At 44.7% G+C, this 143,128-nt stretch overlaps 6 protein-coding genes, 1 long non-coding RNA gene and 1 other non-coding gene across 16 annotated transcripts; 4 read left to right on the plus strand and 4 right to left on the minus strand.

The window, feature by feature from the left end:
• Positions 1-7,383: 7,383 nt before the first annotated feature.
• On the minus strand, positions 7,384-14,128 carry LOC124036986 (transmembrane protein 178B-like). Its single transcript, XM_046351598.1, has 4 exons — positions 13,372-14,128; positions 12,044-12,157; positions 11,181-11,318; positions 7,384-8,050 (listed from the first exon to the last, which is right to left on the minus strand). Exons 1-4 carry the CDS (start codon positions 13,766-13,768, stop codon positions 7,788-7,790), a joined length of 912 nt encoding a protein of 303 aa, XP_046207554.1. The 5' UTR covers positions 13,769-14,128; the 3' UTR covers positions 7,384-7,787.
• A 2,787-nt stretch (positions 14,129-16,915) lies between these two features.
• Positions 16,916-24,747, plus strand: LOC124036987 (transcription factor PU.1-like). Of its 2 annotated transcripts, XM_046351600.1 has the most exons (5): positions 16,916-17,190; positions 19,513-19,606; positions 19,863-20,062; positions 22,960-23,122; positions 24,069-24,747. In XM_046351600.1, exons 1-5 carry the CDS (start codon positions 17,158-17,160, stop codon positions 24,386-24,388), a joined length of 810 nt encoding a protein of 269 aa, XP_046207556.1. In that variant the 5' UTR covers positions 16,916-17,157; the 3' UTR covers positions 24,389-24,747. The 2 variants fall into 2 exon arrangements, with proteins under 2 accessions (XP_046207556.1, XP_046207555.1); XM_046351599.1 differs by lacking the exons at positions 16,916-17,190; positions 19,513-19,606; positions 19,863-20,062 and adding exons at positions 20,342-21,328; positions 21,462-21,474.
• A 13,179-nt stretch (positions 24,748-37,926) lies between these two features.
• On the plus strand, positions 37,927-59,980 carry LOC124037478 (protein regulator of cytokinesis 1-like). 4 transcript variants are annotated; one of them, XM_046352219.1, is made up of 16 exons: positions 37,927-38,086; positions 38,795-38,927; positions 45,798-45,920; positions 46,282-46,515; positions 49,178-49,348; positions 52,563-52,712; positions 53,944-54,091; positions 54,887-55,023; positions 55,219-55,314; positions 55,509-55,655; positions 55,950-56,060; positions 56,938-57,051; positions 57,505-57,663; positions 58,527-58,564; positions 58,670-58,727; positions 59,066-59,980. In XM_046352219.1, the coding sequence occupies exons 1-15, from the start codon at positions 38,076-38,078 to the stop codon at positions 58,677-58,679; spliced, it is 1,782 nt and encodes a 593-aa protein (XP_046208175.1). In that variant the 5' UTR covers positions 37,927-38,075; the 3' UTR covers positions 58,680-58,727; positions 59,066-59,980. The 4 variants fall into 4 exon arrangements, with proteins under 4 accessions (XP_046208175.1, XP_046208173.1, XP_046208174.1 ...); XM_046352217.1 differs by lacking the exon at positions 58,670-58,727; XM_046352218.1 differs by lacking the exons at positions 58,527-58,564; positions 58,670-58,727.
• Positions 59,981-60,476: 496 nt separating this feature from the next.
• On the minus strand, positions 60,477-78,561 carry LOC124037479 (filaggrin-2-like). Of its 2 annotated transcripts, XM_046352220.1 has the most exons (8): positions 78,452-78,561; positions 77,962-78,107; positions 77,387-77,523; positions 76,208-77,213; positions 75,642-75,812; positions 73,232-73,333; positions 60,742-61,094; positions 60,477-60,497 (listed from the first exon to the last, which is right to left on the minus strand). In XM_046352220.1, the coding sequence occupies exons 2-7, from the start codon at positions 78,100-78,102 to the stop codon at positions 60,960-60,962; spliced, it is 1,692 nt and encodes a 563-aa protein (XP_046208176.1). In that variant the 5' UTR covers positions 78,103-78,107; positions 78,452-78,561; the 3' UTR covers positions 60,477-60,497; positions 60,742-60,959. The 2 variants fall into 2 exon arrangements, with proteins under 2 accessions (XP_046208176.1, XP_046208177.1); XM_046352221.1 differs by lacking the exon at positions 78,452-78,561 and having other exon boundaries at positions 77,387-77,612; positions 77,962-78,104.
• Positions 78,562-82,302: 3,741 nt separating this feature from the next.
• Positions 82,303-114,780, minus strand: LOC124037480 (ATP-dependent Clp protease ATP-binding subunit clpX-like, mitochondrial). 2 transcript variants are annotated; one of them, XM_046352223.1, is made up of 15 exons: positions 114,489-114,780; positions 113,947-114,015; positions 111,673-111,839; positions 110,022-110,139; positions 109,691-109,845; positions 108,281-108,437; positions 106,689-106,730; positions 103,334-103,510; positions 101,161-101,325; positions 99,712-99,800; positions 97,189-97,353; positions 96,124-96,423; positions 91,696-91,788; positions 91,319-91,425; positions 82,303-82,582 (listed from the first exon to the last, which is right to left on the minus strand). In XM_046352223.1, exons 2-15 carry the CDS (start codon positions 113,999-114,001, stop codon positions 82,501-82,503), a joined length of 1,872 nt encoding a protein of 623 aa, XP_046208179.1. In that variant the 5' UTR covers positions 114,002-114,015; positions 114,489-114,780; the 3' UTR covers positions 82,303-82,500. The 2 variants fall into 2 exon arrangements, with proteins under 2 accessions (XP_046208179.1, XP_046208178.1); XM_046352222.1 differs by lacking the exon at positions 114,489-114,780 and adding an exon at positions 114,148-114,482.
• On the plus strand, positions 90,802-90,879 carry trnaa-ugc. Its single transcript has one exon. It is a non-coding gene; the product is annotated as a tRNA-Ala (tRNA).
• Positions 114,781-124,620: 9,840 nt separating the features above from the next.
• Positions 124,621-136,113, minus strand: LOC124037483. Its single transcript, XR_006839200.1, has 3 exons — positions 135,481-136,113; positions 125,460-125,679; positions 124,621-124,777 (listed from the first exon to the last, which is right to left on the minus strand). It is a non-coding gene; the product is annotated as an uncharacterized LOC124037483 (long non-coding RNA).
• LOC124037481 (brain aromatase) lies at positions 133,401-142,618 on the plus strand. Of its 3 annotated transcripts, none has more exons than XM_046352224.1 (11): positions 133,401-133,632; positions 133,710-133,802; positions 135,186-135,315; positions 135,513-135,663; positions 135,880-136,034; positions 138,889-139,065; positions 139,645-139,759; positions 139,907-140,021; positions 140,123-140,285; positions 140,580-140,821; positions 141,059-142,618. In XM_046352224.1, exons 2-11 carry the CDS (start codon positions 133,794-133,796, stop codon positions 141,296-141,298), a joined length of 1,497 nt encoding a protein of 498 aa, XP_046208180.1. In that variant the 5' UTR covers positions 133,401-133,632; positions 133,710-133,793; the 3' UTR covers positions 141,299-142,618. The 3 variants fall into 3 exon arrangements, with proteins under 3 accessions (XP_046208180.1, XP_046208181.1, XP_046208182.1); XM_046352225.1 differs by having other exon boundaries at positions 133,404-133,632; positions 135,166-135,315; XM_046352226.1 differs by lacking the exons at positions 133,401-133,632; positions 133,710-133,802 and having other exon boundaries at positions 135,166-135,315; positions 135,439-135,663.
• The last annotated feature ends 510 nt before the right edge of the window (positions 142,619-143,128 follow it).

The following is a 143,128-nucleotide window of genomic DNA, read 5'->3' on the forward strand; positions in this document are numbered from 1 at the left end:
TTACGGTTAAGAGAAGGGTTAGCTAAAAGGATTACGGTTAGGGGAAGGGTTAAGATTAGGAGAAGAGTTAGCTAAGAGGGTAAGGGTTATAAGAAGGGTTAGCGTTAGGAGAAGGGTTAGCTAACATGGTAAGGGTTATAAGAAGGGTTAGGGTTATAAGAAGGGTTAGCGTTAGGAGAAGGGTTAGCTAACATGGTAAGGGTTATAAGAAGGGTTAGGGTTATAAGAAGGGTTAGCGTTAGGAGAAGGGTTAGCTAACATGGTAAGGGTTATAAGAAGGGTTAGGGTTATGAGAAGGGTTAGCGTTAGGAGAAGGGTTAGCTAACATGGTAAGGGTTATAAGAAGGGTTAGGGTTATAAGAAGGGTTAGCGTTAGGAGAAGGGTTAGCTAACATGGTAAGGGTTATAAGAAGGGTTAGGGTTATGAGAAGGGTTAGCGTTAGGAGAAGGGTTAGCTAACATGGTAAGGGTTATAAGAAGGGTTAGGGTTATAAGAAGGGTATAACCGGGTTAAGGTTAGTGGAAGGGTTAGGGTTATGAGAAGGGTTAGGGTTATGAGAAGGGTTAGCTAACCGGGTTAAGGTTAGTGGAAGGGTTAGGGTTATGAGAAGGGTTAGCGTTAGGAGAAGGGTTAGCTAACATGCTATGTAGTTGCAAAGTAGCAAGTTGTTCAAATGTTGTCTGTGATGAGGTTCGAACTCACAACTTTTGGTTTGTACAGATGGTTATTTAATGCAAAAATGAATATAGGGTGGCTAGTCGTGGTGGCTGGGTAGGCAGATAATGCCTGTGGTGCCTGTGGTGGCATTATCTGCCTACCCAGCCACCACGACTAGCCACCCTATATTCATTTTTGCATTAAATAACCATCTGTACAAACCAAAAGTTTGCATGTAACCATATATTGAAGTGCCTTTGAACAGGGTATGGTAGTAGGTGCCAGGCCCACCGGTTTGAATCAAGAACTGAAACCCTCCTGGGTATTTCATGCTCAATAGTTTCCTGTGTGTATCAAGAATGGTCCACCACCTAAAGGACATCCAGCCAACTTCACACAACTGTGGGAAGCATTGGAGTCAACAAGGGCCAGCATCCCTGTGGAAGGCTTTCGACACCTTGTAGAGTCAACATGGGCCAGCATCCCTGTAGAAGGCTTTCGACACCTTGTAGAGTCAACATGGGCCAGCATCCCTGTGGAACGCTTTGGACACCTTGTAGAGTCAACATGGGCCAGCATCCCTGTAGAAGGCTTTCGACACCTTGTAGAGTCAACATGGGCCAGCATCCCTGTGGAACGCTTTCGACCCCTTGTAGAGTCAACATGGGCCAGCATCCCTGTGGAACGCTTTCGACACCTTGTAGAGTCAACATGGGCCAGCATCCCTGTGGAACGCTTTCGACCCCTTGTAGAGTCAACATGGGCCAGCATCCCTGTGGAACGCTTTCGACCCCTTTTAGAGTCAACATGGGCCAGCATCCCTGTGGAACGCTTTCGACCCCTTGTAGAGTCAACATGGGACAGCATCCCTGTAGAAGGCTTTCGACACCTTGTAGAGTCAACATGGGCCAGCATCCCTGTGGAACGCTTTCGACCCCTTGTAGAGTCAACATGGGCCAGCATCCCTGTAGAAGGCTTTCGACACCTTGTAGAGTCAACATGGGCCAGCATCCCTGTAGAAGGCTTTCAACACCTTGTAGAGTCAACATGGGCCAGCATCCCTGTAGAAGGCTTTCGACACCTTGTAGAGCTCCAAGCCCTGACAAATTGAGGCGGTTCACAGGGCAGAAAAAGGGGTGTGCAACTCAATATTAGGAAGGTGTTCCAAATGTTTTGTGCATTTAGTGTATCATACAAGACAACACATCTCATCTAAAAAACACTGACCCCTACTGGTCTGATAATTGACTTTGATCTCATGCTCTTTTTATACATTTCTAAATTAACATATTATTTCCACAGCTTAGTCTTTCAAATTAACATATAATTTCCACAGCTTAGTCTTCCAAATTAACATATTATTTCCACAGCTTAGTCTTCCAAATTAACATATTATTTCCACAGCTTAGTCTTCTAAATTAACATATTATTTCCACAGCTTAGTCTTCCAAATTAACATATTATTTCCACAGCTTAGTCTTCTAAATTAACATATTATTTCCACAGCTTAGTCTTCCAAATGAACATATTATTTCCACAGCTTAGTCTTCTAAATTAACATATTATTTCCACAGCTTAGTCTTCTAAATTAACATATTATTTCCACAGCTTAGTCTTCCAAATTAACATATTATTTCCACAGCTTAGTCTTCCAAATTAACATATTATTTCCACAGCTTTGTCTTCTAAATTAACATATTATTTCCACAGCTTAGTCTTCCAAATTAACATATTATTTCCACAGCTTAGTCTTCCAAATTAACATATTATTTCCACAGCTTTGTCTTCTAAATTAACATATTATTTCCACAGCTTAGTCTTCCAAATTAACATATTATTTCCACAGCTTAGTCTTCTAAATTAACATATTATTTCCACAGCTTAGTCTTCTAAATTAACATATTATTTCCACAGCTTAGTCTTCAAATTAACATATTATTTCCACAGCTTAGTCTTCTAAATTAACATATTATTTCCACAGCTTATCAGTGTGCTCCCAAGATGTTCCCTTCGTTGATGATGCTAAAGGTTATGCATTATGTTTGAACCAAATTATTATTGTGTTACAAAGATTAAGTGAAATGGAAACTATGAAATACTGTATATTAAATGAAAAAAATAATGTATGTTGAGTTTAATACTATGTACAATATGTAGCAATATGATATTAAAAACAATCGCCTAAGAAATTCAACATGCTGTAAACTATTGTCGTTTTTTACAGTTTCACTTTGTCATCCTCATCACCCTAATTACAACCCTAATTACTATGACACACCCCTCTCTATTGTCATTGGTTGCAACTAATTGCATAGTTTGTCTACATAACCTGGTTCAAGCATTCATGACATCACCCTGAAAAAGACAGTGATGCTGAAATGGTGATTTAACCCAATACATTACTGGGAGCATTTATATAGTGTGTGTAACTCTATTTTTTTTATAGCAATCAGAGATTGACCCTTTAAGGCATAACACATTCAAAATCAAATCAAATCAAATGTATTTCTATAGCCCTTCGTACATCAGCTGATATCTCAAAGTGCTGTACAGAAACCCAGCCTAAAACCCCAAACAGCAAGCAGTGCAGATGTAGAAGCACATTGACGCCTTTACTCCGGGTGAAGACGTCTCTGGGTCATGAACCCTTCCATAAGGCCCCGAAGCAGCTCCTCATGCCAACCAATGGTGACACCTTGGGAAGAGATGGCGTTGCGTAGCTGGTCCGAGTCTGCTGGGTCAGTCATAGCCAGTTCGTACTATCACCTGTTGGGTAAGACCCAGGTGCAGACAGTGTCAAAGTAGCAAATCAAATCAAATTTTATTTGTCACATACACATGGTTAGCAGATGTTAATGCGAGTGTAGCGAAATGCTTGTGCTTCTAGTTCCGACAATGCAGTGATAACCAACAAGTAATCTAACTAACAATTCCAAAACTACTGTCTTATACACAGTGTAAGGGGATAAGGAATATGTACATAAGGATATATGAATGAGTGATGGTACAGAGCAGCATACAGTAGATGGTATCGAGTACAGTATATACATATGAGATGAGTATGTAGACAAAGTAAACAAAGTGGCATAGTTAAAGTGGCTAGTGATACATGTATTACATAAGGATGCAGTCGATGATGTAGAGTACAGTATATACATATGCATATGAGATGAATAATGTAGGGTAAGTAACATTATATAAGGCAGCATTGTTTAAAGTGGCTAGTGATATATTTACATCATTTCCCATTATTAAAGTGTCTGGAGTTGGGTCAGTGTCAATGACAGTGTGTTGGCAGCAGCCACTCAATGTTAGTGGTGGCTGTTTAACAGTCTGATGGCCTTGAGATAGAAGCTGTTTTTCAGTCTCTCGGTCCCAGCTTTGATGCACCTGTACTGACCTCGCCTTCTGGATGATAGCGGGGTGAACAGGCAGTGGTTCGGGTGGTTAATGTCCTTGATGATCTTTATGGCCTTCCTGTAACATCGGGTGGTGTAGGTGTCCTGGAGGGCAGGTAGTTTGCCCCCGGTGATGCGTTGTGCAGACCTCACTACCCTCTGGAGAGCCTTACGGTTGAGGGCGGAGCAGTTGCCGTACCAGGCGGTGATACAGCCCGCCAGGATGCTCTCGATTGTGCATCTGTAGAAGTTTGTGAGTGCTTTTGGTGACAAGCCAAATTTCTTCAGCCTCCTGAGGTTGAAGAGGCGCTGCTGCGCCTTCTTCACGACGCTGTCAGTGTGAGTGGACCAATTCAGTTTGTCTGTGATGTGTATGCCGAGGAACTTAAAACTTGCTACCCTCTCCACTACTGTTCCATCGATGTGGATAGGGGGGTGTTCCCTCTGCTGTTTCCTGAAGTCCACAATCATCTCCTTAGTTTTGTTTACGTTGAGTGTGAGGTTATTTTCCTGACACCACACTCCGAGGGCCCTCACCTCCTCCCTGTAGGCCGTCTCGTCGTTGTTGGTAATCAAGCCTACCACTGTTGTGTCGTCCGCAAACTTGATGATTGAGTTGGAGGCGTGCGTGGCCACGCAGTCGTGGGTGAACAGGGAGTACAGGAGAGGGCTCAGAACGCACCCTTGTGGGGCCCCCGTGTTGAGGATCAGCGGGGAGGAGATGTTGTTGCCTACCCTCACCACCTGGGGGCGGCCCGTCAGGAAGTCCAGTACCCAGTTGCACAGGGCGGGGTCGAGACCCAGGGTCTCGAGCTTGATGACGAGCTTGGAGGGTACTATGGTGTTGAATGCCGAGCTGTAGTCGATGAACAGCATTCTCACATAGGTATTCCTCTTGTCCAGGTGGGTTAGGGCAGTGTGCAGTGTGGTTGAGATTGCATCGTCTGTGGACCTATTTGGGCGGTAAGCAAATTGGAGTGGGTCTAGGGTGTCAGGTAGGGTGGAGGTGATATGGTCCTTGACTAGTCTCTCAAAGCACTTCATGATGACGGAAGTGAGTGCTACGGGGCGGTAGTCGTTTAGCTCAGTTACCTTAGCATTCTTGGGAACAGGAACAATGGTGGCCCTCTTGAAGCATGTGGGAACAGCAGACTGGTATAGGGATTGATTGAATATGTCCGTAAACACACCGGCCAGCTGGTCTGCGCATGCTCTGAGGGCGCGGCTGGGGATGCCGTCTGAGCCGGCAGCCTTGTGAGTGTTAACACGTTTAAATGTCTTATTCACCTCAGCTGCAGTGAAGGAGAGACCACATGTTTTCGTTGCAGGCCGTGTCAGTGGGACTGTATTGTCCTCAAAGCGGGCAAAAAAAGTAACAACGTTTATTATTCTAACAGGGGCATGCAAAAGGACAGGTCAATGTCAGGCAGAGGTCAGTAATTCAGATAGGTGGGGCAAAGGTACAGGATGGCAGGTTCAAGACAAACAGGAATGGTCAAAACCGGGAAACTAGACAACAGGAACTATAGCAAAGCCAGAGGCAAAGGGAAAAACCACTGGTAGGTCTGACGAACATAACGGAACTGGCAACAGACAACACAGGTATAAATACACAGGGGATAATGGGGAAGGTGGGTGACACCTGGAGGGGGGTGGAGACAATCACAAAGACAGGTGAAACAGATTAGGGTGTGACAACACCGGCCAACCCTAAAGACGATGGGCCAATTGTGCTCCGCCCTATGGAACTCCAAATCACAGCCGGTTGTGATACAGCCTGGATTCAAACCAGGGAGTCTGTAGTGACGCCTCTAGCACTAAGATGTAGTGTTTTAGACCGCTGACCCAGGGTCTGTAGTGACGCCTCTAGCACTGAGATGCAGTGTTTTAGACCGCTGACCCAGGGTCTGTAGTGATGCCTCCAGCACTGAGATGCAGTGTTTTAGACCGCTGACCCAGGGTCTGTAGTGACGCCTCTAGCACTGAGATGCAGTGTTTTAGACCGCTGAACCAGGGTCTGTAGTGACGCCTCTAGCACTGAGATGCAGTGTTTTAGACCGCTGAACCAGGGTCTGTAGTGACGCCTCTAGCACTGAGATGCAGTGCTTTAGACCGCTGACCCAGGGTCTGTAGTGACGCCTCTAGCACTGTGATGCAGTGTTTTAGACCGCTGACCCAGGGTCTGTAGTGACGCCTCTAGCACTGAGATGCAGTGTTTTAAACGGCTACGCCACTCGGGAGCACAGATCTATACGATGCATAGATCTGCCACGGCCAGTATCACTGTCTCCTCTCACAGAGGGTCAGAGTCTGAATGGACCGACTAACTTTTATTGTATAATAGTTACATTCACGACCACAAGAGCAACGGTCTGTATCATCATTTTATTTTTTCAAAAATATCTTGATGGTACTATCATGATCAGTAAACTTCAAGAACATCAAAACATTTCCCATCAAATACAATCCTGTATCTTAATGCTCATGTTGTTTTTTTAATACACACAAAAGCAAACCTGCATACATACATACATACATACATACATACATACATACATACATACATACATACATACATACATACATACATACATACATACATACATACATACATACATACATACATACATACATACATACATACATACATACATACATACATACATACATACATACATACATACATACATACATACATACATACATACATACATACATACATACATACATACATACATACATACATACATACATACATACATACATACATACATACATACATACATACATACATTTTCTAAATCGACATTTACATATTATTTTGTTTTCAATGGATACAAACAGTAAAACTACTACACGATTGCCCTTTGAAAATACTTATTTAATGTATTATATCTTAGCTTGGGGTATATCCTAACTCGGGACTCATGTCGAGTTTTCACTTGGCATTGAAGTCAATGGGAGAGTCAGTGAAAGATAGACTTAAGTAGAAGTTAGAATTCATCCCTTAAAGTTTGGCTATTATTGTTCTTCTGTGTTATTATTTTTTATTATTTTTTAGAACCAGCATCAAAAGGTCAAAGGTACAGGAAGATAGCAAGCAATAACACCGAACAATTCATTATTGGGACAAAAAAAAAGATCATTCTGTAACTGTTGACATTTTGGAGGAAGAAGGAGGAAGAGGAGGAAGAGGGAGGAAGAGGAGGAAGAAGGAGGAAGAGGAGGAAGAAGGAGGAAGAGGAGGAAGAAGGAGGAAGAGGAGGAAGAAGGAGGAAGAGGAGGAAGAAGGAGGAAGAGGAGGAAGAAGGAGGAAGAGGAGGAAGAAGGAGGAAGAGGAGGAAGAAGGAGGAAGAGGAGGAAGAAGGAGGAAGAGGAGGAAGAAGGAGGAAGAGGAGGAAGAAGGAGGAAGAGGAGGAAGAAGGAGGAAGAGGAGGACCGAAGACAAGAAGAACTGAATTCCTCCACAGTCACCATCCGACCCCCTCCAGCTGGAGAACCAGAGCCAATGTCTTTCTGTCTGTTTCTTTCTTTGTGCAGTCAGACACACAGCACTGACAGATCTTAGTTCTTAGTCCCTGGGGAACGTCTCCTGTCCAGTCAGAACAGAGAAGCATCTCTTTTTCATAGAAGAAACAAGACTAAGGAGGAATGAGAGAAATTCTGGCAGACACTGAATGTCACACACAAACTCCTGTATTCAACTCAAATAGTATTTGATTTCTATGGGGTCACACACAGCCGTTCTCATGTCGGGGCTTGCGTTGCAGCCTCTCTACCATAGTGTGAGGGACGGGGGGGTATAGGGAAGGAGCCAGGGTGCACAGGAAGCCGGCCAATAGGGTGAGACCTAGGCCCCCCCATGCGCAGAACATGGACCAACCGTATCCGTGACTGATGTCCTCTGGTATCCCATACATGTAGCGAGGATAACGGGACAGTTGGAAGTTGATCCCTGATACACATGTACACAGAGAGATGATACAGCACGTTCCTGATGGGACAGAGAGAGAAGAGGGTGAGAGAGAGGAAGAGAGACAGAGAGGAGAGAGAGAGAAAGAGACAGAGAGAGACAGAGAGGGTGAGAGAGACAGAGAGAGGGTGAGAGAGAGAGACAGAGAGGGTGAGAGAGACAGAGAGAGGGTGAGAGAGACAGAGAGAGGGTGAGAGAGAGGAGGAGAGACAGAGAGAGGGTGAGAGACAGATAGGGTGAGAGAGAGGAAGAGAGACAGAGAGAGAGACAGAGAGAGGGTGAGAGAGACAGAGAGAGACAAAGAGAGGGTGAGAGACAGAGAAAGGGTGAGAGAGGAAGAGAGACAGAGAGAGAGAGGGAGACAGAGAGAGAGAGGGAGAAAGAGAGAGAGAGAGAGAGAGAGAGAGAGAGAGAGAGAGAGAGAGAGAGAGAGAGAGAGAGAGAGAGAGAGAAAGAGAGACAGAGAGAGGAAGAGAGACAGAGAGAGGGTGAGAGAGGAAGAGAGACAGTGAGGGAGAGGGAGACAGAGAGAGGGTGAGAGAGGAAGAGAGACAGAGAGAGGGAGAGAGACAGAGAGAGGGTGAGAGAGGAAGAGAGACAGAGAGAGGGAGAGAGACAGAGAAAGGGAGAGAGACAGAGTGAGGGAGAGGGAGACAGAGAGAGGGTGAGAGAGGAAGAGAGACAGAGTGAGGGAGAGGGAGACAGAGAGAGGGTGAGAGAGAGAGAGACAGACAGAGAGAGGGTGAGAGAGAGGAAGAGAGACAGACAGAGGGAGAGAGAGAGGGAGAGAGTATATACAAGACTGTTTCATGAATTTATCAATGGTATTACAAGACCGTTTCAAGGTTTTTACTGCTAACCTACAAAGCATTACATGGGCTTGCTCCTACCTATCTTTCTGATTTGGTCCTGCCGTACATACCTACACGTACGCTACGGTCACAAGATACAGGCCTCCTAATTGTCCCTAGAATTTCTAAGCAAACAGCTGGAGGCAGGGCTTTCTCCTATAGAGCCCCATTTTTATGGAACGGTCTGCCTACCCATGTGAGAGACGCAGACTCGGTCTCAACCTTTAAGTCTTTACTGAAGACTCATCTCTTCAGTGGGTCATATGATTGAGTGTAGTCTGGCCCAGGAGTGTGAAGGTGAACGGAAAGGCTCTGGAGCAACGAACCGCCCTTGCTGTCTCTGCCTGGGCGGTTCCCCTCTCTTCTCTGCATCTAACTCTATTACAGGGGCTGAGTCACTGACTTACTGGTGCTCTTTCATGCCGTCCCTAGGAGGGGTGTGTCACTTGAGTGGGTTGAGTCACTGACGTGATCTTCCTGACTGGGTTGGCGCCACCCCCACCCCCTTGGGTTGTGCCGTGGCGGAGATCTTTGTGGGCTATACTATGCCTTGTCTCAGGATGGTAAGTTGGTGGTTGAAGATATCCCTCTAGTGGTGTGGGGGCTGTGCTTTGGCAAAGTGGATGGGGTTATATCCTTCCTATTTGGCCCTGTCTGGGGGTATCATCGGTTGGGGTCACAGTGTCTTCTGACCCCTCCTGTCTCAGCCTCCAGTATTTATGCTGCAGTAGTTTATGTGTCGGGGGGCTAGGGTCAGTTTGTTATATCTGGAGTACTTCTCCTGTCTTATCCGGTGTCCTGTGTGAATTTAAGTATGCTCTCTCTAATTCTCTCTTTCTTTCTTTCTTTCTCTCTCTCGGAGGACCTGAGCCCTAGGACCATGCCTCAGGACTACCTGGTATGATGACTCCTTTCTGTCCCCAGTCCACCTGGCCGTGCTGCTGCTCCAGTTTCAACTGTTCTGCCTGCGGCTATTGAACCCTGACCTGTTCACCGGACGTGCTACCTGTCCCAGACCTGCTGTTTTCAACTCTCTAGAGACAGCAGGAGCGGTAGAGATATTCTTAATGATCGGCTATGAAAAGCCAACTGACATTTACTCTTGAGGTGCTGACTTGTTGCACCCTCGACAACTACTATGATTATTATTATTTGACCATGCTGGTCATTTATGAACATTTGAACGTCTTGGCCATGTTCTGTTATAGTCTCCACCCGGCACTGCCAGAAGAGGACTGGCCACCCCTCATAGCCTGGTTCATCTCTAGGTTTCTTCCTGTGTTTTGGCCTTTCTAGGGAGTTTTTCCTAGCCATCGTGCTTCTACACCTGCATTGCTTGCTGTTTGAGGTTTTAGGCTGGGTTTCTGTACAGCACTTTGAGATATCAGCTGATTTAAGAAGGGCTATAGAAATACATTTGATTTGATATTAGAGTGACTTCTGAATTCCAAATCGAACCCTAGTCCCTACTCCCTAACCACTCTTGCAGATCTGAGAGGATTTGATGGTGACATTCCCACCAAGCCAATCAGAGGGCAGGGCAGGTAGCCTAGCCTATCCTAGCATTCAGAGCGTTGGTCAAGTAACCAAAATGTTGCTAGTTCAAATACCTGAGCAGACAACGTGAAAAGTCTGTCGATGTGCCCTTGAGCAAGGCACTTAACCCTAATTTGCTCCAGGGGCGCCGTACTACTATGGCTGACGCTGTAAAACAACACATTTAACTGCACCTATCTGATGTGAGTATAGGGGCTAGAACAGAGGTAGATTCAGAATATGTCTGCCCAGTAGGACAATGCCTTACTCTCCATAACAAACACTGTACCCCCCCCCCCCAGTGGTACTTTATGGTATTGCTATGTATTCTGAAAACATCATTTCTCATTCACCTCCTATGAGGAAGAGCAGTCCGTAGTGTGTACCCCCCCAGTGGTACTTTATTGCTATGTATTCTGAAAACATCATTTCTCATTCACCTCCTATGAGGAAGAGCAGTCCGTAGTGTGTACCCCCAGTGGTACTTTATTGCTATGTATTCTGAAAACATCATTTCTCATTCACCTCCTATGAGGAAGAGCAGTCCGTAGTGTGTACCCCCCCCCAGTGGTACTTTATGGTATTGCTATGTATTCTGAAAACATCATTTCTCATTCACCTCCTATGAGGAAGAGCAGTCCGTAGTGTGTACCCCCCCCAGTGGTACTTTATGGTATTGCTATGTATTCTGAAAACATCATTTCTCATTCACCTCCTATGAGGAAGAGCAGTCCGTAGTGTGCACATGTTCTCTCAGAACTTACCTCCCATGAGAAACAAGAGTCCAGCTACGTACTGCATCAGGTCATGCTGCTGACAGCAGCCCAGAGCTCCGATCACCCAGCCGAACAGGATGATGGACACCGCCATGCCGATGAAGCTGGCTGTCATTCTCTGCAGGTCTACACAAGGGGAGAGAGGAATTTGGGATGAAGAAATCAAGACGTCGACACAGTATTAAAATCATTTATTTTGCTGTGGTGGTTTAGTTAAGACTGAAGGGTTGGAATTACACATTGACTGTTGAGGGTGCTCATTGTCTCTTGGGAGTAATTGATGTCAATAATCTTTGACAATTGTAGTAGGGCCCACATTGATATTTCAATTCTAATGGATGGGGGAAGGGCTGATTTGGATAACACATTATTTGGTTAGTCCATCTGTAGATGCTCTACAGAATAGCAGTACAATTTCAAATAACTATCTACTAACCCTAAACCTTACCCATATTCTAAACCCAACCCTAACCTTAGTAAGCAGTTGTTTATAAACAGATGGCTATCCTGGCTATCAACAAACTCTGTAAATAAAGTGTGACCCAGGTGTATTCTGGGGGTTTTCCAGCCACCCTTTAACCCCACTGTGTTTCCTACCAACCCAGGTGTATTCTGGGTGTTTCCCAGCCACCCTTTAACTCCACTGTGTTTCCAACCAACCCAGGTGTGTTCTGGGGGTTTTCCAGCCACCCCTTAACCCCACTGTGTTTCCAACCAACCCAGGTGTGTTCTGGGGGTTTTCCAGCCACCCTTTAACCCCACTGTGTTTCCAACCAACCAGGCGCCATTTTGTAGGCGCTTTCTAACTCCCCCAGACCTAGATTGAAAAAGGGGTTATGATGGTAACTTACGGAGTGCATGCCACTCATCCTGACCAATAGTCTTGGTTATATTGATGCTCAGATGTCTGGGGAGGGCTAAAGAAGAGTAGTAGTATTTGATTGGTGTGCAGCGCTGAACCAACCCTGCAGAGAAGAAACAGAAACAACAACTTGTAGTTTCAATGTGTCTCTTGGAAAATAGATGTTTTTTAAATCTCAATGTGTACAGGGCTCTCTTGGAAAATAGATGTTTTTTAAATCTCAATGTGTACAGGGCTCTCTTGGAAAATAGATGTTGTTTAAATCTCAATGTGTACAGGGCTCTCTTGGAAAATAGATGTTGTTTAAATCTCAATGTGTACAGGGCTCTCTTGGAAAATAGATGTTGTTTAAATCTCAATGTTTTTGGAAAATAGATGTTGTTTAAATCTCAATGTGTACAGGGCTCTCTTGGAAAATAGATGTTGTTTAAATCTCAATGTGTACAGGGCTCTCTTGGAAAATAGATGTTGTTTAAATCTCAATGTGTACAGGGCTCTCTTGGAAAATAGATGTTTTTAAATCTCAATGTGACTCCCTGTTTAAATAAAGGTTAAATTAAAAATGGAGAGGCCATATTGTAATGACACATATTTTTGCATATGTAGCCTACCTGATGTTTTTTAAATGACTAGCAGCATAAACCATAGTTTCTACACATATACTCACATACAGTGTCAGTGTTAATATGCAGTGTTTTTACATTGGTCTTAGTTTCAGCTCTGTAGCCTACAGGTTTTCATCCATAAATACCAAACAGACAAGTGGGGCCTATTCTAGTACAATATGACCCCATGAACACACTGACACAATGTTGAGATGACACAAATAAATCAAACGTCAACATTTGTGTCACATTGGTGTGTTTGGGGGCGGCAGGTAGCCTAGTGGTTAGAACGTTGGTCCAGTAACCGAAAGGTTGGCTGCTGGTTTGAAACCCCGAGCTGACAAGGTAAAAATCTGTCGTTCTGCCCCTGAACAAGGCAGTTAAGACACTGTTCCCCGGTAGGACGTCATTGTAAATAAGAATTTGTACTTAACTGACTTGCCTAGTTAAAAATAAATGAAAGTCACTGTTTTATGAAATGATGGCTGAAATGCCGTGCTGTTGTTGTTGCTGCGTAGGCCTTGAATGTGGGCGGACCGCTAACCGCTAGATCAGCACCTCGGATAGCACCTCATGCAGAGCTCAAATTCCGATGGTGATTCGCTCTATTCACCACATCAATGAGCATGAATACGCCTTGTAAACATACTACAATGCCACTGACATTATAAATAAACAATGTATTGTGTGTGACGTGATCAAATGATGACACCTTTAAAGATAAGATCCTCTGTCTCCAGGTCGAATCCCTCTCGATGGCATTTCCTCCACAGCCCGGAGATGGTGGAGTTGTACTGCCGACTGCAGAGGGACTCCATGGCCGGGGCAGGGGGCAAAAAGTGCCGCTTAGCCCGCAGGAGAACTCCCCCACTCGACCCCTTCCTCTCCACGTTATTCTCCTTCGGTAACATACGTAGTGGGAGGTTCTGGTTGGAGATATAGATGAATCCAGGGTCGTTCCTTTTGTTGGAATAATTCTTACAACGTTCCTTGTGCCTCCTCGCATCCGTCTCGTACCAATTGTCAGTACATATTGCGACTGCTATGAGCCCCAAGGCGCAAAAAGACAAAAACAGTCCCGCCACCGTCAATGTCCTCATAGCAGACATGATGTTCCACGGCGCGCGGTTTAGAAGAGATGCCTCCTGTTCTACGCCCGGAGGGTTTCAGCCGCCTGGATAATTCCTTCCCCTGGACGGCAATCAATGGTTCGTGAGGGGGATGTCGTCGCTCTCTGCCGCAGCATCAAGATTATAATACTGTGATGACCGTATAACGATATAATCCCAGTCCATTATTGACAACAGATCATACTGTCGTTAATTGTCCCCGCGCGACCAAATACCAGTAAACATTACGTTATATTATTTTGTATTATTTTTTAAAAGCATTCGGTGATTTATATCAGGACGGGCCTGTATTTTGGTTCATTTCTCTCTTGCTGTCCAATATTGCTCGAGGGATTTATTAGCGAGTCCACTAGTCGATGCCAGCAGATGGAGACAGAGCAAACATTTGATAGTGCATGGGCCAACACAATATAATTGTATGTTCACTGTTCATACAGTCAAATAAATAAAGTACGAGATAGAGTTTACAGCACATTTAACAGAATAGTGTTAGGACTGATACCCAAACAACTCAGCACATTGCCACCCTTCAGACAGCTATGTGTGTTTCTCTCTACCCTTCAGGTAGCCATGTTTGTTTCTCTCTACCCTTCAGGTAGCCATGTTTGTTTCTCTCTACCCTTCAGGTAGCCATGTTTGTTTCTCTCTACCCTTCAGGTAGCCATGTTTGTTTCTCTCTACCCTTCAGGTAGCCATGTTTGTTTCTCTCTACCCTTCAGGTAGCCATGTTTGTTTCTCTCTACCCTTCAGGTAGCCATGTTTGTTTCTCTCTACCATTCAGGTAGCCATGTTTGTGTTTGTTTGGTGGTTGGTGAGTCTGGTTGGAATGGCTGCTGCAACCCGTGTGTCTTTGAGTCATGAGAGAAAGAGAGAGACATATAGGGGTTTTCTCTAACTGACCTCATCTTGTGTTTTTCCATCATTTAAGAATAGTTTAGCTGAGACAAATTATACATCCAAAATGGCACCCTATTCTCTATATAGTGCACTACTTTTGACCAATGCCCTATTGCTCGTGGTCAAAAGTAGTGCCTTTTACAGACGTAGGATCTTAATTTGAGCCAGTTTGCTACAAAAGGATAATAATCCTGCAGCAACAGGAAATGTGAATTATTATGTGAATTATAATTATTGGACATATTTATAGGGGTTGATACATTTTTTTGTAAGGAAAATTAAAGTCTGAAATTTTAAAGTGGAAATTCCCACATTTCAGAAGCTTTTTTAAACCTCAAATACACTACAAATTTTAAAATGTGCTGCATTGCAGGAAGGTTCTCCTGCAACGTGACCAAATTAAGATCCTACATCTGTACAGGGAAACGGTTGCCATTGAGGACTGAGACAGGGCCCTGGTCAAACGTAGCCCTCTAAGAGTGCCTATGGGTTCTGGTCAAAATTAGTGCACTGTATAGGGAATAGGGTTCCATAGGGCTCTGGTCTAAAGTAGTGCACTATATAGGGAATAGGGTTCCATATGGCTCTGGTCTAAAGTAGTGCACTATAATAGGGAATAGGGTGCCATTGAGTACTGAGAGACAGTTGCTGTGGAGATGCTTTGAGAGTTGTGTAAGAGAGAGACGGTGTTCCCTGCAGATCTAACAACCTTCCTGCAGGGGCAAGAATATACACTCTAACATGTCGGGGAAAAAACACAGGAATCTTCACACATTGGCCTTAATAGGAGGTTCTGTTACTGATAATACTAGCTAGCCTCTTGTTTAATAAAGCAGATTTAGACAAACAAATATAGTTAAAAAAATATATATATATATGGGGTCCAAAAACAATCAACGTAACAACAGGTCTGAGGCCAGCAATATGATGCCAAAACAAAACAGTTTCCACCAATCGTGAGAATAATGATGTCTTTCTGTACCATCACGTACGTAACTCTACAATTCAATCCATGCATCTTGGTTCCCAGGCATCTTTGTGTTGTGGTGGCTTGCAGTTGTTTTTCTCATTGTCATGACTCATGTATCTAATAAGGAATTGAATCTGTTAGTTCAATCACAGTTCCTCATTTAAGTGTGTGTGTGTGTGTGTGTGTGTGTGTGTGTGTGTGTGTGTGTGTGTGTGTGTGTGTGTGTGTGTGTGTGTGTGTGTGTGTGTGTGTGTGTGTGTGTGTGTGTGTGTGTGTGTGTGTGTGTGTGTGTGTGTGTGTGTGTGTGTGTGTGTGTGTGTGTGTATGTATGTGTGTGTGTGTGTGTGTGCGTGTGCGCGTGAGTGTGAGTGTGTGTGTGTGTGCATTTAAGTGTGTGTGTGTGTGTGTGTGTGTGTGTGTGTGTGTGTGTGTGTGTGTGTGTGTGTGTGTGTGTGTGTGTGTGTGTGTGTGTGTGTGTGTGTGTGTGTGTGTGTGTGTGTGTGTGTGTGTGTGTGTGTGTGTGTGTGTGTGTGTGTGTGTGTGTGTGTGTGTGTGTGTGTGTGTGTGTGTGTGTGTGTGTGTATATGTATGTATGTGTGTGTGTGTGTGTATATGTATGTATGTGTGTGTGTGTGTGTGCGTGTGCGTGTGCGCGTGAGTGTGAGTGTGTGTGTGTGCGTGTATGTACACTACCATTCAAAAGTTTAGGGTCACTTAGAAATGTCCTTGTTTTTGAAAGAAAAGCAACATTTTCTGTCCATTAAAATAACATCAAATTGTTTAGAAATACAGTGTAGACATTGTTCATGTTGTAAATGACCATTTATATTTATTTATTCACTGTGTTCATTCAATCTATTTCTCTGTAGCTCTATGTGTCACTGTGTCACTTCCTCCAATGTATTATATAGGACAGGACCTTTCATTTAAAAAAAGGGAACAAGCGCTTTTCCCAACTTCACTTTTGGTTCAGACTTCTCTCAAAACTCTTCAACAATAACCTCTTATCTAAGTCAATGTTTTTGAAGTATTTTCCTGACAATACCATTACAAACCATATCACTGTTATATACAGTAGTTATTACAGTAGTTATCAGTTATTTTAGTGCATTTACCAGATATAATAGTTAAAAATCCTGAAAGATAGATTGAGTCATTGTTTAAAATCTTGTCAGAAAAGCAGTGAGACCAAACCCATGAATGTGAATATGATTGGTTCACATCCTCTGACAAATCAGCAACAGTCAGGAATTAGATAAAGGTGATAGAAGTGGAAGTAGAGTAATGGTGTCGGTTTTAATGATCTCAGCATTGTTTTTCAGCTCTGTTTCATCTGATAGTGGTCAACTGTCAACATTTCTATTCAAACTGTAAAAAAAAAGGATTTCAATCAGAAATTCAAGGGAATTAAATCTAAAGGATATTTCTCAGTTAGTTCATGTAATTGTAACTGTGTGTTTTTTAAGCGCTAAACTCACAAGGCTTTTCTAAAGTCCTCTTCATGCATATGATGGAAAGTTACATCATATCATCTGTAAGTATTTTGTGTGTATTTTGTTTGTTGCAAATGTGGCTGAGAAATGTGTTAAAAGTACATGTGAAATATACCAAAATGTAAATTGTCAATTTTACAAGCTGTTCTTTATGATTTTGTTAAATATATAATAAACTTTGTATTTATATCCAATGAGATGTGTATTACATTATACAATTGGCCCAGCGTCGCCCGTGTTAGGCCGTCATTGTAAATATGAATTTATTCTTAACTGACTTGCCTAGTTAAATAAAGTTTAAATAAATAAATGATATATACACACTACCGTTCAAAAGTTTGGGGTCACTTAGAAATGTCCTTGTTTTTGAAAGAAGAGCACATTTTCAGTCCACTAAAAATAACATCAAATTGATCAGAAACACAGATTGCAAAAGATTGTGTTTCAAAGAATGGGTAATTCTATATCCTGTATAGGCTGAGTCTTATATCTTACTAGTGAGATATATACTGTATATATACACTACCACCACTTAGAAATGTTCTTGTTTTTGAAAATATTTAATAATTTTCTGTCCATTAAAATAACATCAAATTGATCAGAAATACAGTGTAGACATTGTTAATGTTGTAAATGACTATTGTAGCTGGAAACGGCAGATTTTTTAATGGAATATCTACATAGGCTTACAGAGGCCGATTATCAGCAACCATCACTCCTGTGTTCCAATGGCACACTGTGTTAGCTAATCCAAGTTTATCGTTTTAAAAGGCAAATTTATCATTAGAAAACCCTTTTGCAATTATGTTAGCACAGCTTGATAAACAGACCCGCAAAACACCAGTCTCAACGTCAACAGTGAAGAGGTGACTCTGGGATGCTGGCCTTCTAGGCAGAGTAGCAAAGAAAAAGCCACATTTCGAACTGGCCAATAAGAAGAAAAGATTAAGAGGCAAAAGAACCCAGACACTGGACAGAGGAACTCTGCCTAGAAGGCCAGCATCCCGGAGTCTCCTCTTCACTGTTGACGTTGAGACTGGACAGAGGAACTCTGCCTAGAAGGCCAGCATCCCGGAGTCGCCTCTTCACTGTTGACGTTGAGACTGGACAGAGGAACTCTGCCTAGAAGGACAGCATCCCGGAGTCGCCTCTTCACTGTTGACGTTGAGACTGGACAGAGGAACTCTGCCTAGAAGGACAGCATCCCGGAGTCGCCTCTTCACTGTTGACGTTGAGACTGGACAGAGGAACTCTGCCTAGAAGGACAGCATCCCGGAGTCGCCTCTTCACTGTTGACGTTGAGACTGGACAGAGGAACTCTGCCTAGAAGGACAGCATCCCGGAGTCGCCTCTTCACTGTTGACGTTGAGACTGGACAGAGGAACTCTGCCTAGGAGGCCAGCATCCCGGAGTCGCCTCTTCACTGTTGACGTTGAGACTGGACAGAGGAACTCTGCCTAGGAGGCCAGCATCCCGGAGTCGCCTCTTCACTGTTGACGTTGAGACTGGACAGAGGAACTCTGCCTAGGAGGCCAGCATCCCGGAGTCGCCTCTTCACTGTTGACGTTGAGACTGGACAGAGGAACTCTGCCTAGGAGGCCAGCATCCCGGAGTCGCCTCTTCACTGTTGACGTTGAGACTGGACAGAGGAACTCTGCCTAGGAGGACAGCATCCCGGAGTCGCCTCTTCACTGTTGACGTTGAGACTGGACAGAGGAACTCTGCCTAGGAGGCCAGCATCCCGGAGTCGCCTCTTCACTCTTCACTGGAATAGCCTTCATTTCTCAGAACAAGAATAGACTGACGAGTTTCAGAAGAAAGATCTTTGTTTTTGGCCATTTTGAGCCTGTAATCGAACCCACAACTGCCGATGCTCCAGATACTCAACTAGTCCAGTTTTATTGCTTCTTTAATCAGTACAACAGTTTTCAGCTGTGCTAACATAATTGCAAAATGGTTTTCTAATGATCAATTAGCCTTTTAAAATGATATAATAGGATTAGCTAACACAACTTACCATTGGAACACAGGAGTGATGGTTGCTGATGATGGGCCTCTGTACTCCTATGTAGATATTCCATTTTTTTTAAATTAGCCGTTTCCAGCTACAATAGTTATTTACAACATTAACAATGTCTACACTATTTCTGATCCATTTGATGTCATTTTAATGGACAGAAAATGATTAAATTTTTTCAAAAACAAGGACATTTCTAAGTGGCGGTAGTGTATATATACAGTATATATCTCACTAGTAAGATATGTACTCAGCCTACAGTATATAGAATTACCCATTCTTTGAAACACAATCTTTTGCAATCTACCTTAATTTTTGACATGTATGAGATCTTTCTTTCCCAAAGGCATCCGAAGAAATAATCTCATATGAACCCGAGAATTATAGATCACCAGTAGAGATATACTCATATCTCACCAATGTTGGAGAACTTCACGACGGTGGGTGGCAAAAACACACAAAGATTCACGAGTTAAATACTGAATAGCTGTCCGATGAGGTTGCGATCAATTCAATTCAGTCAGTTCAGCAAGTAAACAATTGAAATTCCAATTGTCCTCATTGAAAATAAATTACAGTAACACGTTACTTAAAGCCTGACAGTAAAATGCTTTTTAACTAGTCGTAAGCATGTATGAGCCTTTATAATGTCTCATATCAATGCTTATAATATGTTATGTCTCTCTTATGGTTTAGAAAACGGTTGGGACTACCACTCTGACAGAGGCATGCACCAGAGTGACTTGTTGGAAACTTCCTCACAAGAGAGTCACCTGACAGAGCTCCAGAGTGTCCATTCCCAACAACTCCTCCACCCCTATCGCTACCCCGATACCGACACCCTCCATCTGCCACTAGTAGACCCAGGACTGGGACCCCTAACCCTAACCTCACAGGTTTGTTCAACTCTAGTAGACCCAGGACTGGGACCCTTAACCTCACAGGTTAGTTCAACTCTAGTAGACCCAGGACTGGGACCCTTAACCTCACAGGTTAGTTCAACTCTAGTTGACCCAGGACTTGGACCCCTAACCTCACAGGTTAGTTCAACTCTAGTTGACCCAGGACTCTAACTCCACAGGTTAGTTCAACTCTAGTAGACCCAGGACTTAGGTTAGTCCAAGTCTAGTAGACCCAGGACTGGGACCCTTACACATCTCCCCACAGGTTAGTCCAAGTCTAGTAGACCCAGGACTGGGACCCCTAACCTCACAGGTTAGTTCAACTCTAGTTGACCCAGGAATGGGACCCCTAACCCCACAGGTTAGTTCAACTCTAGTAGACCCAGGAATGGGACCCCTAACCCTAACCTCACAGGTTAGTTCAACTCTAGTAGACCCAGGACTGGGACCCCTAACCCCACAGGTTAGTTCAACTCTAGTAGACCCAGGACTGGGACCCCTAACCCCACAGGTTACTTCAACTCTAGTAGACCCAGGACTGGGACCCCTAACCCCACAGGTTAGTTCAACTATAGTAGACCCAGGACTGGGACCCCTAACCCCACAGGTTAGTTCAACTCTAGTTGACCCAGGACTGGGACCCATAACCCCACAGGTTAGTTCAACTCTGTGGTCCTTCTGTAGCTCAGTTGGTAGAGCATGGCGCTTGTAAAGCCAGGGTAGTGGGTTCAATCCCCGTGACCACCCATACGTAGAATGTATGCACACATGACTGTAAGTCGCTTTGGATAAAAGCGTCTGCTAAATGGCATATATTATTATTATTATATTAGTAGACCCAGGAATGGGATCCCTAACCCCACAGGTTAGTTCAACTCTAGTAGACCCAGGACTGGAACCCCGAACCCCACAGGTTAGTTCAACTCTAGTAGACCCAGGACTGGGACCCCTAACCCCACAGGTTAGTTCAACTCTAGTAGACCCAGGACTGGGACCCCTAACCCCACAGGTTAGTTCAACTCTAGTAGACCCAGGAATGGGACCCCTAACCCCACAGGTTAGTTCAACTCTAGTAGACCCAGGACTGGGACCCTTACCCATCTCCCCACAGGTTAGTCCAACTCTAGTAGACCCAGGAATGGGACCCTTACCCATCTCCCCACAGGTTAGTCCAAGTCTAGTAGACCCAGGACTGGGACCCTTACCCATCTCCCCACAGGTTAGTCCAAGTCTAGTAGTCCCAGGACTGGGACCCCTAACCCCACAGGTTAGTGGGGGAGCTCCTGACAGAGCTCCAGAGTGTCCATTCCCAACAACTCCTCCACCCCTATCGCTACCCCGATACCGACACCCTCCATCTGCCACTAGTAGACCCAGGACTGGGACCCCTAAACCTAACCTCACAGGTTAGTTCAACTCTAGTAGACCCAGGACTGGGACCCTTAGAATAATGGCTTTGGAGGCAATAGGAGAATGGCTTTGGAGGCTATAGAAGAATGGCTTTGGAGGCTATAGGAGAAATGGCTTTGGAGGCTATAGGAGAAATGGCTTTGGAGGCTATAGGAGAATGGCTTTGGAGGCTATAGGAGAATGGCTTTGGAGGCTATAGGAGAATGGCTTTGGAGGCTATAGGAGAAATGGCTTTGGAGGCTATAGGAGAATGGCTTTGGAGGCTATAGAAGAATGGCTTTGGAGGCTATAGGAGAATGGCTTTGGAGGCTATAGGAGAATGGCTTTGGAGGCTATAGGAGAATGGCTTTGGAGGCTATAGGAGAATGGCTTTGGAGGCTATAGGAGAAATGGCTTTGGAGGCTATAGGAGAATGGCTTTGGAGGCTATAGAATGTCTTTGGAGGCTATAGGAGAAATGGCTTTGGAGGCTATAGGAGAATGGCTTTGGAGGCTATAGAATGGCTTTGGAGGCTATAGGAGAATGGCTTTGGAGGCTCTTTGGAGGCTATAGGAGAATGGCTTTTGGAGGCTATAGGAGAATGGCTTTGGAGGCTATAGGAGAATGGCTTTGGAGGCTTAGGAGAATGGAGGCTATAGGAGAATGGCTTTGGAGGCTATAGCTATAGGAGAAATGGCTTTGGAGGCTATAGGAGAATGGCTTTGGAGGCTATAGAATGGCTTTGGAGACTATAGAATGGCTTTGGAGGCTATAGGAGAATGGCTTTGGAGGCTATAGGAGAATGGCTTTGGAGGCTATAGAATGGCTTTGGAGGCTATAGGAGAATGGCTTTGGAGGCTATAGAATGGCTTTGGAGGCTATAGGAGAATGGCTTTGCATTTGTGATAAGAAGTGAATCCCCACAGAATGACGTAAAAAAGAAATCCGTCTCTAAAGCATTTGGCCTGGACTTTTAAGGGTATTTTTCAGTTACGACTGTCTGTCCATTGTGCTTTTGGCAATTGCTTTTAGATTATATTTAGTTGACCTTCCACTACTTCCTCTTTCAGTGAGTAGCCGGCCCATTTTGTCATTTTCAAAGTAACACTATCCAACAGTCTCTCAGGCCAGTCTACTAAGCAACGGTTATTTATACAGGAGGTGTATTGTTGATCACCAAATTACAGAGTAATAAAAGCAAACACAATACTAAGCCTAACAGATTCAAGGTCTTGTATTTTTGTTTTTTTACTCTGCATTGTTGGGCACATAAGCATTTCACGGTTAAGTCTACATCCGTTGTGTTCGGCGCATGTGACAAATACAATTTTATTTTAAATATTTCTATTTCACTGGGCCTGCCTAGATAAAGAGGGTTTCCGTACTTTCATCCAGAACTTGTGCTCAAAATGGCTCCCCAATGTGTTATATGTCATATAGATGCTAAATAAAACATACAGCACAACCATCCATCAAATGATCTGTCCATTTCTTCTCCACAGATGCCTTATTGCAGCCGTACAGTGTACTACCATCAGCAGGCTCCCGTGTCCCCTAGCCGCTACTGCTCAGAGGAAGAGGGACCTGGGGGCCACAGCCCCACCCTGGAGGTGTCTGAGGGAGAGGAGGACTACGGAGACCATATCCCCTCTGGGGGAGACTCCAGTAAATCCTGACTAACTGACTGACTGATTGACTGTCTGACTGATTGACGGAGCGACTGACTGATCTGGCTGACTGTCTGGTTGACTGACTGATTGACTGACTGATTGACTGACTAATTGTCTGATTGACTGACTGACTGACTGACTGATTGTCTGACTGATTGACGGATCTGGCTGACTGACTGATGGACTGACTAATTGTCTGACTGATGACTGACTGACTGACTGACTGACTGACTGACTGACTGACTGACTGACTGACTGATGTCTGACTGATTGACTGTCTGGTTGACTGACTGATTGTCTGAATGACTGATCTGGCTGACTGACTAATTGTCTGACTGACTGATTGACTGACTGATTGACTGATATGGCTAATCTGGCCCACTTCTGGACCATAATTCTAACTGGGCCATAATACCTGGTAGATGTGGGCTGGATTTGGGCCATAATAGTTTTGTTGTCTGGGTAGTGTCCTATTCCGTACAGGGATCACTGTCAATGCAGAAGATTTACTATAATAATTATAATCCAAAAATAACCAACAATACATTTTAACCGGAGTATGGGCATGTGGAAACGAGTGGGTGTGTCGAAAGGAGTGGGTGTTTCAAAAGCAAGCAGCTAATTGGTCAGATATTACTGCTCTGCCTAACCAATCTGCCTTTTAGCTAACCATAAATCTTTTCCTAACCTTACCCTAATTATCCTAACCTGCTTCGGAAGTTCTCCTAACCAGGTACGAAAAGTCAATTCTGACATAAACTGTATACCATCTAGTCAAAACCTATAGCCTATAGCAGAGGCTTTTGACACACCCACTCCTTTCCACACGCCCACTACTCCAGGGTGCAGGTACCCTTAGTTGAAAATGGAGAAATTATGAGAAAATGGAATCCCATATGAATTCCTTATCTCCAATATCCCAACGATATCTCCCTATCCAGGTAGCAAGAGGAAGATCCGGCTGTACCAGTTCCTCCTGGATCTGCTGAAGAAAGGAGACATGAAGGATAGCGTGTGGTGGGTGGAAAGAGAGAAAGGAATCTTCCAGTTCTCTTCTAAACACAAGGAGTCTCTGGCCAATCGATGGGGCATGCAAAAAGGAAACAGGAAGAAGATGACCTACCAGAAGATGGCCAGGGCCCTGCGGAACTACAGCAAGACGGGAGAAATCAAAAAAGTCAAGAAGAAACTGACCTACCAGTTCAGTTCAGAGGTACTGAGGAAAGTCTCAACTACAGAGAGGAGGCACTTCCCTCACTAAGGATACCAGAGATGTAATGGCTCTTTATACAGGCTTTGGGTTTAGGTCTACCCTCACTGATATGCATTGCAAATAGGACAATCAAATCAAAAATAGAATTTGATTGGTCACATAAACATGTTTAACAGATGTTATTGCGGGTGTAGCTAAATGCTTGTGTTCTTAGCTCCAACAGTGCAGTAATATCTAACGATACACAAAAATACACACAAACCTAAAAGTTATAATGACTTTTCCCTGTTCACCCACGACTGCGTGGCCAAACACGACTCCAACACCATCATTAACCTTTCTGACGACACAACAGTGGTAGGCCTGATCACCGACAACGATGAGACGGCCTATAGGGAGGAGGTCAGAGAACTGGCAGTGTTGTGCCAGGACAACAACCTCCCCCTCAATGTGAGCAAGACAAAGGAGCTGACCGTGGACTACAGGAAAAGGCGGGCCGAACAGGCCCCCATTAACATCGATGGGGCTGTAGTGGAGCGGGTTGAGGGCTTCAAGTTCCTTGGTGTTCACATCACCAACGAACTATCATGGTCCAAACACACCAAGACAGTCGTGAAGAGGCGATGACAACACCTTTTCTTCCTCAGAAGACTGAAAAGATGGCATGGGTCCTCAAATCCTCAAAAGGTTCTACAGCTGCACCATCGAGAGCATCCTGACCAGTTGCATCACCGCCTGGTATGGCAACTGCTCGGCATCTGACCGCAAGGCGCTACAGAGGGTAGTGCGAAGGGCCCAGTACATCACTGGGGCCAAGTTTCTTGCCATCCAGGACCTATATAATAGGTGGTGTCAGGGGAAAGCCCATACCATTGTCAGAGAGTCCAGTCCCCCAAGTTATAGACTGTTTTCTCTGCTACTGCACGGCAAGCAGTACCGGAGCACCAAGTCTAGGACCAAAAGTCTCCTCAACAACTTCTACCCCCAAGCCATTAGACTGCTGAACAATTTTTTTAAATCGCCCCCGGACAATTTACATTGACATCCCCCCCCCCGACTCGGGACCGGTGCCCCTGTATATAGCTGCGTTATTGTTATTCTTAGTTTGTATTATTACTTTTTATTTGAAACTACTTGGTAAATATTTTCTTCTTCTTGAACTGCACTGTTGGTAAAGGGCTTGTAAGTCAGCATTTCACGGTAGAGTCTACACTGTTGTATTTGACGCCTATGGCAAATAAAGTTTGATTTGATTTGACTGTCTACTGTCTACTATGTCATCACAATTAAAATGATAGAGAAAATCAGGTAGCCTTAAACGTGTTTATGTTTCGACTTAATTGAACTTAATCGTCACATTCTGCGTTGCATCATCTTGCTCCTGACTCTCTATCTTTGGTGCTGTGAAGGAAAAAAAGCAATAAACTATATGCTTTGCAAATGCTGCACTTCTTAGACAATCAGTGAGTGGAATGGAAGATGCTGCACTTCTTAGAAAAACAGTGAGTGGAATGGAAGATGCTGCACTTCTTAGACAATCAGTGAGTGGAATGGAAGATGCTGCACTTCTTAGACAATCAGTGAGTGGAATGGAAGATGCTGCACTTCTTAGACAATCAGTGAGTGGAATGGAAGATGCTGCACTTCTTAGACAATCAGTGAGTGGAATGGAAGATGCTGCACTTCTTAGACAATCGGTGAGTGGAATGGAAGATGCTGCACTTCTTAGACAATCAGTGAGTGGAATGGAAGATGCTGCACTTCTTAGACAATCAGTGAGTGGAATGGAAGATGCTGCACTTCTTAGACAATCAGTGAGTGGAATGGAAGATGCTGCACTTCTTAGACAATCGGTGAGTGGAATGGAAGATGCTGCACTTCTTAGACAATCAGTGAGTGGAATGGAAGATGCTGCACTTCTTAGACAATCAGTGAGTGGAATGGAAGATGCTGCACTTCTTAGACAATCGGTGAGTGGAATGGAAGATGGATCTTAACCCCAAACAATGGAAACACTAGTGTCACGGTCGTCGTAAAAAACGGACCAAAGTGCAGCGTGGTGTGAATGCATCATTTAATAGATGACGAAAAACACAAAGTAAACTGTACAAAAACAATAAACGAGCGTGAAGCTGTCATAAGAACTGTGCTGACACAAGCAACTAACATAGACAAGCACCCACAAACAAACAGTGAAACCCAGGCGACCTAAGTATGATTCTCTATCAGAGACAACTAATGACACCTGCCTCTGATTGAGAACCATACTAGGCCGAAACATAGAAATCCCCAAATCATAGAAAAACAAACATAGATTGCCCACACCAACTCACGCTCTGACCATACTAAATAACGACAAAACAAAGGAAATAAAGTTCAGAACGTGACAACTAGTCTATCATGAGTAAAGACAATGGAAACACTAGTCTATCATGAGTAAAGACAATGGAAACACTTGTCATGTTTTGTCTTAGATTGTCTTGTCATTTTGCTTTTCCCTCTGTTCATTTTCCCCCTGCTGGTCTTTTTAGGTTCGTTCCCCTTTTTCTCTCTCCCTTCCTCTCTCTCTTCTCTCTATCGTTCCGTTCCTGCTCCCAGCTGTTCCTATTCCCCTAATCAATCATTTAGTCTTCCCACACCTGTTCCTTATCTTTTCCCCTGATTAGAGTCCCTATTTCTTCCCTTGTTTTCCGTTCCTGTCCTGTCGGATCCTTGTCTATTGTTCACCGTGCTGTGTCTGTGTTTCGCCCTGTCGTGTCGTGTTTCCCTCAGATGCTGCGTGGAGAGCAGGTGTCTGAGTCTGCTAGGTTCAAGTGCCTTCCCGAGGCAACCTGCAGTTCTTGATCGAGTCTCCAGTCTGTTCTCGTCATTACGAGTGGAATTATGTCTTATGTTTGTAGAATTGCTTTACTGGATTAAAGACTCTGTTTTCGCCAAGTCGCTTTTGGGTCCTCATTCACCTGCATGACAGAAGGATCCGACCAAAGAATGGACCCAGCGACTACAGACGTTCGTAACACTGCCGTCGAGATCCAAGGAGCCATGCTCGGCAGACACGAGCAGGAATTGTCTGCTGCTCGCCATGCCGTGGAGAACCTGGCCGCTCAGGTTTCCGACCTCTCTGGACAGTTCCAGAGTCTTCGTCTCGTGCCACCTGTTACTTCCTGGCCTGCCGAGCCTCCGGAACCTAGGGTTAATAACCCACCTTGCTACTCCGGGCAGCCCACGGAGTGCCGCTCCTTTCTCACCCAGTGTGATATTGTGTTCTCTCTCCAACCCAACACATACTCTAGCGAGAGAGCTCGGGTTGCTTACGTCATTTCACTCCTTACTGGCCGGGCTCGAGAGTGGGGCACAGCTATCTGGGAGGCAAGGGCTGATTGTTCAAACAATTACCAGAACTTTAAAGAGGAGATGATTCGGGTTTTTGACCGTTCAGTTTTTGGTAGGGAGGCTTCTAGGGCCCTGGCTTCCCTATGCCAAGGTGATCGATCCATAACGGATTACTCTATAGAGTTTCGCACTCTTGCTGCCTCTAGTGACTGGAACGAGCCGGCGCTGCTCGCTCGTTTTCTGGAGGGACTCCACGCAGTGGTCAAAGATGAGATTCTCTCTCGGAGGTTCCTTCCAGTGTGGACTCTTTGATTGCTCTCGCCATCCGCATAGAACGACGGGTAGATCTTCGTCACCAAGCTCGTGGAAGAGAGCTCGCGTCAACGGTGTTTCCCTGCTCCGCATCGCAACCATCTCCCTCCTCTGGCTCAGAGACTGAGCCCATGCAGCTGGGAGGTATTCGCATCTCGACCAAGGAGAGGGAACGGAGGATCACCAACCGCCTGTGCCTCTATTGCGGATTTGATGGACATTTTGTCAATTCATGTCCAGTAAAAGGCCAGAGCTCATCAGTAAGCGGAGGGCTACTGGTGAGCGCTACTACTCAGGTCTCTTCATCTAGATCCTGTACTACTATGTCGGTCCATCTACGCTGGACCGGTTCGGGTGCTACATGCAGTGCCTTGATTGACTCTGGGGCTGAGGGTTGTTTCATGGACGAAGCATGGGCTCGGAAACATAACATTCCTTTCAGACAGTTAGACAAGCCTACGCCCATGTTTGCCTTAGATGGTAGTCATCTTCCCAGTATCAGATTTGAGACACTGCCTTTAACTCTCACAGTATCTGGTAACCACAGTGAGACTATTTCTTTTTTGATTTTTCGTTCACCTTTTACACCTGTTGTTTTGGGTCATCCCTGGCTAGTATGTCATAATCCTTCTATTAATTGGTCTAGTAATTCTATCCTATCCTGGAACGTTTCTTGTTATGTGAAGTGTTTAATGTCTGCCATTCCTTCCATTTCTTCTGTCCCCACTTCTCAGGAGGAACCTGGCGATTTGACAGGAGTGCCGGAGGAATATCATGATCTGCGCACGGTCTTCAGTCGGTCCCGAGCCAACTCCCTTCCTCCTCACCGGTCGTATGATTGTAGTATTGATCTCCTTCCGGGGACCACTCCTCCTCGGGGTAGACTATACTCTCTGTCGGCTCCCGAACGTAAGGCTCTCGAGGATTATTTATCTGTTTCTCTTGACGCCGGTACCATAGTGCCTTCTTCCTCTCCGGCCGGGGCGGGGTTCTTTTTTGTTAAGAAGAAGGACGGTACTCTGCGCCCCTGCGTGGATTATCGAGGGCTGAATGACATAACGGTTAAGAATCGTTATCCGCTTCCCCTTATGTCATCAGCCTTCGAGATTCTGCAGGGAGCCAGGTGCTTTACTAAGTTGGACCTTCGTAACGCTTACCATCTCGTGCGCATCAGAGAGGGGGACGAGTGGAAAACGGCGTTTAACACTCCGTTAGGGCATTTTGAGTACCGGGTTCTGCCGTTTGGTCTCGCCAATGCGCCAGCTGTTTTCAGGCATTAGTTAATGATGTTCTGAGAGACATGCTGAACATCTTTGTTTTTGTCTATCTTGACGATATCCTGATTTTTTCACCGTCACTCGAGATTCATGTTCAGCACGTTCGACGTGTTCTACAGCGCCTTTTAGAGAATTGTCTCTACGTGAAGGCTGAGAAGTGCTCTTTTCATGTCTCCTCCGTTACTTTTCTCGGTTCCGTTATTTCCGCTGAAGGCATTCAGATGGATTCCGCTAAGGTCCAAGCTGTCAGTGATTGGCCCGTTCCAAGGTCACGTGTCGAGTTGCAGCGCTTTTTAGGTTTCGCTAATTTCTATCGGCGTTTCATTCGTAATTTCGGTCAAGTTGCTGCCCCTCTCACAGCTCTTACTTCTGTCAAGACGTGTTTTAAGTGGTCCGGTTCCGCCCAGGGAGCTTTTGATCTTCTAAAAGAACGTTTTACGTCCGCTCCTATCCTCGTTACTCCTGACGTCACTAGACAATTCATTGTCGAGGTTGACGCTTCAGAGGTAGGCGTGGGAGCCATTCTATCCCAGCGCTTCCAGTCTGACGATAAGGTTCATCCTTGCGCTTATTTTTCTCATCGCCTGTCGCCATCCGAACGCAACTATGATGTGGGTAACCGCGAACTGCTCGCCATCCGCTTAGCCCTAGGCGAATGGCGACAGTGGTTGGAGGGGCGACCGTTCCTTTTGTCGTTTGGACAGACCATAAGAACCTTGAGTACATCCGTTCTGCCAAACGACTTAATGCCCGTCAAGCTCGTTGGGCGTTGTTTTTCGCTCGTTTCGAGTTTGTGATTTCTTACCGTCCGGGTAGCAAAAACACCAAGCCTGATGCCTTATCCCGTCTGTTTAGTTCTTCTGTGGCTTCTACTGATCCCGAGGGGATTCTTCCTTATGGGCGTGTTGTCGGGTTGACAGTCTGGGGAATTGAAAGACAGGTTAAGCAAGCACTCACGCACACTGCGTCGCCGCGCGCTTGTCCTAGTAACCTCCTTTTCGTTCCTGTTTCCACTCGTCTGGCTGTTCTTCAGTGGGCTCACTCTGCCAAGTTAGCTGGTCATCCCGGTGTTCGAGGCACTCTTGCGTCTATTCGCCAGCGCTTTTGGTGGCCGACTCAGGAGCGTGACACGCGCCGTTTCGTGGCTGCTTGTTCGGACTGCGCACAGACTAAGTCGGGTAACTCTCCTCCTGCCGGTCGTCTCAGACCGCTCCCCATTCCTTCTCGACCATGGTCTCACATCGCCCTAGACTTCATTACCGGTCTGCCTTTGTCTGCGGGGAAGACTGTGATTCTTACGGTTGTCGATAGGTTCTCTAAGGCGGCACATTTCATTCCCCTCGCTAAACTTCCTTCCGCTAAGGAGACGGCACAAATCATCATCGAGAATGTGTTCAGAATTCATGGCCTCCCGTTAGACGCCGTTTCAGACAGAGGCCCGCAATTCACGTCACAGTTTTGGAGGGAGTTCTGTCGTTTGATTGGTGCGTCCGTCAGTCTCTCTTCCGGGTTTCATCCCCAGTCTAACGGTCAAGCAGAGAGGGCCAATCAGACGATTGGTCGCATACTACGCAGCCTTTCTTTCAGAAACCCTGCGTCTTGGGCAGAACAGCTCCCCTGGGCAGAATACGCTCACAACTCGCTTCCTTCGTCTGCTACCGGGTTATCTCCGTTTCAGAGTAGTCTGGGTTACCAGCCTCCTCTGTTCTCTTCCCAGCTTGCCGAGTCCAGCGTTCCCTCCGCTCAAGCGTTTGTCCAACGTTGTGAGCGCACCTGGAGGAGGGTGAGGTCTGCACTTTGCCGTTACAGGGCACAGACTGTGAGAGCCGCCAATAAACGCAGGATTAAGAGTCCAAGGTATTGTTGCGGCCAGAGAGTGTGGCTTTCCACTCGCAACCTTCCTCTTACGACAGCTTCTCGTAAGTTGACTCCGCGGTTCATTGGTCCGTTCCGTGTCTCCCAGGTCGTCAATCCTGTCGCTGTGCGACTGCTTCTTCCGCGACATCTTCGTCGCGTCCATCCTGTCTTCCATGTCTCCTGTGTCAAGCCCTTTCTTCGCACCCCCGTTCGTCTTCCCTCCCCCTCCCGTCCTTGTCGAGAGCGCACCTATTTACAAGGTACGTAGGATCATGGACATGCGTTCTCGGGGACGGGGTCACCAATACTTAGTGGATTGGGAGGGTTACGGTCCTGAGGAGAGGAGTTGGGTTCCGTCTCGGGACGTGCTGGACCGTTCACTCATTGATGATTTCCTCCGTTGCCGCCAGGATTCCTCCTCGAGTGCGCCAGGAGGCGCTCGGTGAGTGGGGGGGTACTGTCATGTTTTGTCTTAGATTGTCTTGTCATTTTGCTTTTCCCTCTGTTCATTTTCCCCCTGCTGGTCTTTTTAGGTTCGTTCCCCTTTTTCTCTCTCCCTTCCTCTCTCTCTTCTCTCTATCGTTCCGTTCCTGCTCCCAGCTGTTCCTATTCCCCTAATCAATCATTTAGTCTTCCCACACCTGTTCCTTATCTTTTCCCCTGATTAGAGTCCCTATTTCTTCCCTTGTTTTCCGTTCCTGTCCTGTCGGATCCTTGTCTATTGTTCACCGTGCTGTGTCTGTGTTTCGCCCTGTCGTGTCGTGTTTCCCTCAGATGCTGCGTGGAGAGCAGGTGTCTGAGTCTGCTAGGTTCAAGTGCCTTCCCGAGGCAACCTGCAGTTCTTGATCGAGTCTCCAGTCTGTTCTCGTCATTACGAGTGGAATTATGTCTTATGTTTGTAGAATTGCTTTACTGGATTAAAGACTCTGTTTTCGCCAAGTCGCTTTTGGGTCCTCATTCACCTGCATGACAGAAGGATCCGACCAAAGAATGGACCCAGCGACTACAGACGTTCGTAACACTGCCGTCGAGATCCAAGGAGCCATGCTCGGCAGACACGAGCAGGAATTGTCTGCTGCTCGCCATGCCGTGGAGAACCTGGCCGCTCAGGTTTCCGACCTCTCTGGACAGTTCCAGAGTCTTCGTCTCGTGCCACCTGTTACTTCCTGGCCTGCCGAGCCTCCGGAACCTAGGGTTAATAACCCACCTTGCTACTCCGGGCAGCCCACGGAGTGCCGCTCCTTTCTCACCCAGTGTGATATTGTGTTCTCTCTCCAACCCAACACATACTCTAGCGAGAGAGCTCGGGTTGCTTACGTCATTTCACTCCTTACTGGCCGGGCTCGAGAGTGGGGCACAGCTATCTGGGAGGCAAGGGCTGATTGTTCAAACAATTACCAGAACTTTAAAGAGGAGATGATTCGGGTTTTTGACCGTTCAGTTTTTGGTAGGGAGGCTTCTAGGGCCCTGGCTTCCCTATGCCAAGGTGATCGATCCATAACGGATTACTCTATAGAGTTTCGCACTCTTGCTGCCTCTAGTGACTGGAACGAGCCGGCGCTGCTCGCTCGTTTTCTGGAGGGACTCCACGCAGTGGTCAAAGATGAGATTCTCTCTCGGGAGGTTCCTTCCAGTGTGGACTCTTTGATTGCTCTCGCCATCCGCATAGAACGACGGGTAGATCTTCGTCACCAAGCTCGTGGAAGAGAGCTCGCGTCAACGGTGTTTCCCTGCTCCGCATCGCAACCATCTCCCTCCTCTGGCTCAGAGACTGAGCCCATGCAGCTGGGAGGTATTCGCATCTCGACCAAGGAGAGGGAACGGAGGATCACCAACCGCCTGTGCCTCTATTGCGGATTTGATGGACATTTTGTCAATTCATGTCCAGTAAAAGGCCAGAGCTCATCAGTAAGCGGAGGGCTACTGGTGAGCGCTACTACTCAGGTCTCTTCATCTAGATCCTGTACTACTATGTCGGTCCATCTACGCTGGACCGGTTCGGGTGCTACATGCAGTGCCTTGATTGACTCTGGGGCTGAGGGTTGTTTCATGGACGAAGCATGGGCTCGGAAACATAACATTCCTTTCAGACAGTTAGACAAGCCTACGCCCATGTTTGCCTTAGATGGTAGTCATCTTCCCAGTATCAGATTTGAGACACTGCCTTTAACTCTCACAGTATCTGGTAACCACAGTGAGACTATTTCTTTTTTGATTTTTCGTTCACCTTTTACACCTGTTGTTTTGGGTCATCCCTGGCTAGTATGTCATAATCCTTCTATTAATTGGTCTAGTAATTCTATCCTATCCTGGAACGTTTCTTGTTATGTGAAGTGTTTAATGTCTGCCATTCCTTCCATTTCTTCTGTCCCCACTTCTCAGGAGGAACCTGGCGATTTGACAGGAGTGCCGGAGGAATATCATGATCTGCGCACGGTCTTCAGTCGGTCCCGAGCCAACTCCCTTCCTCCTCACCGGTCGTATGATTGTAGTATTGATCTCCTTCCGGGGACCACTCCTCCTCGGGGTAGACTATACTCTCTGTCGGCTCCCGAACGTAAGGCTCTCGAGGATTATTTATCTGTTTCTCTTGACGCCGGTACCATAGTGCCTTCTTCCTCTCCGGCCGGGGCGGGGTTCTTTTTGTTAAGAAGAAGGACGGTACTCTGCGCCCCTGCGTGGATTATCGAGGCTGAATGACATAACGGTTAAGAATCGTTATCCGCTTCCCCTTATGTCATCAGCCTTCGAGATTCTGCAGGGAGCCAGGTGCTTTACTAAGTTGGACCTTCGTAACGCTTACCATCTCGTGCGCATCAGAGAGGGGGACGAGTGGAAAACGGCGTTTAACACTCCGTTAGGGCATTTTGAGTACCGGGTTCTGCCGTTTGGTCTCGCCAATGCGCCAGCTGTTTTTCAGGCATTAGTTAATGATGTTCTGAGAGACATGCTGAACATCTTTGTTTTTGTCTATCTTGACGATATCCTGATTTTTTCACCGTCACTCGAGATTCATGTTCAGCACGTTCGACGTGTTCTACAGCGCCTTTTAGAGAATTGTCTCTACGTGAAGGCTGAGAAGTGCTCTTTTCATGTCTCCTCCGTTACTTTTCTCGGTTCCGTTATTTCCGCTGAAGGCATTCAGATGGATTCCGCTAAGGTCCAAGCTGTCAGTGATTGGCCCGTTCCAAGGTCACGTGTCGAGTTGCAGCGCTTTTTAGGTTTCGCTAATTTCTATCGGCGTTTCATTCGTAATTTCGGTCAAGTTGCTGCCCCTCTCACAGCTCTTACTTCTGTCAAGACGTGTTTTAAGTGGTCCGGTTCCGCCCAGGGAGCTTTTGATCTTCTAAAAGAACGTTTTACGTCCGCTCCTATCCTCGTTACTCCTGACGTCACTAGACAATTCATTGTCGAGGTTGACGCTTCAGAGGTAGGCGTGGGAGCCATTCTATCCCAGCGCTTCCAGTCTGACGATAAGGTTCATCCTTGCGCTTATTTTTCTCATCGCCTGTCGCCATCCGAACGCAACTATGATGTGGGTAACCGCGAACTGCTCGCCATCCGCTTAGCCCTAGGCGAATGGCGACAGTGGTTGGAGGGGGCGACCGTTCCTTTTGTCGTTTGGACAGACCATAAGAACCTTGAGTACATCCGTTCTGCCAAACGACTTAATGCCCGTCAAGCTCGTTGGGCGTTGTTTTTCGCTCGTTTCGAGTTTGTGATTTCTTACCGTCCGGGTAGCAAAAACACCAAGCCTGATGCCTTATCCCGTCTGTTTAGTTCTTCTGTGGCTTCTACTGATCCCGAGGGGATTCTTCCTTATGGGCGTGTTGTCGGGTTGACAGTCTGGGGAATTGAAAGACAGGTTAAGCAAGCACTCACGCACACTGCGTCGCCGCGCGCTTGTCCTAGTAACCTCCTTTTCGTTCCTGTTTCCACTCGTCTGGCTGTTCTTCAGTGGGCTCACTCTGCCAAGTTAGCTGGTCATCCCGGTGTTCGAGGCACTCTTGCGTCTATTCGCCAGCGCTTTTGGTGGCCGACTCAGGAGCGTGACACGCGCCGTTTCGTGGCTGCTTGTTCGGACTGCGCACAGACTAAGTCGGGTAACTCTCCTCCTGCCGGTCGTCTCAGACCGCTCCCCATTCCTTCTCGACCATGGTCTCACATCGCCCTAGACTTCATTACCGGTCTGCCTTTGTCTGCGGGGAAGACTGTGATTCTTACGGTTGTCGATAGGTTCTCTAAGGCGGCACATTTCATTCCCCTCGCTAAACTTCCTTCCGCTAAGGAGACGGCACAAATCATCATCGAGAATGTGTTCAGAATTCATGGCCTCCCGTTAGACGCCGTTTCAGACAGAGGCCCGCAATTCACGTCACAGTTTTGGAGGGAGTTCTGTCGTTTGATTGGTGCGTCCGTCAGTCTCTCTTCCGGGTTTCATCCCCAGTCTAACGGTCAAGCAGAGAGGGCCAATCAGACGATTGGTCGCATACTACGCAGCCTTTCTTTCAGAAACCCTGCGTCTTGGGCAGAACAGCTCCCCTGGGCAGAATACGCTCACAACTCGCTTCCTTCGTCTGCTACCGGGTTATCTCCGTTTCAGAGTAGTCTGGGTTACCAGCCTCCTCTGTTCTCTTCCCAGCTTGCCGAGTCCAGCGTTCCCTCCGCTCAAGCGTTTGTCCAACGTTGTGAGCGCACCTGGAGGAGGGTGAGGTCTGCACTTTGCCGTTACAGGGCACAGACTGTGAGAGCCGCCAATAAACGCAGGATTAAGAGTCCAAGGTATTGTTGCGGCCAGAGAGTGTGGCTTTCCACTCGCAACCTTCCTCTTACGACAGCTTCTCGTAAGTTGACTCCGCGGTTCATTGGTCCGTTCCGTGTCTCCCAGGTCGTCAATCCTGTCGCTGTGCGACTGCTTCTTCCGCGACATCTTCGTCGCGTCCATCCTGTCTTCCATGTCTCCTGTGTCAAGCCCTTTCTTCGCACCCCGTTCGTCTTCCCTCCCCCTCCCGTCCTTGTCGAGAGCGCACCTATTTACAAGGTACGTAGGATCATGGACATGCGTTCTCGGGGACGGGGTCACCAATACTTAGTGGATTGGGAGGGTTACGGTCCTGAGGAGAGGAGTTGGGTTCCGTCTCGGGACGTGCTGGACCGTTCACTCATTGATGATTTCCTCCGTTGCCGCCAGGATTCCTCCTCGAGTGCGCCAGGAGGCGCTCGGTGAGTGGGGGGGTACTGTCATGTTTTGTCTTAGATTGTCTTGTCATTTTGCTTTTCCCTCTGTTCATTTTCCCCCTGCTGGTCTTTTTAGGTTCGTTCCCCTTTTTCTCTCTCCCTTCCTCTCTCTCTTCTCTCTATCGTTCCGTTCCTGCTCCCAGCTGTTCCTATTCCCCTAATCAATCATTTAGTCTTCCCACACCTGTTCCTTATCTTTTCCCCTGATTAGAGTCCCTATTTCTTCCCTTGTTTTCCGTTCCTGTCCTGTCGGATCCTTGTCTATTGTTCACCGTGCTGTGTCTGTGTTTCGCCCTGTCGTGTCGTGTTTCCCTCAGATGCTGCGTGGAGAGCAGGTGTCTGAGTCTGCTAGGTTCAAGTGCCTTCCCGAGGCAACCTGCAGTTCTTGATCGAGTCTCCAGTCTGTTCTCGTCATTACGAGTGGAATTATGTCTTATGTTTGTAGAATTGCTTTACTGGATTAAAGACTCTGTTTTCGCCAAGTCGCTTTTGGGTCCTCATTCACCTGCATGACAACACTAGTCTATCATGAGTAAAGACAATGGAAACACTAGTCTATCATGAGTAAAGACAATAGAAACACTAGTCTATCATGAGTAAAGACAATGGAAACACTAGTCTATCATGAGTAAAGACAATGGAAACACTAGTCTATCATGAGTAAAGACAATGGAAACACTAGTCTATCATGAGTAAAGACAATGGAAACACTAGTCTATCATGAGTAAAGACAATTGAAACACTAGTCTATCATGAGTAAAGACAATTGAAACACTAGTCTATCATGAGTAAAGACAATGGAAGCACTAGTCTATCATGAGTAAAGACAATAGAAACACTAGTAAGTCGCTCTGGATAAGAGCGTCTGCTAAATGACTTAAATGTAAATGTAAATGTAGTCTATCATGAGTATAGACAATAGAAACACTAGTTTATCATGAGTAAAGACAATAGAAACACTAGTCTATCATGAGTAAAGACAATGGAAACACTAGTTTATCATGAGTATAGACAATAGAAACACTAGTTTATCATGAGTAAAGACAATGGAAACACTAGTTTATCATGAGTAAAGACAATAGAAACACTAGTCTATCATGAGTAAAGAAGGAGCAGAGGAGTGGCAGCAATCCTTCTTTTCCTCTGTTATCATGCTCTACCTCCTACTCCTCCTCGTTCTGATCACTTCAATAGATGATAAAAAGGGAACCAATCTCAGGTCAGTTTTGGGGTGTATTCCTATACTGGTTTGGAAACAGTTCTGAAACAAAGGGTACGATTAATCCCTTTTAGTTTCATTTAGAGTGTAAATTACAGTCGTTAGTTAGTGCCTCAACAGTAATGCACAGTCTTATAGACATATATTCAAATAAAAATGACTGTTCATATTGTAACTATAGCAGCTAATATATGTTATTTTCAGGTAATAAAATATTCAGCTGTGATTGCTGTCCCCTCAATAATAAAAATCAAAGGTGAGCTCTTCAAGTCGTCAAACGCTGTGGCCACGCCCACAGAAAGCAGTTTACTGACGTATTCTCCATATCGGCCAATAGAAACCGAGGCCACGTTTCGGTGCAGAATTTGAACAGAGTAGCAGACCGCAAAACGACGCGTGGACACAGATAGCAACCTTTCATGTGTTGTATTGTGTTAAAAAGAGACGTATTTAGTTAAGGTAACACGTTTTTTGTTTAAATCCCCGGTGGAGCGTAACCATGAGGAGAAGGTTAGTCCCCCAAAATTGTTTGTGTGGGTTGCTGTGTTTGGATGATGTCCTTGACTGTTGTTAACGTTAGCTAGCTAACTAATAATGAGAGCTAGCATAGCATACTAAACAAGGTTAAATAGATGAATGTTGGCACACAGTACTTCAGTAGCTAAAGTTATCCCGTCGGTAATAACTCACATTAGTTATGCTACCGTTACTACTGTAGTACCTAACTAGTTCACTTTATCTGGCTAGCTAAATTGGGCTACACGGCTAACTAACCGTTTGGTAATCGCCTTAACTTGATATTAAAATGATAAGCTGGCATAACTAGCTGGCTAACGTTCCTGTAAAGTATGTAAAGATGAGCTAACGTTAGCTAAACATATGTTTTTAAATACAATGGATAGTTTAACTAGATGGACTGTTTTGGCAACTCAATTAACGTAGTCGACTAACCTGTTTAGCCTGCCAAGAGGAATGTCAACCAGCTACTGATCAGACAAAATGTCCATGACAACTTGGCTACAGTAGCTACGTGTCACCTGACACCGTCGAGAACCTGCTCAGTTACTCTGTTGATCAACAACAAGCTCTGCAATGCACACAAAATAATATATGGAGAGTTGTGAACCTAATCTGTACTCTTTCCTATAGTTGCAGGCTGCAGCATTCATAACACATGTATGTGACATGCTTTCACCTACTTAAAATGTTCCTCTACAGTGAAGTCCATGCTGCAGAATCTGTGGCATGTCTGAATCGAGCCCTGAACCAGTTGAAGGACATCTGGGAAGAAATAGGTATTCCAGAGGACCAACGAATACAGAGGACTGATGTAGTCAAGAAACATATCAAAGTGAGTTTGGGGTTCATTCCAAAAGGTGATTAAGGTAGTTTGATGTAGTCAAGAAACATATCAAAGTGAGTTTGGGGTTTATTCCAAACGATGATTAAGGTAGTTTGCTAGCCTGCTACGAGATGTGTTTGTGCTGTCTTGTGGCTTACTTAACTCCCTTGGTCATTGCCATGCATTGTTGTGACAATGACCATAGTAGTTGACAAATGGCAAGACAGTACAAAATGAGCTGGAGCCAGGACGGTAAATTCACTTATTAACCAATGGAGCCAGCACGGTAAACTAACTTATTACCCAATGGAGCCAGGACGGTAAATTCACTTATTACCCAATGGAGCCAGGACGGTAAATTCACTTATTACCCAATGGAGCCAGGACGGTAAATTCACTTATTAACCAGTGGAGCCAGGACGGTAAAATTCACTTATTACCCAATGGAGCCAGGACGGTAAATTCACTTATTAACCAGTGGAGCCAGGACGGTAAATTCACTTATTACCCAGTGGAGCCAGGACGGTAAACTAACTTATTACCCAATGGAGCCAGGACGGTAAACTCACTTATTACCCAATGGAGCCAGGACGGTAAACTCACTTATTACCCAATGGAGCCAGGACGGTAAACTCACTTATTACCCAATGGAGCCAGGACGGTAAACTAACTTATTACCCAATGGAGCCAGGACGGTAAACTCACTTATTACCCAATGGAGCCAGGACGGTAAACTTATTAACCAATGGAGCCAGGACGGTAAACTTATTACCCAATGGAGCCAGGACGGTTAACTTATTAACCAATGGAGCCAGGACGGTTAACTTATTAACCAATGGAGCCAGGATGGTTAACTTATTAACCAATGGAGCCAGGACGGTAAACTTATTACCCAATGGAGCCAGGACGGTAAACTCACTTATTACCCAATGGAGCCAGGACGGTAAACTCACTTATTACCCAATGGAGCCAGGACGGTAAACTTATTAACCAATGGAGCCAGGACGGTAAACTTATTACCCAATGGAGCCAGGACGGTTAACTTATTAACCAATGGAGCCAGGACGGTTAACTTATTAACCAATGGAGCCAGGATGGTTAACTTATTACCCAATGGAGCCAGGACGGTAAAATTCACTTATTAACCAGTGGAGCCAGGACGGTAAATTCACTTATTACCCAGTGGAGCCAGGACGGTAAACTCACTTATTACCCAATGGAGCCAGGACGGTAAACTCACTTATTACCCAATGGAGCCAGGACGGTAAATTCACTTATTACCCAATGGAGCCAGGACGGTAAATTAACTTATTAACCAGTGGAGCCAGGACGGTAAATTCACTTATTACCCAGTGGAGCCAGGACGGTAAACTAACTTATTACCCAATGGAGCCAGGACGGTAAACTCACTTATTACCCAATGGAGCCAGGACGGTAAACTCACTTATTACCCAATGGAGCCAGGACGGTAAACTCACTTATTAACCAATGGAGCCAGGACGGTAAACTTATTAACCAATGGAGCCAGGACGGTTAACTTATTACCCAATGGAGCCAGGACGGTTAACTTATTAACCAATGGAGCCAGGACGGTAAACTTATTAACCAATGGAGCCAGGACGGTAAACTTATTAACCAATGGAGCCAGGACGGTAAACTTATTACCCAATGGAGCCAGGACGGTAAACTTATTACCCAATGGAGCCAGGACGGTAAATTCACTTATTACCCAATGGAGCCAGGACGGTAAATTCACTTATTAACCAGTGGAGCCAGGACGGTAAATTCACTTATTAACCAATGGGGCCAGGACGGTAAATTCACTTATTAACCAATGGGGCCAGGACGGTAAATTCACTTATTAACCAGTGGAGCCAGGACGGTAAATTCACTTATTAACCAATCAAATCAAATTTATTTATATAGCCCTTCGTACATCAGCTGATATCTCAAAGTGCTGTACAGAAACCCAACCTAAAACCCCAAACAGCAAACAATGCAGGTGTAAAAGCACGGTGGCTAGGAAAAACTCCCTAGAAAGGCCAAAACCTAGGAAGAAACCTAGAGAGGAACCGGGCTATGTGGGGTGGCCAGTCCTCTTCTGGCTGTGCCGGGTAGAGATTATAACAGAACATGACCAAGATGTTCAAATGTTCATAAATGACCAGCATGGTCAAATAATAATAAGGCAGAACAGTTGAAACTGGAGCAGCAGCACAGTCAGGTGGACTGGGGACAGCAAGGAGCCATCATGTCAGGTAGTCCTGGGGCACGGTCCTAGGGCTCAGGTCCTCCGAGAGAGAGAATTAGAGAGAGCATATGTGGGGTGGCCAGTCCTCTTCTGGCTGTGCCGGGTGGAGATTATAACAGAACGTGGCCAAGATGTTCAAATGTTCATAAATGACCAGCATGGTTGAATAATAGTAAGGCAGAACAGTTGAAACTGGAGCAGGAGCATGGCCAGGTGGACTGGGGACAGCAAGGAGTCCTCATGTCAGGTAGTCCTGGGACATGGTCCTAGGGCCCAGGCCAGTTGAAACTGGAGCAGCAGCATGGCCAGGTGGACTGGGGACAGCAAGGAGTCATCATGTCAGGTAGTCCTGGGGCATGGTCCTAGGGCTCAGGTCCTCCGAGAGAGAGAAAGAAAGAGAGAAGGAGAGAATTAGAGAACGCACACTTAGATTCACACAGGACACCGAATAGGACAGGAGAAGTACTCCAGATAAACAAACTGACCCTAGCCCCCCGACACATAAACTACTGCAGCATAAATACTGGAGGCTGAGACAGGAGGGGTCAGGAGACACTGTGGCCCCATCCGAGGACACCCCGGACAGGGCCAAACAGGAAGGATATAACCCCACCCACTTTGCCAAAGCACAGCCCCCACACCACTAGAGGGAAATCTTCAACCACCAACTTACCATCCTGAGACAAGGCCGAGTATAGCCCACAAAGATCTCCGACACGGTACAACCCAAGGGGGGAAACCCAGACAGGCCGACCACAACAGTGAATCAACCCACCCAGGTGACGCACCCCCCCCCAGGGACGGCACGAGAGAGCCCCAGCAAGCCAGTGACTCAGCCCCCGTAACAGGGTTAGAGGCAGAGAATCCCAGTGGAAAAAGGGGAACCGGCCAGGCAGAGACAGCAAGGGCGGTTCGTTGCTCCAGAGCCTTTCCTTTCACCTTCCCACTCCTGGGCCAGACTACACTCAATCATATGACCCACTGAAGAGATGAGTCTTCAGTAAAGACTTAAAGGTTGAGACCGAGTTTGCGTCTCTGACATGGGTAGGCAGACCGTTCCATAAAAATGGAGCTCTATAGGAGAAAGCCCTGCCTCCAGCTGTTTGCTTAGAAATTCTAGGGACAATTAGGAGGCCTGCGTCTTGTGACCGTAGCGTACGTGTAGGTATGTACGGCAGGACCAAATCAGATAGGTAGGTAGGAGCAAGCCCATGTAATGCTTTGTAGGTTAGCAGTAAAACCTTGAAATCAGCCCTTGCTTTGACAGGAAGCCAGTGTAGAGAGGCTAGCACTGGAGTAATATGATCAAATTTTTTGGTTCTAGTCATGATTCTAGCAGCCGTATTTAGCACTAACTGAAGTTTATTTAGTGCTTTATCCGGGTAGCCGGAAAATAGAGCATTGCAGTAGTCTAACCTAGAAGTGACAAAAGCATGGATTAATTTTTCTGCATCATTTTTGGACAGAAAGTTTCTGATTTTTGCAATGTTACGTAGATGGAAAAAAGCTGTCCTCGAAATGGTCTTGATATGTTCTTCAAAAGAGAGATCAGGGTCCAGAGTAACGCCGAGGTCCTTCACAGTTTTATTTGAGACGACTGTACAACCATTAAGATTAATTGTCAGATTCAACAGAAGATCTCTTTGTTTCTTGGGACCTAGAACAAGCATCTCTGTTTTGTCCGAGTTTAATAGTAGAAAGTTTGCAGCCATCCACTTCCTTATGTCTGAAACACATGCTTCTAGCGAGGGCAATTTTGGGGCTTCGCCATGTTTCATTGAAATGTACAGCTGTGTGTCATCCGCATAGCAGTGAAAGTTTACATTATGTTTTCGAATAACATCCCCAAGAGGTAAAATATATAGTGAAAACAATAGTGGTCCTAAAACAGAACCTTGAGGAACACCGAAATGTACAGTTGATTTGTCAGAGGACAAACCATTCACAGAGACAAACTGATATCTTTCCGACAGATAAGACCTAAACCAGGCCAGAACATGTCCGTGTAGACCAATTTGGGTTTCCAATCTCTCCAAAAGAATGTGGTGATCGATGGTATCAAAAGCAGCACTAAGGTCTAGGAGCACGAGGACAGATGCAGAGCCTCGGTCCGATGCCATCAAAATGTCATTTACCACCTTCACAAGTGCCGTCTCAGTGCTATGATGGGGTCTAAAACCAGACTGAAGCATTTCGTATACATTGTTTGTCTTCAGGAAGGCAGTGAGTTGCTGCGCAACAGCCTTCTCTAAAATCTTTGAGAGGAATGGAAGATTCGATATAGGCCGATAGTTTTTTATATTTTCTGGGTCAAGGTTTGGCTTTTTCAAGAGAGGCTTTATTACTGCCACTTTTAGTGAGTTTGGTACACATCCAGTGGATAGAGAGCCGTTTATTATGTTCAACATAGGAGGGCCAAGCACAGGAAGCAGCTCTTTCAGTAGTTTAGTTGGAATAGGGTCCAGTATACAGCTTGAAGGTTTAGAGGCCATGATTATTTTCATCATTGTGTCAAGAGATATAGTACTAAAACACTTGAGCGTCTCTCTTGATCCTAGGTCCTGGCAGAGTTGTGCAGACTCGGGACAACTGAGGTTTGGGGGAATACGCAGGTTTAAAGAAGAGTCCGTAATTTGCTTTCTAATAATCATAATCTTTTCCTCAAAGAAGTTCATGAATTTATCACTGCTAAAGTGCAAGTCATCCTCTCTTGGGGAATGCTGCTTTTTAGTTAGCTTTGCCACAGTATCAAAAAGGAATTTCGGATTGTTCTTATTTTCCTCAATTAAGTTAGAAAAATAGGACGATCGAGCAGCAGTAAGGGCTCTTCGGTACTGCACGGTACCATCCTTCCAAGCTAGTCGGAAGACTTCCAGTTTGGTGTGGCGCCATTTCCGTTCCAATTTTCTGGAAGCTTGCTTCAGAGCTCGGGTATTTTCTGTGTACCAGGGAGCTAGTTTCTTATGAGACATTTTTTTAGTTTTTAGGGGTGCAACTGCATCTAGGGTATTGCGCAAGGTTAAATTGAGATCCTCAGTTAGGTGGTTAACCGATTTTTGTCCTCTGGCGTCCTTGGGTAGGCAGAGGGAGTCTGGAAGGGCATCAAGGAATCTTTGTGTTGTCTGTGAATTTATAGCACGACTTTTGATGTTCCTTGGTTGGGGTCTGAGCAGATTATTTGTTGCAATTGCAAACGTAATAAAATGGTGGTCCGATAGTCCAGGATTATGAGGAAAAACATTAAGATCCACAACATTTATTCCATGGGACAAAACTAGGTCCAGCGTATGACTGTGAGAGTGAGTGGGTCCAGAGACATGTTGGACAAAACCCACTGAGTCGATGATGGCTCCAAAAGCCTTTTGGAGTGGGTCTGTGGACTTTTCCATGTGAATATTAAAGTCACCAAAGATTAGAATATTATCTGCAATGACTACAAGGTCTGATAGGAATTCAGGGAACTCAGTGAGAAACGCTGTATATGGCCCAGGAGGCCTGTAAAACAGTAGCTATAAAAAGTGATTGAGTAGGCTGCATAGATTTCATGACTAGAAGCTCAAAAGATGAAAACGTCATTTTTTTTTGTAAATTGAAATTTGCTATCGTAAATGTTAGCAACACCTCCGCCTTTGCGGGATGCACGGGGGATATGGTCACTAGTGTAGCCAGGAGGTGAGGCCTCATTTAACACAGTAAATTCATCAGGCTTAAGCCATGTTTCAGTCAGGCCAATCACATCAAGATTATGATCAGTGATTAGTTCATTGACTATAATTGCCTTTGAAGTAAGGGATCTAACATTAAGTAGCCCTATTTTGAGATGTGAGGTATCATGATCTCTTTCAGTAATGACAGGAATGGAGGTGGTCATTATCCTAGTGAGATTGCTAAGGCGAACACCGCCATGTTTAGTTTTGCCCAACCCAGGTCGAGGCACAGACACGGTCTCAATGGTGATAGCTGAGCTGACTACACTAACTATGCTAGTGGCAGACTCCACTATGCTGGCAGGCTGGCTAATAGCCTGCTGCCTGGCCTGCACCCTATTTCATTGTGGAGCTAGAGGAGTTAGAGCCCTGTCTATGTTGGCAGATAAGATGAGAGCACCCCTCCAGCTAGGATGGAGTCCGTCACTCCTCAGCAGGTCAGGCTTGGTCCTGTTTGTGGGTGAGTCCCAGAAAGAGGGCCAATTATCTACAAATTCTATCTTTTGGGAGGGGCAGAAAACAGTTTTCAACCAGCGATTGAGTTGTGAGACTCTGCTGTAGAGCTCATCACTCCCCCTAACTGGGAGGGGGCCAGAGACAATTACTCGATGCCGACACATCTTTCTAGCTGATATGCACTCAGAAGCTATGTTGCGCTTGGTGATCTCTGACTGTTTCATCCTAACATCGTTGGTGCCGACGTGGATAACAATATCTCTATACTCTCTCTCCTGAATTGAACCAATGGAGCCAGGACGGTAAAATTCACTTATCACCCAATGGAGCCAGGACGGTAAATTCACTTATTACCCAATGGAGCCAGGACGGTAAATTCACTTATTAACCAGTGGAGCCAGGACGGTAAATTCACTTATTAACCAATGGATTGTATTTTGACCTGTGTGTGTTCTATTCTACTAGGGCTTGCTGGACATGATGATCGCAGAGGAGGACTGTTTACGGAAGAGATTGATGAGCAGCATAGAGTCCTGTCGCAAAGAGCTGGATGTTCTGTGCACTGAGCTTCAACTATCCCCCTTTGAGGTCCACTTCTCTCTTGACTTGAGTTAAGCTTATTCCTGCTACTAGTGGAGCAAAAATATGCATTATTCTGTCTTTAGAATCCAAATTGGTACACGCAATATTGTTACAGTAAAGATTTTACTTGTATCTTTTGCTATGTGACCTGATTTTTTTTTTTTACTATAGAAATGAAGGATTCTAGCTTTATTACCTCAAATATTTTTCATTGTGCTCCTGAATTACTTTGTGCTCCTACATCTTCCAAATTAGGCTCACATGTGCTCCTCGTAGAAAAATGTCAGTATATAGCCATGTGTTACTTCATTATCCTAATGTTTCAGCTTGTTGATGTTCCTTTCAACCCGTCTCGATGTGTCTATAGGAGGACGAGGGGAGGACGATGCTGCAGCTGGAGAAGGACATTCGGTCACGGCTGGAGGTGATGATGAAACAGAAGAGTCAGAGGATTAAAGACCTGAAGACTCTGTACAAGCAGGACCGGGAGCTGTGTGACATCATGTGTTCAGTTCCCTTCAGTATCGACATGGACTCTGTCCCATCCCTGGAACAGCTGGACAGCTACGGCTCCTACCTGAACGATCTCACTAAAGAGAAGGTACGTCTGCATCATCCTTCATGGTATTCATACATGTCCATTTGGGGGGGGGTTCTTGGTCAGTTTGTGGTTAGCCGAAGGTAGCCTAGTGGTTAATGGCGTTGGGCCAGTAGCTGAACGGTTACTGTTTTGAATCACCGAGCTGACTAGGTAAAAAATCTGTCTGTGTCCTTGAGTAAGGCACTAACCATAATTGCTCATGTAAGTCGCTCTGGATAAGAACGTCTGCTAAATGACTAAAATATAAAAGTAAAATGAACAATTTATGGCCCTAAGAATAGTATGATGTACAATAGACATAGGAAAGTGGGCCTGTCGCTTAAGCACAGCAAACCCAATATACACAGATTTCTTTTAGATTAATTTGAGAATTGCAGCGCTGTATGTTTGAAGAGGCATGAAGTGATACAATTCGGATGCATATTTAATAGTGCTGAGCGATTAACCAACATTTCTGTAATTTTTTGTTTTTTAACTTATGGCTGGGGGCAGTTTTGAGTAGCTTGGATGAATAAGGTGCCCAGAGTAAACTGCCTGCTACTCAGTCCCAGTTGCTAATATATGCATATTAGTAGTATATTTGGATAGAAAACACTCTGAAGTCTCTAAAACTGTTTCAATGATGTCTGTGAGTATAACAGAACTCATATGGCAGGCAAAAACCTGAGAAAAATCCAACCAGGAAGTGGGAAATCAGAGGTTAGTAGCTGATTTTCAACTAATTTCCTATTGAAGATACAGTGGGATATTGGTCATGTTGCACTTCCTAGGGCTTCCACTAGATGTCAACAGTCTTTAGAAACTTGTTTGAGGCTTCTACTGTAAAGGAGGGGCTCATACGGGCTCTTTGAGTCAGTGGTCTGGCAGAGTGCCACAAGCTCGTTCACGTGAGAGGTAGCTCGCGTTCCATTGTTTTTCTACAGACAAAGGAATTCTCCGGTTGGAACATTATTGAAGATTTATGTTAAAAACATCCTAAAGATTGATTCTATACATCGTTTGACATGTTTCTACGGACTGTAATGGAACTTTTTGAAATTTCGTGTGCTCCTTGTGAACGCGCTTCGTGAGGTTGGATTTGTTTACAAAACGTGCTAACAAAAGTAGCTATTTGGACATAAATGATGGACATTATTGAACAAAACAAACATTTATTGTGGAACTGGGATTCCTGGGAGTGCATTCTGAAGAAAATCATCAAAGGTAAGTGAATATTTACAATGTTATTTCTGACTTCTGTTGACTGCACAATATGGCGGATATCTTTTTGGCTTGTTTGGTCTCTGAGTGCCATACTCTGATTATTGTATGGTTTACTTTTTCCGTTAAACTTTTGTGAAATCTGACACAGCGGTTGCATTAAGGAGAAGTGTATCTAAAGTTCCATGCATAACACTTGTATTTTCATCAACATTTATTATGAGAATTTCTATAAATTGATGTGGCTCTCTGCAAAATCACCGGATGTTTTTGGAACTACTGAACATAACGCGCCATAGTATTTAAAAAAAATATATAAATATGAACTTTATCGAACAAAACATACATGTATTGTGTAACATGAAGTCCTACAAGTGTCATCTGTAGAAGATCATCAAAGGTTAGTGGTGAATTCTATCTTTATTTCTGATTTTTGTGACTCTTCTCTTTGGCTGGAAAAATGGCTGTTTTTTCTGTGACTTGGCTCTGACCTAACATAATCGTTTGGTGCTTTCGCCGTAAAGACTATTTGAAATCGGACACTGGTGGGATTAACAAGAAGGGTATCTTTAAAATGATGTGAAATACTTATATAATAATATAATATATATGCCATTTAGCAGAGGCTTTTATCCAAAGCGACTTACAGTCATGTGTGCATACATTCTACGTATGGGTGGTCCCAGGGATCGAACCCACTACCCTGGCGTTACAAGCGCCATGCTCTACCAACTGAGCTACAGAAGGAGGAATTTTAATTATGGGATTTCTGTTTTTGATTTTGGCGCCCTGCACATTCACTGGCTGTTGTCATATCGATCCCGTTAGCGGGATCTCAGCCCTAAGAAGTTTTAAACAACAAATTGACTGACATGGGTTCAATTATTTTAATTCCATTTCGTTATATATTTTTTTTCAATGAGCTTAGTTTTTCTGGGTTGGCATGGTTACAAATGGTCTGCGGTTGTGAGGCCGGTTGGACGTACTGCCAAATTCTCTAAAACGACTTTGGAGGAGGCTTATGGTAGAGAAATTAACATTATATTCTCTGGCAACAGCTCTGGTGGACATTCCTGCAGTCATCATGCCAATTGCACACTCCCTCAACTTTAGACATCTGTGGCATTGTGTTGTGTGACAAAATTGAACATGTTAAGAGTGGCCTTTTTATTGTCCCCCAGCACAAGGTGCACCTGTGTAATGATCATGATGTTTTAATCAGCTTATTGATATACCACACCTGTCAGGTGGATGGATTATCTTGGCAAAGGAGAAATGCTTACTAACAGGAATGTAAATACATTTGAGAGAAATAAGCTTTTTGTGTGTCTGGAAAATTTCTGTGATCTTTTATTTTCAGCTCTTGAAACACGTGACCAACACTTTAAATGTTGCATTTTATATGTTCATTCAGACAATCTTTTTGTAAATTGAGATTTATGCTCTTCGTTGTATGTTCCAGGATCGTCGCCACGGTGAGTTTGTGGGTATCAAGCGTCAGATCATTGTGTGTATGGAGGAGCTGGACCAGCTGCCAGACACCAGCTTTGAGAGGGACGTGGTGTGTGAGGACGAGGAGGCCTTCTGTCTGTCCAGCGACAACATCACAGCTCTCCAACTGCTGCTGGGACAGGTGAGAACTGGGCATATAGCCCTTTTCATGTACATTCACCATTTTCTGCTATTTTCTGTCAGAATGCTTCATTTATTTAAAGATGTGCCATATTGATTACAATGGCACAGAAGAGGCTGATGTTCCACGTGTCCCCAACCTATTGTGTTTTTTTTTTTTTTTTTTTTTTTGTTAATAACTTACTTTGTGCATAATGTTGCCGCTACCAAAAATAACTTCTGGACATCAGGACTGCGATTTACTCGTCACTGGCAGAATCCTTTTTTTCCCTTTAATGAGTCCGACGTGAACGATATACTGCTTTCTCGGGAACAGGCCCAAATCCCCGTGATTTGCGTGAAGAGGGGGAGAAAAGGGGGCCAGAGGGCAGGCTGCCTTTGGAGAATTTTTACGTGATCGAATAAACCCCCACTTCCTTCCATTCTGCTAGCAAACATGCAATGTTTGGAGAATAAAATCAATCATCTACGAGGAAGATTAAACTACCAACTGGACATTCAAAACTGTAATATCTTACGCTTCACGGAGTCGTGTCTGAATGACGACACTATCAACATACAGCTGGCTGGTTATACCGGCAGGATAGGACAGCAGCGTCTGGTAAGACGAGGGGATCCTCAACACGGACCCCTCGGGTGCATTCTCAGTCCCCTCCTGTATTCCCTGTTCACTCATGACTGGATGGACCAAAAAAAGCCGATACCGATTAATCTGATTACTTATAATTAATGACAATTACAACAATACTGAATGAACACTTATTTTAACTTAATATGATTATTTATAATTAATGACAATTACAACAATACTGAATGAACACTTATTTTAACTTAATATAATACATCAATAAAATCTATTTAGCCTCAAATAAATAATGAAATTTGGTTGAAATAATGCAAAAACAGAGTGTTGGCGAAGAAAGTAAAAGTGCAATATGTGCCATGTAAGAAAGCTAACGTTTCAGTTCCTCGCTCAGAACATGAGAACATATGAAAGCTGGTGGTTCCTTTTAACATGCGACTTCAATATTCCCAGGTAAGAAGTTTTAGGTTGTAGTTATTATAGGACTATTTCTCTCTATACGATTTGTATTTCATATACCTTTGACTATTGGATGTTCTTATAGGCACTTTAGTATTGCCGGTGTAACAGTATAGCTTCCATCTCGCTCCTACCTGGGCTCGAACCAGGAACACATCAACAACAGCCACCCTCGAAGCAGCGTTACCCATGCAGAGCAAGGGGAACAACTACTCCAAGTCTCAGAGCGAGTGACGTTTGAAACGCTATTAGCGCACACCCCGCTAACTAGCTAGCCATTTCACATCGGTTACACAAGCCTAATCTCGGGAGTTGATAGGCTTGAAGTTATAAACAGCTCAATGCTTGGATTATTGCGACGAGCAGCTGGCAAAACGCACAAAGTGCTGTTTGAATGAATGCTTACAAGCCTGCTGGTGCCTACCATCGCTCAGTCAGGCTTGCTCTATCAAACCATAGACTTAGTTATAACATAATAACACACAGAAATACGAGCCTTAGGTCATTAATATGGTCGAATCCAGAAACTATCATCTCAAAAACAAGACGTTTTGTCTTTCAGTGAAATACGGAACCGTTCCGTATTTTATCTAACGGGTGGCATCCATAAGTCTAAATATTCTTGTTACATTGCACAACTTTCAATGTTATGTCATAATTACGTAAAATGCTGGCAAATTGTTTCGTAAAGAGCCAGGCGGCCCAGACTGTTGCATATACCCTGACCCTACGTGCAATGAACGCGACACAATTTCACCTGGTTAATATTGCCTGCTAACCTTCTTTTAGCTAAATATGCAGGTTTAAAAATATATACTTCTGTGTATTGATTTTAAGAAAGGCATTTATGGTTAGGTACACGTTGGAGCAACGACAGTCCTTTTTCGCGAATGCGCACCTCATCGATTATATGCAACGCAGGACACGCTAGGTAAACTAGTAATATCATCAACCATGTGTAGTGATAACTAGTGATTATAATTGATTGATTGTTTTTTATACGATAAGTTTAATGCTAGCTAGCAACTTACCTTGGCTTCTTACTGCATTCGCGTAACAGGCAGGCTCCGCATGAGGCAGGAGGTTAGAGCGTTGGACTAGTTAACCGTAAGGTTGCAAGATTGAATCCCCGAGCAAGATTGAATCTGTCGTTCTGCCCCTGAACAAGGCAACAGAAAACTTGAAATTGGCCCTAATTAATCGGTCGACCTCTACTACAGAGGGTAGTGAGAACGTCCCAGTACATCACTGGGGCCAAGTTTCCTGCCATCCAGGACCTCTATACTAGGCGGTGTCAGAGGAAGGCCCTAAAAATTGTCAGACTCCAGTCGCCCTACTCATAGACTTTTCTCTCTGCTACAACATGGCAAGTGGTACCGGATCGCCAAGAGGCTTCTAAACAGCTTCAACCCCCCCCGAGCCATAAGACTCGTGAACGTCTAATCAAATGGCTACCCAGACTATTTTCATTGCCCCCACCCCCACCCCCTCTTTTAAACCTCTGCTACTCTCTGTTGTTATCATCTATGCATAGTCACATAATAACTCTACCTACATGTACATACTACCTCAACTAACCGGTGCTCCCGCACATTGACTCTGTACCGGTACCCCCACTGTGTATAGTATCGCTATTGTTATTTTACTGCTGCTTTTTAATTACTTGTTACTTTTATTTTTTTATTCTTATCCATATTTTTTTTAACTGAATTGTTGTGTAGGGACTCGTAAGTAAGCATTTCACTGTAAGGTCTACACTTGTGACTAATAAAATTAGCTATTGTAAGAGCAATTTCTGACTGTTTTTAGGCTTGCGTTTTAGTTTAAACTTTCTCTTGGAATGGTTTCACTCTTGTTGGGTGGTATTTGATACATCTACATAGCGATCAGATAAATGTTTACAAATGTAACACAGAAGCCCATTTGTCCATCAAAACAACACTTTAAATTTTTTACCTTTTATTTAACTAGTCAAGTCAGTTAAGAACAAATTCTAATTTTCAATGACGGCCTAGGAACAGTGGGTTAACTGCCTGTTCAGGGGCAGAATGACAGATTTGTACCATGTCAGCTCGGGGATTTGAACTTGCAACCTTCCGGTTACTAGTCCAACGCTCTAACCACTAGGCTACCCTGCCACCCCTGACCATACTTATTGTTGTGTTATTCTCAGCTGAAGGATCGCAAGACGGAGAACGAGCGAGTGTGTAGCTCCTACCGCACTAAGATCCAGGAGCTGTGGGAGAGGCTGCAGGTGCCCCAGGAGGAGAGAGCTGCCATGTCAGAACACATGGTCCAGTCCAGGACGAAGAACATGGATGCTGTGAGTTTAACATTTAAGGTTGAATTCCTGGACTGGACCATGTGTTCTGACGTACATTTTAAGATTGAATTCCTGGACTGGACCATGTGTTCTGACATACATTTTAAGATTGAATTCCTGGACTGGACCATGTGTTCTGACATACATTTTAAGGTTGAATTCCTGGACTGGACCATGTGTTCTGACGTACATTTTAAGGTTGATTTCCTGGACTGGACCATGTGTTCTGACATACATTTTAAGATTGAATTCCTGGACTGGACCATGTGTTCTGACGTACATTTTAAGGTTGAATTCCTGGACTGGACCATGTGTTCTGACATACATTTTAAGGTTGAATTCCTGGACTGGACCATGTGTTCTGACGTACATTTTAAGGTTGAATTCCTGGACTGGACCATGTGTTCTGACGTACATTTTAAGGTTGATTTCCTGGACTGGACCATGTGTTCTGACATACATTTTAAGATTGATTTGTTCTGACATACATTTTAAGGTTGATTTCCTGGACTGGACCATGTGTTCTGACATACATTTTAAGATTGATTTCCTGGACTGGACCATGTGTTCTGACGTACATTTTAAGGTTGATTTCCTGGACTGGACCATGTGTTCTGACGTACATTTTAAGGTTGAATTCCTGGACTGGACCATGTGTTCTGACGTACATTTTAAGGTTGATTTCCTGGACTGGACCATGTGTTCTGACGTACATTTTAAGGTTGCACATTTTTTGGGGGTGAATTTCCTAAAATTCTAAGTTTTGGTTGGGGGGGGGGTTCTGGGTTTCCTGCTTATTCCCTCCTGATTCCAGGAATCTTCTCATCAGGATTTCTGGGAACCTATGGAATTATGGGAAAGTTACTGGAATTTTGCAACCCTACATAATTCTTGTTTGGTGGGTCCTGTAAAGTAGAAACAAAGTGGAGGAACGTCCAGCACTATGCTATACCTAATCCAGACCCTTATTACATTTAAAATAAAAATGTTTTAAACATTTTGCATTTGCAAGGACTGCCTTTCAGAATGCCTATGACAAACCCTAGGCCCAACTTTATTTACCATGAGTAATGAATACGTTGGGAAACATTACTCACCTGAGTGAATGTTCTGAATTGAATGAATCAGTAGGTTTTGTACCCCCCCCCCCTCCCGCTCCCCAGTTACAAGCTGAGTGAATGTTCTGAATTGAATGAATCAGTAGGTTTTGTACCCCCCTCCCACTCCCCAGTTACAAGCTGAGTGCCGGAGTCTGGAGCAGCTGAAGATCGAGAACATGAGCAGTGTGGTGGAAGCCATCAGGGCCGAAGTGGCTCTGTTCTGGGAGAGGTGTTTCTACAGCCTGGAGCAGAGACAAGCCTTCACACCCTACTATGGTGGTCAGTTGTTGTTTGTAAATACAGTATCATAGTACGTGTTTTGATTGGAATGTACTACTGGGTTGCTCATGAAACCTGGTCCCTGTTTATGACTGTAATGTCCCGGGTGGTGTTCATTTGGTACATCACAGAGAAACGTTGTGCAAATGAATATGGTGTTTCTTATTAGACAATAGTAATATAATAATAATAATAATAATATATGCCATTTAGCAGACGCTTTTATCCAAAGCGACTTACAGTCAGTCATGTGTGCATACATTCTACGTATGGTCCAGGTCGTCCCCCACCTTGTTAGTCAGTTATCTTCCATTTTGGCGACCAATGAACACAACCCTGGTTGTCCGACTGAGATTGATAAATAACACACTGATACTGTAATCCCTCAGATGACTACACTGATACTGTAATCCCTCAGATGACTACACTGATACTGTAATCTCTCAGATGACTACACTGATACTGTAATCTCTCAGATGACTACACTGATACTGTAATCTCTCAGATGACTACACTGATACTGTAATCTCTCAGATGACTACACTGATACTGTAATCTCTCAGATGACTACACTGATACTGTAATCTCTCAGATGACTACACTGATACTGTAATCTCTCAGATGACTACACTGATACTGTAATCTCTCAGATGACTACACTGATACTGTAATCTCTCAGATGACTACACTGATACTGTAATCTCTCAGATGACTACACTGATACTGTAATCTCTCAGATGACTACACTGATAATATAATCCCTCAGATGACTACACTGATACTGTAATCCCTCAGATGACTACACTGAGGAGATGCTGAACTTACACCAGGTGGAGCTCCTGAGTCTGAAGAAGCACTACGAGGACCACCGAGAGCTGTTTGAAGGAGTAACCAGGTGGCAAGACAGCTGGACTCTGTTCCTGCAACTGGAGGTGAGCACTTTTTAGTGAGGAATATGATTTCAAATCTTTAATCTCCGTCTGTTTTGTGTATATTGTGTCCGTGACATCACCTTCCATCTGTCATCACGCTGAACCCCAACCCTTCACTTTTCCACTGACTCGCGAGTTTCGGGTGTGTTTCTCAAGTGAATGTATTTGTCAAGATCATGGTTGAATTCTCCACAGAAAAAGGCAACGGATCCTTCTAGATTCAACAACCGAGGAGGGAACCTTCTTAAAGAGGAGAAGCAGAGGGCCGAGCTGCAGAAAAGCCTGCCGAAGGTGAGTCTAAGGAGTGTTCTTCAGATTGTCATGTTAATTGGTTATTTCTCTACCCACAGGCTCTCTGACCTGAATAGCTGGCCTGTTTTTCTTTGTGTTCTATATTTCTGTGTTTTTATTTATTTATTGTGACACCTCAGGGGCCATTATAGAGGGGCACATTAACTTGAAACATGTTCTCTCGTGTGTTCCAGTTGGAGAAGAGCCTGAAGACCCAGATAGACCTCTGGGAGGAGGAGCAGTACAGAGAGTTCCTGGTTAACGGACAACGGTTCCTCCAGTATGTACAGGAGCAGTGGGAACTACTGCGTCTGGAGAAGGAGAGAGAGAAGAATGAGAGAGTAAGATGAGACAAAACGGCCCTGTTTGGGCGCTTTTAATGTGCTTCCCTCCTCCCTTTGAGGCAATCACTGATCTCACTTGATTAGATTGACTTCAATGTCATCAATGTCTGTCTCCTCAACACAGCTTTCCCCAACCATGTCCTAATCAGATCAGTGATATATTCTAGGAAGAGTGGGGGGGTTGCGATGACAAACAGACATCTTAACTGCGGACTATTTCCAGTGTTTTTGTAGTATATAGTGAATGTGGTTCCCATGAGATATAGTGAGTGTGATCTGTGAAACAAACAGCAACTGAAGAAGAACCAGCAGATAGAACAAGACATGCTGTATGGTACTGCTCAACGAACCCCCTCCAAAAGACACCTTGCAGAGACCCCTACGCCTGGCAAAGCAAGAAAGGTAAACCAGTTGATTTGAAACCAATGGGGTTGTTTTTGTGATCAAATTAAAGCTAATATGGGAGGGGGGGTTGGGGTGCTGTGGGATTAATTCAAGATAATTTTTGAAGAGGTAGGGTTTCAGATGTTTTTGGAAGAGACTGCTGTCCTAGTTTCAGGGGGAAGCTGGTTACACTATTAGGGTGATGAGACAGAAGCGCTTGGACTGGGCTGACTGGCCTCACTGGGCAAAGAGATCATTGATTGGCTTGGGATGTTGGGTTTGAGCAGAGCCTGACGATAGTGAGGGGCAGTTCCTCCTCAACAACCATAATGTCTAGTCTGGGTTAAAAAAACACGACCGGAATGTCTAGTCTGGGTTAAAAAAACACGACCCGGAATGTCTAGTCTGGGTTTTAAAAAAACCACGACCCGGAATGTCTAGTCTGGGTTTTAAAAAATACGACCCGGAATGTCTAGTCTGGGTTTTAAAAAACACGACCCGGAATGTCTAGTCTGGGTTTTATAAAACCACGACCCGGAACGTGTAGTCTAGGTTTTTAAAAAACACACGACCCGGAACGTCTAGTCTAGGTTTTTTTTAAAAACACGACCCGGAACGTCTAGTCTAGGTTTTTTTTAAAAACACGACCCGGAACGTCTAGTCTAGGTTTTTTTTAAAAACACGACCCGGAACGTCTAGTCTGTGTTTTAAAAAAACACGACCCGGAACGTCTAGTCTGGGTTTTAAAAAAACATGACCCGGAACGTCTAGTCTGGGTTTTAAAAAAAACACGACCCGGAACGTCTAGTCTGGGTTTAAAAAAACACGACCCGGAACGTCTAGTCTGGGTTAAAAACGGAGCAGTGTGTGAATTGTCGTTTTCTCCTTTCCCCAGCTGAATGCCACTAGCAGTATCTCCAGTTCTACTCCTAACAGCACCTTCCGCTCTGCCTTCGGCGGAACCATGTGCCAGTCGCCCGTCCTCAGACCACCTATGTCTGCCAGCAAGGTTAGTACACACGCACACACACAGAGTCCCGGTCCCCAGACCACCTACAACTGTCAGCATGGTTAGTACAGAGTCCCCAGACCACCTACGACTGTCAGCATGGTTAGTACAGAGTCCCCGGTCCTCAGACTACCTACGATTGTCAGCATGGTTAGTACACAGAGTCCCACCACCTACGACTGTCAGCATGGTTAGTACACAGTCCCTGGTCCTCAGACTCCCCAGCATGGTTAGTGAGTCATCACCCCTTATGATCATCACCGACAGTGTTTGTTTTCCTTGTCATCTCATAAGGATCCGGTCTCAATAACAGCCATGTTGAGTCAGTTGAAGAGGGGAAACGTGATAACGACATGAGACTCATAGCATGCTTAAAACGAGTAACAGACCCTATTATACCCGTCTGCTCCACATGAAGTGTTAGAGAACACTAACACCCCCCCTCCCTCCCAGATTCCTCTGAGGACCCCTGGTCGTGTTGGAAGAACCCCCCACACAGTGGAACGCAACAAGGAGAACGTCTCCCACCTGAACGGCACGGCGCTGAGAACCCCTGCCTCTCGCTGTAACATCACTGTTAACTCTGTGGCCAGCACCTATTCGGAATTTTCGGTAATTTCCCTAGGTCATCACCTACCGGCCAATCATAAACCCAGCAACACACGATCCAGTCAGAGATACGTGGCTATGCATGTCTGTACAGTGAGAGAATTGCACCAGTCTTATACACTTAAAGGAAAGATTCACCCATTTTTCGATGTTATATTGTTTTTGTGCATCTCAGAGTTGATGTTCTATCGATTACCTGGGTATCTGAGTTATTGGTGTTCAAGCAGGTAGAAATCTGTCCTGTATTAACGTACCACAGTGATGGTCTCACTACACAGGAAGTTAATAGGAAGTCTCTCTCTACACAGGAGGTTAATAGGAAGTCTCTCTCTCTACACTGGAAGTTAATAGGAAGTCTCTCTCTCTCTCTCTCTACACAGGAAGTTAATAGGAAGTCTCTACACAGGAAGTTAATAGGAAGTCTCTCTCTCTCCACAGGAAGTTAATAGGAAGTCTCTCTACACAGGAAGTTAATAGGAAGTCTCTCTCACTACACAGGAAGTTAATATGAATACAATGTTTAGATCATGAAAACGTCTAATCATACATGTCAGATTTCAATACTGGCTGATGTCATACCTCGGTAGGATGTCTTCTCTCCAAGGAGACAATCATATTCTTTATCGGGCTCCCGAGTGGTGCAGCTGTCTAATGTACTGCATCTGAGGTGTCACTACAGTCCCTGGTTCGAATCCAGGCTGTATCACATCCGGCCGTGATTGGAAGTCCCACACAATTGGCCCAGCGTTTGCCCGGGGTAGGCCGTCATTGTAAATAGGTGAATTTAGGTTTATTTTTCCTTTAAGTGAAAGCAAGCTGTCATGAATAGATTTCCTCTGACCGTCTAACTCTACATTCTATTTTAGAAGGATTTTGTCAACATTGAATCCACCGCCATTACCAGGTCTGTATGAATGGACATTTTTACATAACACCGTAACAATCAGTGAGGCTCACCATGCTAAGTTGCTAACCAAGGTTGCATGCTGAAGTTATGCCTACTTTTCAGCTTTGACTAACTGAGTGCAACCGAGAGCCCGGTCCGGTTCGGTTGGCCTAACCATCTTGTGAGGAACAATATTCACATTTTTATTGAAGATCAAACGTACACTGTTGAACTGGGCTGTGTTGCTGGGTTTTCATATTGACTTTTATCACAAGGTTTTTGGTTAAACTATTGTCACGCAGCCATGTTATTCTGTGTCTTCTATCTCTCTTCACATTTATAATAACCTTCTGGGTTTTTTGTTGTTGTTGCACACTGCACAGGAAGTTAAAGGGATGTTCCACTCACCTTCTCCAAGACAGATTTTCCTTCCTGTGTTTTGTCTTCATGTAATGTACAGGACCAGTATGTACCGCATGTATGTTTTTGTATTCGTGACTTTTAATTCTCCTCCTCCAGCGAGATCTCTCAAAAGCTTCCAAATCTAATGTCAAGACAGGACATCTGAACTCTACTGGCACTCGTCTCTGAGCTGAAGGATCAGACAGAACCACACCTGACCCTGAATCATCTGACCGAATTTCCCGGTTTCTGTCCGGGTCCATTTCTGCATGTCCAGATGAAGGGAATCTGTTAACACCTACTGAATGTAACCGCAATGAGAACAGGAACTTGCACCCCTCTGAGTCTCTCAGCTCAAATGATCTTCTAGCACTGCTGAGGTTTCACTTGTCGTCATCTCTGAGGGCTCTGAACTACTACTGCGATCCTCCATCTCTGAGGGCTCTGAACGACTACCGCGATCCTGAATCCTCCATCTCTCTGAGGGCTCTGAACGACTACCGCGATCCTGAATCCTCCATCTCTGAACGACTACCGCGATCCTGAATCCTCCATCTCTGAACGACTACCGCGATCCTGAATCCTCCATCTCTGAACGACTACCGCGATCCTGAATTCTCCATCTCTGAACGACTACCGCGATCCTGAACTATACTTTCTGGCCTCAGGTCTTCCCAGTTTATATTGTCTGTGTCCCATTTCTACATGGAGATGTCAACACCTACTGAATGTACTGAACTCTACTCATTTGTCCGAAGATTTGTATTATATTCATTCTTCTCGATTTTTAAGCTTCTCTGATCTATGAGCTGAATGAAACATTGGGAGGACTTGCTAGACCTATGGGGAAAAACAGTTTTCATTCAACTTTTAACATCCTCCAATTTATTATTTTTTTAATCATCCATGTTGGTAGTCGAGTACATTTTTGTACTTCTTATGGGGGGGCTTGTAGCAAATGATGATCGTTCTGCCATATAAACATTGGCTTTACACTACATTTTCAGTCACCCTTTTCCATTTTGGGGGGGGTGGGGCGGGGTACCACTGTGACATCGCAAAGGCATACTCCTTGACTGTTGGTGATTTGCAAACCGTAATTAAATATTTCCAAATGAGCATCCAGTTCTGCTGTCTTAATGTTTTTACAGTATTGTGAATGCAAGTGACAAGCGGCAAGGCAGTGGGGTGGAAAATAAATGTTTACTCGCAAATCAATAATCCATCATTAAAAGGACTGCCACACACTTATTTTGTGTTTCAAAATGTTATGCTACAGTGTGCCCTAATGAACATGACCCATTTTAAAAGGTAACTATATTGCTGCACATTTATCAGCGGTATAATGGGCTCTATTTAATCTGTATCACTGAAGCATTTATTTCACTGTATTTTCCTATTAAGCCGACAATCTGCGGCGTTTACCATGAATGTGGGAACATTGCCCTCAATTTGAGCATTTCTGCGATTACGGAATAAATAGAGCCCTCCGCTGTGTCATGAGATCCTCCAGGGCCTTCTCCCTGTGGTTCTCGTGGACCAGTAGAACCTCTTGTAGAACAGCCATGAGATCCTCCAGGGCCTTCTCCCTGTGGTTCTCGTGGACCAGTAGAATAGCCATGAGATCCCCCGGGGTCTTCTCCCTGTGGTTCTCATGGACCAGTAGAACCTCTTGTAGAACAGCCATGAGATCCTCCAGGGTCTTCTCCCTGTGGTTCTCGTGGACCAGTAGAACAGCCATTAGTTGTGCTGGATCCTCCAGGGCCCTCTCCCTGTGGTTCTCGTGGAGAAACAGCCATTAGTTGTGCTGTGTCATTAGATCCTCCAGGGCCCTCTCCCTGTGGTTCTCGTGGACCAGTAGAACAGCCATTAGTTGTGCTGTGTCATTAGATCCTCCAGGGCCCTCTCCCTGTGGTTCTCGTGGACCAGTAGAACAGCCATTAGTTGTGCTGTGTCATTAGATCCTCCAGGGCCCTCTCCCTGTGGTTCTCGTGGACCAGTAGAACAGCCATTAGTTGTGCTGTGTCATGAGATCCTCCAGGGCCCTCTCCCTGTGGTTCTCGTGGACCAGTAGAACCTCTTTGATGGCACTCTGCTGGAAGCCCATCTCATTGAACTGAGCCAGGAGCTGCAGGAATTCACCAGCCTGGAATAACAATTCATTATGGAGTGGTATTTAAAAAAATATCATTAACGTTTGCAAGATTTAGCATTTATGGGCTGGTTTCCCCTAAAGATCCTAAATGGAAAAACAATTATTTAACCTTTAACTAGGCAAGTCACTTATTAAGAACAAATTCTTATTCACAATGACAGACCTACCAAAAGGCCTCCTTCGGGGACGGGGGCTGGGATTAAAAATAAATCAAACGCATAACAACAAGAGAGACAACACATTACATGGTACAAACATGTGTTGGGCACAGTCAACAGCACAAAGGGCAAGAAGGTAGAGGATACAATACTTCACGCAAAGCAGCCACAACTGTCAGTAAGAGTGTCCATGATTGAGTCTTTGAATGCAGAGATGGAGATAAAACTGTCCAGTTTGAGTGTTTGTGGGAGCGAGCCAGGGACGTGTGCTTTGGGGACCTTTAACAGAATGTGACTGGCAGAACGGGTGTTGTATGAGATCTGCAGTAGATATCTCAGATAGGGGAGAGTGAGGCCTAAGGTTTTTTTTTAATAGATAAGCATCAACCAGTGGGTCTTGCGACGGGTATACAGAGATGACCAGTTTACAGAGAAGTATAGAGTGCAGTGATGTGTCCTATAAGAAGCATTGGTGGCAAATCTGATGGCCGAATTGTAAAGAACATCTAGCGGCTCGAGAGCACCATTACCTGCTGATCTATAAATGATGTCTCCGTAATCTAGCATGGGTAGGATGGTGATCTGAATCAGGGTTAGTTTGGCAGCTGGGGTGAAAGAGGAGCGATTACGATAGAGCAGGTATTCTCAAACTGGGCTTTCACAATGTCGTCGGGGGTACACCAAATAAAAATGTGATTCACATTTATTTTTAAGTGTAAAAATTATATATATATATATATTTTCTCCCTCGCCTGAGTAGCCTCGTTTCACTGCCAAAAATAAAATAAAAACCAACTAGTGTTGTCAAATAATTAACATCCAATCACATTAACCGTTACTCTCTCGCGGGAATTTCACTAATGGTCCGTGTGTAGCCAAACATAGCTACTGCTCGTTCCGTGTACTCGAAAATTGATGGAAAGGTAAGGCCCGCGTCCATAGAGACACATAACAGCTCTACTGGTAGCACTGCTACTAGTACTACACCTGCACCTGTCAACGACACAAGTTGTTATGCTTCCATGAGCACATCCAATGCTAGCATCAGTAATTGTACATTTGTTGTTAGTCCAGCTAGCATGGACACTGACAGTTGTGAATCTGATGCAGTCCAAGAGCTATACTGCCCCTTTACCCGGGAAAGCACCGAACAACAGACAGGGATGTTGGACCATCGTCGAAGAGGCGCAAATATGATGAGAACTACATTTATTTGGGGTTCACTTATATTGGGAACAGTGTCTTTCCTCAGCCACAGTGTGTTATATGTGCAAAAGTACTATCTCCACAACTCAATGAAACCAGACATTTAGAAACAAAACATGCCAATTTGAAAAATAAGCCATGGGAGTTGTTTGAGTGAGAATTAAGACGAGTTCCGAGTAGTAAGACCTGTATAAAAGCAACAGATGCCATTAATAAGAAGGGGCTAGAACCGTTTTATATGGTGAGCTACCGAGTGGCTAGGACAGGCAAGCCCCATACTACTGTGGAAGACTTAATTCTTCCTGCTACCGCAGATATGGCTGGGACGATGCTGGGGGAAAAGGCCCCAAAAACCTATACAGACAATGTCTTCATCAAACAACACTGTTTCACGACGCATCAGTGACATGGCAGGAGATGTTGTACAGCATTTAACACAAAATCCAGGGAGGGGCCAACCGAGTATAAGACTCTTATCATCTGCATATAAATGGACGAGAGAGCTTCCTACTGCCTGAGCTATGTTGTTGATGTAAATTGAGAAGAGTGTGGGGTCGAGGATCGATTCTTGGGGTACTCCCTTGGTGACAGGCAGTGGCTGAGACAGCAGATTTTCTGACTTTATACACTGCACTCTTTGAGAGAGGTAGTTAGCAAACCAGCCAAAGACCCCTCAGAGACACTATTAAAAGCTTTGGCCAAGTCAATAAAAATATCAGCACAACATCGATTAGAATCGTGGTGACATGATTGAGGACCTTTAAGATTGCAGTGACACATCCATAACCTGAGCGGAAACCAGATCGCATACCCGAGAGAATACTATAGACATCAAGAAAGCCAGTCAGTTGATTATTGACAAGTTTTTCCAACACTTTTGATAAACAGGGCAAAATAGAAATAGGCCTATAACAGTTAGGATCAGCTTCATCTCCCCCTTTAAATAAAGGATGAATTGTGGCTGCCTTCCAAGCAACGGGAACCTTCCCAGAGAGGAGAGACAGGTTAAAAGGTCGGAGATAGACTTGGCAACGATAGGGGCAGCAACCTTAAAGAAGATGCTTTTTGGGGTCAAGTTTGAGGAGCTCCTTTAGCCCCTCGGTCTCAGTGACTGCCTGCAGGGAGAAACTTTGTAGCGGGGCAGGGGAAAAAGAGGGGATAGCCACATTAGAAGGGATGTGGAGATGAGGAAATCTTGGATGGGCAAGGCGGCATGGCCGAGTCAAATGTGAATCCTGACTTAATGAAGTGGTGATTAAAGGGCTCAGCCATGTGCTTCTTGTCAATAACAACCACATCATCAACACTAAGGGACATGGACAGCTGTGAGGAGGAGGGTTTATTCTCCAGATCTTTAACCATTTTCCAGAACTTCTTGGGGTTGGACCCACTGAGAGAGAACTGCTCCTTAAAGTAACTAACGTTGGCCTTCCGGATAGCCTGAGTGCACTTATTTCTCATACTCATTCTGAGTACGTGTGTGCCGAGCCTTTCGCCAAATGTAATTCTTGAGGTGGAGTAACTCTGCAAGATCACGGTCAAACCAGGGGCCGAACTTGCTTTTACCTCTCATTTTCTTCATGGGGGTGTGTTTGGTAACAATACCACTGAAAATATTAAAAAATAAGGTCCAAGGGACTTCAACAGAGGGGATCAAGCTGATTCTATACCATTTTTACAGAGGCCAGTTCATGAAGGAAGGCTTGCTAATTAAAGTTGTTTAGCAAGTGTCTATGACAAATCAGGACAGGTCTTTTCACTGAGCAGCTGTTAGAGAACACAGGCTGTAAAACAGTGATCACTAAGGTCATTACAGAAAACACCAGACTGATACCTATCAGGATTATTTGTGAAGATAACATCGAGGAGAGTAGCCTTTTCTATTGAAAGTACTTTTTGTCCAAGACCAAGTTTAGGCTTCTAGATTGAATCGGATCAAGCGATAGCAAAAAACCTGCATAATGCATGTTGTGACGTAGGATGTGGAACTATCAAATCGGTGAGCAGCTGCTATTATGTCATTGTCACGAAGCCACACCCACCCGCCCGCCCCAGTGTAGGCTATATAAATATTCTCAAATTGAAAAATCATGAAATTAAATTATGAGGATTTATATCATCCTAATCGAGTCATGGATCACATCTCACATTCCAGTGTTCAAACGTGTAAACAAGGCTGCGTATGGGATTTCTGTTAATGCGACTCATGGCAGCCAATGTCTGCTTTCGGTATGGATTTGACAATTGCGATCCTGCCGAAACATTCGCTATGCTTTTTACTCTTAACTATTTCATTAAACTCTGTATTTCACAAGTTGACCAAGGTCTTAGTTTTGTCCTCACACGCCACTTTGTTTTATTTTGTATTATTAAACTGTTTCACCCCGAACACATTATCTAGACATTTGCAGGACCCAGTGTGGGTTTTCCTGGAATTTGAGCTGCTTAGAAAACGAAGTAGCTGGTGAAAATGTATTGGTTGCGGGTTTTGGGGTTATTTCTAAATGGCACCGCGGCCGCCATGTCATTTCTCTTTAAAAATATATATAATTCACTGTCACCTGCTGCTGACTGTCAGGCAGTGAGGTAGGCTGTTGCAGAGTGCGTGAGTGTTGGGGAGATAGAGGGGTGAATGTGTGTGTGTGTGTTGAGAGAGCACTTGAGTCATTTGAGCGAGAGGAGAGGGAGAAGCACGTCGTGACAACTTTTTACCAGTTGTAGGTAATTAGGCTATTTAGATTGTCATTATGGAGACTCCTATTTACAACTATTTTTCCATAAAACATATTAATACGCTAGAACTGACGCACATCAACAAATAATGTAGACAGAGCGCTGGAAAACGACTGGGCGCAGTACATAAATTCCCTCTAAAGTGGATTAAACAGCATTCTAATGTTGACTTTGCTTAAAGAAAACGGTATCAAGCGAAGTGTTTTATTTATGCTCCGTTCTTGGGTTTTGGGGGCTTTCCGAGTGGAATTCTTTTAATTGAAGTTATGGAACTCCCACGCGTGGTTCTTTTTATGGGGAAAAGTGCTGAACGAAACTGACATTAAATGTGGAGAGTGACACATTTGCCTCCTTTGGCCATCAAGTAGCTTATTCATTTATATGCCATTGTAGGCTACCATTTGATACAATACATATGTTGAAATGAAGATATCACTGGAGTCATTGCAAATCAATTTGTGTAGCCTACCTTGAGTTGGCAAAACACTTCAATAAATAGCCTATAACTTCAGTTTGTTATTGTAGCCTTGTGTTATTATGCAATAATTAATGGCATGTTTAGTTAATTACATGGGAAGTTATCCAAGCTTAATCACATTTGCCGATCAGTTGTTAGAACGCATTAGATCGAAGGTAACAGTTATCAAATTATCTTTTCTCATGTCATAACTCACAAGAATTATTATTTTGAGGATAACCTCATTTTGCTTCTAACGCCGTTACGAGTTACTACGATATTCCTTCTATAATTGGCTCAATAATGCTATGGAAAAAAGGCTTTATTGTCTAAATTTGGCAACTCTCTTGCTGTGAAAAAAATGGGGCTACTTTTCAAGCCTTTTGGGCGGGGTTTGAGCAGTCATTAGGTGATAAATTTGAGCTAGACCTGGCAACCCTGGCAGGACCTCCTCCGCCCTATACCTCCCCCCAAATAAGAAAAAGCTAAGTCACATTATACCTTCTCCTTAGCTCTCTGAGGTCTCTACTCCACCGGTTACGGGTCTGAGCCTCCGAAGCCTCGCACCACTAGCTCTGACTAATTGAAAACACTAGTCATTGACAACTCCATTGCCCGCAATATGAGAATACAAAAATATCATACATTACCAGGGGGCAAGGCTACCAACGTAAAGGCTAATCTGAAGATGGTGATGGCTGAGACTAAAACTGGCGGTGTTGATGGTACAGGGATATTGTTATCCACGTCAACACCAACAATGTTTGGATGAAACAGTCAGAGGTCACCAAGTGCAACAAGAAAGATGTGTTGGCATCAAGTAATTGTCTCTGGCCCCCTCCCGTTTAGGGGGAGTGATGAGCTCTTCAGCATTCTCACAACTCAATCGCTGGTTAAACTGTTTTCTGACCCTCCCAAAAGATATAATGTGTAGATTACTGGCCCTCTTTCTGGGATTCCCCCACAAACAGGACCAAGTCTGGCCTGCTCAGGACTTACGGACTCCATCCAAGCTCAAGGGCCCTTCTCATCTTATTTATCAACATAAACAGGACTCTAACTCCTATAGTTCCACAATGAGATAGGGTGCAGGCCAGGCAGCAGGCTGTTAGCCAGCCTGCCAGCTTAGTGGAGTCTACCACTAGCACAGTCAGTGTCGTCAGCTCAGCTATCACCATTGAGACCGTGTCTGTGCTTCGATCTAGGTTGGTCAAAACTTAACAACCTTAGAAATATCACTGGAATAAAGACCTCCTCCATTTCCTGTCATTATTGAAAGAGATTGTGATAATATCTCACATTTCAAAATAGGACAAATTAATGTTAGATCCCTGACTTCTACTTAACGTTAGATCACTCACTGCCAAGGTAGTTATAGTCTGTCATAATCACTGACCATAACCTTGATGTGATTGGCCTGACTGAAACATGGCTTAAGCCTGATGAATTTACTGTGTTTAATGAGGCCTCTCCTCCTGGTTACACTAGTGATCATATCCCCTATGCATCCCGCAGTCGTAGGTTTAGCGAATATTTCTGAAAGAAAATTTCAATTGACAAAAAAAAAAGACTAATCTTTTAAGCTTCTAGTCATGAAATCTATTTAGCATATTTAATCACTTTGAATTCCGATTGGATCTTGTAGTAAATATTAGATAATGTTAACATTTTTGGTGACTTCAATTTTCACATGGAAAATTCCACAGACCCACTCCAAAAGACTTTCGGCGTCACCACTGACTCAGTGGGTTTGGTCCAACATGTCTCCGGAGCTACGCATTAACACTGTCATATAACACTGGATCTAGTTTTGAGAGGTGGATTAAATATTGTCCATATAAATGTTTTTCCTCATAATCCCGGACCACCATCTTCTTATGTTTGCAATCGCAACAAATAATCTGCTCAGACCCCAACCAAGGATTATCAAAAGCTGAGCTATAAATTCTCAGACAACACTAAGATTCCCGAGATGACGTTCCAGACTTCCACCACCTACCCAAGGACTTCGGAGTACAAAAATCTGTTAATCACCTAACAGAGGATATAAATTCAACCTTGCATAATACCCTAGATGCGGTCGCACTTCTAAAAACAAAAAAACATTTGTCAAAAGAAATGACCTCCCTCCTATACAGAAAATACCCAAGCACTGAAGCAAGCTTCCAAAAAATTGGACTGGAAATTGCGCTCCACCAAAAAATGGAAGTCTTCTGACTAGCTTGGAAAGACAGTTCCGTGCAATATCGAAGAGCCCTCACTGCTGCTCGATCAGCCTACTTTTCCAACCTGATGGAGGATAAAAACAATCCAGCATGTATTTTTGATACTGTCTCAAAGCTAACTAAAAAGCAGCATTCCCCAAGAGAGAATAGCTTTCAATTCAGGAGTGATATATTCATGAACTTCTTCTACAGAAAGATCATGATCATTAGAATGCAAATTATGGACTCCTCTTTGAATTTAAATATTTCTCAAAAACTCAGTTGTCCTGAGTCTGCAATGGAGACACGTTTTTTAATCCTGTATCTCTCGACACATTCACGAAAATAACCATGGCCTTTAAACCTTCCAGCTGCCTAATGAACCCTATTCCAAATAAACTACTGAAAGAGCTGCTTCCTGTGCTTGGCCCTCATATGTTGAACATAATAAATGGCTCCCTGTCCTCTGGATGTGTACCAAACTCACTAAAAGTGGAAGTAATAAAAGCCTCTCCTGAAAAAGCCAAACATTGACCCAGATCTTTTTTCAAACTATTGGCCTATATCGAATCTCCCATTCCTCTCAAAATGTTTTGAAAAAGCTGTTGCAAAGCAACTCACTGCCTTCCTGAAGACAACCAATGTATACGAAACGCTCCAGTCTGGTTTTAGACCTCATCATAGTACTGAGAAGGCACTCGTGAAGGTGGTAAATTACCTTTTAATGGCATCAGACCGAGGCTCTTGCATCTGTCCTCGTGCTCCTAGACCTTAGTGCTGCTTTTGATACCATCGATCACCACATTCTTTTGGAGAGATTAGAAACCTTAATTGCTCTACACGGACAAGCTCTTGCCTGGTTTAGATCTTATCTGTCAGAAAGTTATCAGTTTGTCTCTGTGGATGGTTTGTCTTCTGACAAAGTTCCGTTTTAGGAACACTATTGTCTTCACTATATATTCTACCTCTTGGTGATGTCATTCGGAAACACAATGTCAACTTTCGCATCTATTCGGACGACACACAGCTGTACATTTCGATGAAACATGGTGAAGCCTCAAAATTGCCTGCCCTGGAAGCATGTGTTTCAGACATAAGGAAGTGGATGGTGGCAAATGTTTTACTTTTAAACTCGGACAAAACAGAGATGTTAGTTCTAGGTTGCTGTTTGATCTGACAATTAATCTTGATGGTTATGCAGTCGTTTCAAATAAAACTTTGAAGGACCTCAGCGTTACTCTGGACCCTGATCTATATTTTAACGAACATATCAATAATATTTCAAGGGCAGTTTTTTTCCATCTTCGTAACATTGCAAAAACCTGAAACGTTTTGATGCAGAAATGCTATTATCACTTTTAGATTAGACTACTACAATGCTATACTCTCTGGGCTACCTGGATAAAGAACTAAATAAACTTCAGTTAGTGCTAAGTACGGCGGCTAGAATCTTGACAAGAACCAAAAGATTTGACTCACTACACTGGCTACCAACATGTTTTAAGCAGACCACCATCGTCCCTTTGCCCAAGAACACTAAGGTAACCTGCCTAAATGACTACCAACCCGTATCACTCACATCTGTAGCCATGAAGTGCTTAGAAAGGCTGGTCATGGCTAACATCAACACCATTATCCCAGAAACCCTAGACCCACCCCAATTTGCATACCGCCCCAACAGATCCACAGACAATGCAATCTATATGGCATTCCACACTGCCCTTTCACACCTGGACAAAAGGAACACCTATGTGAGAATGCTATTCATTGACTACAGCTCAGCGTTCAACACCATAGTGCCCTCAAAGCTCATCACTAAGCTAAGGATCCTGGGATGAAAAACCTGCCTCTGCAACTGGATCCTGGACTTCCTGAAGGGCCGCCCCCAGGTGGTAAAGGTAGGTAACAACACATCTGCCATGCTGATCCTCAACATGGGGGCCCCTCAGGGGTGCATGCTCAGTCCCCTCCTGTACTCCCTGTTCACGCATGAATGCATGGCCAGGTATGGCTAGACTCCAACACCATCATTAAGTTTGATGACACAATAGTGGTAGGCCTGATCACCAACAACGACGAGACAGCATTAAATGAGGAGGTCAGACACCTGGCCATGTGGTGCCAGGACAACAACCTCTCCCTCAACGTGATCAAGACTAAGGAGATGATTGTGGACTACAGGAAAAGGAGGACAGAGCACATCCCCATTTTTATCGACGGGGCTGTAGTGGAGCAGGTTGAGAGCTTCAAGTTCCTTGGTGTCCACATCACCAACAAACTAACATAGTCCAAGCACACAAAGACAGCCATGAAGAGGGCACAACAAAACCTATTCCTCCTCAGGAGACTGAAAAGATTTGGCATGGGTCCTCAGATCCTCAAAAGGTTCTACAACTGCACCAAGGCACTACAGAGGGTAGTGCGAACGGCCCAGTACATCACTGGGGCCAAGCTTCCTGCTATCCCGGACCTCTATACTAGGCGGTGTCAGAGGAAGGCCCTAAAAATTGGCAAAGACTCCAGCCACTCTAGTCATAGACTGTTCTCTCTGCTACAGCACAGCAAGCTGTACCAGAGTGCCAAGTCTAGGTCCAAGAGGCTTCTAAACAGCTTCTACCCACAAGCCATAAGACTTCTGTACATCTAATGTACATCTCATGTGCATTGCCCCCCCCCCTTTACGCGGCTGTTACTCTCTGTTATTATCTATGCAAAAGTGACTTTAATATCTCTACCTACATGTACATTGGTGCAAAAAAGTATTTAGTCAGCCACCAATTGTGCAAGTTCTCCCACTTAAAAAGATGATAGAGGCCTGTAATTTTCATCATAGGTACACTTCAACTATGACAGACAAAATGAGAAAAAAAATCCAGAAAATCACATTGTAGGATTTTTAATGAATTTATTTGCAAATTATGGTGGAAAATAAGTATTTGGTCACCTACAAACAAGCAAGATTTCTGGCTCTCACAGACCTGTACCTTCTTCTTTAAGAGGCTCCTCTTAAAGAACGAACAATGCCTTTTCTAGCATGATGGAGCACCTTGCCATAAGGCAAAAGTGATAACTAAGTGGCTCGGGGAACAAAACATTGATATTTTGTGTCCATGGCCAGGAAACTCCCCAGACCTTAATCCCATTGAGAACTTATGGTCAATCTTCAGGAGGCGGGTGGACAAACAAAAACCCACAAACTCTGAAAAACTCCAAGCATTATGCAGGAATGGGCTGCCATCAGTAGGATATGGCCCAGAAGTTAATTGACAGCATGCCAGGGCAGATTGCAGAGGTCTTGAAAACACTGCAAATATTGACTCTTTGCATCAACTTCATGTAATTGTCAATAAAAGCCTTTGACACTTATGAAACGCTTGTAATTATACTTCAGTTTCCATAGTAACATCTGACAAAAATATCTAAAGACACTTGAAGCAGCACACTTTGTGAAAGTTAATATTTGTGTCATTCTCAAAACTTTAGGCCACGACTGTATAAAGTCTCGCTATTGTTATTGTACTACTGCTGTTGTTTAATTATTTGTTACTTTTATTTCAAATTTTGTACTTAACACTTATTTTTCTTAAAACTTCTTTAAGCATTGTTGGTTAAGGGCTTGTAAAATAAGCATTTCACGTTATTCAGAGCATGTGACAAAATACAATTTTGTAAAGGCCGTCATTGAAAATAAGAATTTATTCTTAACTGACCTGTCTAGTCAGATAAAGGTTAAAAAAAATAATAATAAATAGAGCCCTTCGTCTGTGTCAGGGAAACCTGGCCCATTACTTTCACAGCAAAACATTGCAGTTGCTTTGATATTATGGAGTGATATTAGCAGCAACAGAAATGGAATTCAAATTCAATCATTTAGAATATGTTTTGACAAGCTCACCTTGCTCTACGTATTGACAAGCTCACCTTGCTCTACGTATTGACAAGCTCACCCTGCTCTACGTATTGACAAGCTCACCTTGCTCTACGTATTGACAAGCTCACCTTGCTCTACGTATTGACAAGCTCACCTTGCTCTACGTATTGACAAGCTCACCTTGCTCTACGTATTGACAAGCTCACCTTGCTCTACGTATTGACAAGCTCACCTTGCTCTACGTATTGACAAGCTCACCTTGCTCTACGTATTGACAAGCTCACCTTGCTCTACGTATTGACAAGCTCACCTTGCTCTACGTATTGACAAGCTCACCCTGCTCTACGTATTGACAAGCTCACCTTGCTCTACGTATTGACAAGCTCACCTTGCTCTACGTATTGACAAGCTCACCTTGCTCTACGTATTGACAAGCTCACCTTGCTCTACGTATTGACAAGCTCACCTTGCTCTACGTATTGACAAGCTCACCCTGCTCTACGTATTGACAAGCTCACCTTGCTCTACGTATTGACAAGCTCACCTTGCTCTACGTATTGACAAAGCTCACCTTGCTCTACGTATTGACAAGCTCACCTTGCTCTACGTATTGACAAGCTCACCTTGCTCTACGTATTGACAAGCTCACCTTGCTCTACGTATTGACAAGCTCACCTTGCTCTACGTATTGACAAGCTCACCTTGCTCTACGTATTGACAAGCTCACCTTGCTCTACGTATTGACAAGCTCACCTGCTCTACGTATTGACAAGCTCACCTTGCTCTACGTATTGACAAGCTCACCTTGCTCTACGTATTGACAAGCTCACCTTGCTCTACGTATTGACAAGCTCACCTTGCTCTACGTATTGACAAGCTCACCTTGCTCTACGACAAGCTCACCTTGCTCTACGTATTGACAAGCTCACCTTGCTCTACGTATTGACAAGCTCACCTTGCTCTACGTATTGACAAGCTCACCTTGCTCTACGTATTGACAAGCTCACCTTGCTCTACGTATTGACAAGCTCACCTTGCTCTACGTATTGACAAGCTCACCTTGCTCTACGTATTGACAAGCTCACCTTGCTCTACGTATTGACAAGCTCACCTTGCTCTACGTATTGACAAGCTCACCTTGCTCTACGTATTGACAAGCTCACCTTGCTCTACGTATTGACAAGCTCACCTTGCTCTACGTATTGACAAGCTCACCTTGCTCTACGTATTGACAAGCTCACCTTGCTCTACGTCTTGACAAGCTCACCTTGCTCTACGTTGACAAGCTCACCTTGCTCTACGTATTGACAAGCTCACCTTGCTCTACGTATTGACAAGCTCACCTTGCTCTACGTATTGACAAGCTCACCTTGCTCTACGTATTGACAAGCTCACCTTGCTCTACGTATTGACAAGCTCACCTTGCTCTACATATTGACAAGCTCACCTTGCTCTACGTATTGACAAGCTCACCTTGCTCTACGTATTGACAAGCTCACCTTGCTCTCACAGTTCTGGAACATCTCCATGGCCTCCTCCACCTGAGCCTCTTCGTAGCCCAGCGCACACAGACGGTCACTGGCAACCAGGTAACTCAGGATCTGTGAAGGAAAACAGGACCTTAGAGGTGAATATGACAGAAGTGGTGAACAAGTACAATATAAAAACATGGTCTTGTTAAATCTATTTAGATCTCTGGGTTAAATGCAATAGGTAGGCAGGTGGCACCGCAATACGGCAATATGTAGGTAGGTAGGTGGCACCGCAATAGGGTAATAGGTAGGCAGGTGGCACCGCAATAGGTAAGTAGGTAGGTAGGTGGGTGGCACCGCAATAGGGTAATAGGTAGGTAGGTGGCACCGCAATAGGGTAATAGGTAGGCAGGTGGCACCGCAATAGGTAGGTAGGTAGGTAGGTGGGTGGCACCGCAATAGGGTAATAGGTAGGTAGGTGGCACCGCAATAGGGTAATAGGTAGGCAGGTGGCACCGCAATAGGTAGGTAGGTAGGTGGGACCGCAATAGGGTAATAGGTAGGCAGGTGGCACCGCAATAGGTAGGTAGGTAGGTAGGTAGGTAGGTAGGTGGCACCGCAATAGGTAGGTAGGTGGCACCGCAATAGGTAGGTGGCACCGCAATAGGTAGGTAGGTAGGTAGGTAGGTGGCACCGCAATAGGGTAGGTAGGTAGGTGGCACCGCAATAGGTAGGTAGGTGGCACCGCAATAGGTAGGTAGGTGGCACCGCAATAGGTAGGTAGGTGGCACCACAATAGGGTAATAGGTAGGTAGGTGGCACCGCAATAGGTAAGTAGGTAGGTAGGTGGCACCGCAATAGGTAGGTAGGTAGGTAGGTGGCACCGCAATAGGTAGGTAGGTAGGTAGGTAGCACCACAATAGGGTAATAGGTAGGTGGCACCACAATAGGGTAATAGGTAGGTAGGTAGGTAGGTAGGTAGGTAGGTGGCACCGCAATAGGGTAATAGGTAGGTAGGTGGCACTGCAATAGGGCAATAGGTAGGTAGGTAGGTGGCACTGCAATAGGGTAATAGGTAGGTAGGTAGGTGGCACTGCAATAGGGCAATAGGTAGGTAGGTAGGTGGCACTGCAATAGGGCAATAGGTAGGTAGGTAGGTGGCACCGCAATAGGGTAGGTAGGTAGGTGGCACTGCAATAGGGTAATAGGTAGGTAGGTAGGTGGCACTGCAATAGGGTAATAGGTAGGTAGGTAGGTGGCACTGCAATAGGGTAATAGGTAGGTAGGTAGGTGGCACTGCATTAGACAATAGGTAGGTGGCACTGCAATAGGGTAATTGGTAGGTAGGTAGGTGGCACTGCAATAGGGCAATAGGTAGGTGGCACTGCAATAGGCTAATAGGTAGGTAGGTAGGTGGCACCGCAATAGGGTAATAGGTAGGTAGGTAGGTGGCACCGCAATAGGGTAATAGGTAGGTAGGTGCCACCACAATAGGGTAATAGGTAGGTAGGTGGCACCGCAATAGGTAAGTAGGTAGGTAGGTGGCACCGCAATAGGTAGGTAGGTAGGTAGGTGGCACCGCAATAGGTAGGTAGGTAGCACCACAATAGGGTAATAGGTAGGTAGGTAGGTGGCACCAAATTGGTGCATTCACCTATGGTGGGACAATAGGCATCTAAAACTTAGGTAGGGGATTAGGTGGCACTCCGGAAGGTGGTGATTGAGGTAGGTAGGTTTTGAGGTGGCACCTTCCTCAGTGGTAGGGAGGCAATAGGCCAGAGGTGGATGAACGCAATAGGTAGGCCTGGAGGTAGGGTGGCACAGCTCCGCAAGCACCATGGTCTTGTAGGGTAAACTGGAGCCAGTGGAGAGAACGGAGGAGCGGGGTAGGTAGGTGGCACCAGCAATAGGGTAATAGGTAGGTAGGCCAGGTGGCACTGCAATGCCTGGAGGGTAATAGGTGTTGTAGGCATGAGGTAGGTATGGTGGCACTGCAATAGGGCAAGGACACAATGGAGGTCAGGTAGGTGGCACTGCAATTCAGGGCAATGAGGTGCAGGTGGCACTGCAATAGGGGTAGGTGGCATAGGTAGGTAGGTAGGTGGCACTGCAATAGGGTAATAGGTAGGTAGGTGGCACTGCAATAGGGCAATAGGTAGGTGGTGGCACTGCAATAGGGTAATAGGTAGGTAGGTGGCACTGCAATAGGGTAATAGGTAGGTAGGTGGCACTGCAATAGGGTAATAGGTAGGCAGGTGGCACCGCAATAGGGTAATAGGTAGGTAGGTGGCACTGCAATAGGGTAATAGGTAGGTAGGTAGGTAGGTAGGTGGCACTGCAATAGGGTAATAGGTAGGTAGGTGGCACCGCAATAGGGCAATAGGTAGGTAGGTGGCACTGCAATAGGGTAATAGGTAGGATGGGTAAGTAAATCTACCTGTTGTGGGTTGCGGTGGCCAGTCTTCTGCAAAGCCAGGATGGCAGTGTGTAGAGGGTAGCCCTGCTCAGTGATGGCCTCCAGTAGCTCTCTCTCTTCCTGACTTAGGGCCGTCAGTAACTCTGCAGATGAGTCACAGCCAATGCCGTGTGAGCTACGCGGACGCAGAGTCTAAAAGGAAGAATAGTGACAGTCTAGAGTAAGGTTAAGTAGCCTGGGTTGGGTTTTAGTTTACTTCCTGAATTGACCAACAAAACAAAACACTCACACTTGTCTTTCCATAATAGCACTGACTGATGTTAACTATTTTATTGAGGGGAAAAGTACTTACTATAAGTGTGATGTGTTACATGTATGTTGATAACCAACTAAGTTGATCTGGATAAGAACGTCTGCTAAAATGTCAAATGTAGCCCAAGGTGTAATTGAAATGGAATTGATCCTATCCCCTAATACAACCGTATAAGGTGTCTGTGTCTGTCCAGTCTATCACAGAGCAGAGGGATGTCATGTTCTGACATAACAACAACACTTGCCACACAGACCTGGGAATAGGCTATACTTACAGTCTGCCTGTTGTTCTTGATTTCAGGGCCAGCTGAAGAGGGTCGTTGTGGGGTCACAGAGTTTTTTCTTCCCGTTGACCACAAAGAACGCTGCTTCTTTCTGCTATAGTGCTTCTGATCGCCATGGCACTGGGGACTGCTAGCCTGACCATGGCACTGGGGACTGCTAGCCTGACCATGGCACTGGGGACTGCTAGCCTGACCATGGCACTGGGGACTGCTGGCCTGACCATGGCACTGAGGGCTACCGGCCCGCACAAAAGACTCTTCCAGGCCAGAGGACGATGACACCTGCTGCTGGCTTCTGAAATCCTTCCTGCAGGGCCTCTGATCGCTATGGCACTGGGGACTGCTGGCCTGACCATGGCACTGGGGACTGCTGGCCTGACCATGGCAAAGTGGGCTGATGGTACGCCCCTGCTCCTGTTTGAGCCCGGTGAATGACCCTTGCCTCCTGCAGTCCAGGACGGAGGAAGAGTTGGCCCTCCTGTTGCGACCCTGGTAGCCTCGACCTCCAGTGGAAGGCTGGTTAGAGTGGTGATGAGCCAAGGAAGAGCCTGAAGATCCAAGATGGTGGTCTTTGACTCTGGATAATGGGTGTTTTGGTGCAGAGCTTTGCGACCGTGGCCGTTCACCACCAGTGGAAGGCTGGTTAGAGTGGTGATGAGCCAAGGAAGAGCCTGAAGATCCAAGATGGTGGTCTTTAACTCTGGATAATGGGTGTTTTGGTGCAGAGCTTTGCGACCGAGGCCGTTCACCACCGTGATAGGCTCCACGTTGTATCTTTGAGTCTGAGGCGTTATCTTCAGTGGAGGAGCCCTCGTCGTCTTCTGAGTAGCCAGCTTCGTCTTCCGAGTCGGAGACCATTAACTTTATTTTTCGGTGGCTATGCTGGCAACGGTGGTGGGGGTGGGGTTGAGGGTGGTGGTTAAGGTGACGTGTGTCCACAGAGCTTAGGCTGTGGCTCCTTGGTCGGAGGACAGAGCCCCGCAGATCACTGTTCCACCTTAAGTAAAATCAAACTTGATTTACAGTGCATTTAAAACTACAACACACTTTACAGTAAAACGATATAAATTAAGACAGCACAAACAAATCTGGGACCCAGGCTAAATTCGTGTGATTAAACATTTAATTATTTTAGAGAATAAAATAGATAAAAGAAGAACACAAAAACACCTGCTGGCCGAGCGACTCTCCTGGGGACTGGAGAACATGAGCCAGTACGGAGGACAGGATGGGGGCGGGGCATCCCAGGGTCGGTAGCATCCTCCATGGAGCGCAGACATCACCCAGTTCTCTAAGGTGAACTCATACTGAAGAAGAACACTTTTTTTTGGTCCATTGTTGTCAGTTTAAGTGTCTTGCTCAAAAGGTACAATGGCAGATGTGTTTTTGTTGGACTCTGCAATCGAACCCTGCGCTTCAGTTACTGGCCCAACTATAATATTTTTTATTGATTTATTTTCATTGATTTAACTAGGCAACTCAGGTAAGAACAAATTCTTATTTACAATGACAGCCTATCCAGGCAAAACCTGAACGACACTGGGTCAATTGTGTGCCACCCTATGGGACTCCCAATTTCGGCCGGTTGTGATACAGCCTGAAATCGAACCAGGGTCTGTAATGACGCCTCTAACATTGAGATGCAGTGCCTTAGACCGCTGCGCCATCGGGGAGCCCCAAGCCCCAATATCTAGGGTACCTGCCAGCATTATCACAAAACAATATCACATAGCCATGTAACTAACCTCAGTGTCTTGTAGTATCTGGAGGTGGTCTGGTATGGTGAACTCTGGGGCCGTAACCAGCTCTATCTCTCCTCCCAGGGGCCCCAGCTCCTGTAGTGGCCCCAGAGGGCTCTTAAAGGGAACCTCCTCTAGACTGGTCATCCTGTCTGTATACCCAGAACAAGAAAACCCACACACCCATACATTTACACAGAAAACTCAGGAAACAACATGAAGGCACACGCGCACGTACATTTAAATAAACAACACACACACACACACATTTAAATAAAACAACACACAGTCACAGGCACGCACGCACACAAAGATGCACGAGCACACACACACACACAGCATAGGGCAAAGCTAGAGTAGTACTCAATTACTTGGTGAAATTAATTGAAAAAGCAAATTCTGTCAGGTGAATGTTATGATGCCAGTGAAGGCAGCAATCAATGGCAGTTATCTTAAATTATTGATCACACACATTTTTTTTGCATTTTTCACTCACCTCCCCTTTTGAGTAGTGTTGTCTCGCCAGTCCACCGTGTGTGTGTGTAAAGTGTTGACAGGACAGGTGGACGCTGAATGATTTATATCTGGATAAATAGCCTAAGTATCAACACACGAGCTAATTCTCTTGATCACTTATAAGCCCCTGTCCTGTCTGACATCATCAGATGTCGTTGACACCCTCATTACTGAGAGCTACCCTTGAATGGAGTGGAAACCATGAAGGGAAATGAGGATACCTAGTCAGTTGTAAACCTGAACGTATTCAACTGAAATGTGTCTTCCACATTTAACCCAACCCCTCTGAATCAGATGGGACTAACCTCAGGGTCTTTAATGATGTACAGAGCATTCGGAAAGTATTCTCCTTGTCTTTCTACACATTTTGTTACATTGCAGCCTTATTCTACAATGGATTCAGGTCCTAATCCAGGCACTTGTCATCTCCCGTCTGGATTACTGCAGAACAAGAAAACTGGGCTCCCTGCCTTTGCCATTAAACCCCTTCAACTCATCCAGAACGCCGCAGCCCGTCTGGTGTTCAACCTTCCCAAGTTCTCTCACGTCACCCCGCTCCTCCGTTCTCTCCACTGGCTTCCAGTTGAAGCACACATCCGCTACAAGACCATGGTGCTTGCCTACGGAGCTGTGAGGGTGAAATTAACCTCAGTACCTCCAGGCTCTGTTATGATGCCCTACACCCAAACAAGGGCACTTATCTTAAATTATCCACCTCTGGCCTTTTCGCCTCCCTACCACTGAGGAAGTGTTGCTCCCGCCAGCCCAGTCAAAACTGTTTGCTGCCCTGGCCCCCAATGGTGGAACAAACTCCCCACGACGCCAGGACAGCTCTTGAGTCAATCACCACCTGTCCTGAGACACCTGAAACCCCACCTCTTTAAGGAATACCTAGGATAGGTTAAGGGAAATAATCCCTCTCACCCCAAACCAGAAGTTTTAGATGCACTATTGTTAAGTGACTGTCCCACTGGATGTCATAAGGTGATTGCACCAATTTGTAAGTCGCTCTGGATAAGAGCGTCTGCTAAATGACTTAAATGTAAATGTAAATGTAATTGTCCCCCCCTCATCAATCTACACACAATACCTCATTACGACAAAGCAAAAACAGGTTTATATATATATTTTTTAATTGCTAATTTATTTAAAAAAAAAATATATATATATATAATCATATTTCCATAAGTATTCAGATAGTTTTGGGATGGAACCTAGGATGTATATATCTATGATGGTTTATTTTCCAGGGAGGGGTGTCATGACGTCGGCCTGGGGGGGGGGGTTATACAGGATCTCTTTAACTATTCTTATTTAACCAGCCTGGTAACAGTATGTGTGCATTATGTGACATTTGAGAGATTTATCAACATTTCCTGGAATTCAACATAGTTTAAAATGTTGAATTCCTTCTCAGCAAAACACCATTTTCAAACTATAGCCCAGTTTCCTGTAATCTCCATTTAACTTTTTAGTCTAGAACTAAAAGGCAAGTCTGGGAAACCAACCCCATCGATTTAGCCAACCTCCAGTTCTTGGCAATGTCTTCCTGGAAAGTAACAGGGAGTCCGAGGGAAGGAGAGGATTAGAGAAATGCTGATGTGTTGAGAAACAGGAACATGTTGTACAACAGACATTCAACACAGAGATTACACATGAGCTGCTTATGTGCTTCATGGCCAGTTCTGCTCTCTAACGTGGAGGTAAACAATGGTAGTCACGGTGCCCCTCAGTGGTGCCATAGCGATGGTAGTCACGGTGCCCCTCAGTGGTGCCATAGCGATGGTAGTCACGGTGCCCCTCAGTGGTGCCATAGCGATGGTAGTCACGGTGCCCCTCAGTGGTGCCATAGTGATGGTCGTCATGGGACTACACGGCCAGTTCTGCTCTCTAACGTGGAGGTAAACGATGGTAATCATGGTGCCCTCAGTGGTATCACATTGCAAAGAACAACGCAAAGAAGCTTTGACACAATCTACATTGAGAGTGTTATAAACATGTAAGACAACAAATCATTCTGTACAGAGATATACATTTTATTTATAATATTTAAAGAATCACATCAATAAATGGAGATTTTTACATGTTATTATGATTGACCGTTGAGAAGAGAAGCATAAAAGGAACTGAAAAGGAACACAAACAATTGTATTATTATGGTGATTGTATTATAATAGCACATACCAGCATGACACGACAGAGAACAGCCATGGTTCAATGTGGATAGAAATAGTTAAAAGGCTTAATTGCAGAAGAAGTGCCTAGTGATTGAGGGACCATTTTAGTAACACGACATACTGGAGCATCACTACAGGTGAGGTGGGGGGGGGTGAAGCTTGACCCAGACAGAGCAAAGTAAAACATTCAGAAAGAATATCAGAGTAAGAATCTAGGATCAGTTTATCCTTTTTAGATTAGAATGAATACTATTATATGGACCGGGAGCACCTGATCCTAGGTCAGCAACTCTGAAACCTTTTTGAATATCAAGCCCTTGTCTCGCTTGATATCGATGTAACAGTAGGTAACCCTGTGAGGTTAAAGAGAGCTGACAGGTACTCCCTAGAGAGTGGGTTTCTAGAAGGGGGGGGGGGTTACAACACTGCAGAAATAAACATTCTCAACGTAAAAAAAAAAGGGAAAAAAAGTCACTAAAAAGTCAAACGGTCAGCGTCTGAAAAAGCAGCCTATTCCTTATATAGTGCCCTATTTTTAACCAGAGGTCCTGGTCGAATAGGGTGCCATTTTGAACACATCGCCACTCTGTTTAGTGTGCTGGAGTAGGGTGTAGTACGCTGTTATGATGTTTCCCCTAACGACAGGTGTGTTGCTGTGATACAAACGGATTCTAAACTGAAGCTTTAATTTACAGGCCAGTTATGTTCATTATAAATTCCGTTAAAATAGTAGATAGGACGAAATACGGAGTTAAATTACTGACAGGAAACTTTTGGCACCAATTTAACTCCATAGAAACAAAAACATCACAATGATGATGTGCTCATTATGGAATATAATACATCTAGAGAGCTGGGTTCAAATACTACTTGAAATCATATCAAATACTTTAGCTGGGCTCAATTGAACTTCACTGTTGCAATGGAACTAACAGCATATTACCAAAAGTACAAATCCCACCCACCTGGCACTCTTAAGCAGGCCACAGAAAACACTCCAAAGTATGTATGTATGCATGTGAACAATTTCAAATAGTATTTGAACCCCGGTCTGCTGGTGACAGTCAGGGCATTAGTTGTATATTGTTATGTAACATTGACGATAACCATATCTACATGTACATACCTCAAATCAGCCTGACTAACCGGTGTCTGTATGTAGCCTCGCTACTTTTATAGCCTCTCTACTGTATACAGCCTGTCTTTTTACTGTTGTTTTATTTCTTTACTTACCCATTGATCACCTAATACCTTTTTCTGCACTATTGGTTAGAGCCTGTAAGTCAGCATGTCACTGTATTGTGTTGTATTCAGCGCACGTGTGACAAATCAACTTTGATTTGCTAGTAAAACGGAACATTCCTTAGCCCTGGTTAAGGCTTCAAGTGTAAAATATGATCCCAGTCATGTTGTATTTGTTTCCATTGTCATTTCAATCGGTCATCAACACAACACAAGAGGAGAGAGAACAGACAAATTACACTACCTACCCCAAACATTTTTTTAAATATATACACTATAGCAGGTCCATTTTCATTTTCTAACAACTTAAAGAAATTAGCCTACTGTCCAATTCACAGGACCAAGAAAAAATATATATACTTCTAGAGCTCAAATCCGTGTTGTTCATTATGAAAACACTTTTATGGTGTGGTTTTAGTAGTGTTCTACAGTTTTATGGTGTGGTTTTAGTTGTGGTCTACAGAGCCTGACGGAGGTCTGTTTAGATGGCTCAGGGGCTGGAATTCCAGGAACCTACAGTTGGCTTCCAAATGTTCTAGAAGGTGTTCTAAATGATTGTAGATGTGACAGTTGTTGAAATGAATGACTGGACAGGGGGAGGGAGATCCGATCAGTTGTTAGCTGCCGCATCCACCTGTCTGGGCCAGTTCTCCTCTTCAATACCAGAGTCGTAGTCCTCCTCTGCTGGAGCCCTGGAAATATATTTACATCACATTTGAGTCATTTAGGAGATTCTCTGCGCATAACTAAAACTGAGAGCGAGAGAGAGGTAGTGTTAGTTATGCAGAGAGAGAAAGAGGGTCAGTATTAGTGGCAGGGTTAGTATTATGGTCAGTATTAGTGGCAGGGTCAGTATTAGTGGCAGGGTTAGTATTAGTGGCAGGGTCAGTATTAGTGGCAGGGTCAGTATTAGTGGCAGGGTCAGTATTAGTGGCAGGGTCAGGATTAGTGGCAGGGTCAGTATTAGTGGCAGGGTCAGTATTAGTGGCAGGGTTAGTATTAGTGGCAGGGTCAGTATTAGTGGCAGGGTCAGTATTAGTGGCAGGGTCAGTATTAGTGGCAGGGTCAGTATTAGTGGCAGGGTTAGTATTATGGTCAGGATTAGTGGCAGGGTCAGTATTAGTGGCAGGGTCAGGATTATGGTCAGTATTAGTGGCAGGGTCAGTATTAGTGGCAGGGTCAGTATTAGTGGCAGGGTCAGTATTAGTGGCAGGGTCAGTATTAGTGGCAGGGTCAGTATTAGTGGCAGGGTCAGTATTAGTGGCAGGGTCAGTATTAGTGGCAGGGTTAGTATTAGTGGCAGGGTCAGTATTAGTGGCAGGGTCAGTATTAGTGGCAGGGTCAGTATTAGTGGCAGGGTCAGTATTAGTGGCAGGGTCAGTATTAGTGGCAGGGTCAGTATTAGTGGCAGGGTCAGTATTAGTGGCAGGGTCAGTATTAGTGGCAGGGTCAGTATTAGTGGCAGGGTCAGTATTAGTGGCAGGGTCAGTATTAGTGGCAGGGTCAGTATTAGTGGCAGGGTCAGTATTAGTGGCAGGGTCAGTATTAGTGGCAGGGTCAGTATTAGTGGCAGGGTCAGGATTAGTGGCAGGGTCAGTATTAGTGGCAGGGTCAGTATTAGTGGCAGGGTCAGTATTAGTGGCAGGGTCAGTATTAGTGGCAGGGTCAGTATTAGTGGCAGGGTCAGTATTAGTGGCAGGGTCAGTATTAGTGGCAGGGTCAGTATTAGTGGCAGGGTCAGGATTAGTGGCAGGGTCAGTATTAGTGGCAGGGTCAGTATTAGTGGCAGGGTCAGTATTAGTGGCAGGGTCAGTATTAGTGGCAGGGTCAGGATTAGTGGCAGGGTCAGTATTAGTGGCAGGGTCAGTATTAGTGGCAGGGTCAGTATTAGTGGCAGGGTCAGTATTAGTGGCAGGGTCAGGATTATGGTCAGGATTAGTGGCAGGGTCAGGATTAGTGGCAGGGTCAGTATTAGTGGCAGGGTCAGTATTAGTGGCAGGGTCAGTATTAGTGGCAGGGTCAGTATTAGTGGCAGGGTCAGTATTATGGTCAGGATTAGTGGCAGGGTCAGGATTATGGTCAGGATTAGTGGCAGGGTCAGTATTAGTGGCAGGGTCAGTATTAGTGGCAGGGTCAGGATTATGGTCAGGATTAGTGGCAGGGTCAGGATTAGTGGCAGGGTCCGGATTAGTGGCAGGGTCAGTATTAGTGGCAGGGTCAGTATTAGTGGCAGGGTCAGTATTATGGTCAGGATTAGTGGCAGGGTCAGGATTATGGTCAGGATTAGTGGCAGGGTCAGTATTAGTGGCAGGGTCAGGATTATGGTCAGGATTAGTGGCAGGGTCAGTATTAGTGGCAGGGTTAGTATTAGTGGCAGGGTTAGTATTAGTGGCAGGGTCAGGATTATGGTCAGGATTAGTGGCAGGGTCAGGATTATGGTCAGGATTAGTGGCAGGGTCAGGATTATGGTCAGGATTAGTGGCAGGGTCAGGATTATGGTCAGGATTAGTGGCAGGGTCAGGATTATGGTCAGGATTAGTGGCAGGGTCAGGATTATGGTCAGGATTAGTGGCAGGGTTAGTATTAGTGGCAGGGTCAGGATTATGGTCAGGATTAGTGGCAGGGTCAGGATTATGGTCAGGATTAGTGGCAGGGTCAGGATTATGGTCAGGATTAGTGGCAGGGTTAGTATTAGTGGCAGGGTTAGTATTAGTGGCAGGGTCAGTATTAGTGGCAGGGTCAGTATTAGTGGCAGGGTCAGTATTAGTGGCAGGGTCAGTATTAGTGGCAGGGTCAGTATTAGTGGCAGGGTCAGTATTAGTGGCAGGGTCAGTATTAGTGGCAGGGTCAGGATTATGGTCAGTATTAGTGGCAGGGTCAGTATTAGTGGCAGGGTCAGTATTAGTGGCAGGGTCAGTATTAGTGGCAGGGTCAGTATTAGTGGCAGGGTCAGTATTAGTGGCAGGGTCAGTATTAGTGGCAGGGTCGGGATTAGTGGCAGGGTCGGGATTAGTGGCAGGGTCGGGATTAGTGGCAGGGTCAGTATTAGTGGCAGGGTCAGTATTAGTGGCAGGGTCAGTATTAGTGGCAGGGTCAGTATTAGTGGCAGGGTTAGTATTAGTGGCAGGGTCAGTATTAGTGGCAGGGTCAGTATTAGTGGCAGGGTCAGTATTAGTGGCAGGGTTAGTATTAGTGGCAGGGTCAGTATTAGTGGCAGGGTCAGTATTAGTGGCAGGGTCAGTATTAGTGGCAGGGTCAGTATTAGTGGCAGGGTCAGTATTAGTGGCAGGGTCAGTATTAGTGGCAGGGTCAGTATTAGTGGCAGGGTCAGTATTAGTGGCAGGGTTAGTATTAGTGGCAGGGTCAGGATTATGGTCAGGATTAGTGGCAGGGTCAGTATTAGTGGCAGGGTCAGGATTATGGTCAGGATTAGTGGCAGGGTTAGTATTATGGTCAGTATTAGTGGCAGGGTCAGGATTAGTGGCAGGGTCAGGATTAGTGGCAGGGTCAGTATTAGTGGCAGGGTCAGTATTAGTGGCAGGGTTAGTATTATGGTCAGGATTAGTGGCAGGGTATGTATTAGTGGCAGGGTTAGTATTATGGTCAGGATTAGTGGCAGGGTTAGTATTAGTGGCAGGGTTAGTATTAGTGGCAGGGTTAGTATTAGTGGCAGGGTTAGTATTAGTGGCAGGATTAGTATTATGGTCAGGATTAGTGGCAGGGTTAGTATTAGTGGCAGGGTTAGTATTAGTGGCAGGGTTAGTATTATGGTCAGGATTAGTGGCAGGGTCAGTATTAGTGGCAGGGTTAGTATTAGTGGCAGGGTCAGTATTAGTGGCAGGGTTAGTATTAGTGGCAGGGTTAGTATTAGTGGCAGGGTCAGTATTAGTGGCAGGGTCAGTATTAGTGGCAGGGTTAGTATTATGGTCAGGATTAGTGGCAGGGTCAGTATTAGTGGCAGGGTCAGTATTAGTGGCAGGGTCAGTATTAGTGGCAGGGTTAGTATTAGTGGCAGGGTTAGTATTAGTGGCAGGGTTAGTATTAGTGGCAGGGTTAGTATTAGTGGCAGGGTTAGTATTAGTGGCAGGGTTAGTATTAGTGGCAGGGTTAGTATTAGTGGCAGGGTTAGTATTATGGTCAGGATTAGTGGCAGGGTTAGTATTAGTGGCAGGGTTAGTATTAGTGGCAGGGTCAGTATTAGTGGCAGGGTTAGTATTAGTGGCAGGGTCAGTATTAGTGGCAGGGTCAGTATTAGTGGCAGGGTCAGTATTAGTGGCAGGGTTAGTATTAGTGGCAGGGTCAGTATTAGTGGCAGGGTCAGTATTAGTGGCAGGGTCAGTATTAGTGGCAGGGTTAGTATTAGTGGCAGGGTCAGGATTATGGTCAGGATTAGTGGCAGGGTCAGTATTAGTGGCAGGGTCAGGATTATGGTCAGGATTAGTGGCAGGGTTAGTATTATGGTCAGTATTAGTGGCAGGGTCAGGATTAGTGGCAGGGTCAGGATTAGTGGCAGGGTCAGTATTAGTGGCAGGGTCAGTATTAGTGGCAGGGTTAGTATTATGGTCAGGATTAGTGGCAGGGTCAGTATTAGTGGCAGGGTTAGTATTATGGTCAGGATTAGTGGCAGGGTTAGTATTAGTGGCAGGGTTAGTATTAGTGGCAGGGTCAGTATTAGTGGCAGGGTTAGTATTATGGTCAGGATTAGTGGCAGGGTCAGTATTAGTGGCAGGGTTAGTATTATGGTCAGGATTAGTGGCAGGGTTAGTATTAGTGGCAGGGTTAGTATTAGTGGCAGGGTCAGTATTAGTGGCAGGGTCAGGATTATGGTCAGGATTAGTGGCAGGGTCAGGATTATGGTCAGGATTAGTGGCAGGGTTAGTATTAGTGGCAGGGTCAGTATTAGTGGCAGGGTCAGTATTAGTGGCAGGGTCAGGATTAGTGGCAGGGTCAGTATTAGTGGCAGGGTCAGTATTAGTGGCAGGGTCAGTATTAGTGGCAGGGTCAGTATTAGTGGCAGGGTCAGTATTAGTGGCAGGGTCAGTATTAGTGGCAGGGTCAGTATTAGTGGCAGGGTCAGTATTAGTGGCAGGGTTAGTATTAGTGGCAGGGTCAGGATTATGGTCAGTATTAGTGGCAGGGTCAGTATTAGTGGCAGGGTTAGTATTAGTGGCAGGGTCAGTATTAGTGGCAGGGTCAGTATTAGTGGCAGGGTCAGTATTAGTGGCAGGGTTAGTATTATGGTCAGGATTAGTGGCAGGGTCAGGATTAGTGGCAGGGTTAGTATTATGGTCAGTATTAGTGGCAGGGTCAGTATTAGTGGCAGGGTCAGTATTAGTGGCAGGGTTAGTATTAGTGGCAGGGTCAGTATTAGTGGCAGGGTTAGTATTATGGTCAGTATTAGTGGCAGGGTCAGTATTAGTGGCAGGGTTAGTATTAGTGGCAGGGTCAGTATTAGTGGCAGGGTCAGTATTAGTGGCAGGGTCAGTATTAGTGGCAGGGTCAGTATTAGTGGCAGGGTTAGTATTATGGTCAGTATTAGTGGCAGGGTCAGTATTAGTGGCAGGGTCAGTATTAGTGGTAGGGTCAGTATTAGTGGCAGGTTTAGTATTATGGTCAGGATTAGTGGCAGGGTCAGTATTAGTGGCAGGGTCAGTATTAGTGGCAGGGTTAGTATTATGGTCAGGATTAGTGGCAGGGTCAGTATTAGTGGCAGGGTTAGTATTATGGTCAGTATTAGTGGCAGGGTTAGTATTATGGTCAGTATTAGTGGCAGGGTCAGTATTAGTGGCAGGGTTAGTATTATGGTCAGTATTAGTGGCAGGGTCAGTATTAGTGGCAGGGTCAGTATTAGTGGCAGGGTTAGTATTAGTGGCAGGGTCAGTATTAGTGGCAGGGTTAGTATTATGGTCAGGATTAGTGGCAGGGTCAGTATTAGTGGCAGGGTCAGTATTAGTGGCAGGGTCAGTATTAGTGGCAGGGTTAGTATTAGTGGCAGGGTCAGTATTAGTGGCAGGGTCAGTATTAGTGGCAGGGTCAGTATTAGTGGCAGGGTCAGTATTAGTGGCAGGGTCAGTATTAGTGGCAGGGTCAGTATTAGTGGCAGGGTCAGTATTAGTGGCAGGGTCAGTATTAGTGGCAGGGTTAGTATTAGTGGCAGGGTCAGTATTAGTGGCAGGGTCAGTATTAGTGGCAGGGTCAGTATTAGTGGCAGGGTCAGTATTAGTGGCAGGGTCAGTATTAGTGGCAGGGTCAGGATTAGTGGCAGGGTCAGGATTATGGTCAGGATTAGTGGCAGGGTTAGTATTAGTGGCAGGGTTAGTATTAGTGGCAGGGTTAGGATTAGTGGCAGGGTCAGTATTAGTGGCAGGGTCAGTATTAGTGGCAGGGTCAGTATTAGTGGCAGGGTCAGTATTAGTGGCAGGGTCAGTATTAGTGGCAGGGTCAGTATTAGTGGCAGGGTCAGTATTAGTGGCAGGGTCAGTATTAGTGGCAGGGTCAGTATTAGTGGCAGGGTCAGTATTAGTGGCAGGGTCAGTATTAGTGGCAGGGTCAGTATTAGTGGCAGGGTCAGTATTAGTGGCAGGGTCAGTATTAGTGGCAGGGTTAGTATTAGTGGCAGGGTCAGTATTAGTGGCAGGGTCAGGATTATGGTCAGGATTAGTGGCAGGGTCAGGATTATGGTCAGGATTAGTGGCAGGGTTAGTATTAGTGGCAGGGTTAGTATTAGTGGCAGGGTCAGTATTAGTGGCAGGGTCAGGATTATGGTCAGGATTAGTGGCAGGGTCAGGATTATGGTCAGGATTAGTGGCAGGGTTAGTATTAGTGGCAGGGTCAGTATTAGTGGCAGGGTCAGTATTAGTGGCAGGGTCAGGATTAGTGGCAGGGTCAGTATTAGTGGCAGGGTCAGTATTAGTGGCAGGGTCAGTATTAGTGGCAGGGTCAGTATTAGTGGCAGGGTCAGTATTAGTGGCAGGGTCAGTATTAGTGGCAGGGTCAGTATTAGTGGCAGGGTCAGTATTAGTGGCAGGGTCAGTATTAGTGGCAGGGTCAGTATTAGTGGCAGGGTTAGTATTAGTGGCAGGGTCAGGATTATGGTCAGTATTAGTGGCAGGGTCAGTATTAGTGGCAGGGTTAGTATTAGTGGCAGGGTCAGTATTAGTGGCAGGGTCAGTATTAGTGGCAGGGTCAGTATTAGTGGCAGGGTTAGTATTATGGTCAGGATTAGTGGCAGGGTCAGGATTAGTGGCAGGGTTAGTATTATGGTCAGTATTAGTGGCAGGGTCAGTATTAGTGGCAGGGTCAGTATTAGTGGCAGGGTTAGTATTAGTGGCAGGGTCAGTATTAGTGGCAGGGTCAGTATTAGTGGCAGGGTTAGTATTATGGTCAGTATTAGTGGCAGGGTCAGTATTAGTGGCAGGGTTAGTATTAGTGGCAGGGTCAGTATTAGTGGCAGGGTCAGTATTAGTGGCAGGGTCAGTATTAGTGGCAGGGTCAGTATTAGTGGCAGGGTTAGTATTATGGTCAGTATTAGTGGCAGGGTCAGTATTAGTGGCAGGGTCAGTATTAGTGGTAGGGTCAGTATTAGTGGCAGGTTTAGTATTATGGTCAGGATTAGTGGCAGGGTCAGTATTAGTGGCAGGGTCAGTATTAGTGGCAGGGTTAGTATTATGGTCAGGATTAGTGGCAGGGTCAGTATTAGTGGCAGGGTCAGTATTAGTGGCAGGGTTAGTATTATGGTCAGTATTAGTGGCAGGGTTAGTATTATGGTCAGTATTAGTGGCAGGGTCAGTATTAGTGGCAGGGTTAGTATTATGGTCAGTATTAGTGGCAGGGTCAGTATTAGTGGCAGGGTCAGTATTAGTGGCAGGGTTAGTATTAGTGGCAGGGTCAGTATTAGTGGCAGGGTTAGTATTATGGTCAGGATTAGTGGCAGGGTCAGTATTAGTGGCAGGGTCAGTATTAGTGGCAGGGTTAGTATTAGTGGCAGGGTCAGTATTAGTGGCAGGGTCAGTATTAGTGGCAGGGTCAGTATTAGTGGCAGGGTCAGTATTAGTGGCAGGGTCAGTATTAGTGGCAGGGTCAGTATTAGTGGCAGGGTCAGTATTAGTGGCAGGGTTAGTATTAGTGGCAGGGTCAGTATTAGTGGCAGGGTCAGTATTAGTGGCAGGGTCAGTATTAGTGGCAGGGTCAGTATTAGTGGCAGGGTCAGTATTAGTGGCAGGGTCAGTATTAGTGGCAGGGTCAGTATTAGTGGCAGGGTCAGGATTAGTGGCAGGGTCAGGATTATGGTCAGGATTAGTGGCAGGGTTAGTATTAGTGGCAGGGTTAGTATTAGTGGCAGGGTTAGGATTAGTGGCAGGGTCAGTATTAGTGGCAGGGTCAGTATTAGTGGCAGGGTCAGTATTAGTGGCAGGGTCAGTATTAGTGGCAGGGTCAGTATTAGTGGCAGGGTCAGTATTAGTGGCAGGGTCAGTATTAGTGGCAGGGTCAGTATTAGTGGCAGGGTCAGTATTAGTGGCAGGGTCAGTATTAGTGGCAGGGTCAGTATTAGTGGCAGGGTCAGTATTAGTGGCAGGGTCAGTATTAGTGGCAGGGTCAGTATTAGTGGCAGGGTCAGTATTAGTGGCAGGGTTAGTATTAGTGGCAGGGTCAGTATTAGTGGCAGGGTCAGTATTAGTGGCAGGGTCAGTATTAGTGGCAGGGTCAGTATTAGTGGCAGGGTCAGTATTAGTGGCAGGGTCAGTATTAGTGGCAGGGTCAGGATTAGTGGCAGGGTCAGTATTAGTGGCAGGGTCAGTATTAGTGGCAGGGTTAGTATTAGTGGCAGGGTCAGTATTAGTGGCAGGGTCAGTATTAGTGGCAGGGTCAGGATTAGTGGCAGGGTTAGTATTAGTGGCAGGGTTAGTTATTTGGTCCTGTGTGGCTCAGTTGGTAGAGCATGGTGCTTGCAACGCCAGGGTTGTGGGTTTGATTCCCACAGGTGGGACCAGTATGAACATGTATGAACTCACTACTGTGAGTCGCTCTGGATAAGTGTTCGTGGTAGGAGAGCCGAGGTAGGGTTTGATGAGATGCGTTTTCACATGGGAACTTCAGGTCAGGGTTCTGTTCTTAATCAACCTCTGACATGATGACACCAACAGGTAGGACCATAACACAGGAACTTCAGGTCAGGGTTCTGTTCTTAATAAACCTCTGACATGATGACACCAACAGGTAGGACCTGCATGATTGATGGGGTTGTTGTATACTTCTTCTTCCACCAGGCGAGTCAGTGAACAAATCATTGTTATTTCCAATGGCGTTCTTTAGTGTAAAGTGCGTTTCTCTCTTCTTTTTTTCAGCCTAACACTAATAAAACACTTGCCATTGTATAATATGATATGATTTGAGAAGTGAGAATTGAAACCAAACAGGTGCTGACTTACCTGACGTATTGTGGCTCCGATTTGCCCAGGACGACGTCCTTGGTTAACTCCACAGACATGATGTCTGAACATGGCACCTCGAACATGGGCTCCAGAAGAAGCTTCTCCTGTAATAAAAAAAAAAAAATTAAAAAAAAGAAAAGAAAAAAGAGAGACATTTCACACAGCAAACTGAAACAGGACATGGATATTAATTAATTAATTTAACCTTCATGGTCACAGAAATCACTCACCATAATAGAAATATCCACTTATATTTATCGTCATCAATTGAAGCCATTGTGTGTATGTTGTGACTGCTGATAAAAGACTCAAATACCCCAACTTATAGGAATTGAGCACATTGTCATCGTGCATCATGTTCTGTACTGACTGACCATGATGGACCTCAGGCCTCGGGCTCCAGTCTTTCTCTCCAGAGCCAGCCTGGCGATGGCCCTCAGAGCATCTGTCGTTACGTTCAGTTCACACTGGAACACAATGACAGAGAGAGAGAGAGGAACACACTGGAGGTTAAAACAGGAACCGAGACACAGGAAGAGTGAATGTGATACGCACATCTAAAGACAACAACAGCAAAAAAGATTATGTTTCATTGTCACATACATTGGATAGGTGCAATGAAATGTGTTGTTTTACAGCGTCAGTCATAGTAGTACGGCACCCCTGGAGCAAATTAGGGTTAAGTGCCTTGCTCAATGGTGCATCGGCTGACTTTTCACCTTGTCACCTTGGGTATTCGAACCAGCGACCTTTCAGTTACTGGTCCAATGCTCTAACCACTAGGATACCTGCCACACTAGACTAAACATGACAAAAACACATCCTTGATTATTGACAATATTATCTGTGTGTTTGCTAAGTAGTAGCCAGCAGTACTTGTATGTGAGCTGTAGGTAGCCAGTAGATTCTCAGCAGGGGAGCTGTGGTTCCAGTCCCGTGAAATAATGCCTTTCCTTCCTCACCTTGTCCATGCTGAACAGGGCCTGCTGCTGCTACTACCTTGTGTTACTACTACAGTGGTTCTTCCTGTAAAAGTTGCGTCATACTACAGCACACCTTGCGGGCTGCCGCAGAATTCTATTGCACGTTATTTAATTGTCAGCCATTGTTGCCGTTAGTGCTAGTTTGACCACCGGAGGGCATCTTTGAGAAGCATTTGACTTTTTGTAATATTGGCTGTACTACTAGAGAATTTAAAACCTTTTTTAGTAAGAACATAGTATATGGGATTGATTAAGAAATGTAGCTTAATTAATTTGATTCATATTATGGTGTTTCTAGAAAAACAAAACTCTCAGGGTTTCTGTTAGGAAAATATGGCGCTGTACAACATGACTGTTTCCAAACTCCAATTGTAGGCTAACCAATACCCAAATGAAGATTCAGTGAAAATAACAATGTCATTGATTTAACACATATGATTGGTACATAATAAATTCAGTGACAATAAGATAATTTATCTGATTACACTCATAAAACCACCGTCTCTATCAAATTATTATAATTTTTTGTTTATTTCTCTGTGCGTTAACTGGTGGGGAAAAACAAGTCTACATAGCCTACTGTAGTCCACTACTTTTTTTAATGTCAACATTCGTTCAGAACAATTAGCTTGATAGCAAGAGAACATGTCGCTCTCCAAAAGTATCAAGAAGAAAGGCGAATAATGAAAACCGAAGTTTCAGAGAAGAATGTACAAAGATATGCGTTCATCTCTCCATCTTTTCCCAATGCCAAGCCAGTGCGTCTTATTAGCAAGAAAAATATCGCTGTTTGCAAACAATTCCAATCTCAAACTAATTAGGAATCGAAGCATAGAACTTCCAGTGTTCTTCCCACCCCATATAGAGTCCCGACGCAGAAACATTCAGTGGCCTTCCCGTCCCATATAGAGGCCCGACGCAGAAACATTCAGTGGCCTTCCCGTCCCATATAGAGTCCCGACGCAGAAACATTCAGTGGCCTTCCCGTCCCATATAGAGGCCCGACGCAGAAACATTCAGTGGCCTTCCCACCCCATACAGAGGCCCGACACAGAAACATTCAGTGGCCTTCCCGTCCCATACAGAGGCCCGACGCAGAAACATTCAGTGGCCTTCCCGTCCCATATAGAGGCCCGACGCAGAAACATTCAGTGGCCTTCCCGTCCCATACAGAGGCCCAACGCAGAAACATTCAGTGGTCTTCCCACCCCATACAGAGGCCCGACGCAGAAACTTCCAGTGTTCTTCCCGCCCCATACAGAGGCCCAATGCAGAAACATTGAATTGGTCATTGAGAGCTGCACACACCACTTTTTTTTTGGAATTGTCCTCTGGAAGGCTACTGCACTTCAGCACACTGAAGAAACGACAGGCGGAGGGACCAGGCCGCAGCATCGTCACAGAGGTAATGGAAGACTTCAGCACACTGAAGAAACGACAGGCAGAGGGACCAGGCCGCAGCATCGTCACAGAGGTAATGGAAGACTTCAGCACACTGAAGAAACGACAGGCAGAGGGACCAGGCCGCAGCATCGTCACAGAGCTGATGGAAGACTTCAGCACACTGAAGAAACGACAGGCAGAGGGACCAGGCCGCAGCATCGTCACAGAGGTAATGGAAGACTTCAGCACACTGAAGAAACGACAGGCAGAGGGACCAGGCCGCAGCATCGTCACAGAGCTGATGGAAGACTTCAGCACACTGAAGAAACGACAGGCAGAGGGACCAGGCCGCAGCATCGTCACAGAGCTGATGGAAGACTTCAGCACACTGAAGAAACGACAGGCAGAGGGACCAGGCCGCAGCATCGTCACAGAGCTCATGGAACATTTCATCAAGCAGCTGAGGGACATCTTCTCCACCAGATTGGAAGACTACAGCATGTCTGCCCAAGGATATCATTGCGTTTGAACGTGAGCCTTTCACAGTCCGCCCAGGTGGGGAATTCTCCTCCCTTGCTAAGAAAACGATATGGATGAGTTTAACAAAAAAACAAAAAAAACGTAAATATAACCTTTTATTTAACAAAATGCCTCCAGCTGTCCATCACTACTGTAAATAAAAACAGAATATCTAAGGGGCTTTTATATAATTATAATGCAGGGTTAACAATTATAATACTTTTTCCCCCTTCCAAAAGAACACGGACACAGACACACACAAATACTGACGCTCCAGATACTCAACTAGTCTAAAGGCGGCCAGTTTTAATGCTTCTTTAAAAATCAGTTTTTAGCCGTGCTAACATAATTGCAAAAAAAAGGGGTTTCTAATGATCAATTAGCCTTTTAAAAATGATAAACTTGGATTAGCTAACACAACGTGCCATTGAAACACAGGAGTGATGGTTGCTGATAATGGGCCTTTGTACACCTATGTAGATATTCCATTAAAAACAATATACCGTTACCAGCTACAATAGTCATTTACAACATTAACAATGTCTACACTGTATTTCTGATCTATTTGATGTTATTTTATTGGACAAAGAAATGTGCTTTTCTTTCTAAAACAATGACATTTCTAAGTGACCCCAAACTTTTGAATGATAGTGTAGTTGTTCCCCTTGCTGTTCAAGGGCCGCGGCTTTTGTGGAGCGATGGGTAATGGTGCTTCGAGGGTGACTGTTGTTGATGTGTGCAGAGGGTCCCTGGTTCGAGCCCAGGTAGGGGCGAGGAGAGGGAGGGAAGCAAAGCTTTTACACAAGCCCAAACTATGAAAAAACAGCCCCAGACCTCCACCAAACTTTACATTTTGCACTATGCACCTGGACAGGTAGCGTTCTCTTGGCATCCGCCAAACCCAGATTCGGCCGTCGGACTGCCAGATGGTGAAGCGTGATTCATCACTCCAGAGAACAGATTTCCACTGCTCCAGAGTCCAATAGCGGTGAGCTTTACACCACTTTCACTGACACTTGGCATTGCGCATGGTGATCTTAGGCTTCTGTGTGGAAGCTCCCGACGAACAGTTATTGTGCCCACGTTGCTTCCAGAGACAGTTTGGAACTCGGTAGTGAGTGTTGCAACCGAGGACAGATGATTTCGGCGCGCTACGCTACGCTTCAGCACTCGGCGGTCCCTTTCTGTGAGCTCGTGTGGCCTACCACTTCGCGGCTGAGCCGTTGTTGCTCCTAGACGTTTCCACTTCACAATGACAGCACTTACAGTTGACCAGGGCAGCTCTAACAGGGCAGAAATTTGACAAACTGACTTGTTGGTGACGGTGGCACGTTGAAAGTCACTGAGCTCTTCAGTAGGGCCATTTTACTGCCAGTGTTTACGGACATTGCATGGCTGTACGTGCTCGAGACCTGAAATAGCCGAATCCACTCATTTGAAAGGGTGTCCAGATACATTTGTATATATTCTTTAACGGTTATGACAGTTATTTTAGTTTCATGACAGTCTTCATCCATAATCATGGGTTACACAGTTATACGTTAATTGTGCCAGCCCTAACTACTACTAATTACCTTGTCCATGCTGAACTGGGCCTGGTACTGTGGTATGACGGCGTTGGGTGGTTCTACCACTAATTACCTTGTCCATGCTGAACAGTTCTACTACTAATTACCTTGTCCATGCTGAACAGTTCTACTACTAATTACCTTGTCCATGCTGAACAGTTCTACTACTAATTACCTTGTCCATGCTGAACTGGGCCTGGTGAACAGTTCTACTACTAATTACCTTGTGGTATGTCCATGCTGAACTGGGCCTGGTACTGGGTGGTTCTACCACTAATTACCTTGTCCATGCTGAACAGTTCTACTACTAATTACCTTGTCCATGCTGAACAGTTCTACTACTAATTACCTTGTCCATGCTGAACAGGGCCTGGTACTGTGGTATGACGGCATTGCGTGGTTCTGTCAGGATACGGACCAGCGTCTCTTCATCCAGACTGTGTAGAGGCACCACCACAGGCAGACGCCCGACAAACTCCGGGATCATCCCAAACTCAATGAGGTCCCGGGCCTCCACGAGCTTCAGCAGCCGGTCCTTCTCCTCCATCTCTGCCACCATGTCGGTCTGTTCACTACTGTTAGCCAGGTCGGCTGCCGCCGCCGCACGGCGACCCTTACCCATGTTGGAGGGCGTGCCAAAGCCCAGGTACTAGAAAGGAGAAGAGGATTAGTGGGTGTGTTGAAGTCCAGCTACTAGACAAAAACTACAGGAAGTGGTAACACTAAAACACTGAAGACATTAGACATCTGGGGAAGATCGCCAGGTCGAGACATTCATGTTACATTCCTGAAAATAATACATAAAAAGGGACAAATAACTAAACTGTTTCAGATAAGAGACACTCTTTGTTGACCATTTTAGAGAGGAAATAATCAAAGGACTACAGCCTTATTACAGGTCTGGGTGGATACACAGAGGACTACAGCCTTATTACAGGTCTGGGTGGACACACAGAGGACTACAGCCTTATTACAGGTCTGGGTGGACACACAGAGGACTACAGCCTTATTACAGGTCTGGGTGGTTACACAGAGGTCTATAGCCCCTTTACAGGTCTGGGTGGATACACAGAGGACTACAGCCTTATTACAGGTCTGGGTGGACACACAGAGGTCTATAGCCCCTTTACAGGTCTGGGTGGATACACAGAGGACTACAGCCTTATTACAGGTCTGGGTGGTTACACAGAGGACTACAGCCTTATTACAGGTCTGGGTGGTTACACAGAGGACTACAGCCTTATTACAGGTCTGGGTGGTTACACAGAGGACTACAGCCTTATTACAGGTCTGGGTGGATACACAGAGGTCTATAGCCTTTTACAGGTCTGGGTGGTTACACAGAGGACTACAGCCTTATTACAGGTCTGGGTGGTTACACAGAGGGAAAATAATAATTATATTTCTTACTCACCTTTTCATTCTTCCGTCTGCTGACGATTCTGTCGAGTCCGTTGAAGGCCCCTGACGCTACGAACAGGATGTTAGTGGTGTCCACCTGCACAGTCTCTCCTCTCAACTTCCTGGAGTTCTTCTCTGGAACGTTCACTATCGTGCCCTCCAGGAGTTTGAGCAGACCCTACAAACAAAACGCTTGTCAAACACTTAACGCCTCCCATACCATACACAATGCATTCAGAAAGCATTTCACACCTCTTGACTTTATGTTATGTTACCAAAGTGAGGAGATTCAACTGGATTTGTAATTTTTTTGTTGTTGTCAACCATCAACAAAATGATATCATCTTTTTTTTTTTTATGAATGGAAAATTTAAAAAACCTCTTATACACTAATATTGCAGTTAGCCATGACAGCCTTTACAATAGAAGGCTTGTGGCCACACACATCTAAATATTGCACGGGGGGCGGGACGACGACTCATCTTAAAGTAGAAATAGAATAAAACAAACAGGCATTCTATTTTTAACTCAAAATATTTGGCCACTATAGTAGACATCGATCAAGTGCACAAGGCTACATGTGTGCAAAAATAACATTCACCGAGTTAAAAATATAATAGTTCCCCCTCACTCACAGACAAGTGTTGCTGTCACGTTCAACACAACAAAAGCAATATCTTAGGGTTACACACTGCACATTATTACACTGTACACGTTCTGCCTGTGGACATCTGTTCTACAACGTGCCAGCAGAGCATGATACCCTTTGTGGTATAATTGATCTCTTTCAGGCAGAGAGTAACACCTGGCATACCCATTTTTATACACTGTATTGAAGAAGTGAGCAAGAGGGAAAGTGTGTGGTGTTCTTTTCACCTCTACAGTGGCAACCGGCTTAAACCAGGCCCAGCTCCAGCTACACTTCATCCCTAAATCCACTTGTTTATTAACAAGCAACGCCTCATTTTCACCTAATTCTCTCATTCTGAAAATTAACCACATACTGTAGAGGGAAAACATTGGTTCACAGATAGTAGTTAACATGGTTAACTAGCTAACAAACTAACATTTCACACAGATTGCCAGGGTCCAGTAAGCAACTAACGCGTTATAACTTGGAAGGGCAAGGAGTCGTATACCAGTTAATACTATAGTGAATTGGTTAGGTTATTAATGTTATCTTATCTGGTGTTGTAACGATAGCTAGCTAACGTTAGCCGTGACTTTATTAGTCAGTTCATTTTCACACTATAAACTAAATTATTTGATCAGCTAAGTTATTTGATCAGATGCTGCTCAACATTTCTCTGGCTAGCTAATGGAGAATTCGATCCAGCCAACAAGATAACGTTACTTAATTAAAAATGCTAACAATACTTGTTCCACCACACTTTCTCCCTCACCTCAAACTTTCCAAACGCCCTTTTTCCCCCGGTTACAGCTCATGAAGTACGCTTCCTCACCTCACCTTCTCACCCCCATCTCTGTGGTCAGGCTTCTCACCGACCTCTTCGTTACCGTCCAGGGGACGTGCTGCTGTAACTGCCTTTCTGCTATCTGCTGTCTTCCCAGGGTGCACGCTGATGCTGTAACTGTCAAACTGCCTTTCTACTCTCTGCTGTCTTCCCAGGGTGCACGCTGATGCTGATGCTGTTTCTACTGCCAAAACTGCAAACTGCTTTTCTACTCTCTGCTGTCTTCCCAGGGTGCACGCTGATGCTGTAACTGTCAAACTGCCTTTCTACTCTCTGCTGTCTTCCCAGGGTGCACGCTGATGCTGTAACTGCCAAACTGCCTTTCTACTCTCTGCTGTCTTCCCAGGGTGCACGCTGATGCTGTAACTGTCAAACTGCCTTTCTACTCTCTGCTGTCTTCCCAGGGTGCACGCTGATGCTGTAACTGCCAAACTGCCTTTCTACTCTCTGCTGTCTTCCCAGGGTGCACGCTGATTCTGTAACTGCCAAACTGCCTTTCTACTCTCTGCTGTCTTCCCAGGGTGCACGCTGATTCTGTAACTGCCAAACTGCCTTTCTACTCTCTGCTGTCTTCCCAGGGTGCACGCTGATGCTGTAACTGCCAAAACTGCCTTTCTACTCTCTGCTGTCTTCCCAGGGTGCACGCTGATGCTGTAACTAGCAAATTGGTTGTCACTTCTCTCTTCAGCAGCGTGCTGCATTATGTTGTTATGTGGACGATTGGCTGAGACATGGATACAGACAGTATAGCGGTAAACGCCCTTGTTCTCTTACAGCCAGTAGTGATCCAAAGCACCCCCCCCCCCCCCCCCTCCATCCATCGGATCTCCACGAATCAGGTAGGTCACCCATTTTGGATTAAAAATGTCAAATCTCTTCTAAAGGTGACTAGATGGCATCCCTGATCATTATTAGAGGTACGTAGATGACAGGGCGAGTGTTTGAACATTAACTAAAGTATCATTATTAGAGGTATGTAGTGTTAAAGAGAGAGTTGAATACCTCCCTCTACACACTAGAGGCATCTACTAGACTTGTGGACAGTGTAGAACAGTACTGACCTGTTGTACACCCTCTCCTCCTACGTCTCTGAGCTGGTGGATCCCAGGAACACTGCCGATCTTGTCCACCTCATCGAGAAACACTATGCCTATTGTACAGGGAAACCACAGAAAAAAATGACAACTTTATCGTCTAATCGGAATCAGAAATGGGTCTTTTTTCCCTGTCCTAGGTTATTCCCAACCCCTCTCTATACATCACACACAGAGGCAGAGACAGACACACAGAGACAGAGACACAGAGAGAGTACACGAGGCAGGAAACAGCACAGGGTCAGCTGTGGAACAACACGCTGGAGCAGGTTAGCTCAGTAAAAAAAAAGTAGTTGTGATGTTCAGTTGAAAGAGCTCTTTGCATACTGTTCGTAAAAAGCCAAATGAGCGGTTACCAGAGAGATGAGCCAGCAACCGGACGGTTGCCAGTCCGAATCCTGGGTCTGACATGCAAAAATCTGTCGGGAAGTGAGCTGGCAACCGAAGGGTTGCCGGTATCAACTCATAGACGCCATTGTCTGCCATTGTGCCCATTGAGCAAGGCACCCACCACAACAACTGCTCCAACCCAGAAACTGGGCACCCAGAAACTCTCCAGCCTGGGTGCCTTTCGGAGGGGTAAAGGACAAAACCATATATTGTTCAAAGGGGCTTATTAGGAAGTTGCATAATAAAATTACAGAACACAGTCCAAATGTAGTTCCTTTTTCATAATACTGAGGCTTGTAAAACAGGTCTATTAAAGAGATTCTCCAGTACTTTTGTATAGTTTTTTTGCCAGTAGTTCTGAAAGTAGTGCTCACGAGACAAAAGTGGTCCCCCAAAATGGTGTACTACATCACATCATGTGCAGAAAAATGCACCACGTCATTGCTCTCTCTCTCTCTCTTGCTCTCTCTCTCTCTCTCTCTCTCTCTCTCTCTCTCTCTCTCTCTCTCTCTCTCTCTCTCTCTCTCTCTCTCTCTCTCTCTCTCTCTCTCTCTCTCTCTCTCTCTCTCTCTCTCTCTCTCTCTCTCTCTCTCTCTCTCTCTCTCTCTCTCTCTCTCTCTCTCTCTCTCTCTCTCTCTCTCTCTCTCTCTCTCTCTCTCTCTCTCTCTCTGCTGTGTCCACTGAGCTGTTGGGGCCGCCGTGCAACATCATTGGATAACGCAGGCCTCTTGCTCACTCAAATGCGAAGGGCTGAAGCTCATTGGCTCGAACTTGAATTGTTAAGGGGCTGGCCCATGCGGGGGGAAATGTAGTGAAAATGGCACGGCACATCTTCAAGAATACAGTCACTAACTGATTTGGTGGCTAATTGAGGTAAAACAGTAATTCTCCTCATAGATTATCCATGAACTGCACATTGACACATCAGCCACAAAAGCCAAATATTTTCTTAGTCGCCATAGTACCGGAGCATGTCTTTAAACATGCCTAAAATAACCCAGAGAACAGAGTTTGTGATTCACCCACCTTGCTGTGCTTTATCCACAGAGTAGTTTGCATCCTGCAGCAGCTTGGCGATAACAGACTCGATATCCTCCCCCACGTAGCCAGCCTGGGTCAGGGTGGTACAATCACAGATGGCAAAGGGTACATCTAGACACTTGGCCAGGGTCTGGGCCAACAACGTCTTGCCTGGGAAAGTATAGTAAAGAATGTGTAAGGACAGTAAGGATGTATTTTACTGCAGTTTGTTTGTAAATCACGGGTCTGACACAATGCATGTATTCTGCTTCTTATTTTCCTTAATCCATGTCAATAAAGGTTTTAATATTCTAACCTGTTATGAATAATAACGATAGATAGATAGATAGATAGATAGATAGATAGATAGATAGATAGATAGATAGATAGATAGATAGATAGATAGATAGATAGATAGATAGATAGATAGATAGATAGATAGATAGATAGATAGATAGATAGATAGATAGATAGATAGATAGATAGATAGATAGATAGATAGATAGATAGATAGATAGATAGATAGATAGATAGATAGATAGATAGATAGATAGATAGATAGATAGATAGATAGATAGATAGATAGATAGATAGATAGATAGATAGATAGATAGATAGATAGATAGATAGATAGATAGATAGATAGATAGATAGATAGATAGATAGATAGATAGATAGATAGATAGATAGATAGATAGATAGATAGATAGATAGATAGATAGATAGATAGATAGATAGATAGATAGATAGATAGATAGATAGATAGATAGATAGATAGATAGATAGATAGATAGATAGATAGATAGATAGATAGAGAGATAGATAGAGAGATAGATAGATAGAGAGATAGATAGAGAGATAGATAGAGAGATAGATAGATAGATAGATAGATAGATAGATAGATAGATAGATAGATATGGGAGAGATTTAAAAAAAATCATAATCGAGTTCTACTGAAATAATATCAGTGTAGATGAGGGAAGGACAGGTTTAAATAAAACCACGACAGCCAGACAACCCAGTGCATGAATCAAATGATTTGCATTTGAATGGAGGGGAAAATGGCTGCCTTGTATCTGTAAGGTAAGTCACTTTAATGTTTCAAGCAGATTACACATATCTTCTCGCAAACGTCCTGCCTGGTTGGCCCTGTCCAGGGGTATCTATGGACGTGGCCACTATGTCCCCTGACTCCCCCTGTCTCAAACTCCAGTATCTATGCTGCAATAGCCTATGTGCCAGGGGGCTAGGGTCAGACCGATACAGCTGGTGAAATTCTCCTGTCTTATCTGGTGTCCTGTGTGAATTTAAGTATGCTCCCTCTAATTCTCTCTCTCTCCCTAGGACCATGTCTTAGTACTACCTGGCTCCTGGCTGTCCCCAGTCCACCTGGTCACGCTGCTGATCCAGTTTCAACTGTCCTGCCTTAGTCTGTGACAGACCCCCCCCCTCCCAACCAAATCTCGCTTAAGGCCCTCAAAATGCTGAACACTACCCAAATAAAATCACACGTTATTGGTCACATACACATGGTTAGCAGATGTTAATGTGAGTGTAGCGAAATGCTTGTGCTTCTAGTTCCCAAAAGTGCAGCAATATCTAACAAGTAATCTAACAATTTCACAACTACCTAATACACACAAATCTGAAGGGGGGGAATGAGAATATGTACATATAAATATATGGATGAGCGATAGCCGAACAGCATAGACAAGATGCAGTAGATGGTATAGAGTACAGTATATAGACATGTACCCTGTTTATAACTCAAATAAATGGTACCAAAAATGAATGAGAAGTGCCTTGGCTTTTTGTCCCAGGATATTGACGGTACGAGCCACAACGCATTTAGTTCGTCTCACACTGATGTCAGAACCGGTATGATGACGTCACGAGTGATGTCAGAACCGGTTTGATGACGTCACGAGTGATGCCAGAACCGGTTTGATGATGTCGCTGGTTTGATGACGTCACGTGATGCCAGAACTGGTTTGATGATGTCGTCCAGAACTGGTTTGATGGCGATGTCAGAACCGGTATGATGCCAGAACCGGTTTGATGACGTCACGAGTGATGTCAGAACCGGTTTGATGACGTCACGAGTGATGCCAGAACCGGTTTGATGACGTCACGAGTGATGCCAGAACCGGTTTGATGACGTCACGAGTAGCCTACTAACCTGATCCGGTGGGGCCTAGCAGCACGATGTTGCTCTTCTCCAGTTTGATGTCGGTGTGTGTGGAGTCTAACACGTCTCCGCCCCTCCTCTCCTGAGGAGCCTGCTGAGTGGCCTGTTGCTGCATGGAGGCTCCCAGGGCGTTGCCATGGGGACTGATCCCTGCTATTTGAAGGAGTTCTATAATGACAAATGTAAACAAAAAACCGTCGTATTGTATATTTGGGTTCAGATTTGGCAGCAGGACAGTGGTGAATTCTAACCTGGTCCCAGATCGGTTTGTTCTCTTGCCAAATGTCAACTCCCACTGCCATCCTTGTCCAGCTTCTTCGACATGACTGATTCCATAAAGGAGTTGGCGAGAGGGCAGGAAAAAAAGACTGGCACCCAGGCTAGGGGAATCCATTTTGGGTCAATGTTTCCCATCCCTCATAGCAATGACCAGGCAAGAAAACGTAACTTTTCCCAAACAGGCTATGCAATGTTGGCCTACTCCCTATGATCTGGCAACTTGAGTTGTATTAAAAGTATGTAATGTATTAATGAATTGTGTTATATATTTATAACAAGTTTGTGTCTTGTTTTTTGTGTGTTTTTTTTCCCCAGGCATGATATTGCATAATCTAGGCTCTCTAGTTATAATGTGAAGTATCAGTATCTGTGGTGCTGCCTGCTGCCATTGCAGCAATAGGTCCAAGTTCAATCTAAAAATACATGCACCCAGCATTGCTAAACTGAACTGGGAACCAGTGTGGAGTTACCGAAATGAAGAAAAGCAGACCTGGGTTCAAATAGTATTCAAAATCATTTCAAATACTTTATATGTGCTTGATTGAGCTTGCCTGGTGCAATGGAACCAATAGAATAGTCGTAAAAACTGCAAACCCCTCCCATCTGGCACTCGAGGTAGGCTAAAGCAAACGCTCAAAGTATTTGAAAGATTTCAAAATAATATTTGAACCCTGGTGTGAATGAGGAGAGCAGGGCCGAAGGCTGGGATAGATAACAAGACTAGCCACCGTGCTTCTACACCTGCATTGCTTGCTGTTTGGGGTTTTAGGCTGGGTTTCTGTATAGCACTTTGAGATATCAGCTGATGTACGAAGGGCTATATAAATAAATTTGATTTGATTTGACTACAAAATTATTTTCTGGGTCATTGGAACACCTTATCTGTCCAGCATGGCGACTAGCTACACCGAGTTCACACAGTGCACACAGATGATTTATTACTGGGGCTGGGAATTGCCAGGGACCTCACAACACTATATTATCACCATACTGAGGGACCTCACAACACCATATTATCACCATACTGAGGGACCTCACCATACCATATTATCACCATACTGAGGGACCTCACCATACCATATTATCACCATACTGAGGGACCTCACAACACTATATTATCACCATACTGAGGGACCTCACAACACTATATTATCACCATACTGAGGGACCTCACAACACTATATTATCACCATACTGAGGGACCTCACCATACCATATTATCACCATACAGAGAGACCTCACCATACCATATTATCACCATAACATATATCACCATACCATATTATCACCATACTGAGGGACCTCACCATACCATATATCACCATACCATATTATCACCATACCATATTATCACCATACTGAGGGACCTCACCATATTATCACCATACTGAGGGACCTCACCATACCATATTATCACCATACTGAGGGACCTCAACATACCATATTATCACCATACAGAGAGACCTCACCATACCATATTATCACCATACCATATTATCACCATACTGAGGGACCTCAACATACCATATTATCACCATACCATATTATCACCATACTGAGGGACCTCAACATACCATATTATCACCATACTGAGGGACCTCAACATACCATATTATCACCATACCATATTATCACCATACTGAGGGACCTCAACATACCATACACCATATTATCACCATATTATCACCATACTGAGGGACCTCACCATACCATCACCATACCATATTATCACCATACCATATTATCACCATACTGAGGGACCTCACCATACCATCACCATACCATATTATCACCATACCATATTATCACCATACTGAGGGACCTCACCATACCATATTATCACCATACTGAGGGACCTCACCATACCATATTATCACAATACTGAGGGATCTCACCATACCATATTATCACCATACCATATTATCACCATACTGAGGGACCTCACCATACCATATTATCACCATACCATATTATCACCATACCATATTATCACCATACTGAGGGACCTCACCATACCATATTATCACCATACCATATTATCACCATACCATATTATCACCATACTGAGGGACCTCACCATACCATATTATCACCATACCATATTATCACCATACTGAGGGACCTCACCATACCATATTATCACCATACTGAGGGACCTCACCATACCATATTATCACCATACCATATTATCACCATACTGAGGGACCTCAACATACCATATTATCACCACACCATATTATCACCATACTGAGGGACCTCACCATACCATATTATCACCATACTGAGGGACCTCAACATACCATATTATCACCATACCATATTATCACCATACTGAGGGACCTCACCATACCATATTATCACCATACTGAGGGACCTCAACATACCATATTATCACCATACTATATTATCACCATACTGAGGGACCTCACCATACCATATTATCACCATACTGAGGGACCTCAATATACCATATTATCACCACACCATATTATCACCATACCATCACCATACCATATTATCACGATTCTATATGTATTTCGATTCGACACTGTGATTTTACTGTGATTCGATGTTGCAAACATATTGGTCATCATATTATGTCTGCTGCAGAGAGACGAGAGAGAGTCATGAGAAGACCTAGTTTTGATCAGTCATGGGAAACAAAAGTGCTGAAATCTAATTGGCTGCCTATTTCAAAAGATGGAGAACAAATTATGAAGTGTTGGTGCAGGTACAGCCAACTAGTGCAAAAATAATATTGCGATTTTGTAAAAAAAAAAAAACGATAAGATGTAGTATATCATCAAAATAATATCCCGATATGTAACTATCTATTTTTTTCCACCACCAATATTTATTACACTTAAAATCATAAATGGCAAATTATTTATACAATAATTCATCTAACACACCCGCAAAACGACAAGTCATTGACAACAAGATACTATGAGTTTTGTCTGTAAACTTTGGCATTTGAGCAATTCTTGAAAATCAAAAAAAGTGACATGTTTAAAATAGCCAATGATACGGAGAAAGCTATGCAAGGAGGACCAATCAAATCACTTACTTGTGAATCTGTACTCATCCTCCCGTCTTCTCGTCTCTAGTTCTATAGAGAGGATGACATCATCATTATTATCACTGCAGCCTTGTAAGAGAGTATCAGATTCCACTGTTGATTCTTGTCATTATCATCTTGTTGAAATCCATTATCAACGTCCATTTAAGATGTTGATCGTGGGGATGAAAGTAAATCATTGAGCAAATGCCAAAATGATACAGACGAGAGCACCGTGGAGGTGACTGACATCTGAACTGGAGTTTCAGAACATTCTAGTAAACAGTGGTTAGTTCTTTGTTCATAATAATGAAAGTACAACACTGTTGCCGAATGAAATTCTACTATTCTGAAGTAAGCAAACTTTTAAAATATAGATATTTTTTTTAAGTGTTCAACCAAATGACTAACTGTACTGACCTCTGTGTGAACGAGGCCTGTTTCTAACTAACAGTAGACTGTACTGACCTCTGTGTGAACGAGGCCTGTTTCTAACTAACAGTAGACTGTACTACTAACCTCGGTGTGAACGAGGCCTGTTTCTAACTAACAGTAGACTGTACTACTAACCTCGTGGAGTGAGCGAGGCCTGTTTCTAACTAACAGTAGACTGTACTACTGACCTCATGGTGAACGAGGCCTGTTTCTAACTAACAGTAGACTGTACTACTAACCTCGGTGAGTGAGCGAGGCCTGTTTCTAACTAACAGTAGACTGTACTACTGACCTCGTGGTGAACGAGGCCTGTTTCTAACTAACAACAGTAGACTGTACTACTAACCTCGGTGTGAGACTGTACTACTGAGGCCTGTTTCTAACCTCGTGGGTGAACGAACAACAGTAGACTGTACTACTGACCTCGTAGGTACTACTGACCTGAACGAGGCCTGTTTCTAACTAACAGTAGACTGTACTACTAACCTCGGTCGAGGCCTGTTTCTAACTAACAGTGACTGTACGAGGCCTGTTTCTAACTAACAGTAGACTGTACTACTGACCTCGGGGTGAACGAGGCCTGTTTCTAACTAACAGTAGACTGTACTACTGACCTCGTGGAGTGAACGAGGCCTGTTTCTAACTAACAGTAGACTGTACTACTAACCTCGGTGTGAACGAGGCCTGTTTCTAACTAACAGTAGACTGTACTACTAACCTCATGGTGAACGAGGCCTGTTTCTAACTAACAGTAGACTGTACTACTAACCTCGGTGTGAACGAGGCCTGTTTCTAACTAACAGTAGACTGTACTACTAACCTCGGTGTGAACGAGGCCTGTTTCTAACTAACAGTAGACTGTACTACTAACCTCGGGGTGAACGAGGCCTGTTTCTAACTAACAGTAGACTGTTTCTACTAACAGTAACCTCTAACAGTAGACTGTACTACTGACCTCGGGGTGAACGAGGCCTGTTTCTAACTAACAGTAGACTGTACTACTAACCTCGTGGAGTGAACGAGGCCTGTTTCTAACTAACAGTAGACTGTACTACTAACCTCGTGGAGTGAACGAGGCCTGTTTCTAACTAACAGTAGACTGTACTACTAACCTCGTGGAGTGAACGAGGCCCTGTTTCTAACTAACAGTAGACTGTACTACTAACCTCGTGGAGTGAGCGAGGCCTGTTTCTCCACCTCCACCTGTCTGCTCCCAGCAGGGATGTTGTTGTAGATTCTCTTGTAGTGATTATACACAGCTACCGCCAGCACCTTCTTAGCATAGGACTGACCCACTACGTACTTGTCCAGGTAGGCATAGATCTGAAAGGCAGGTTCATCGACTATAAGACAATATTACGTGGTCATACTTGCTCTTCATGACAAGCCTAACAATACATTAACTGTATCATAATGCATTATAAACTGGGTGGTTCGAGCACTGAATGCTGATTGGCTGACTACTGTGGTATATCAGACCGTATACCACGTGTATGACAAAAAATATATTTTTACTGCTCTAATTAAGTTGGTAACCAGTTTATAATAGCAATAAGTCACCTCGGGGGTTTGTGGTATATGGCCAATGTACTCCACTTTGCGTCGTCGTGCCTAAGAACAGCCCTTAGCCGTGGTATATTGGCCATATACCACACCTACTCGGAACGTATTGCTTAATGACAGCACCAGGTATACCTGCAGCATTATGTTTAGTAGTTTCTGTTTAAGGATAATCATTACATCATAGAAACTAGAACCAGTTGTTGTTTGTTGTCGTTGGTGCTCGTACCTTTTTGAGTGGCGGGGGGAGGTTTCTGTGTGGCAGGGGAGGTTTCTGTGCAGCGGGGGAGGTTTCTGTGCGGCGGGGGAGGTTTCTGTGCGGCGGGGGAGGTTTCTGTGCGGCGGGGGGAGGTTTCTGTGCGGCGGGGGAGGTTTCTGTGCGGCGGGGGAGGTTTCTGTGCGGCGGGGGAGGTTTCTGTGCGGCGGGGGAGGTTTCTGTGCGGCGGGGGAGGTTTCTGTGCGGCGGGGGAGGTTTCTGTGTGGCGGGGGGAGGTTTCTGTGTGGCAGAGGGAGGCTTCTGTGTGGCGGGGGAGGTTTTTGTGCGGCGGAGGGAGGTTTCTGTGTGGCGGGGGAGGTTTCTGTGTGGCGGGGGAGGTTTCTGTGTGGCGGTAGAGGTTTCTGTGTGGCGGGGAGGTTTCTGTGTGGCGGGGGAGGTTTCTGTGCGGCGGGGGAGGATTCTGTGCGGCAGAGGGAGGATTCTGTGCGGCGGAGGGAGGCTTCTGTGCGGCGGAGGGAGGCTTCTGTGCGGCGGAGGGAGGTTTCTGTGTGGCGGGGGAGGTTTCTGTGCGGCGGGGGAGGTTTCTGTGCGGCGGGGGAGGTTTCTGTGCGGCGGGGGAGGTTTCTGTGCGGCGGGGGAGGTTTCTGTGCGGCGGGGGAGGTTTCTGTGCGGCGGGGGAGGTTTCTGTGCGGCGGGGGAGGTTTCTGTGCGGCGGGGGGAGGTTTCTGTGCGGCGGGGGGAGGTTTCTGTGAGGCGGGGGAGGTTTCTGTGAGGCGGGGGGAGGTTTCTGTGCTCGTACCTTTTTGGGTGGCGGGGGAGGTTTCTGTGCGAAGGCCATTTTGACAGCCTCAGCGGGCGACTCTGCTTCTTTATTCAGGCCCTTCTTAGAGTCCGTCTCAGAGAGAACCACGAAGAAGTGATGGCATTTCTCACACTTCACAAAACGTGTCGACGCTGAAGAGAAACAAACAAAAGTGAGAATATTGAAATGTTTCTTTATCGCGTTTCTGATTTAATAAAAACAGTAGTGACTGTGTCACAAGTCAATCATTTTATACGGATGCTTTTTCTGCAACTGGAGTCTTTTAGAAAACACAGCCCATGTGAATGGAGTATTTTTAGGTCCTCACATACAAAGGTCTCCACATGTGTACATGGGTCTCCACATTTGGGACAGTGCAGCTGGTTACCCCCCTTCCCTGATCCACCAGATGAGCCCGCCAATCTCTTTCCTTCACTGATGCTCTTCTGCATATATGATGGACACAAAGGAGAGAGAGAGAGATTGTATCATGAAAGCAACACAGCAGAAAAACATAATTTAGACACAGAGGAAACTTGTTTCTATGTACAGTAGCTATCACTTATTGAAACCACTGGGGTTATAGCATGTATTACACTGACTCTATGCACACTCCAACACACTACACTGACTCTCCGACACACCGCGCCGGCTCTCCGACACACCGCGCCGGCTCTCCGACACACCGCGCCGGCTCTCCGACACACCGCGCCGGCTCTCCGACACACCGCGCCGACTCTCCGACACACCGCGCCGACTCTCCGACACACCGCGCCGACTCTCCGACACACCGCGCCGACTCTCCGACACACCGCGCCGACTCTCCGACACACACTACACTGACACTCGAACGATCTTCAAATTCCGCTGCTGCTTCTCTTTAGGGGCGGCAGCGTAGCCTAGTGGTTAGAGCGTTCTAGTGGTTAGAGCGTTGGACTAGTAACCGGAAGGTTGCGAGTTCAAACCCCCGAGCTGACAAGGTACAAATCTGTCGTTCTGCCCCTGAACAGGCAGTTAAGCCACTGTTCCCAGGCAGTCATTGAAAATAAGAATATGTTCTTAACTGACTTGCCTAGTTAAATAAAGGTAAAATAAAAAATATATATATATTTTTTAATGTATTATCTATCCTGATAGTCATTTCTACTCCTACCTACATTTACATATTACCACAATCACTTTGTGTCCCTGCCCATTGACTCAGTACTGGTACTCCTTGTATATTACCTTGTTATTGTTACTGTGTCCCTGCCCATTGACTCGGTACTGGTACTCCTTGTATATTACCTTGTTATTGTTACTGTGTCCCTGCCCATTGACTCGGTACTGGTACTCCTTGTATATTACCTTGTTATTGTTACTGTGTCCCTGCCCATTGACTCGGTACTGGTACTCCTTGTATATTACCTTGTTATTGTTACTGTGTCCCTGCCCATTGACTCTGTACTGGTACTCCTTGTATATTACCTCGTTATTGTTATTGTGTTCCTATTTCCTTTTTTATTTTGCTAATTTTCTTACTTTTAAACACTACATTGTTGGGAAAAGGCTCCTAAGTAAGAATTTCACGGTAAAGTCTACAGTTGTTGTATTCGGCACATTTTGATTTATTAGAAAGTCTATTCTTGTGCCTTGTCAGGGTTTAGGGTTTAATTCCATTTCAGTCATTAAAATTATGGCTGTCATCACTTAGCTTGTTCCCAGATCTGTTTAGGCCGTCCTTCCACGTTGTTATGCCATGTTTGGCAATGACCATAGCAGGATGAAACACAGCACAAACTGATCTGGGTCCAAGCTAGTCACCAGTGTTTGATTCATACTTTTTTTTTTTGTAAGAAAGAAAGAAAGAAAGGAAGAAAACAAGAAAGAAAGAAAGAAAGAAAGAAAGAAAGAAAGAAAGACAGACAGACAGACAGAAAGACAGACAGAAAGAAAGGGTGTCAAACAGACATGTCACAATCCAGTGGAATCAGGTTTACCTTTCCTCCATCGCCGGATCCATCCTTAGTCGTTCCATCTTTAGAGGCAAAACATACTGCAGTTTCATGGAAGGATCTCACTCGGACTATGCGAGGTAGAGGAGCTTCACGAAAACCCCAACCAGGCCTGCTCAAAGCATAGAGCTGAACCCGAGAACAAGACAGCCCTGTACAACAGAAACACCATGCAACCAAATGTTTTGGCCGGTGATATAATCCATTAACTTTGACATTTCAAAAAACAAACTCGCCCCAAATGTCAACATCAACCATTGGTATAATGGAAATATAGCTAGCTAGCTGCCACCTCATGAACGCTGCATTTGTGACATCGCACTCAATTTTCTCACACCACCATGTATCATAAATGGATGCAACAGGTGACCCGTTCTCAAAACTTGTGCTGCGTCCACGTGCTAGTCGGAACTAGGAAAGTCTTGACGTTTCCGACTTGCTAACTGGTTGTAGTTATACAACGTGCCGCGTTCAACCAGTTATCAAGTCGGGAGAATTCAGTTTACGAGTTCCCGACTATCACATGAACACGGCGTAGTTCACGAGGTCAACATCACATAACTTTAGCTTATCCACTGAAATAGAACTAGCTACAGTGCCTTCACGCCATAACTTTAGCTTATCCACTGAAATAGAGCTAGCTACAGTGCCTTCACTCCATAACTTTAGCTTATCCACTGAAATAGAACTAGCTACAGTGCCTTCACGCCATAACTTTAGCTTATCCACTGAAATAGAGCTAGCTACAGTGCCTTCACTCCATAACTTTAGCTTATCCACTGAAATAGAGCTAGCTACAGTGCCTTCACGCCATAACTTTTTCCACATTGTTGTTACAGCATGAATTTAAAATCGATTACATTGATATTTTGTGTCACTGATCTACACTCAATACCCCACAATGTCAGGGTGGAATTAAATTTAGACATTTTTATTTAAAAAATGTAAAAATGAAAAGCTGAAATGTCTTGAGTCAATCAGTATTCAACCCCTTTGTTATGGCAAGCCTAAATAAGTTCAGGAGTAAAAATGTGCTTAACAAGTAACATAAGTTGCATGGGCCCACTCTGTGTGCAATAATAGCGTTTAACGTGATTTTTAAATGACATCCCCATCTCTATACCCCACACATACAATTATCTGTAAGGTCCCTCAGTCCAGCAGTGAATTTCAAGCACAGATTCAACAACAAAGACCAGGGAGGTTTTCCAAAGGTTTGCAAAAAAAATAAAGCACACATTGAATGTCCTTTTTGAGCATGGTGAAGTTATTAATTACACTTTGGATGGTGCATCAATATACCCAAATATGAGATAACTGAGGATGTAACAAAAACATTGTAGTTACTCCACAATACTAACATAAATGACAGAGTGAAAATAAAGAGTGCCTTTTTGCAAACATGATGCATTAAGGTAAAACTGCAAAAACATGTAGCAAAGACATTTACTTCATGTCCTGAATACAAAGCATCATGTTTGGGGCAAATCCAACACAACACATCCACTCTTCATATTTTCAAGCCTGGTGGTAGCTGCATCATGTTATGGGTATGCTTGTCATCAGCAAGGACTAGGGAGTTTTTTTAGGATAAAAAGAAACAGAATAGAGCTAAGCACAGGCAAACAGACACTGGGAGACAAATTCAACTTTTAGCAGGACAATAACCTAAAACACAAGGCCATATATACACTGGAGTTGCTTACCAACACAACATTGAATGTTTCTGAGGGGCCTAGTTACAGTTTAGACTTAAACGGTCTTTAAAATCTATGGCAAGACATGAAAATGGCTGTCTAGAAATAATCAACAACCTACTTGACAGAGCTTAAATATTTTTTTAAAGAATAATGGACAAATATTGCACAATCCAGGTGTGAAAAGCTCTTGGATTTACCCAGAAAGACCCACAGCTGTAATCGCTGTCAAAGGTGATTCTAACACGTATTGACTAAGGGGGTTGAATACTTGAATCTAATCAAGGTTAGTGTTTAATTAAAAAATATATATTTAAAAAGTTAGAATTGTTCTTTGTATTTTGTGTAGATAGTTGACAAAAAAACTTGACAATTCAATCAATTTTAATCTCATATTGTAACAACAGATTGTGGAACAAGTCAAGTGGTGTGAATACTTTGCGAAGGCACTGTCATTTGCAGGTTAGCAAGTTAGCTAGCTAGCTAGCAGAAGCGTTTAAAATGTAATGCGAATAAGTATCTGTAGTCATTACAATTTCTCAAGATTGCGATCTGTTCTTACCTCTCTGTGCTGAATTCAAGAATATCCTCGCGGCCGATGTGCATGGGCAAGACATACTTTAGTCAAGGTCTAGCAAATAAAAACAATGAAGCAGGATTAGCTAGCACGGATCATCTCGGACAGCTGCTACATTTCACAGGCCACAGCTACAGTACCCTAGCAAAGTTAAACAAATCTGACAAACTTAAACTCCTTACTTACAACACAGTTAGCTAGCCATTCAAGTTCACCTGTCAACAGGTAGCTGACGTAGATACGTGCTAACTAGCTATTTATTTAAACAAAATGAACACCCCCTAGAGCTGGTAGGCCTGGCAATGTCTGATTTGGATTGGAGTGGGGCAGCTAGCAACTTAGCAAACGGGGCTAGCGATAGAAAAACAAGTGAGCATTCCGGAAGAGAGGTATAGTTAGCAGGTCAAAGAGAACTAAAACCGTTAAACTGGCAAACTATGTGACATGTTGAAGACGCAAAAAAAAAAAAAAATGTGTCTTGACCATTTTTAAAAAATATATATGGTTTGCTAATCAGCTAACGTTACCTGTCGACTCGTAAAAAGAGCACGATGGAACCAAAACAAGTCTTGACAGTTTCTTCCGGAGGACAATTCCGTTGACACCGTAACTGTGTATGGTCGCAGGTCAACGGTGTCATACCAATGTCACTGTCCAGATAGCATGTGTAACCCGCTTCAACTCGGACCGATATTAAACCCCCGTCCCGATACAGGTTGGACGACTGGACCCCTGTGTGATATAACGTTTGATGTTAGTAGGTCAGGCAAATTGCAAGACCGAGGCCAGCAACCCCCCCCCCTCCCCCTGTGTTATTACGTATTTCAGAACAGTGTTGTTGTCTGTCTGCGTCAGATAAATCCAAATCGAGGGGAAGTGTAAAATGATTATTCCCTTGGATTGGTTTGAGGTCATTTCGTCACATAGGGTCATCTGCTGCCATCTACCGTGAAGGTGATTATTAACTGACTAAACCAGTTTCAGGACAGGTCCGTGACAAATTCTAGGTCTACTTTCTTCTATAATGTACTGTATGTAGTGCGTTCTATTCTGAATTGTAGAGGAAATAAATGTGGAAGACTACTGTGCTGTTGTGGTGCACACGATCACTGCCTCATTGCCTGCATCCGTAATGGGTCAGCGGTCAAACGACCTCCACTCATCACTGTCAAACGCTCCCTGAAACACTTCAGTGAGCAGGCCTTTCTAATCGACCTGGCCGGGGTATCCTGGAAGGATATTGATCTCATCCCGTCAGTAGAGGATGCCTAGTTATTTTTTTTAAATGCCTTCCTAACCATCTTAAATAAGCATGCCTCATTCAAGAAATTTAGAACCAGGAACAGATATAGCCCTTGGTTCTCCCCAGACCTGACTGCCCTTAACCAACACAAAAACATCCTATGGCATTCTGCATTAGCATCGAACAGCCCCTGTGATATGTAGCTTTTCAGGGAAGCTAGAAACCATTATACACAGGCAGTTAGAAATGCCAAGGCAGAAATTTGCTTCCAGCAACACTAACTCAAAAAAGTTCTGGGACACTATAAAATCCATAGAGAATAAGAACACCTCCTCCCAGCTGCCCACTGTACTGAAGATAGGAAACACTGTCACCACTGATAAATCCACTATAATTGAGAATTTCAATAAGCATTTTTCTACGGCTGGCCATGCTTTCCACCTGGCTTCCCCTAACCCGGTCAACAGCACTGCACCCCCCATAGCAACTCGCCCAAGCCTTCCCCATTTCTCCTCCCAAATCCAGTCAGCTGATGTTCTGAAAGAGCTGCAAAATCTGGACCCTTTCTTTCTAAAATTATCTGCCGAAATTGTTGCCACACCTATTACTAGCCTGTTCAACATCTCTTTCGTGTCGTCTGAGATTCCCAAAGATTGGAAAGCAGCTGCGGTCATCCCCCTCTTCAAAGGGGGGGGACACTCTTGACCCAAACTGCTACAGACCTATATCTATCCTACCCTGCCTTTCTAAGGTCTTCAAAAGCCAAGTCAACAAACAGATTACCGACCATTTAGAATCTCACAATACCTGCTCTGCTATGCAATCTGGTTTCAGAGCTGGTCATGGGTGCACCTCAGCCACGCTCAAGGTCCTAAACGATATCTTAACCGCCATCGATAAGAAACATTACTGTGTATTCATTGATCTGGCCAAGGCTTTCGATTCTGTCAACCACCACATCCTCATCGGCAGACTTGACAGCCTTGGTTTCTCAAATGATTGCCTCGCCTGGTTCACCAACTACTTCTCTGATAGAGTTCAGTGTGTCAAATCGGAGGGTCTGCTGTCCGGACCTCTGGCAGTCTCTATGGGGGTGCCACAGGATTCAATTCTTGGACCGACTCTCTTCTCTGTATACATCAAAGATGTTGCTCTTGCTGCTGGTGATTATCTGATCCACCTCTACGCAGACGACACCATTCTGTATACTTCTGGCCCTTCTTTGGACACTGTGTTAACAACCCTCCAGGCAAGCTTCAATGCCATACAACTCTCTTTCCGTGGCCTCAATTGCTCTTAAATACAAGTAAAACTAAATCCATGCTCTTCAACCGATCACTGCCTGCACCTGCCCGCCTGTCCAACATCACTACTCTGGACATCTCTGACTTAGAATACACCCTACTCAACAAATTGGATGCAGTTTATCAAAGTGCCATCCATTTTGTCACCAAAGCCCCATATACTACCCACCATTGCGACCTGTACGCTCTCGTTGGCTGGTCCTCGCTTCATACTCGTCACCAAACCCACTGGCTCCATGTCATCTACAAGACCCTGCTAGGTAAAGTCCCCCCTTATCTCAGCTTGCTGGTCACCATAGCATCACCCACCTGTAGCATGCGCTCCAGCAGATATATCTCTCCGGTCACCTCCAAAACCAATTCTTTCTTTGGCCGCCTCTCCTTCCAGTTCTCTGCTGCAAATGACTGGAACGAACTATAAAAATCTCTGAAACTGGAAACACTTATCTCCCTCACTGGCTTTAAGCACCAGCTGTCAGAGCAGCTCACAGATTACTGCACCAGTTCATAGCCCACCTATAATTTAGCCCAAACAACTACCTCTTTCCCTACTGTATTTATATTATTTAATTGATCTATTTTGCTCCTTTGCACCCCATTATTTTTATTTCTACTTTGCACATTCTTCTACTGCAAATCTACCATTCCAGTGTTTTATATTGTATTTACTTTGCCACCATGGCCTTTTTTTTTTTTTGCCTTGTCACTTGTCAAAACAACAGCGTTTTTGGTGCTTGTGCAGTTTATAAGGTGATGTTTGTGTATATAGAACATTTTATGTTTAGGATTTCAAGTTATCAAACTTTCTCATTTGCATTGCACATAGCTACCTACACAAATAGCTAGCTAGAACAAAGTGTTAATAAGATAAATTCTTTAAAAAGATTTATAATAAGTTATCCAGTAGGATATTATTGACTCGTATATAGACTTTTTCTACTGTTTATTGACTGTATGTTTGTTTTACTCCATGTGTAACTCTGTGTTGTTGTTTGTGTCGAACTGATTTGCCTTATATTGGCCAGGTCACAGTTGTAAATGAGAACTTGTTCTCAACTTGCCTACCTGGTTAAATAAAGGTGAAATAAAAATCATGCATTATGTCATTCTTGACTTGATACGGTCTTAGTATTGCATTGTCGAACCTTGAAAGGTAAATGAGGGGTGGATTTACAGCTGTACAAATTAGAGGTTTATAGTAAAAGATGAAAAAAAACATGTTTATTGGTAATTGTACAACACGAATGAGGAAAACATATCACATTGGATGCTACATATTGTACAAAAAAATATATATTTAATGACAAATAAACAGATCACATCATTAATAAGCACAAGGCATAGGCAGAATGATTCATATTTTTCTACCGCAGCCATTAAACAATTTGGGTAGTTTATGACTATACATTTTGTTTTTATGATAATATGACAAAATACCCATAATTCCATTCATTGGCTGGTCTGAGATCCAAATGTACAGTGGCTTCAGAAAGTATTCACACACCATGACTTATTTCACAGTTTGTTGTGTTACAGCCTGAATTTAAAATGGATTCAATTGAGATTTTGTGTCACTGGCCTACACACAATACCCCATAATCATAATGTCAAAGTGGAATTATGTTTTTCGAGATTTTTTACAAATGAATAATAAATGTAATAAAAATAATAAATAAATCTCACGTCACCCCGCTCCTCCGCTCTCTCCATTTTGTCCGTCACTGGCCTACACAGGGGAACACCTCAGTACCTCCAGGCTAATCATAATGTCAAAGTGGAATTATGTTTTCAATCACCACCTTCCGGAGATTTTTAAGGAATACAAATGAATAAAAATAAATGAAAAAGTGGCTGTTCCACTGGATGTCATTGAATGCACCAATTTGTAAGTCAAAGAGCGTCAAATGACTTAAATGTAAATGTAAATGAAAAGCTGAAATGTCTTGAGTCAATCAGTATTCAACCCCTTTGTTATGGCAAGCCTAAATAAGTTCAAGAGTAACAATATGCTTAACAAGTCACATAATAAGTTGCACTATGTGGGCAATAATAGTGTATGACATGATTTTTAAATGACTATCTCATCTCTGTACCCCACACATAAAATTATCTGTAAGTCGAGAAGTGAATTTCGAACACAGATTCAACCACAAAAAAACAGGAAGGTTTTCTGATGCCTCGCAAAGAAGGGTAGATGGGTAAAACACTTTTATCCCTTTGAGGATGGTGAAGTTATGAATAATACTTTGGATGGTGTATAATACACCCAGTCACTACAAAGATACAGGCGTCCTTCCAAACTTAGTTGCCGGAGAGGATGGAAACCGGCTCAGAGATTTCACCATGAGGCCAATGGTGACTTGGATAGGAGAACACAGAGTTCAACAACAGTGTAGTTACTCCACAATACTACCTGTTATGTATGGAACGACGTGCTGTTCGTCGTACTGTACGTTGTTATGATTTACGACAGTGTGCAGCTTTATGGATGAACGAATGGGTTGCCAGAATGAGTGTCAGATGTCATTTAACGACAGTGTGATGTACAATGTGAAACTGTGCAGATGTGCCTTTGACAGCTAAGCAGATATAACAATGGCGACGAAGATGGCTGAATTCAGCTTTACCACCACCAGCGCCATTCCTCGCCGTGTCTGGCGAAACCTCCAGTCCCTGTGGAATAACTGTCTTGAACGTTTTAACACTTTTCTAGAATCTATGGACTTTTCTAGAATCTCCGACATGCCGGAGGACAGTGCTGCTCCTTCACTGCCTCAGTACAGAGGATTTTCAGAGCGCTTGGATCAGCTCAAGATATCTCCAGTCACAGTTGGAGGCAGGCATCAGTGAGCCAGTCAACGCTGCCCCCTGAATTACAAACTTGGTCATCGCAACCCAAAAAAGTCTGGTGGAATCCGGACCTGTGTGGATCTCTGTGCCGTGAACAAGGCTGTTGTCCCAGATAAGTCCCCCTTGCCTACAGCCGAGGAGCTGACCTCACAATTTCATGGTTCCACAGTCTCCGCGAAGCTCGACCTGCGTCAGGGTTATCTTCAGGTGCCCCTCCACCCTGCCAGCAGAGACCTCACAGCATTTATCAAAACATGCTGGTGTGTTCAGATACACACACATCCCTTTTTGGACTTAGCTCCGCACCCAGCTGCTTCCAGAAGGTGATGAGCACCATCCACGCTGGGGTGGCAGTCTATCTGGACGACATCCCTGATCTCCACATCCATCACCATCGAACTTTAAAGCTTTTTTAGGACTGTAATTTCCTCCTCATATCGTACAATATGTGTGTCTCCTCCAGACAACAAGGCCAAGGTTATTGATGTATTCAAGACGAGGTCCCAGCTTTTAGTATAAGATAGGACGCGTTAATAACAAACACAGATCATCTGTTATGGTCTAACTTGGCAAACATAATGGTTTCATCGCTATCCGAAGACATTTTGACCCACACTTCATTCTCATCTGCGGCAAACTTGAAATATATCTTGGAGTTATTGAAAGAGATGTGTCAGATTGTGGTAGAGGGCATTCTCAATGGCCAGTGCCTGTAAGATCTTAGTTTTCAACTTACATTTGCCAAATAAAATGAATAAAATATAGGTCCAGAGGGGCCTCCCGGGTGGCGCAGTGGGCGCTGTACTGCAGCTGTACTGCAGCGCCAGCTGTGCCACCAGAGACTCTGGGTTCGCGCCCAGGCTCTGTCTTAACCGGCCGCGACCGGGAGGTCTGTGGGGCGACGCACAATTGGCATAGCGTCGTCCGGGTTAGGGAGGGCTTGGCCAGTAGGGATATCCTTGTCTCATTGCGCACCAGCGACTCCTGTGGCGGGCCCGGGCGCAGTTCACACTAGCGAAGGTTGCCAGGTGCACAGTGTTTCCTCCGACACATTGGTGCGGCTGGCTTCCGGGTTGGATGCTCGCTGTGTTAAGTGCGGCTTGGTTGGGTTGTGTATCGGAGGACGCATGACTTTCAACCTTCGTCTCTCCCGAGCCCGTACGGGAGTTGTAGCGACAAGATAGTAGATACTAACAATTGGATACCACGAAATTGGGGAGAAAAAGGGGGTAAAATGTTTTTATTTATTTATCTATATATATATATATATAGGTCCAGTTATAACAACTTAACAAGTTATAATGCTTTATACATGTAATCTCTTATGTCAACATTGACAACATCTAAAAAAAGCGCTTACATTTCACAACTTTGGAGTTCCTTGCATTGTCGAAATACATTGATCCACATTGTAAACGGTAGGTCCACAGCCCTGGTAGAATTTCCTGATGTCAATGGTCTTGCTGCTCGGTAAGGATGTAATGCTCTTGTACTCTTGGACAACCCGACCTGAAGCACAAATGCAAATGGCTAAATGGCACTAAATAACACATTTACAGTATATCACTATATATCCCCCCCAAAAAAAAATCAAAATTAAGATTTGCCAAAGGTACCTGAACAGTGTTTCAGCCATCCAAATATAGTAATCATGGACTGCATCTTGCATCCAAACACCCAAATGTAGTTTCCATTTTAGTTACATTTCTAGAGCATGTTATGTTTTTGATAATGCATTCTATGGGTATGAAATGAACATATGGATAGAATAGAACTACAATTTAGATGCAATGTTTGAAATGGTGTGAAACACCTTTAAATATACACTTCAATATTTTCTGCTGAGGGGGGGAGTGCTCGTGAGCAAAAGTTTCAAGGTAAACACAAACTAGTGCAGTCAGGGAGGGCCTACAGAACTAGGTCACCACAGTCAGGGAGGGCCTACAGAACTAGGTCACCACAGTCAGGGAGGGCCTACAGAACTAGGTCACCACAGTCAGGGAGGGCCTACTGGACAAGGTCACTACAGTCAGGGAGGGCCTACTGGACAAGGTCACCACAGTCAGGGAGGGCCTACAGAACTAGGTCACCACAGTCAGGGAGGGCCTACAGAACTAGGTCACCACAGTCAGGGAGGGCCTACAGAACTAGGTCACCACAGTCAGGGAGGGCCTACTGGACAAGGTCACCACAGTCAGGGAGGGCCTACAGAACTAGGTCACCACAGTCAGGGAGGGCCTACTGGACAAGGTCACTACAGTCAGGGAGGGCCTACTGGACAAGGTCACCACAGTCAGGGAGGGCCTACTGGACAAGGTCACCACAGTCAGGGAGGGCCTACAGAACTAGGTCACCACAGTCAGGGAGGGCCTACAGAACTAGGTCACCACAGTCAGGGAGGGCCTACAGAACTAGGTCACCACAGTCAGGGAGGGCCTACAGAACTAGGTCACCACAGTCAGGGAGGGCCTACTGGACAAGGTCACCACAGTCAGGGAGGGCCTACTGAACATGTCTGGGAAGACTGATTACCTGGATGGAGAATCAATGAGAAATCATCTTGTAATAGATGGTATCCTGGAGAGCCAATAGTGAGACGTGCTGAATCAGAGGACAAAGTTCGAAAGCTGTTTTCTGAGGAGCTACAATTGGATCGACGGGTTGAGCTGGAATGTTCTCACCGGTCTGGGGAATCAGGGGGCACTAGTGGTGCCAATAGTGGTGCCAATGGAACCAGACCCGGGCCAATTGTAGTGAAATTCTTCAGGTTCAAGGATAAGCTTGCAGCCCTTGAAAAATCCAATCGCCTTAAAAGGGTCTTTCCTCTTCATCAATGAGGATTTCTCTGATTCAGTCCGTCAAAGAAGAAAGGAACTAATACCGGCCATGAAGGCTACAAGAGAACGAGGTGACATAGTATATCTGAGGTATGACAAATTGATTGTTCACTGTCCCTCCCGAGGAGCGACCCCCCCCCCCACACACACACACACACAGCCTGAGTTTGTCTCTCTCAGATTACAACTGCCGAGTCATGTTTGGATATATAAATACTTATATTTACCAAAGAAAGGTGTGTTCATTACTCACTTGAATATATGCAGTTTAAGGAACAAAATACAAGACATATGCTGTCTAGTGCCGTCAAACAATCAAATCAAATCAAATCAAATCAAATCAAATCAAATCAAATCAAATTTATTTATATAGCCCTTCGTACATCAGCTGATATCTCAAAGTGCTGTACAGAAACCCAGCCTAAAACCCCAAACAGCAAACAATGCAGGTGTAAAAGCAATACATATTCATGTATTGGCAATATCAGAGACTCGCTTGGACTCTACTTTTGACGATGCTGAGATCTCTATACATGGACACAATATGTTCAGGAGGGACAGAAATAGATATGGGGGTGGAGTTGCAGTTTACATACAGAGTCATACTCCAGCAAAGCAATGTAAGGACTTCATGTTGAATGGATTAGATGGGTATAGGTGCATTGACCACATTCAAAACCAATACTAGTTGGTTTCTGCTATAGGCCACCTAGTGCTGATGGTAAATATTTTGATGGAATTTGTGAAATGCTGGATAAGGTATCTGATGAAAATAGGGAAATGTATTTCTGGGGCGATGTGAATATTTTTATGTTTTAACACCAACTGTCCAATGAGAAATAAACTTTTGTTCTGTTACATACTGTAGATCCAACAGGATCCAATTCATTTTATTCTGTTACATACTGTAGATCCAACAGGACCCAATTCATTTTGTTCTGTTACATACAGTGCCTTGCGAAAGTATTCGGCCCCCTTGAACTTTGCGACCTTTTGCCACATTTCAGCCTTCAAACATAAAGATATAAAACTGTATTTTTTTGTGAAGAATCAACAACAAGTGGGACACAATCATGAAGTGGAACGACATTTATTGGATATTTCAAACTTTTTTAACAAATCAAAAACTGAAAAATTGGGCGTGCAGAATTATTCAGCCCCTTTACTTTCAGTGCAGCAAACGCTCTCCAGAAGTTCAGTGAGGATCTCTGAATGATCCAATGTTGACCTAAATGACTAATGATGATAAATACAATCCACCTGTGTGTAATCAAGTTTCCGTATAAATGCACCTGCACTGTGATAGTCTCAGAGGTCCGTTAAAAACGCAGAGAGCATCATGAAGAACAAGGAACACACCAGGCAGGTCCGAGATACTGTTTTGAAGAAGTTTAAAGCCGGATTTGGATACAAAAATATTTCCCAAGCTTTAAACATCCCAAGGAGCACTGTGCAAGCGATAATATTGAAATGGAAGGAGTATCAGACCACTGCAAATCTACCAAGACCTGGCCATCCCTCTAAACTTTCAGCTCATACAAGGAGAAGACTGATCAGAGATGCAGCCAAGAGGCCCATGATCACTCTGGATGAACTGCAGAGATCTACAGCTGAGGTGGGAGACTCTGTCCATAGGACAACAATCAGTCGTATATTGCACAAATCTGGCCTCTATGGAAGAATGGCAAGAAGAAAGCCATTTCTTAAAGATATCCATAAAAAGTGTTGTTTAAAGTTTGCCACAAGCCACCTGGGAGACACACCAAACATGTGGAAGAAGGTGCTCTGGTCAGATGAAACCAAAATTGAACATTTTGGCAACAATGCAAAACGTTATGTTTGGCGTAAAAGCAACACAGCTCATCACCCTGAACACACCATCCCCACTGTCAAAGATGGTGGTGGCAGCATCATGGTTTGGGCCTGCTTTTCTTCAGCAGGGACAGGGAAGTTGGTTAAAATTGATGGGAAGATGCATGGAGCCAAATACAGGACCATTCTGGAAGAAAAACTGATGGAGTCTGCAAAAGACCTGAGACTGGGACGGAGATTTGTCTTCCAACAAGACAATGATCCAAAACATAAAGCAAAATCTACAATGGAATGGTTAAAAAATAAACATATCCAGGTGTTAGAATGGCCAAGTCAAAGTCCAGACCTGAATCCAATCGAGAATCTGTGGAAAGAACTGAAAACTGTTGTTCACAAATGCTCGAGCTGTTTTGCAAGGAGGAATAGGAAAAAATGTCAGTCTCTCGATGTGCAAAACTGATAGAGACATACCCCAAGCGACTTACAGCTGTAATCGCAGCAAAAGGTGGCGCTACAATGTATTAACTTAAGGGAGCTGAATAATTTTGCACGCCCAATTCTTCAGTTTTTGAAATGTTAAAAAAGTTTGAAATATACAATAAATGTCGTTCCACTTCATGATTGTGTCCCACTTGTTGTTGATTCTTCACAAAAAAATACAGTTTTATATATTTATGTTTGAAGCCTGAAATGTTGCAAAAGGTCGCAAAGTTCAAGGGGGCCGAATACTTTCGCAAAGCACTGTACTGTAGATCCAACAGGAACTTGATCTAAAAGACAGAAAGAAAAGAGGAAAAGTGGGATCAAATTACAATAACAACTTAACCATTAGCTTCAGTTCACTTTCTAAGGGTAATCAGTTCCCACTCGGCAAAAACTGGTTGAATCAATGTTGTTTCCACGTCATTTCAACCCCCAAAAATCTAACACATTGACATTGAATCAATGTGGAACACTGATTAGATTTGCAAAATGTAATCAACGTAAGGGAATTTTGTCTTTCTTTCATTGAGCTTTTAATCTAAATCCAATTAGTGGTTTGACTTTAATTTCCTGAGTCACTTTACATTTCTTCAGCCAAGTAGGTCCCTCTGTAGTTGAGCCAAGGCCCAGGGGATATGGGTATGGGTATGGCAGAGAGAACCAAGCCACTGAATGAGTCCCAAATGACACCCTACTCCCTAAATATGGCACTACTTTTGACCATGTTCCCTATGGACCCTGATCAAAAGTAGTGCAATATTTATGAAATAGGGTGTCATTGAGCACCACTGCACATTGTTTCCCCTTGACATGCCGTTTAGAAAAAGGCTCCACGGACAACGCAATCGCCATTACACTGCCCTTTACAACCTGGACAAGATACATACCTACGTAAGAATGCTGTTCATCGGCTACAGCTCAGCCTTCAACCCCATAATGCCCTCCTAGCTTATAAATAAGTTCACTGACCTGTTCAACTTCAAGAGGCTTAAAATTTCCTGCCTGGTATGGCGATTGAACCGTCCGCAAACGCAGGGCTCTCCAGAGGGTGGTGCGGTCAGCCCAACGCATCACCAGGGGGGGCACACTGCCTGCCCTCCAGGACATCTTTAGCACCCGATGTCACAGGAAGGCCAAGAAGATTCATCAAGAACCCACCCGAGCCACGGACTGTTCACCCTGCTGCCATCTAGAAGGTGGAGACAGTACAGGTGCTTTAAAGCTCGGAATGATAAACAGCTTCTATCTCTAGGCCAATCAGACAGTTAAACAGTCACCCTGCCCTGAACCTTAGTCACTGTTACTAGTCTGCTATCACCCAGTATACTGCCCAGAACCTTAGTCAATGTTACTGACCAGCTACCACCCAGTATACTGCCCTGAACCATAGTCACTGTTACTGACCAGCTACCACCCAGTACCCTGCCCAGATCCTTATTCACTGTTACTGACCAGCTACCACCCAGTATACTGCCCTGAACCTTAGTCACTGTTACTAGACGGCTACCACACGGTACTCTACCCTGCACCTTAGAGGCTGCTGACCTATTTGCATAGAGTCATTGAACACTAGTCACTTTAATAATTGTAATGCTCCGGGTGTTGTGGGTGTGGAGTCAAATGCAGGAGACAGAGTTCAATGCTGTGCGTCTTTTAATAGCACCAACGCACCACAGGGTGCTCACAAAAGTTACGTTCCCAACCACAGGGAATCAAAAAGTACAACGGAAAAAATCACGACTAGGCACTAACACGTACCTCTACAACAGAGCCGACGGTTACATAGAAATAATCCCGCACAACAACCAACAACGGCTGTCTAATAAAGACAAACTAGTTAAACATGAACAGGTGCTACCACTAAACATACAAGGAGGGGGAGGAAAAACAATCAGTGGCAGCTAATAGGCCGGTGACGACGACCGCCGAGCGCCACCCGCCCGGGAAGGGGAAACACCCTCGGTCGGACTCGTGACAATAATGTTTACATACAGTGGGGCAAAAAAGTATTTAGTCAGCCACCAATTGTGCAAGTTCTCCCACTTAAAAAGATGAGAGAGGCCTGTAATTTTCATCATAGATACACTTCAACTATGACACTTCAAAATGAAAAAAAAAATCCAGAAAATCACATTGTAGGATTTGAATTGAATTTATTTGCAAATTATAGTGGAAAATAAGTATTTGGTCACCTACAAACAAGCAAGATTTCTGGCTCTCACAGACCTGTAACTTCTTCTTTAAGGGGCTCCTCTGTCCTCCACTTGTTACCTGTATTAATGGCACCTGTTTGAACTTGTTATCAGTATAAAAGACACCTGTCCACAACCTCAAACAGTCACACTCCAAACTTCACTATGGCCAAGACCAAAGAGCTGTCAAAGGACACCAGAAACACAAGTGTAGACCTGCACCAGGCTGGGAAGACTGAATCTGCAATAGGTAAGCAGCTTGGTTTGAAGAAATCTCCTGTGGGAGCAATTATTAGGAAATGGAAGACATACAAGACCACTGATAATCTCCCTTGATCTGGGGCTCCACGCAAGATCTCACCCCGTGGGGTCAAAATGATTACAAGAACGGTGAGCAAAAATCCCAGAACCACACGGGGGACCTAGTGAATGACCTGCAGAGAGCTGGGACCAAAGTAACAAAGCCTACCATCAGTAACACACTACGCCGCCAGGGACTCAAATCCTGCAGTGTCAGACGTGTCCCCCTGCTTAAGCCAGTACATGTCCAGGCCCGTCTGAAGTTTGCTAGAGAGCATTTGGATGATCCAGAAGAAGATTGGGAGAATGTCATATGGTCAGATGAAACCAAAATATAACTTTTTGGTAAAAACTCAACTCATTCTGTTTGGAGGACAAAGAATGCTGAGTTGCATCCAAAGAACACCATACCTACTGTGAAGCATGGGGGTGGAAACATCATGCTTTGGGGCTGTTTTTCTGCAAAGGGACCAGGACGACTGATCCGTGTAAAGGAAAGAATGAATGGGGCCATGTATGGTGAGATTTTGAGTGAAAACCTCCTTCCATCAGCAAGGGCATTGAAGATGAAACGTGGCTGGGTCTTTCAGCATGACATTGATCCCAAACACACCGCTCAGGCAACAAAAGAGTTGCTTCGTAAGAAGCATTGCAAGGTCATGGAGTGGCCTTATCAGTCTCCAGATCTCAACCCCATAGAACAACTTTGGAGGGAGTTGAAAGTCCATGTTGCCCAGCAACAGCCCCAAAACATCACTGCTCTAGAGGAGATCTGCATGGAGGAATGGGCCAAAATTCCAGCAACAGTATGTGAAAACCTTGTGAAGACTTACAGAAAACGTTTGACCTCTGTCATTGCCAACAAAGGGTATTTAACAAAGTATTGACCAAATACTTATTTTCCACCATAATTTACAAATAAATTCATAAAAAATCCTACAATGTGATTTTCTGGATTTTTTTTTCTAATTTTGTCTGTCATAGTTGAAGTGTACCTATGATGAAAATTACAGGCCTCTCTCATCTTTTTAAGTGGGAGAACTTGCACAATTGGTGGCTGACTAAATACTTTTTGCCCCACTGTACTGGTTTACCCACTTCATATGTACTGTATTCTAGTCAAGGCTCATCCTATATAAATACTACTTCTGTACTGTACACACCTTTCCTATTCATATACTGTCTATACACACCATTATATATATATATATACAGTGCATTCAGGAAGTATTCAGACCCCTTGCCTTTTCCCACATTTTGTTAAGCTACAGCCTTATTTGAAAATGGATGAAAAAAAAAAAATCTCAGCAATCTACACACAATACACCATAATAACAAATTGAAAGCTAATCCTTAGTAAAAGGCTCATGACAGCGCTCTTGGAGTTTCAGACCATGAGAGACAAGATTCTCTGGTCTGATGAAACCAAGATTGAGCAAAGTACAGAGATCCTTGATGAAAACCTGCTCCAGAGTGATCAGGACCTCAGTCTGGGGCGAAGTTTCACCTTCCAATGGGACAACGACCCTAAGCACAGAGCCAAGACAACGCAGGAGTGGCTTCGGGACAAGTCTCTGAATGTCCATGAGTGGCCCAGCCAGAGGCTGGACTTGAACCCGATCGATAATCTCTGGTGAGACCTGCAAATAGCTGTGCAGCATCGCTCCCCATCCAGCCTGACAGAGCTTGAGAGGATTTGCAGAGAAAAACGTGGGAAACTCTCCAAATACAGGTGTGCCAAGCTTGTAGCGTCATTACCCAAGAAGACTTGAGGCTCTAATCAATGCTAAAGGTGCTTCAACAAAGTACTAAGTAAAGGATCTAAATACTTATGTAAATGTAATATTTTCAGGGTTATTTGGTAATAAATCAGCAAAAATGTCCAAAATTCTGTTTTTGCTTTGTCATTATGGGGTATTGTGTGTAGATTGATGAGGAAAGAAAACGATTTAATCCATTTTAGAAAAGGCTGTAACCTAACAAAATGTGAAAACTCAAAGGGGTCTGAATACTTTCCGAAGATACTGTCTTTACAGTACCAGTCAAAAGTTTGGACAGACCTACTCATTCAAGGGGTTTTCTTAATTTTTTACTATGTTCTACACCGTAGAATAATAGTGAAGACATCAAAACTGTGAAATAACACACATGTAATCATGGAGTAACCCCAAAATGTGTCAGAATATATTTTAGATTTTAGATTCTTCAAAGTAGCCACCCTTTGCCTTGATGACAGCTTTGCACACTCATTGTATTCTCTCAACCAGCTTTACCTGGAATGCTTTTCCAACAGTCTTGAAGGAGTTCCCACATATGCTGAGCACTTGTTGGCGGCTTTTCCTTCACTCTGTGGTCCAACTCATCCCAAACCATCTCAATTGGGTTTAGATTGGGTGATTGTGGAGGCTAGGTCATCTGATGCAGCACTCCATCACTCTCCTTCTTGGTCAAATAGCCTTTACACAGCCTGGAGGTGTGTTGGCTCGTTGTCCTGGTGAAAAACAAATGATAGTCCCACTAAGTCCAAACCAGTTGGGATGGCGTATTGCTGAAGAATGCTGTGGTAGCCATGCTGGTTAAGTGTGCCTTGAATTCTAAATAAATCACAGACAGTGTCACCAGCAAAGCCCACACCAGTCTAATGTCCATTGCTCGTGTTTCTTGGCCGAAGCAAGTCTCTTCTTATTATTGGTGTCCTTTAGTAGTGGTTTCTTTGCAGCTATTCGACCATGAAGGCCTGATTCACACAGTCTCCTCTGAACAGTTGATGTTGAGACGTGTCTGTTACTTGGACTCTGTGAAGCATTTATTTGGGCTGCAAATTCTGAGGCTGGTAACTCTAATGAACTTATTGCAACATAGGTCACTCTGGGTCTTCCTTTCCTGTGGCGGTTCTCATGAGAGCCAATTTCATCATAGGGCTTGATGGTTTTTGCAACTGCACTTGATTAAACTTTCAAAGTTCTTGAAATGTTCCATATTGACTGATCTTCATGTCTTAAAGTAACGATGGACTGCTGTGTCTCTTTGCTTATTTGAGCTTTACTTGGTCTTTTACCAAATAGGGCTGTCTTCTGTATACCACCCCTACCTGTATACCACCGCTACCTGTATACCACCGCTACCTGTATACCACCCCTACCTGTATACCACCCCTACCTGTATACCACCCCTACCTGTATACCACCGCTACCTGTATACCACCCCTACCTGTATACCACCCCTACCTGTATACCACCCCTACCTGTATACCACCCCTACCTGTATACCTACCTGGTCACAACTGATTTGCTTAAACCCATTAAAAAGGGTAGGAATTCCACTGTTTAACTTTTAACAAGGCACACTGTCACGAATATCACCGAAGGTGGCTCCCCCTTCCCGTTCGGGTGGCGCTCAGCGGTCATCGTCACCGGTCTACTAGCTGCTAGTGAAGGTGACTCCCCCTTCCCGTTCGGGTGGTGCTCGGCGGTCATCGTCGCCGGTCTACTAGCTGCTAGTGAAGGTGACTCCCCCTTCCCGTTCGGGTGGTGCTCGGCGGTCATCGTCGCCGGTCTACTAGCTGCTAGTGAAGGTGACTCCCCCTTCCCGTTCGGGTGGCGCTCAGCGGTCATCGTCGCCGGTCTACTAGCTGCTAGTGAAGGTGACTCCCCCTTCCCGTTCGGGTGGTGCTCGGCGGTCATCGTCGCCGGTCTACTAGCTGCTACCGAAGGTGACTCCCCCTTCCCGTTCGGGTGGCGCTCGGCGGTCATTGTCGCCGGTCTACTAGCTGCTACCGAAGGTGGCTCCCCCTTCCCGTTCGGGTGGCGCTCGGCGGTCGTCGTCGCAGGTCTACTAGCTGCTACCGAAGGTGACTCCCCCTTCCCGTTCGGGTGGCGCTCGGCGGTCGTCGTCGCAGGTCTACTAGCTGCTACCGAAGGTGACTCCCCCTTCCCGTTCGGGTGGCGCTCGGCGGTCGTCGTCGCCTGTCTACTAGCTGCTACCGATCCCTTTCTCCCCTTTTCATTTTGTTTAGTCTAATTGGTTTCACCTTGTTGGGGCTTTTGGGGTCGGGGTTATTTAAGTTCGATTAGCCCGCCTGGGTACGTTCGGGCTTGTTTGCTGTTTTGTCAAGGAGTGTTCCTGTTTTTTGTTGGGATAGCCGCTGTACAGCGTATGTACCAGTTAGTACATTGTTGGAGTGTTTTACGCCTGTGTTTCGGCGTCACCCGTTTGTGCTACTATACGGAGAATAAAGCGTTTCCTCTGCCCTCTGCGCCTGACTCCACACCCATCACTCTTCCAGCGTTACACACACCTGTTCGTTTAAATGCATTCCAGGTGACTACCTCATGAAGCTGGTTGAGAGAATGCCAAGAGTGTGCAAAGCTGTCATCAAGGCAAAGGGTAGCTTCTTTGAAGAATCTCAAATATAAAATATATGATGATTTCTTTAACACTTTTTTGGTTACTACATGATTCCATGTGTGTTATTTCATAGTTTTGATGTCTTCACTATTATTCTACAATGTAGAAAATATTATAAAATAAAGAAAACCCCTTGAATGAGTAGGTGTGTCCAAACTTTTGACTGGTATATATATATCAGTGGAGGCTGCTGATGGAAGGATGGCTCATAGTAATGGTTGGAACACATGTTTGCTGTATTTGAACACCTTCTCAGTGTTTTTAGATGATTTGTGTTGTCTATGCTACACTGAATGTACAAAACATTAGGAACACCTTCCTAATATTGAGTTGCACCCACCCACTGTTTTGCCCTCTGAACAGCCTCAATTTTGTCAGGGCATGGACGCTGTTGTCGAAAGTGTTCCACAGGAATACTGTCCCATGTTGACTCCAATGCTTCCCACAGTTGTGTCAAGTTGTTTGGATGTCCTTTGGATGGTGGACCATTATTGATACACACAGGAAACTGTTGACCGTGAAAAAACAGGGCACCTGGCACCTACTACCATACCCCGTTCAAAGGCACTTAAATCTTTTGTCTTGTCCATTCACCCTCTGAATGCCCCCCCCCCCACCACAATACATGTCTCAACTTTCTCAAGGCTTAAAAATACTTCTTTAACATGTCTCCTCCCCTTCATCAACACAGATTGAAGTGGATTTAAAAAGTGACATCAATACGGGATCATGGCACAGGTTGCATAAAACACCGTAAGTTCATTTTCCTCTCATCTTTTCCCTTAAAGTTTCCTTAACTCCAAGTCAGTTGCACAAAGCATTTTTGATGTGAATTTTCCTCTTAAATTAAGTGATAAAGTGTCAATGAGGTCCCATAACTCCTTCATTCAGCATGGATATTATTATTATTATTATAAACAGCAATTGTGGAGGTGAATGTTGATTTCATTTGCTCTGGTTACCAAAGGAAAACATCAACCAGCTAGCTACTAAGCTAAACAATGCAAGGTGAATGGCTAGAAAGCTAGCTGGCTAGTTAGCTATGCTATAGCTACTCTGTAAGTTAGCTTGACATGCTAGAAAGTAATAGAAACAAGTTGTGAAAAAAATGACTATCTTCTGAAGCAATTTGGTTTGTAGAAGTTCTATTTTGTTATATCACAAAATATGACATGTGATATGATCAATTTAGCCTCAGATTATATTAAATACGAATATATCAGCACTCCTACCTTTGAGAAGCTTTGTGAATACGGGCCAAGAACTATAGGAACATTCTTAAGTGTATTCTCTCAAGAAGCCCTCTCTAAGTTGATGCCTAGTCTCTATGGCAACCAGGAAGATGCCAAATACCTTTTCCCTCTCCACCATTGTGCCATGTCTGGCCATGACACAAAAGCCTCCAGCATCATTAAGACCATGTCTTAATCAGTGACAGAATCAGGCATTCAGAGGGAGTGAACTGGAATGACCCTGCAGGTTAGACTACATGGATTTCTCTGTCTCTCTCGCTCTCTGTTTAACTGTGTTTTACTTTCAATTGACTGTCTCTGTGCCCTGCTGTATATAGCTTGTATATCACCGCTGAGTAACTATCAACATCTAAGGGAGGCAGGTAGCCTAGTGGTTAGAGCATTGGGGCCTGTAACTGAAAAGTTGCTGGATCAAATCCCTGAGCTGACAAGGTAAAACAAATCTGTAGTTCTGTAGTTAACCCACTGTTCTCTGGGTGCTGAAAGACAGCCCCCTGCACCTTTCTGACCCACAGGGTTTGGGTTAAATGCGCAAGACACATTCAGTTGTATAACTGACTAGGTAGGTCTTTCCCTTCTCCAACTTCTTGACAGACAGGGGCAAATGTATTAACATTTCTTCTGTTGTAAATTTGCTGGATAAAAACCCTATTGTTATCCTCAAATTAGCTGGGTCAGTCTGACCTGTTTAATTTATTTCTTTCTTCAGTTGATGAATTATACGGTGGTTCGCTTTCTTTTGAAGGTTAAGTGAGCCTGTTTCAATCAAAATGAAAGACCTACGGTCATACTTGAGAGACCAGGTCTACTCTATAATCTCCAACATTAAGTCTTTTTTTTGTGTTCACTTTGGGGTATACTTTTCCAGTTAAAAGGTAGCCAGGCTCTTCACTATAGCTCTATTGTTTTGCTTTGGCAGTCTTTTTGGTGAGAGGTTCATGCATTTAACGGCACTTGAGGGCCTAAATTGGTAGTGTAACCAAGCAACCGGTAAGTTGATATTCAACAGCTTGGATGCCTGTGATTTATCAGATAAAAGAATACTGATCATCTTTAAAACCAACCAGGAGCAGAAACAGGGGCACAGGAGTGGCTACACAGGAGACGGACTGTAGCCAGGCTAGCGGCAGACTACTCTGGGGCAGTCCAGGATGAGAGCGGTGGGTATTATCCTTTTCCTACATAATGACAATTCTATAAATAAGGGGGAACTTTTTGTCTGTATGTTCTAATTAACTAGAGGGAATTGTTTTCTCTCTGAGGAACAAGAAGTGTCAAGAGGGATATTCTTGAAAAGAGGCCTATAAGCCTATAACAGAATATCATTGAAATTTGTACAATTTTAAACATAAAACAAAAAAATCTGTATTATACAATGTTACAGCAAACAAACCGTGTCTTCTAGAGTGGACGATGACGAGAACAAAGATGACCAAGTTTCTCCGATAGATAAAGAAACAACAGCATTAGTACATTCTGATAAAATGACAGACACCTCAGCCTTCCCCTCTGGTTTCAGAAGGTTCTAATATCTTTGATGTCTAATTTGCTAAACTCTAGCCTTGGTAAGACATCTGGAACTGTACATAGCAAATAGTACAACTGGTTATCTTAAAAAGCTTTCGTTGGTTGTGTTATGGTTACCGTGTTCACATGTTGTACCAACCCCATAGGACAAGGACAGGAGAAATATTTAAAAGGGGATGAAAAGAGAGCAAGGGTTGTCACGGAGTTTAAGGCTTTTGTTTTGACAATTTAAATCGCCCTGGCTACGTCCCAAATGGCACCCTATTCCCTATTTAGTGCACTACTTTTAACCAGGACCTATAGCGCCCTATTCTCTATTTAGTGCACTACTTTTAACCAGGACCTATTGCACCCTATTCCCTATTTAGTGCACTACTTTTAACCAGGACCTATTGCACCCTATTCCCTATTTAGTGCACTACTTTTAACCAGGACCTATTGCACCCTATTCCCTATTTAGTGCACTACTTTTAACCAGGACCTATAGCGCCCTATTCTCTATTTAGTGCACTACTTTTAACCAGGACCTATAGGGTTCTGGTAAAAAAAAATATTTAAAAAGTGTCCACTACATTGGGTGTAATTTGGTTCTGGAAATTCAGGGTGATTCAATACATATACCGTAAACTCTTAGAATACTTTTTTCTTCGGCTGTCCCAATAGATAAGCGACAACTACTTCGGTGAGGTGCAAATCAAATCAAATGTTTTATTTGTCACATACACACATGGTTAGCAGATGTTATTTCTTTCTTCAGATGATGAATTATACGGTGGTTCGCTTTCTTTTGAAGGTTAAGTGAGCCTGTTTCAATCAAAATGAAAGACCTACGGTCATACTTGAGAGACCAGGTCTACTCTATAATCAGTGGGACATGTTTTTACTTTTAAAAATATTTAACCAGGTAGTCTCCTTGAAGTAAGTCAGAAGACCTTTTTCCCTGGGGGGGGAGAGATAAAACTTGGAAGGAGAATAATAACTGTCAGAGTGCTCCAGCTGTCATCATAACACTGCAGCCTCCAGACCTCCTCACTGTAATGGCTACCAGTATAGTGGATGACACGAGCGTGTCTGGAGTCCTGCTGCTGCTGCTCTGTCTCCTGCTCATCACGGCCTGGTGCCTCACTAACGCCTCACACATACCAGGTGAGACCAATGATGTATGAATGATGTGTAAATGTGTCTAGGGGGGGGGGAGTGGGGGCAAAACGGTGGCAAGTAGCAATCCTGTACTAACCTGCATCTCTACTGTACGTGCCTCTATGGCAGGTCCTTTCTTCTGGGCTGGTCTGGGTCCAATCCTGTACTAACCTGCGTCTCTACTGTACGTGCCTCTATGGCAGGTCCTTTCTTCTGGGCTGGTCTGGGTCCAATCCTGTCCTACTCTCGGTTCATCTGGAGCGGGATAGGAACAGCCTGTAACTACTACAACAAGAGATATGGGAGTATGGTTCGGGTCTGGATCAACGGAGAAGAGACTCTCATTCTTAGCAAGTAAGTTCTGTTGAAATGGAATTGGAAAATACTCCACTCATTCAGTTCGGTGGGGGTAGGGGGTGATATTCATCAAGCGTCTCAGAGTAGATCTAAGATCCTCTACCTCCCATGTCCGTTCATTATCATTGAAAAAGTAAAAACTTATCCAAGATCAGCACTACTTGTTTGAGACTCTCTATTTATGACACTCTTGGTCTCTCACTCTTGCTGCAGGTCCTCTGCTGTCTACCATGTCCTGAAGAGTGCCCACTACACAGCCCGGTTCGCCAGTAAACGAGGACTGCAGTGTATCGGGATGGACGGGAGAGGTATCATCTTCAACAGTGACATCCCACTCTGGAAAAAAATGAGGACATATTTTGCGAAAGGTAAACAAACGACAGAGACTTGAAGTTTATCTATTACATGATTATCTAACTCACTAACATTTGACTCACTCTTACTAGATGTCAAATTAATTTATGTTCTGGTCTGATACAGGGTTGGGATCAATTCCATTTAAAATCAAATCATATTGTATTTGTCGTATGCGCTGAATACAACAGACCTTACCGTGAAATACTTACTTACAAGCCCTTAACCAACAATGCAGTTCAAGAAAGAGTTAAGAAAATATTTACCAAATAAACTAAAGTAAAAAATAATACAAAGTAACATAATAAAATAACAATAATGAGACTATATACAGGGTGTTACGGTACAGAGTTAATGTGGAGGCTTTATACAGGGTGTTACGGTACAGAGTTAATGTGGAGGCTATATACAGGGGGTACCAGTACAGAGTCAATGTGGAGGCTATATACAGGGTGTTACGGTACAGAGTTAATGTGGGGGCTTTATACAGGGTGTTACGGTACAGAGTCAATGTGGAGACTATATACAGGGGTACCAGTACAGAGTCAATGTGGAGACTATATACAGGGGTACCAGTACAGAGTCAATGTGGAGACTATATACAGGGGTACCAGTTCAGAGTCAATGTGGAGACTATATACAGGGTGTACCAGTACAGAGTCAATGTGGAGACAGGGGTACAGAGTCAATGTGGAGACTATATACAGGGGTACCAGTACAGAGTCAATGTGGAGACTATATACAGGGGGGGTACCAGTACAGAGTCAATGTGGAGACTATATACAGGGGTACCAGTACAGAGTCAATGTGGAGACTATATACAGGGTGTACCGGTACAGAGTCAATGTGGAGGCTTTATACAGGGTATTACGGTACAGAGTCAATGTGGAGGCTATATACAGGGTATTACGGTACAGAGTCATTGTGGAGGCTATATACAGGGTGTACCGGTACAGAGTCAATGTGGAGGCTATATACAGGGTGTACCAGTACAGAGTTAATGTGGAGGTAATATACAGGGGGTACCGGTACAGAGTCAATGTGGAGGCTATATACAGGGGGTACCAGTACAGAGTTAATGTGGAGGCTATATACAGGGGGTACCAGTACAGAGTTAATGTGGAGGCTATATACAGGGGGTACATTTACATTTACATTTAAGTCATTTAGCAGACGCTCTTATCCAGAGCGACTTACAAATACCGGTACAGAGTTAATGTGGAGGCTATATACAGTGGGTACCGGTACAGAGTCAATGTGGAGGCTATATACAGGGTGTACCAGTACAGAGTCAATGTGGAGGCTATATACAGGGGGTACCAGTACAGAGTTAATGTGGAGGCTATATACAGGGTGTACCGGTACAGAGTCAATGTGGAGGCTATATACAGGGGGTACCGGTACAGAGTTAATGTGGAGGCTATATACAGGGGGTACCACCGGTACAGAGTCAATGACTGGAGGCTATATACAGGGGGCATATATTATTATTATTATTATTACCAGTACAGAGTTAATGTGGAGGCTATATACAGGGGGTACCAGTACAGAGTTAATGTGGAGGCTATATACAGTGGGTACCGGTACAGAGTCAATGTGGAGGCTATATACAGGGTGTACCAGTACAGAGTTAATGTGGAGGCTATATACAGGGTGTACCAGTACAGAGTTAATGTAGAGGCTATATACAGGGTGTACCGGTACAGAGTTAATGTGGAGGCTATATACAGGGGGTACCGGTACAGAGTCAATGTGGAGGCTATATACAGGGTGTACCGGTACAGAGTTAATGTGTGGTGGTACAGGTTAGTCGATACTCTACCGTTCAAAAGTTTGGGGTCACTTAGAAATGTTCTTGTTTTTGAAAGAAAAGCGAATTTTTTGTCTATTAACATAACATCAAATTGATCAGAAATACAGTGTAGACATTGTTAATGTTGTAATTTACTATTGTAGCTGGAAACAGCAGATTTTTTTAAATTGAATATCTACGTAGGAGTACAGAGGCCCATTATCAGCAACCATCACTCCTGTGGTCCAATGACATGTTGTGTTAGCTAATCCAAGTTTATAATTTTAAAAGGCTGATTTATCAATAGAAAACCCTTTTACAGTTATGTTAGCACAGCTGAAAACTGTTGTCCTGATTAAAGAAGCAATACAACTGTCCTTCTTTAGACTAGTTGAGTATCTGGAGCATCAGCATTTGTGGGTTTGATTACAGGCTCAAAATGTCAAAAAACAAATAACGTTCTTCTGAGAATCATCAGTCTTTTCTTGTTCTGAAAAATGAAGGCTATTCCATGTGAGAAATTGCCAAGAAACTGAAGATCTCGTACAACGCTGTGTACTACTCCCGTCACAGAACAGCGCAAACTGGCTCTAACCAGAATATAAAGAGGAGTGGGAGGCCCCAGTGCAAAACTGAGCAAGAGGACAAGTACATTAGAGTGTCTAGTTTGAGAAACAGACGCCTCACAAGTCCTCAACTAGCAGCTTCATTAAAAAGTACCCGCAAAACATCAGCCTCAACGTCAACCGTGAAGAGGCAACTCCAGGATGCTGGCCTTCTAGACAGATACTCTGTCCAGTGGCTGTCTTCTTTTGCCCCTCTTAATCTTTTATTTTTAATGTCCAGTCTGAGATATGGCTTTTTCTTTGCAACTCTACCTAGAAGGCCAGCATCCTGGAGTCGCCTCTTCACTGTTGACGTTGAGACTGGTGTTTTGCGGGTACTATTTCATGTAAATAGTCCGGTGCCCATTTTTATTAATTGTATAGGGTGATTTCAATTCACTCAATGGAATTCTTCCTGAATTGTCTGAATTGAAATGGAATTGAGCCCATCCTTGGTGTTGTGTGTGTTAGCTCTGACAGGGCCTGGTCTGCAGCGGACAGTAGGGATCTGTGTGAGTGCAACAGACAGGCACCTGGAGCGTCTGCAGGAGATGACTGACCCCTCTGGACACGTAGATGTTCTCAACCTGCTGAGATGCATCGTAGTGGACATTTCTAACAAACTGTTCCTCAGGGTGCCTCTCAATGGTCAGTGGCAGGGTGTGTGTGTGCGGGGGGAGGGGTTTGTCTGTGTGGGTGTGCCTGCATGCATGTGGGGACGTCTGTTCTCTGTCCTGGCACCCCAATGGTGGAATCAGCTTCCCCCTGAAGCTAGGACAGCAGAGTCCCTGCCCATCTTCCAGAAGCATCTGAAACCCTACCTCTTCAAAGAGTAACTTAAATAATCAATCCCTCCCACCCCTTTACTAGCTCTGACTTTGCTGATAGCTACTTTATTGAGGAAAAGTGTACATACTATGACTGTGATATGTGGTTGTCCCACCTGGCTATCTTAAGATTAATACATTAACTGATAGTGGCTCACGATAAGAGAGTATGTTAAATGACTCACTACTGTAAGTAGCTCTGGATAAGAGTCTGCTAAACGACTCACTACTGTAACTCTCTCTGGATAAGAGAGTCTGTTAAACGACTCACTACTGTAAGTAGCTCTGGATAGGAGTCTGCTAAATGACTCACTACTGTCAATGTAATGTAAATTGACATCCTTAACACGTTGAATTATGCCAAGCTTTGACTGTGTGCCTTGTACTTTATGTAACTCAGAGAAAGAGCTGCTATTGAAGATTCAACACTACTTTGACACCTGGCAAACGGTTCTGATCAAGCCTGATATCTTCTTCAAATGTGGATGGATGTACAAGAGGCATCAACAAGCAGCGTAAGTTCACACATGCACTTAAAGCCTCTATGTGGTGATTGGTGATGTTCACTCTTCGGGGGGGGGGGGGGTTGCGTAAATGAAGGTGTGTAGTAGTTTTGTAGAAGGTGTGTAGTTTAATCAAGTGTTTTGACGTCTCGTCTCTAGCAAGGAGCTACAGGACGTCATGGAAAGCCTTATCGAAACCAAAAGAAGAATTATCAGTGAAGCTGAAAAACTGGATGATGATATTGACTTCACCTCAGAACTCATCTTCGCCCAGGTCTGTTCTGCTGATTAATTCAAATCATATCATTGTATAGGGTGTCACTAAGAGAAACCTGTCAATCTTCCACTCTCTCGGCGTGTGTGTGTGTTGACCAGAACCATGGAGAGCTGTCGGCGGACGACGTGAGACAGTGTGTGTTGGAGATGGTGATAGCAGCCCCAGACACTCTGTCCATCAGTCTGTTCTTCATGCTCATGCTGCTGAAGCAGAACCCTGAGGTGGAGATGAGGATTGTAGAGGAGATCAGCACTCTCATAGGTGACTATGCTCACACCTTTCAAATAAAGGGGGTTTCAACAGTTAGGTGGAATTTCTAATAATATATAATATATGCCACATAGCAGACGATTTTATCCAAAGCGACAGCAACTTACAGTACAGTGAGTGCATATATATTTTAGTATGTGTTAATGATCTCTGCGGGACCCACAACCTTGCTAACACCTCTCTGAGCCACCCTTGACTAATAATTGAGACAAATATCTCCCGGATGACAAATGATATCTTTTAGGCACACCATGCTGACAATCTTATGTTCACTTCTATCCACAGGAGAGAAGGATGTAATGACAGTTGACTTCCAGAACTTCAGAGTGCTGGAGAGCTTTATCAATGAGTCCATGAGGTTCCATCCTGTGGTAGACTTCACCATGAGGAAGGCGCTGGAAGATGACGTCATCGATGGGACCAAGGTTTCCAAGGGAACCAACATCATCCTCAACATAGGGCTCATGCACAAAACTGAGTTCTTCCCCAAACCCAACGAATTCAGCTTGGAAAACTTTGATAAAACTGTAAGTGAGAGTTGGGGTGGTCCTAATTGCTTAAAAGCATTGCATTGCAAACTGTTGTCATAATTGATGGACAGGTCTGTGAAATCATTCAGAAGTAGCATGTGGTTTACCTGGTTCCAGATCAGTTTGTGACATCTTGCCAACTCCATTGATTCATGCCGAACATTATAACGACCATAAGACAGCACAAACCGATCTGGTACCAGGCTATGGTTGACCTCTCCTTTTTTCCATCAGGTGCCCAGTCGTTTCTTCCAGCCGTTCGGCTGTGGCCCCCGCTCCTGTGTGGGTAAACACATTGCCATGATGATGATGAAGGCTGTCCTGGTGACGCTATTGTCGCGGTACACGGTGTGTCCTCGTCATGGCAACACACTGAGCAGCATCAGGCAGACAAACAACCTGTCACAGCAACCCGTGGAGGATGAACACAGTCTGGCAATGAGGTTCATACCAAGACAGCTGACCATAACCTAACCACAACCACTACTGACCACCACCACTACTGACCACAACCACTACTGACCACCACCACCACTACTGATCACCACCACCACTACTGACCACAACCACCACTACTGACCACAGCCACTACTGACCACGACAACCAATATAACCTGTCCTGTCACAGCAACCTGTTGAGAATGAACATGAACACAGCCTTACCATGAGGGTCATACCCAGAATGACACAAGCAGCCTCCACTGACCACAACCAGCCACCACTGACCACAACCAGCCTCCACTGACCACAACCAGGCACCACTGACCACAACCAGCCACCACTGACCACAACCAGCCACCACTGACCACAACCAGGCACCACTGACCACAACCAGCCACCACTGACCACAACCAGCCTCCACTGACCACAACCAGTCACCACTACAACCAGCCACCACTGACCACAACCAGCCTCCACTGACCACAACCAGGCACCACTGACCACAACCAGCCACCACTGACCACAACCAGGCACCACTGACCACAACCAGCCACCACTGACCACAACCAGCCACCACTGACCACGACCGGTCACCACTAACCACAACCAGCCACCAGCCACCACTGACCACAACCAGCCTCCACTGACCACAACCAGCCGCCACTGGCCACAACCGGCCAGTTACCACTGACCACAACCAGCCTCCACGGACCTAGAACCAGCCTCCACGGACCTAGAACCAGCCTCCACTGACCACAACCAGCCTCCACTTACCACAACCAGCCTCCACTTACCACAACCAGCCTCCACTGACCACAACCAGCCTCCACTGACCACAACCAGCCTCCACTGACCACAACCAGCCTCCACTGACCACAACCAGCCTCCACTGACCACAACCAGTCTCCACTGACCACAACCAGTCACCAGCAACCACTGACCACAACCACAACCAGCCACCACTGACCACAACCAGCCACCAGTCTCTACTGACCACAACCAGCCTCCACTGACCACAACCAGTCATCAGCCACCACTGACCACAATCAGCCTCCACTGACCACAACCAGCCTCCACTGACCACAACCAGCCTCCACTGACCACAACCAGCCGCCACTGACCACAACCGGCCAGTTACCACTGACCACAACCAGCCTCCACTGACCTAGAACCAGCCTCCACTGACCACAACCAGCCTCCACTGACAACAACCAGCCACTACTGACCAGAACCAGTCACCACTGACCACAACCAATCACCACTGACCACAACCAGCCTCCACTGACCACAACCGGTCACCAGCCTCCACTGACCACAACTAGCCACCACTGACCACAACCAGCCACCACTGACCACAACCAGCCACCACTGACCACAACCAGTCACCACTGACCACAACCAGCCACCACAACCAGCCGTCACTGACCACAACCAGCCACCACTGACCACAACCAGCCACCACTGACCACAAGCAGCCACCACAACCAGCCGCCACTGATCACAACCAGCCAGTTACCACTGACCACAACCAGTCACCACTGACCACAACCAGTCACCAGCCACCACTGACCACAACCAGCCACCAGCCTCCACTGACCACAACCAGCCTCCACTGACCACAGTCAGCCACCAGCCACCACTGACCACAACCGGCCTCCATTGGCCACAACCAGCCTCCACTGACCACAACCGGCCTCCACTGACCACAAGTGGCCTCCACTGACCACAACCGGCCTTCACTGATAATAACCAGCCACCACTGACCACAACCGGCCTCTGTTGGCCACAACCAGCCTCCACTGACCACAACCAGCCACCCCTGACCACAACCGGCCTTCACTGATCATAACCAGCCACCACTGA

Source organism: Oncorhynchus gorbuscha, linkage group LG06, assembly GCF_021184085.1.
Source record: "Oncorhynchus gorbuscha isolate QuinsamMale2020 ecotype Even-year linkage group LG06, OgorEven_v1.0, whole genome shotgun sequence".
Classification (NCBI taxonomy): Eukaryota; Metazoa; Chordata; class Actinopteri; order Salmoniformes; family Salmonidae; genus Oncorhynchus; species Oncorhynchus gorbuscha.

Excerpts from the sequence above, each read along its gene's own strand:
- LOC124036986 (XM_046351598.1), bottom strand. The coding sequence starts at position 13,768 with ATGTCTGCTATGAGGACATTGACGGTGGCGGGACTGTTTTTGTCTTTT. Across the intron at positions 12,158-13,371 it reads AGAGGATCTTATCTTTAAAG|GGTTGGTTCAGCGCTGCACA; the intron begins GTGTCATCATTT and ends TCTTCTCTGCAG. Across the intron at positions 8,051-11,180 it reads ACTCTTGTTTCTCATGGGAG|GAACGTGCTGTATCATCTCT; the intron begins GTAAGTTCTGAG and ends CTGTCCCATCAG.
- LOC124036987 (XM_046351599.1), top strand. The coding sequence starts at position 20,874 with ATGGCATATATTATTATTATTATATTAGTAGACCCAGGAATGGGATCC. Across the intron at positions 23,123-24,068 it reads CCCCTCTGGGGGAGACTCCA|GTAGCAAGAGGAAGATCCGG; the intron begins GTAAATCCTGAC and ends CTCCCTATCCAG.
- LOC124037478 (XM_046352216.1), top strand. Across the intron at positions 49,349-52,562 it reads TCCAACTGCTGCTGGGACAG|CTGAAGGATCGCAAGACGGA; the intron begins GTGAGAACTGGG and ends TGTTATTCTCAG. Across the intron at positions 55,315-55,508 it reads TGCAGAAAAGCCTGCCGAAG|TTGGAGAAGAGCCTGAAGAC; the intron begins GTGAGTCTAAGG and ends CGTGTGTTCCAG.
- LOC124037479 (XM_046352220.1), bottom strand. The coding sequence starts at position 78,102 with ATGACCAGTCTAGAGGAGGTTCCCTTTAAGAGCCCTCTGGGGCCACTA. Across the intron at positions 77,524-77,961 it reads AGATACTACAAGACACTGAG|TATGAGTTCACCTTAGAGAA; the intron begins GTTAGTTACATG and ends GTTCTTCTTCAG. Across the intron at positions 73,334-75,641 it reads GCCACCGCAACCCACAACAG|ATCCTGAGTTACCTGGTTGC; the intron begins GTAGATTTACTT and ends TTTCCTTCACAG.
- LOC124037480 (XM_046352223.1), bottom strand. The coding sequence starts at position 114,001 with ATGTCTTGCCCATGCACATCGGCCGCGAGGATATTCTTGAATTCAGCA. Across the intron at positions 111,840-113,946 it reads CTTGAATTCAGCACAGAGAG|GGCTGTCTTGTTCTCGGGTT; the intron begins GTAAGAACAGAT and ends TCTGTTGTACAG. Across the intron at positions 108,438-109,690 it reads CTCCCCCGCCACCCAAAAAG|ATCTATGCCTACCTGGACAA; the intron begins GTACGAGCACAG and ends CCTGCCTTTCAG.
- LOC124037481 (XM_046352224.1), top strand. Across the intron at positions 136,035-138,888 it reads GAGGACATATTTTGCGAAAG|CTCTGACAGGGCCTGGTCTG; the intron begins GTAAACAAACGA and ends TGTGTGTGTTAG. Across the intron at positions 140,022-140,122 it reads CAGAACTCATCTTCGCCCAG|AACCATGGAGAGCTGTCGGC; the intron begins GTCTGTTCTGCT and ends TGTGTTGACCAG.